The following is a 144,179-nucleotide window of genomic DNA, read 5'->3' on the forward strand; positions in this document are numbered from 1 at the left end:
TCCTGACGTGACAAGTTTAGAATCGTAGATTTGTATGCCTCGGGATACAAAACTACACTTCCTCATAAAAATGTGTATCCTGAGGCATACAAATCTACGATCTCCAAACTTATAACTTCAGGAGAGTCGATTGAGTGTGCCACGTGGGGTAGTCAAATTATCACGACTCGAAAAGAAAAAGGTAATTATTGATGTTAAAGTGTTAGAAAGGGTGTAAGTGTAACTGTGTAAGTCATATATACCAGGTCCCTCTTTCCTCATTGACTAAGTTTTGGATTGGGTTGGATTCGACGCAATCGGATCAAACCCATAATCAATCCAATGCTTATTGGATGAGGTTCAAGTCCTTATCTATTTGGAGCTTATCAAAGCTCGATTTTTGGATCTAAATCTAATCCAATAAAAAATGGATCATGTCTCAATCAGATTAAATGTAATTCAATAATATATTCCAACCTTGGAATTTGTGTTTCTTTATGAGTATTTCAAGAATCTATCGACTACCAAACCTCTGATTTCTCGACACTTCTAGAATCACCACCCATCAACTTTCGTTAAGAAGTTATTGGAGCCTGGAAATGTTAGAGTTGGAAGGAGTCACAGGGGTTTAGGTACCAAAATCAAACGCTTTCCCCATGAAGTCTACTCCGAGGAGGGGGACGAATTATCTAAAACGTTTGTATCTCTTGGGCACAAATCACCTATGTAAAGTCGATTGGGAAAAAATCCACTACCCGCCTAAAGAGCTTGTTATATGGGATTAGTGCGTCAACAATGACAAAAAGTCTGACCATCATGATCAGCAACCCCTCCTTGATGACAAACAACTTCCACAAGCTTTCAAATTAGTAAGTAGTATCACTAAAATCTTTGAATCCCTCTATTTCTTCTTTTTCTCTCTTTGGTCAAGATTCCATATCACCATATCTCCTTGTTCTTGTGATTCTGATTCTAAACAAGGAGGAGGAGGAGGAGGAAACAAGGAAATTGTTAAAAATGTTACTTCTTTTGAAAAGAAAAAATTCCTTTACAGAGACATTTATTATAAGTCTGTCTCCTCTCTTTCCTCCACCACCACCTCACTCACCCCTATCCTACATTTTGCTCATTTTACTACTACAAGTAAAGGAATGTTTTTTTTTGGAGATCAACGGTGGGAATCATTTCCCTAACAATCTTGATCGTGTTCTCTATCACACACAATTTGTCTCTCTGCATAATAATAAATTTATTAAATCATTAAATGAATTTGGTGATGCATTTGAAAGTGTGGAAGAGTGTTGGATATAAAGATGCCATGGAATGGAGCAATTTTTTTTCGTTTTCAAGGGGAATTATGTTCACGTCGTTACTGAACCTTTGGATCCCAAATCTTGTAAGATTGACCAACTTGATGGAGGTGACATATAATTACCCGCGTGACTTCCAGTCTCTAAAATAGATTCGTTTGGAGTATTGTCCAATGCTTGAGTGTGTTCTCGATCGATTTTCCAATATGAATATCAATTTTCTAGTATTAGAAACTTTGGAAATCAGATTTTGTGGTAGATTGGAGATTGTGTTTAATACACGATATGATGAAGGCCAATTGATTTTCTAGAGCTCTAAAACTCTATCAAAATTCCTTTTCTCTAGCCTCCCAACTCTCTTACAACTCTGTCCAAATTCCTTCTCTCAAGCCTCCCAACTCTTCCAAAACTCTTTCCATACAACATTTCCATATGCCAAACAAGTAGTTTTTAATTCCTAATTAGTTGATGGCTTGGGGTAGAGAGTAATCCCTCTTAGGAGGTAATCTCCCCCTATAATGCCATAATAAGTTCCTCGTGAGTATTTAATTTCCAAAATCTTGCCATTTCAATTCCATGTATTTTTACAAGCTTTCATTTATGTTGGTTAATTTAGTTTTCTTTTATTTCCATGGTTGAGGAGAAAGAGAGTAAGTCCTAAGCCCATATTTGATATATCCAGAATGCGAGTTCAAAGCCCCATACGTGGGTGGGTATTAAGCGAGTGTAAACTCGCGATTTAACACTCTAAAAGGCCTCTTTGAAGAGGCCCAACTAATAGGTAGCTACTCCCCAAAAGGGGTTGGGGGGAAACGTCTTTATTCTTAGTAGCTTTAGTAGAGTAGCTAGAGTGAGAAGCGTGCCTCAACATGAGGTAATCTTCCCTTTAATAAGCCATGTAATAAGTTTTATTGGAACCTCTCATACATACACTATGTGCACACACATCACATTTTCCTATTCTAAAAGGGCTCAGAGTTAAAGATGAAAATCTACCTAGATCTACACTTAACTCTCTAAGCTATCAAAATAGTCCCATGGGGACATCTCATGCATGAAGGTTTAATTCCAACATAGGTTGTGTCCAACTCATGGGCATAACCTAAGGACTAAACCAATAAATAAAGACTCCTAAGGGAGCATATGAGTGGAAAAAGAACTTTGGGATAAAAATTGGTGAAATCCATGTGGATCCCTACCAAATTCCCAAGCTTACAAAAAATCCAGCAAGTATACACTATGGTGTATAGCTTTGCTCATTGTCTCTTTTGGTCTATTTTGCAAATAAAAAATAAATAAAAAAAATCAAAGAAGAGTTTTAAAACTTCATTTAATGGTCATTTTGGTAACCATCAATGGATAAGAGGGACAAGGTGTCTAATACCTTCTTTGTCCCTCAACTGAACCTACTTACTTAGTTATCTAGGTAGACTTTTACCTTACCATTGAAAGTGAGTCACTACAAGCCTAGGAGTACTTTGAAAATCCATTTTTTAACAGTGTCTATTCAAGCTCAAGCTCTTTGAATGGTGACAACTCCAAACCCCAAGTAGATGAGCTCAAATCTCCCCAAAGGTTTCGAAGCTCACGTATCTACAAATGACTTTGAAACTTCTATTTAGGAGCTTACGCTAAACAGTCTAAGCTTACTATTTTTTGGGTGCAAATTATGACTCAACTTTTAGGGTATCTTCTTTGAGGATTTCATATTTAGATGGAACACAATGTGTGATTGCTAGCTTTTTCTGTATTTTGTTGGTCTTTGATTGGTCATCTCAACTGCCTTTTCTATTGTTTCTCTCTTTGCATCAATAAATTTATTATAAAAATAAGGGCATTCGTGTCTTTTAATTGTTTGACAAATTTATTTAAGAAATATAGAAGGGAGTGAGATAATATTCTTCCATTCCCTACTTCTCTCAATTTCTCTCCTTTCTCTAGCACTAATTCTTTTTCTTTCATACCCTAAGACATAAAATCATATGTTGCTTATGATATCAAAGCCAAGGCTTTGTTGAGAGCATGATCTTAGTATGTTGCTTTTAGATAGTGGCACCACCACCGTTATTGGATCCTCTTTCTCTTCTTTTTCATTCACCAATATTTTACCATTTTCAATAAAAACATTTCTTGGGAGAGATCAACAAAAAAAATTCATTTTAGCTGCACAATCCTATATTGTATTCTCTTGGGAGAGATCACAATGAACCTTTTTTTTTCCAGTTAACTAGATCGCAATGATGAACTTAAACTAGGTGACCATTGGCTCCAATCACTACGTCATAATGCGCGAAAAACGACTGTCCAAGAGAGTCGTTTTTTATATAATAAAAAAAAAACGATTGCCCCTACAGTCGCAAAAAGAGTCGTTTTAAAAGGAGTGATTTTTTAAAAACGACTGTCCAAGACAGTCGGAAAAAATGACAGTGAAATAAGGATATAGCGACGGTCGATGATCGTCGCTATAGGGTATTTTAAAAAAAAAAAAATTATTTTACACCTGCCCCCCTTCACATGTTGCTAAATATTGGAGATACCCCTATGTTTTGACATTGATGACCTAGACCCCAACTAACAATATGAAAAGACCCAAATGCCCCTCATCTTCAACTTTCATAAATGTAACTAAAAATCAATAATGATTTCCACTCCTGTTTCAAATCAACACCCACGTTCAATTGAAACTAAAAATCACAAAGAATAATTCTGAAATAAACAGATATACAATCCATTAGAGGTAATCTTTTTTACTTCAACAGTTTCGCTTGTCAAGAAAACATGAAACCCCATCAAGCACTTGGACACAGATAAAACAGAAATCATAAAGAAAAAGAAAAAAAAAACTCAAAATTCCCTTCTTCTTTTTTTATATGTAGAAACAACTCAAAATTGGGATAAAAAGGTCGATGGTGAAAGAATTTGAACCTAATCCCAAGTAAGATCTCGAAGTGGTCAGTATAAAACTTTTAAACAAATAATAAAGATAAAAAATAATCTAATAACAAAAAATTTAAATTACCTGCAAGGAGTGTCGGATTCATGACGATATAATTTTTTTTGATAAGAGGTTAAAGATGATATAATAACAAAGAGGAATAATTAAAAGAACTACAATATGTTACCAATAGAAATCAATGAACAATCTAATGCTTATAACGCAAAACATATCCAAATATACATAACCTTCAGTTGTGTTTCGTGATGTCTCATGCAGTAACGCAAGTGATGTTGATAATGAGGAGTGAAGAGTGGAAAGAGAGCAATTCTCTTGAACGTTTGACATGAGCCCTTATAGATCTATCGTCGTACAATGCTGCCATAAATGCATCTTTATTATAGCCACAAATTATAAAGGTGATAAAACTACTACTAAAAAATTAAAATAAGCATTCACATACACGGAACCATCTCCAAGGAACAACCACCAGTAGTGATATCTGCAACCTCAGAAAGTTCATTGATAGATCCCCTCCAAATAATTGCCCTCCAAACAATCAACCTTCAGGTTTCCCATTGATAGAAACGAATGTCATGAAAACTTCTGTAGGATGCAAGAGAGTGAACATTGGGTGCACTCGTAAGCAAACCAACCTTCAAGGCAGCCATTAACAGAAAGTGTTAATAGACGAAGAAGAATAACAAACTATTCAGCAAACAAGAAGATTATATGATCAGATCTGCTAAAACAAAGCCATGTGCATCATTTTGGCAAGAACAGTTCAATAAATATTTGCCTTAAATAAGAGTGTTTCTATTGGACTACAAAGGATATTCATAAGAAATAATTCAGGAAATTAATGATCTGAAATGCATCCATATCAAGTCAATAAAAATGAATAAGTACTCCACTGAAGACAAAAAAATCGGTTATGCATGAATAATGGGAACCGATGCAGTTATCATTGTAGCAAGTCAATAAAAATGAATATCAGGAAATGATTCTGAGTAGGCGAAACATTTTAATCAGTAAAGCTAAGAACAAAATCATTCTATGTAACAAGAACATAGACACGGAGTAAGCTTATGAGATTATTAATCATATCAAACAGCATGTGGAAGTGAAAACAAATGCATACTAGTTCATCAGAGGTAGACAGAAAACCATGTATTTAAAAATGGCTACACCAATTGCTAAGTAAACAATCATGGTATGATATGAACTTCAATCAAGATGGATTTAATTTTAAGAAAATGGGGTACAAACTGATAAATACGACACCCATACCTTCCGGCCAGAAAATCTTTCCTTCAATTCTTTAATGTGGTATTGAACTTTTTGAAGTTCAAGTGCTCGAATGAACCGATCAGAATCTATACCAATGGGAAACTGGAGTACCCAACCCAAAGAGAACCAAAAAGAAACATAAAGTAAGCATCATGTGGAAGTTGTCTAAACGTTCATATCAAAGTTCCCGAAAAATGTTTGATCGTTCATACACTAACAAATTAATTCATAAATACAGATTAAGAAATAGTTTACAGGAAAATAGACTTGAATCAATAATTGAAATGATCAGATTAACTAATAATTATACCGCAGCCACCCTAGTAAGCTTTCCTTGATCCTCTACACCTTCAGGTGTGCCCTGAAGGCCAAGAATACGAGTGCAAGCGCTCACAAAATGCCTTGCATAATCATATGTGTGGAAACTGAAAAAAAGAACGAAGTAATCAAAATCAGTGAGGATTCACAAGTCACAAGGTTAATGCAAGAAAGTTCTAGTCTATGAAACAAAATGAAATAAGAACAACGCAGCACATTAAACTTAATGCCCTAAATGACTGCTTTTAGTAATTAAGACATCTCAAAGAGAATTTAAAAAAGCATTACAAATGATTGCATATCTGGGAAAAAGTCCTAGTGACCTCCAACATAAAAGGTACATATGGATCATACAATGGAATAGTTTGTACTTTGGACCACCCCAAGGCCCTATTATCATTCTCCACATCATCATACAAGGCATATTTTCCTTGATTGTGTCGCATACCACTACAGTAGCCCATGTCACAAAGGTACACCTACGTGCCAAGTAGTTAGTCCAGACTTCCTTTACACTTCCTACTACTTTGAGGTAACCCAGACTCTCTGTATTAAAGTCATTTGCCTTGAAATGTATCCATCTTGATTAATACAACATGTCCCACCTAGGTGATTGCTAACCATTCGTCATTGTTCTAGTGATCAACCTATATTTAGAACTTATTTTTCTTTTAATTTGAGTATGGAAGGCAGTGAGTCAAGTTTCTGGTTAAGGGCTAGGATTGCTATGACATTTTACACTAGAGACCATACGTCGGAAAGGGAGGGGAGGGCCATGTGGTACAGACTAAGCCCATTGTCGACACATTCAGTCCCTTCAAAGTCAAAGAGTACAATTCTAGTGGTATTGGCCATGTCAATCAATGTGAGTTAATGCATGTATGATTCAAAAATTGTATTGTGAGAGGAATCATGCCTTACCCAACTAAATCAGCTGCAAGTACAGATCTCAGTAAATCTGATTGAGATGGTGTCCTATGTATTTCGGAAGAAGGAAAAGGGGTGTGGAGAAACCAACCAACTTTCATTTTACTGTTGTACTCCTTTAGGCATTTCGGAAGAAACATAAGATGGTAATCATGGCACCAAACAACATCCCCCTCTTCATAATTCTGATTTACCACATCAGCAAACATTTGGTTTGCTTTCTTATAAGCATCAAACTGCGATTGGAAACTACGGGTGGTTGCAAGACGATCTTCTTGTGGAAGCTCAAGGTAATGGAAAAGAGGCCACGAGATGTTGTTACAGTAGCCATTATAATATTGATGTACTATCTCTTCATCAAGGAAAACCGGAATGCATCTCTGCAGTGAACGAAACAAATTTCAACAGGCAATTCAAGAGGTGAGTAAGTTAATGACTATATTCTTCATGAAAGAAATTCAAAAGTCAGTCATCTCCCATGCAGGTGACATAATCTTAAGAACAAACAGAATCCAAAAGACCATTTTCAGACAATGTAAACCTTTTCAGCTAGGGCTGTTGTAAGTGTCCTCTACCCAATCTCATCTGGTACATTTACTCCAGCCCTACAAATGAGTGGGATTGATAATCAACATTTTAGATCAAGGGCTGATTTTAAATGCAACTAACCGTATGTCCCTATTCAAAGGAACATGCCATTGCAGGAGGGTATTGGAATAGAATGCATTAGAATTAAATGTATTGTGATACACCAAATCATCTTCTTTGAAGTTTAGGATAGAATAGATTAGCTTTCCTTGTACTAGAGTTCGTTTTCATAAAAAGAATAAACCCTATTACTTTTCATTGCGATTCACATCAGCCTCCTAACATGCTACTTATTTTGGATCAATCATGGAGTTCCGTTTAATAATACATTTTTTTATTCAAGTCATCCATTTCTACACAACTTTTTTTCCTAATCCCACTCACTGGGAGGGTAGCACAGTAATACATCAATTACCGATTCAGAAAATAGGCATTTTCTTTTTGTGGGAAGCTGGGATTGAAATATAATCATGGTTGCCTCTGGCGAATGGAATTGCCAAATGTTTGACCTAAGGTTTTTAAAGGGAGTGTTTATTAGTTGTAGTGTTGTATGGTGCATTAGACTCACAAAAATTGGTGTCTGAAATAGACACAATTTTGGCAGTGAAAGGTGTACTAGCTAGAAGAAAGAAAAAATTGGAAGAATAACAAAACAAAATCAGAGAAGTCTGGAAGAAAACACCGAGTAAGTGGGGATGTTCGCTTGGATAGCAAATGCATGTTCTCCATCTAAGTGAATGCCCATTCGCTATGTGCACTCATAGCGAATGGTAGAGGCATTTTTCAGTTTTTTTCATTGGTCCTTTTTTGGTAAATTCATTTACAATTGTAACCAACACCCCTATGAGTATATAAATAAGGGTTTTGTAGATAATTTTTTTTTTTTTTGGGGGGGGGGGGGGGGGGGGGGGGGGGGCGGGGTTTGTCCTGGAAATCAAGGTGGAAACTCTATCAAAATTGTGACTCATCTTTCTCTATTATTGGAATTTCTGGATTTCTAGCTCTAATTGGTTAAGAATTTTATTTTATTTCTGGTATATCATTTATTTCTGTAAATTACTGGATCTAAAGCCATTGGAATTAAATTAAATAGCTTTTTCTTGATGTTTTGCACAATGAGATCAAAGCCACTTCCTTATTTGTGAGGATGGATCTTGAATCCACTATCCTTGTAATGGGAACAAGGGGTGTAAACTCTGGCCAAATATTCCGTCTTTATCTCTTAAATTGGTAGCCTTGAGATGTCCCTAAAGCAAGCAAGTAATACCCCAAAGTTGGAGCATTTCCCCAACTAGAAAAAGAAGCAAGAAATCTTGATTTGGTGACCATGAAGGGAGAACAATAAGATGATTACGCTTATCCCCTAAACCTTGTACATTAGCATGTTTGTTTTTATTCTCTTCTTGGATTCCACAATCTTCGTTTCTTTTCTTATTTATTTTTTTTGCCTCTCCTACTAACGAAAGGGGTTTGTTTTTCCTTATATATATGTATTTATCTTTTTTTCTTGACAAGTATTTGTATGTATTTATCTTCTTGTGTGACTGCACATGTAGGTGACTGCATGACTTTTTGTGTGCATGGTTGTATTGACCACATCATCGATGTGGAACCTTCTTTGCTGGTTGTGTTAATGCCCATTGAAATTTCCAGGCATGAAAATATTCTTTGAGGTCGTGGGTTTTCAAGTCCGGTTTACCCACCCAGAAGAAAAAAAAAATCAGGGGTGATCTTAAATTGTAAAAAATTAATATAAGCTTGCAATGAAGCCATCTTTTGTTTAGAATCTTATCAGAGAATTTTGCCTTAAAATTGTTCCTTTTTTACATTGCTAGGTTAAGAGGAGGAAGTGATACTTTAAGGACCATGCGACGTAGGAACATATAGAAGTAGGGAATGTGAAGCCATTTTTCTGTTAACCGTATAAATATTTGTATCATATTCAGACAATTCCTATGCAAATATTCTGCAATTTTTTGGATCTTCATTTTTTTTTTTTTTTTGTCAATCTTTTCTGACGATGAAAAGTTATCATGGAATTTAGGCTTTTTTGGGGTAGCTTTACTTGCAAATAGAATTGCTTCAAGAAAACGTAGAAGCATTCTAATGCCTCATCGCCTCTATGATTGATGAATTTAAAGGGTTTATTCTGATTTATAAGTGTCTAATTTCTTTTTTGAGTCAATTGTAGTTCCTTACTTTCTCTTTAAGAAAAGTAGAAGGTGGAATGTGCAAACACACATGTATCATAAGGGGTTTATTTGTAATTTAAAATATTAATTAATGGGTTTTTGTCTTTTTGAATATTACATAATAAATAGGATAATTTTGTAATTTTGAAAATGAACCAACATAATGGCCGTGGCCTGTGGGAATGCAATTTTCTTGTTTTTATTTTTATTTTTACTAAATTGAATTTGATTTTATATTAAGTTAAAATGTAAAAGCGGAGGCATTTGTGAGATCCAAAATTTGGTGTCGAGCCACTTCTACTCTATCTTCTCTTATTATAAATAGGATAGATAAAAATTAATTTCCCTTCCTCCTAAATCTTAATGTGAGGTTGGTGTTATGAGATACGAATTATTTTTTTTTTTTCCATCAATGGTAGTTTTGCTAAGTGAAACCCTTTCCTTACAAAGTAAGATTTTGAGCCTTACTAAGGGTATGTTTGGTAACACTTCTGAAGTCTGAAGTCTGAAGTCTGAAATCTGAAGTCTGAAGTCTGAAATCTGAAATCTGGTATCTTGTTTTGGAAAAGTTGTTTATTTATAATTTATAAGAGCTTCTGGTTACAAACAGAATTTTAAAACATAATGATCATTTTGACAATATTACCCTTCTGTAATTATAATAAATTGTTAACCAAAAAACATGCATAATGATGGTAATTTTCAAATTGAATTCTCATTCAAAATACAAAAACAAATAATTTATATATAAAATAATATAATTTTTTTTTCCAATTTTCTGTTTTTCGTCTCTCTCATTTATATTATTCTCTCTCTCTCTCTCTCTCCAATTTATCAAAACGAAGAAAATACAATAACCAAGTAAAACACAATAACCAATTAAACAAATCATACACTCTAAAGAGTCCATCCAATGACCAAGGAAACAACTCATACACCCTAAAGAGTCCACCTAAGGACTAAGGAAACAACTCATACACCTAACAAAACCTATCCATCTCTCTTTCTTTCTCTCTCTCTCTCTATTCGTCTAATGACCCAACTTTATGCAAGAAGAAAAACAAAAAAGATAGAAGGAAAGATAAAGAGAAGATGGAGAGAGAAATAAGGAAAGACGTTGAAAATGGTTCAATTTCTCCATAATGGGTTCGGTTGGTTATTTGAGATTTTAGGATTTTTGTTGAAGTTTTAATTTTTTATTTGGTTGTTTGTTAAAGTTTTGATTTTGGATTTTTGTTGAAGTTTTGATTTTTGATTTGGTTGTTTGTTGAAGTTTTGATTTTGAGATTTTCTCAATATGAGATTCACATGCTATTAATCGATCAAGGAATAACAATAGAGTAGTAGATGCACAAACCTTTGTAGATCTTGAAAGCCGAGTTGGACATGAAGGAGATGTAGAAAAGAAAGGAGAGGTAAGGGTTTAAAGATTTTTACAAAAGAGGGATAAGTGATGGAAATAATTTTTTTGATGAGGGTATTTTAGGTATAAAATATTTTTTCAGATTTCAGAACTTTGTCCAGCAACTTTTTATGGCTGATTTTTTTCGACTGAAAATGTCTTCTTGTTCTTAAATCTGAAAATAAACAAACAAGATTAAGACATCTGAAGTCTGAATTTTAATGGTGGACCACCTCCATTCAGACTTCAGAAGTGTTACCAAACACACACTAAGTTTCGTTATGCTCAAACGGATTATTACATAAAAAATCCAGCCCTCTAAGTTTCATCGAGAAACTCGGATAAAAAAATAAAATTCAAAAACAATTTCTTTCGAACTAGATCTACATAACTCCCAAACTTAAAAATGAAATTCAACTCGAAAAAAAATAACTTCTTATTTTTTGTTTCAAAATTCATAGAATTTCGTCCTCTACAACCCTGGAGCATCAATAAGAGTGAACCTTAATAACTTAGTAAGGCAAAGGGGACTCTTTTCTAACTTTAATATGAAAAAGAAACACAACCTGCATTCCAATGAGAGTAATAAAATCTGTATCTTTATACTCTTAGTGTGCTGGGATTTGGTTTGAAACTAGAGCTACTTTAATATAATATATGGAGTGTACTCTTGTCTCGTTGTTTTTCATAAAAAGTAGAACATAACTCCCATTCTACTTTCTCACAAATTATTATCTTCCTGTAGCTGTAGAACACATTACAAAGAGAGAGAAACATGAGATGGAGAATGAACTTTTTTTGTTGTTTTGATCTCAACCATCCATTTTTTATTTTAAGTTTTATACAACACCATTGGATCCATGGTTTTTAAACTCATCCGAGACCGAGACATATCGCCCGAGTTAACTCGGTATCAGAGCTGAACGAGACCAACTCACAAAGTCATTTTTTTTATCGAGTTTTACGTCTCACGTACAATTTTTTGAGTTATGTCATGAAACGTCTCAAACATATCGGAAAACTCGTTCGAGACGACTCAGTATCAGAGCTAAACGAGACGAGACGTGATACCGAGTTTAAAAACCATGATTGGATCTTGTAAAATGGATGACATCCAAGGGTTGTAAAAAATGTTGTAACAAATAGCAAAGAGAGAAAATTAAAGAGTTGCAAATAAAATAGCAAAATTTAGTCTTACCCCCCTATAAAATTGGAGAAATTAGGGATACCTCTTGCAAAATGCAAGATGAGGTCTGCCCCCTTTACTTCTGTTGATTTGGTCAAATAGTTAACAAAAGATGGTTCTCAGTTAACTGAGACTGACAAATGACTCAAATACCTTTAGGTACATGCTATTACCACACTACCCTCGATTCAATGATGTTTTAAGTGAAAGAATTAAAAAAAAATTTAAACATTTTAAAGATGAGTGCCTAAGTTGTGTATGAAGAAAACCCTAGATTCATCTCTAATGGTTGTAAATGTTTAAATCCATATCGATGGATTACATTCACTTGGATTATATGTATATATATATATATATATATATATGGGAAATGTTCAGCACCAAACATTTTGGCAAAACATTTTTCAAAACATGGGTTAGAAGTTTTGGAATGGGCTGATTTTTGGTGAGGATGATCTCTACGGTGAGGAGATCATCATCACCAAAAATCAGCCCAGTCCAAAACTTCTTACCCCATCAAAAATGGTTTACAAAAAATGGACTATCCACGATTTTTCAACTTGTACACATGGGGCTAGAAGTTTTGGAATGGACTGATTTTTGGTGATGATGATCTCCTCACTGTAGAGATCATCCTCACCAAAAATCAACCCATTCCAAAACTTCTAACCCATGTAAGATAAAAATGGTTGGCTAAATGTTGGCCAAAATGTTTGGTGCTGTATATATATATATATATACATATTTCCCAAACATCGGTCTCTATTATTTTCCAAAAAAATATTACATTGCTAAAAGACGCATAATAAATAAATAAAAAATAAAAGGTATACCTAGATGAGCGCAACGATTTGTTCCCTCAGAGCTAGGGGAGAGACTCTTCGTATGACATTCCTTACTTTGTTTCCGTCACTAGATCTGCTTCTGATCTCTAAGTTGAGATATCTAGATCTGAATATTTTTTATATTTTTTAAAGGGTTTCTAGATGTTTTTGAAAGGTTTCTAGGTATTTTTTAAGTAAAAATTGAGGTTTGGATGATAGGTAGGGATTAGGGCTTCAAAATTAGGATTTGAAAAAATCTGGAGAGACTTTTTTGTCTACTTTTTCTAGGATTTTTTTTACCCACGAAATTAGGTTGTGGATACTCCTATTTATAGATTTTTTTTTTGAAGAGTTGGTATTTAATTAGGTTTCTTTTAGATAAGGTAAATTAGGGTTTTGACTTAAGTCTTATTTGATTGACTAGGTTTCTTTAGATTAGGATTTTAATTCTTAATGAAAGAATATATTTTTGATTTTTAGAGAATCCCCCTTAATTATATTTTAATTCTTTAGGCCCCCAGATGGAGGGGTCTTTTAATAAATATTAGGGGGCTCCACTTAAATAAGTAGGCAACCATCAACAATTTTGCCTGACAGCTTGATTGATTGGTTTAAAAAAATTTAATTTTAATTAAGATTTCAATTTACATTAATTAGTGTTTTAATTATTAATTTCAGAATTTTAAATTGTTAAAATTAAAAAATTACCGTTTTGCCCCCGAAGAGGATTTTTGCGTTGAAAAGTCATTTTTCGATGTTTTAAAATATTTTGGAATCAATTTTTCATAAGAAATTCAATGAGAGTATTAGTTTATGTCATTTATGGATTTTTGATGTGAAATGATCGTTGAACCTATGAAGGGCATTTTCGTAATTTTGTGAAAATTGGTATAATGATTTATTTGATTTTTCTTTGTTGTTTTATATGTTTGAAATGGTTTTCCTACGCGTACTGTGGGCTCTAAGGATGTTTTGATATTATGGGTATTTTAATAATTTGGATCATTTTTCAGTGATTTTTATCGTAAAGCTTCTTTTTGTTTGAAAAAATGATGATTTATATGTTTTTGGGGCACATTTTCCTAGTGTAGCGTGATTTCTAAAGTGTTGTTTGATTGAAATACCTCATCTGAATTTCTGAAACATATCTTATAGCAGACAAAAAACATTGTAATATTCATCCATCATTGGGAACTGTCGCAATCGGGTTGACGAGTTGATTAATCAGGCGAGTGCGAAAATGGGGTGTCTATACTCTCTCCGCTCTCCATCTCCATCTTGTATCTACTCCTTTCACTTTTTTTTTTCTTTTGGTTTTGAATGTTTAAATCCCTTAAAATGTAAGTCTTTATGGTCTAGTCATCAAGGGATCTCTTTCTTAATAAGGTGATCCCCATGATGTAGGCCTGAAATAAAATTCCTCAAAGATTGAGGATACAAGTTTTATTTTCATAAATTTTCTCTTTTAGATTTTTTCAAAAAAATGAAAAATGACCAATGTATAGGTTACCACGTAAGGTGGAGGAAATAGAGTGCCTAACACTTTCCCTATTTCTTAAAATGGAATCTCTTACCTAAATATTAGGTATATTAGTACTTTATCCATACGAGAATTACTACAACAAAATCAATTTTTCTAAAACTTTCTTTCGAGTGCCCATTTACACTCTATTCTAAAAAAATGACAACGACTCCAAATCCAAGTAGAGATTGAGTTTTTAACAAAAAAAATCCATGTCTACAAATAGGATGGGAATTCATTGAAAGTTGAATGGATAGGAAAGGCTAAAAGTGGGATTTAATAAAGTGAATGGTATTTTTAGAGAGCTCCTTTAAAAATTTGAAATCTTTCAAATATGGAGGGAACTGTGTTTTTGGAAGTATTCCTTCAAATAAACAGTTCAGTTGGAGCACATTTTGAGCTCCATCTGCATATTTGAAGATAAAGCTCAGATATGCAATCTGATTGAAGATGCTCTAACTAGGTATTCCTTTAAACAATGGACTAGGCTTGTATCTGGGCTTTGCCTAATCCATAAACCATGGTCTTGCCCAGTCCATGCCCTTTTAAGGCTTCTAAGAAATTTTTGGAGATCTTTTGATAGAATATAAAATACGATTCTCCTCTAATCATAGACTTCAATTTCTCTGTCTTCAATGTGTTCTCTCTCCCGATTATGAATCTTAGTGTGAGTTACAATCCACAATATTTTGAGAATGATTTACAAAGTGATACCCTATGTTTTATGTGCTATAGACATTGTAAGAGGTGGATAAGGTCTTCTAGACTAACAGTCTTTAGTATATGCATGAGGGGTTAATCCAAGATTCCTCAACATAGCTGCGGAAAAAATCCCCCTTTCTCCTTCAGTATTTATAAATTATAACCCTTTGTTTAAAATCAATAAAATTTCAGAATACATTCAATTTTGGTTAAAATTCTAGTTCGAGTGCACTTTTCATTTTTATTTTGAGAACATGCATAGCAAGATTGCTAATATTAATTCAAAAAGTGACAATCTCATTGATTTATAAAAGTAACAGTCTCGCTAAAAAGCATGTTTTGAGAATTGAAATGAACGATGTACTAAATTGGGAATTTTCCCATATTCAAGACACGAAATGATAATTTACCCATTAAAATCCCCCTCTTTCTATGCTCAATGCAACTTCCCTACAATTTCGTCGACCTTTGGCACTTGTTGGCAATGCTTGCATGTAATCGTTGTTTGGCCAAGGTCCCCCTTAGGTTGACACGCATGCATTGCATTGAATGGACCTCCAACAAAACACATCTCCACTTCATTAAATTATAACATGAAATTTTGTTACGCAATTACCTTTTTGTAATTATATTGATAGTGCTTGACGTCGTTTGTATTAACAACCAATATTAGATGTGTGTCCTTCATTCACTGGCACATTGTTTGCATATGATTCGAATCGTCACACCAACTGGTGACCGACCATCCTATCAGCAAGGTGGACCATTGGATCACTCAAAATCATCCACGTGCCGATTGTTGAATTTATCTTTTTACCTAATTTTCAACCATAAACCATTAATGTTCTCAAAGCCAAATGGATTATAACTACAAGAAATCAGGGAATTAGTAGGAGTGCACATGGTTCGGATTGGTTCAGATTTTGGCAAAATTGGAACCGATCCAGACATGATCGGTTATACAAATTTGGAACCGATCCAATCCAATAACCCTATAGAACCGAATCAATCCAATCCAATCTTGGTTCGGATCTGTTCTCGGTTCTTATACGACATCGACGGCAAGATTTTCACACAGAGAGAGAAATTTTTATTCTAAAATTGCAGTATGAACCGAGCGAAACTCTTCGTTTTCGAGACGAACTAGAACGACGACGTCGGCGGCAAGGTTTTCACAGAAAAAGAGTTACATCTTTGTTTTCCGATGAGGTGGCGAGGGAGATGAACGAGATCGAGAACAACGGCAGCTGGGTTTTCATTTTTAGACTCTAACTAGAAGAAGAAGAGAGATAAAGAAAATGAATTTTTTTTATAAATAATTTTAAAGATATATATATATATATATATACGTAAGTGGTTCGGATTTCAGATTGGTTCGGTTCTGTTATATCCTTAATCCGGAATCGAACCAAATCAACTGGATTTTTTTTTTCAATCCGTACCCGAGTGTGTTCAATCCGAACCAATCCAATCCAAAAGCTTCGGATTGGTTCGGTTCTTGAATTTATCCAATTCAGTGTGCACTCTTAGGAATTAGGACCCAAATTATAAAACGGATTTTATCTGTTTCTAATTAAGGAACGAACCACACTCTCTGCCCCTCTCTCTCTATCTCTTTCTGTCAGGCGCCACCATGGTTTTTAAACTCGGTATTTGGTCTTGTTTCGTTCACCTCCGATACCGAGTTGACTCGGATGATATGTCTCGTCTCATCGAGTCGTCTCGTTCAACATTGAAATAATGGTTTTTAACCATTTAAAAAATCTGAAAAATTCAGGAAAAATTCAGAATTGATTCCTATTAAAAAATGAATCCCTAAAAAAATATAAAATTAAAATATGGGAAAAAATAACTTATCTTCTTATTAACACACCCATAGTTATCCCTTATCAAGTTTTGAATGTTAAATTTGAAAAATGCTTCATCTTTTCCTATGTTGTGTTTGCATTGTTTTTGGAGTCGTCCTAGAGTGACCTCAAGATTGGATCTCATATTACAAATCTTGACATGAAAGTGGATAGGAGCCATAGATGCTTTTTATTTTTTATTTTTATATCTATGACACTTTTATTACTAGATGTGTTAATGTGAGGTCCAAGCTTGAGGTCACTTTAGCATTATTATTGTTTTTAAAATCAGAAAAAGGGTGGTCCAATTGGATTCTCCTACCGGATTTCAATAAAACTGATCCACAATCCACATCGATTATTGGATTAGGATATGATTTACCCATAAACCAATCCAATATGATTTTTGGTTCAGATTTCTTATTGAATCGGAAGTCATTCCGCTAAGATTGTCAATGGATCGGATCAAACCCAACCCATCAAGGGCAAAAGGATTAAGGATACTGATCCTTTAGATATTTATCCAAAAATAGATTTGATCCAAAACCGAACCAATTATAATTTTCCATCCGTATCCATTTGCATCTAAATATAAACTTTACATTTAATAGTTTTGAAAATCTAAATTCAGTTAACTCGGTTAATTCGGACGAGATTTTAAAAATCTCATCCGAGTCAACTCGTTTGTCTCGTGAGTTGATGAAAAAACTGTAATGTCTCGGATATCTCGTTCGTCTCGGACGAGTTTTGCGAAAATATCGTCCGAGACGACTCGCATAACTCACGATACGCGATCATCTCATGACTCATTATGAGTTGGTCTCGTTAGGCTGCGATACCGAGTTAATTCGGGCGATACGTCTCGGTCTCGGACGAGTTTAAAAACCATCTCGCGACCTCTCGATCTCTGAGTCTCTCCCTCAATCTCACTTCAACGTTAAAAGCCATTTTAATAGAAGAACATCGAAAGAGAAATAGTTCTGATTTTGCCATCTTCGATCGTCACATTCGGGCTCTCATTTTCTAACATGAACGAAGAAGATGGCTGAAGCGTAAGAGCTCGAGCAGTCTCCCTTCTTCATATTCCATCTTCGATTTTGGGTTCTCATTCTAACAGGAACGAAAACCATGGATGAACCATAAGAGCCTGAACAGTTTCCCTTCTTCATCTTCCATCCTCGATCGTCACATTCGGGCTCTCATTTTTACAGGAACGAAAAAAGGAAGAACCATAAGAGCTCGAGTAGGTTTGATCTTCCATCTTCACCTTCCATCTTCACATTCCATCTTTGATCTTCACACAACCCTAACTCGATCTTCTCGATTTCTTTCTTCACAAAATCCTAAATCTAATTTCGGATTTGTCTCTCAAATCCTAAATCGATCTTCACGAAACCCTAAATCTCATTTCGGATCTGTCTCTCAAACACAAAATCGATCTTGTCGATTTCTCTGTTTTCATCGAGAGTTCAATTTCAACATTGAAATTTAAAAGAAGACTTCAAGATTTGATCCTCAAACAAAAGACATCAGACATCATGGATTTAAAGCTCGGTCAGGTTTGATTTTGATAAAGTTCTGTGGATTGTGCTTTCTATTTATTTCTATGAACTTTAGTGTTATTTTAGGAATTCTTCTCTATGAAGAAGCTTCATTCCACCTCTTTCCAGATCGGAACATAATTAAACTTGTTTATTTCCTTCTTAATTTCACCCAAAATTATTGATTTCTAGTAACTCCAGGAATGAACATACTTAAACTTGTTTGAATTTTTAATGATTTTCTTTTCTTTTAGACCTATTTTTTCTCTTGTAGTTTGAATTTAAGTAGGATTTTGTTATTTGTTTTGTTGCAGTTTTATTGATTCTAGCATTCGTTTTCAAGAAGAAAATAATGAAACTTCATTTTTTGCAAAACTTAGATAATCATTAGGGTGGTACAAAACTTTGCTTAGATTGGCTCTGGTATATACGATCATAAGGTTTCTGTAATCCATAAATGAGGGTACAAGACAATGAAAGTCTAACCCGAAGGAAGAGGAGAACTATACAATCAAATATGAAGGTAGAAGAGACTGCACAACTGTGTTGTTATTTTCTGATTTTATTATGTATGTTTGCTATTTAACTCATATGAGGTCTCCAAGCACATTTAAATTTTTTTCCCTTGTAAACTTGGGTTGTTTGAAGATTTCAATTCTGAATAGATTTATTAGTATGGGTATAATACTGATTTTAGTTCATATTTCCCTGTCTTAGCAACATATCATATTAACTTTGATCATGTAATAATCATACATAGTATAGTTTTCAAGCTTAATCTATAGAGGTCTCTCTACCCCTTCTTCCTTTTTAGTTAAATATACCCATGCGATGAGTCTTATGGTAAGTACATTGCAATCATATTTTTTCAGCGATTTGGAAGTGGCTCAATGCCAACCACTTCATTGGAGTGGCATTACTTTGAGGAGAATGGAATGCATTTAGGATTTGTTACAGTTTTACAAAGAAACAAGAAATGGGATGCTAGGGCCAGATTACTCTACAAAATTTTCTACATGGCTCCCCTTTGGAAATCTCTCTCCACGCTTGGTTTACGAGGAGGTATAGAGAAATTGCTTTCATACTTACATATAACTTAGTTGTGTTTCGTAGTGAGAGATAATTGTAATCCTGGCAAAAGCTTTCATTTAATTTGTTTAGGTAAAGAGATATGAGAAGGAGAGGCAAGCAAATGATTCTACATATTGGTATTTGTTTTACTATCTCCATGCTTTTTTTTTTTTCAACTCTCTTGGTATGAATATATTGTTCTTTGTAGTTGAGTTAAAATTGTCTATTTTTCTTTTTTGGATGATTCACTTGTTCTTTTTGTAATGGTTTCAAGGTGTTGTTTGAATTGATATGGAGGGACTATTTCAAGTTTCTATCAATTAAATATGGAAATTCTATCTTCCATATAGGTAACAAACAGATACCAAGTTTCTTACTTCTCATTGATTAATCATTAAAAATTAATATATAGTTTTAGAAAGAGTTTAGTAGGTTGAACATCTCATTAAAGTTACTATTCACTGATTAAGATAGCAAATAACAGAACATGTCTCGAGAATGTCTTTTATTGATCATACTGGTTTTTCGTACTTTCTGTTATTGAGATCGAAATTACATTGTTTTATGTTTAATTTTAAATGCAATTTTCATTTTTTTTTCTTTCCATTATGATGAAACATTTTTTAGGTGGCCCAAGAAAAGTGGAGTCTAATTGGAGCCAAGATCATTGCAGATTCAATTTAAATGCAAAAATTGATCATCTTTGAAAAACAAAAAATCAGATTAGATTTAAACAGGAAAAAACAAGTTTATCATCTTGAAAAAATTTCAGATTAGCAGTAGTCCTAGTCTTACTGTCGTGCGAGTAGCTTTTAAGAGTTTTCACTCTTTTCTTTAATTTGGTAGGCCTAGCCTAGCATAAGTAGTTTGTGAGTTAGTGGGTTTTTTCAAACTGGTGTCAATGAACACCAACTTTAATACTTACCAATTAAGTTTGCAGATTTTTCTTGCTTTACGTTGGTTTTAAGTAATTAATGATCATACATTGTTATAGATATATAAATATGATGCTTATTTCCCTCATCTAGCTATATCTGCAAATTTCAGACAATATTACCCATATCCTTTCGTCTCTATTCATTAAACCCTTCCATCTATAGATATTCCTTTGCTCTGTACTTATATTTTTTATTCTAACATTTGTTTATGGTTTGATGCCCTGTTAGTACGTCTTGTAAATTCAATCATTGACTTCCTCACATATAGATGTATCATACGCACATGCATCAAGGAGACTAGTTTATGAAGCATTTAAGTTTCAAGTAACTTTTAGGTGGGAAGATTGAGGGTGACCTATCAATTGCCATGCTCTTGTTCTAGTTGAAGTAACTGCTCATATTCAAGAATAGATCCCTTGATATAAGTTATTTTCATATATCGTAGTGTTAGTTCATGAGGCTAGAGAGAGAGTCAATTAAAAATTAGAATCTAGAGAGCTATTTTAGACTACAAGGGATTTAGATTTTAGAATAAATAGGATCATGAATAGATACATGGAGATTGAGGGGGATGTGGCCCATAACTGAGAGTTGTTTAAAGTGGATGTGCTTCCGTAGTGCTATGTGACCTATTCATCCCAATCAATTAAAAAGTAAGTTTTATAAGATGGTAGGAAGTCCGATTATGCTCTATGGGGCTGAATGTTGAGAAATTAAAAAGCATGTTCATATAGTCAGGATAGGAGATATGAGAAGGCTAAGATGGAGGAGCAAAAAAGATGAAAAAAGAATATTTAAAAAGAATGCTTTTATTAACGTGTAGGAATGATCTCAATAGGTGATAAATTTAAAAAGAATAATTAGGCACTTTGCAAATTATAATTTATACTTGTAAAAAAAAAGTGTTGGAATAATCTCAGTATGTGATAAACTAAGACAAAGTCAATTGAAATGTTTAGGTTATGTGAAAAGATGATCAATATAACAGCCCCAGTTGGAAGGAACATGCAAGTTGGACATCCTAAAAGAGAGAGAAGGGGACCAAAATGAATATGGATTGAGGTGGTGAGAGAAAATATGAATGCACTTGATTAACATAAGACATAGCTTGAGACAAAATCCAAGGGGGAACAAGATTCGTTCAATTCCAAATGTTTGAGAGGGTCTGATGGTGACGAGTGAAAATTGTTGGGTTTGGTTATAACCTCTCTCTTACTGTTTGTGCTTCTTCTCTGGCTTTTGTGCTATCAAACGATAATACTCTTCTATATGCTTCAGGGATCTCTCTTTCAATGCTCTAACGGGTGGTCTTCCTAAGAGCCTCAACTCCCTTACAAGTGTGACCAGAGCACGGGCAACACCTGCCAGTTGATGAGCCTCAGTTCTATATATATATATATATATATATATATATATATATATATATATATATATATATATATATATATATATATATATTTTTTTTTTTTTTTTTTTTTTTGGGGGGGGGGGGTATCATTTAGTAAAACCCCTAGTAATTGGAGATATTTACCCCAACTAGCTTAATTGGTAAAGTCTTTGGTGAAATTTCCTCAATTGATGATTACAGAATCCAATTGATTAAATTAATTTGTAAAATTAATATAATCTAACATATAGAAATGACACATAAATAAATGAGAGATTCATGCAACTATGACACACCATATTTTTACGTGGAAAATCCGTTCCTAAAAAAAAAAATCACAGGACCTCGAGTTCACCCGGAACGATCTACTATAAAATTATGAATTTGCAAAAGTTACTCGCACAAGACAACTGACAAACTTGAATCCACGATCTACCAAATTTTACTTCACTCAACATATTCTTTGTAGAAATCCACGATTCGATTCCATGAACCACTCATATAGCTTTGATCTCTAAAACAATCTAAAACCACGAACCACACACTAGATTCCATGAGCTAAACAAAAACTAAATTTGAGTTTGATTGTAGTCGAAATTTCTCAAACACACATACTCATCAATAGACAATTGAAGAACATGTATGAGAAAATTCTTCAATTTTTAAGAATATTCAAAGTGAAATCTTTTTCCTCTCTATTTCCTAAGAAAATCTATTATGACAACCTAGAACGAAATCCTTTTATGGAGGAAAGCATAGAATTTTACATGAGTTTACAAAAGTTACTTTCGCACAAGACGACTGACAAATTCGAATCCACGATCTACCAAACCTCTTACTTCACTCAACATGCCTATTGTAGAACTTCACGATCCGATTCCATTGAATCGCTCATATAGCTTTGATCTTGATTTCTAACACAATCAGAAACCACAAACTACATGCTCAATTCCACGAGCTAAACATAGATTTAATTTGATTTTGGTTGTAGTCGAAATTTCTCAAACTCTCATCAATAAACACTTGAATAGTAGGTTGGAGAAAATTCTTCAATTTCTTAAAGTACTCAAAGTGAGATCTTTTTCCCACTAGGTCATATTGCGTTTTTTGCGATTCCAAAATTGCGCTAAAAACAATTGCTAAAGGCTGTCGTTAATTGCGACAGTTTTTAATAGTTGTTTCTTCTGACATACAAAGTATTAGTTATATCAACGACACTATATCAAATCTCTCTCTCTAGCACAGCTCGATCTGGATCTCACTCTCTCGCACTCATCTTTGTCTCTCTCTCTCTCTCTCTCTCTCTCTCTCTCTCTTTCTCAAATCTCTCGATCACACAAGCTCGATCTAGATCTCTGCCTCTTGCTCTCTCGCACAGCTCAATCTAGATCTTTGTCTCTCGCACAACTCGATCTGGATCTCTATCTCTTGCCCTCTCGCATAACTCGATCTAGATCTTTGTCTCTCTCTCTCTCTCTCAAATTCTCTCGATCACACTCAATCTCTTTGTCTTTGTATCTGTCACTCGCACGCACTCTCTCTCCACAACATCCAAGATCTAGGGTTTTCCTCAAAGATCACCACTCTAGGTACATTTCTCCTCAAAGATCTGCTAGAGTTTTATACATTTTTTCTGCCTGCCACTTAGTTTTTCTTTGAAATTCCTCTTTATAATCATAATTTTTTCCTTTCTGTAATTTTTTTTGTCTGCGGAAAATGTTGTTTTCTCAAATCTGATAGATCTAGCTCTAGTAGTTATGATCTGATAGACCAGGTCTCACTATCTAGTTTCCGTCGACGGCAAAAATTTGTGCATAGTAGCTTTCCATTTTTTTTACTCTAATTTATTGGTATTAATTTGGCAAAGAAGAAAACATCCCTTGTTAATAGATGCCTTCTTGTTGCTTTACTTCAATTGGATTGATGTTAGTTTATGCAGTGGTTCAATGTTGGAATCATGGAAGTTGAAATGGGCCATATAGATGAAGCTAGATGCATCTATAAGAGATGTTACAATAAAAGACTCATTAGAACTAGTTCAGAGGTACGTTTCTGATTCTTCTCAAAGAATTGGGACTTTCTGTACTGCTTTCCTCATTTTGGTGCTGGTAGTTCTGTACTGTCTTTATGATTTATGAGGTGATGTATGCATCAAGTTTGATTTAGATATGTTTTGTTGAAATTATTATTATTATTATTATTTTCATTATTAAAATTATTTTGTGGCCCTTTCACATATACAAATACAAATTTTATATAAATACTGGATTGTAATATGTTCAAAACATTAAGGGTAAAAGTTGAAAATCATGCTTGTGGTTTGTCATTGGTTACCAACATCAAATATGATGGGTTGGTGAACATCCTATCAAAATTTAAGTGGTATTCATCTAATACTAGAATTCTACGATGCGTAGAAAATCTAATATCCTCTTTTATAAATAGGTGGTCGTCCCCCCCTCTCTACACAGATTAGACTATTATTGAGATAGAGGTTCCCATCACCAAAGGTATAGGCAGAGTTCGGGTAGCACGCCTATTCTTCGCATATCAAGATCATAGTGTTTTTCGCGGATTATTAGAAAAGCGAATCCAGATATTTTAATATTTATTGCCTTTCGATTCGATTATTTGTTTTGTTCAAGATCAAATCCTAGATCCATGAATATTGTTTGTAGAATTTTTTTTCCAACAATTTTAACTTCTTTCAACGTATGCAATCCGATTACATGTGGGAGTATTTATTAAACTATGACAATTGACAAACCAGATTTTTATTTTTTGAGTTCTATTGTACCTATAAAGGAAAAATGTCAAGGATGAGCTCCTGTGTTATGCTATGCAACTTTAATCTATATGGAAAAATGAGATGCACCTTTTTCCCATGCATCTATCAATGATGACAATGCCTATGAAGTACCATTTCAAAAATACGCTGCTTTATAACCCTTTATTTTGTTGTTATACGATATCTATATCATTTAAACATGCTTTAAGAAAAAAATTGTTTGTGACGAAGGTTGATAATATGTAGAAGCACCAATTGATGGTATTGTGTTTATGTTTGGAGCATGGATATATATCCCCTGATATTCAAGTTTTTTGGGTTTTATGTAAAGTAAGCTTCATAACAGTAGTTAGTACGATGATCTATGAAAAAAGTGAAAAAAAATAAGAAATGATGATATGATGAAATTAGTCATCGTTGTCAAATTCTTATTCAAATTATCTGGGCACATTTGAATAAGACATGTTCCTGCATTCGATTCCATCTAATGTTATGTTTTCTGCTAATTCAAGTCTTATCTACTTTGACTACAATCCACATCTTTCTTGGTTGTACTCACTCTTTAGAACCTTGAATGTACATGTTCCTTCCCACTGATGCTATGCTATCATCAGTCCGTGCACATGACCAAAACTTCGGTTATGACTTAATGGGGCTAACCGCATTTTCACTGTTGCATTCATTTCGACTGTTTCTGTCATCAGTCCTTGCACATGACCAAATAATTGTGAGCCAACGGGATTTAGCTGAAGGTGAAATGGTTACGGGAAGTGGATTATAGAATTTTTTTTTTTAATATCTGAATCTCTTGACCTCTGCATGAACTTATTTTTATTTTTTTTACACTATGAATTCAAGTATTTAAGCTTGGATCTGATAAAAGAGTTTGTGGATCATATCGCCATGTTCATTGAAGGGAATGATGCGGCAGATAGGCTTGATCAGGTAGGTGATGAGACTTAAGAAAACTGTAATCACTTTGGCTCAAAATCTTTTTGATTTATCACATCATCTAACTATTCTTAACAAGTGCTTGTCGTTCCAATTTTGTTGATTTAAGAATATTGGCTAATGACCCATGCAATTTTTCTTGCAGGTTACTGAAATTTATATCCCAACTTTGTTACCCATCACTTTGATGTAATCTAGGATGTAGCATGCCTTTCAGATTATTCTCTTTCAATTTGGATTGTGAGATGATGCATCTGTTTTTCAGGATGACACTCCATCTAGCTAATAATCTACTAATTGAGTATTGTCACTCTTTCATCTGCCAGACCTAATGATCTACTAGTAAGGCTGCAGAAGCCTTGAAGAAACGTCAAAATGCATGCGAGGTACATTTTGTTGTCAATTTTTTATTCTTAGTCGGGTATTTTCTTATGTTCAACTTGTCACCATTGAAACAATCTATTGTTGCAGCTGTGAAACAACATTGCTGTCATTGTGACATTGATAAAGCTGAACTTGAATGGAAGCAAGGAATTTGATCTTAATATATTTGCTGCAGGTTGTCGGAGTGCACCATGTGGTACTGCTTCCATTTATTAAAGAAGTAGCTTAGATAGCATAGATACTCTGAGCAATGTGACAATGTGCAATCTGCTCATCCTACACATTATTCTGAACGAATTGCTTACTCAAGAAAATTTTTATATCATGGCTCTTCTCTTCTTATATATATATATATATATGTTTTCATGTTTTCTTTGCTAATCTCATGTACAAGTCGAAATTTCTTAACATCATCACCTTCTTCTATAGGTGATAAGCAAGGAGATTAAGGGCTACTTTGAGGCATTTGCTTTCTCTTGGAGGATCCTATTTGGAAGATGGCTGATCTAGTGACAAATCACCAGTGGCAGTCTGCAATAAAATTGAAATCAGTTATAAGACCTTATACTATTATAATCTTGCAAAGCCATCTCAAAGGTCTGTTTTTTAAACATGTTGAAGTAGAGCTAAAGTAGAGCCCATCATATTTAAGGGTTGAATCATGTTGCTGACTCATAGACATTAAGTGTTGTTTTGGAAGTGTCACTTGCAAAAAAATATGGGTAGATCATATTTTGGATGATGTTTGAGCTTGTTTCTTGTTACCAATTGAGCTTTATATATATATTTTTCCTCACTGATGTATGTTGCCCATGTCTCTGATTACTGATTTGTCAATTGGTTGGTTGGTTAGCTATTCAGTTGGTATCATGCATTGTGATTGGACAGTTTCTATACTTTATGATTGCAACCAGATGGGGCTAACATTCTTCAAACTTCATAGAAGTCTTGTTTGATTACTAGGAATAGAAAAACAATACTATGATTCCCACTCAAACATGTACCACTAAGAGAAAAAAATTTGATTTTGATCTGGAGTGTTGTATATTTTGTATAGAAGTATCTAGGATGGACTGTTGGAAATGTAGAGTTCACATTACAGGAAAATTGAAGCATCCTGTTTTGTTTGTTTCGATTGATAGAGGTGTTGGTAATGGCTTTTGAGTTTGGTTCTGTTTTGGCCAAATTGGGGATGGTTTCGACCTCAAAATACAGTGATGTGGTTTCACTCAACCTGTTTATGGCACTTCTTTGTACTTGCATCGTGATCGGGCATGTACTAGAGGAGAATCGATGGATGAATGAGTCCATTACTGGCGAATGGAACACTTCTTGTGTATGTTTCTTCTTTTCCTTGTACTTTTGTGTTTTGTGCTCTCAATTTGATAATTTTAAATCTTTTTTTTACAAACAGTGGTGACCAAGCAATCGCAGTCATATATTTCAAAGTTGGATATACCCCAAATGATTATTTATCTGAATTAGTAGGCCGTTCTTCTTTTCTATTATTCTCTGTTGATATATTTATCCCAATAAGATAATTCTTATTTATCAAGTAAGAATGGAGTGCAAGGCTACTAATGGAGCAATCCTCAGCTATCAAGTACCCATCTATTTCCTATCATTTGGTAGGAACCAAGAAGATTCAACAAGATCTGGTTAAGCCAAATGTTCTTGAAAGCTAGCACATTCACCTTTTGTAATAGGTCAGCTTTTCCAGCCCTCATGTTTTTTAAAATCATTTGTGAATCTTTTAATACGAGTGGTGTATTTGGCTTATAGTCCTACCAATTAAGTCCCTTGAATGTAAAAGAACTTAAAAGAAACTATAACTATTTTTGGTCACAAATATTTGTACATTAAAATTCAGCCAAATCTAGTTGTATAATCAACCATCAAAACCACATCTAGTTTTTAATAAACAAATAAGTTGCTATAATGGCAAAAGGTAGGGAGTGAAGAACTTGCTGCTTATATCCTCATGCAAAGGATTTTTCCTAATGCTTCTCCCGCATTTTTGGTCCGAGACGGAATTTGTCATGAAGACCATGCTATATCAGAACTTGTCATCTAGAATTTGACAGTAGATGTATTGTTGAATGATTAATTGAAGCATGATAACACGTCTGGGTCTCTATTTTAGTTAAAGTATTAGAACATTGATCAATATTATTGATGTGTCATGACTATTTTTAAACATGATATCAGCATATGTGGCACAAATGCTGGGGATTAGGATCAGAGTATTGAACCTATCAGTTATGTTGCATTTCATTGGATGGTTAAAAAAAAAGTAGCTCACTAATTGATGCGTCCAACATTTTCATGTGCATCTCACATTGCATTCTTGTGTTTGTAGACAATCAATCATTCTTGTATGTAGTGTCCTAGCTAAATTTTTTCACCTATTTGAAAATTCTCGGAGCAGAGTGAATTAAATAAGGTGGATAAATTTGGGAATAAATTTAATCGACGAGGAAAAGTAGAGTTGGGTTCAGAGATATTCTTTAGACATTTGATCAATAGTATTGATTTTTCTTCATTGAAGTTGGGTAAGTGATCCAAAGACTTAAAGTTCTCATTCCAAGAAAAAGTCAATGGTTAAAGGAATGTAAGGCATAGCTCATTGCATAGTGTGCTCATACCTTGCCATGTGTTTTTTCTTCCTCTTCCTCTGCATTTTTTTTCCCAAATTTCTGACGATACAGGCTGCATTATTTTAAGTTTTGATTAGAATTTATTTCTTACAAAGAATTTCTCATTGATCATCTTTTGAACCATTCCCTTTTAATATTGGTTTTCCAATTTATAGGAACAAAGATAAGGTTATCATCATTTTAAGTGCTTGCTGGTATAATTGCAGGGTCTTTCTCGGCTGCCCAAGTCGGTATTGCATCTTGTGTGGATTTCTATTCCAGTATTGAGATGACACAAACTCATTTGACATTAGAACAATCCATTATTTTATTTTCTTTACCAGATGCAGTCGTCTCTCCTTCTAACTTTGGTTGAAAATGGAATTTGCAGACTTTGGCGATAAAAAAAAAAAGCAAGCAAGTGTGTCAATGGGTTAGAGATGTGGAAAATGAGATTTTCTTGTTGGGATGCAGCCCCTTTTCATGGTTAAATTTTCATCAATATTTATGTACACATGATGTATGCTAATTTTGTGTTTTTCTATCAATTGTAGGTTGTAAAACACCTGACAGATCATGTTATAATCTTTTACCATTTTTTTATTTGGTACTTTCTTGGAATTTATGGATTATATTTAGGAGAATTTCTCATCTGGCAATTCTTCATTGACAATGAAAACTGTCTGAATCAAGTAACAACTGTTTGATGTTGGTTTGCAATTAAAACCAGGGTCGTAAAGTGATTTCACAGAGGAATACATGATCAAGTGTGAGGCTTAAACGCAAGGACCAGCCTACTTTTTTATTATAAATCCAGAATAATAATTTTTTTTTATAGTATAAAATCCAGAAAAAACGACAGCCATAAACAGTCGTATTTTGGAACTAAGTCAATTTTAATGACTGTTAACAACAGTCGTTGTTGCTGACTGCTCATGACAGTCATTTATTAAAGACGACTCTGTTAAAACGACTGTTGCTGTGACGTTTTCAGCAGTCGTTTTTTTTACATAGTGATTTTTCTGATAGTAGATATTAACAAGTGCTTCTCACGTGCAATCTGTCAGCATTGAGTACGTAATCATAATCGTATAAATAAATCACACATTTCATCCCAATTAATTATGAGCATTTCATCAGGTACTATAGGATCTGGAGTTTTAATATGAAACCAATCATATAGTCAAAACTTACAATAAAAACTGACCACCTTACAATATCTCATATCTCATTTGATCATCTCATGATCATATCCACCTAGTTACCCATCATGTAAAGTAAGTTAAAATGTGTTATTGGACCAAGAAGTGATGAATAGCTTTAGAATTTATCGTTAAAAAAAAAAATTTGTTTTATTACTAGAGTTTGAAGTGCACTTGGGATTTTTTTTCCCTTAATTTGACTATAAGACACTTAAAGATAATTATTTTCAAAGCAATAACATCCTTACATTATTCAAAAGAAATTACGGAATAGAGATATAAAAATTACAAATACAAGCAAAGCATAAATTATAAGTTCTCTAGAATTCTACCCAAATTATTTATCCGCTACTAAAATAGAGTACAAACTTTGTCCTTCACATCCTCGATAACTCGAAAATAAGTGACTCTCCAAGTCTTCTTGTATATCAAAACACCAAACACACCCCAAAAGCCCACCATGACTCCTAATGCCATACTTAAATAAAAGCTTTCCATTTCAATCCCAAGGTCATCTTTACCTTCTTGTACACCATCATCATCATTAGAATCTTGAGGTGCTTCACCTCGTTTGTAGTACTCCGTGAGTGGAGGTCCATAAAGTCCTTGGTTCCCGTCATAGCTGGCCTTACTGAAGCTTTGAAGCTGAGTGCTCGTAGGAATTTTTCCTGATAAGTTGTTGTATGACAAATTCAAGTGCTCCAAAAAATGCAAACTGGCCATGCTTTGTGGAATGACTCCTGACAGTTTGTTTACTGAGAAATCAAGGGATTCCAGTGAATCCATGATGCCTATTTTCTCAGGGATTTTCCCTATAAGACAATTCTCAAACAAGTTCAAAGATATCAACCCCAACAAATTTGTTAGCTCTTCAGGAATCTCTCCAGACAAACTATTATTTGAAAGGTCCATGCTTGTTACAAGTCTAAGAGTGTTGCTATATTCAAGCAACATTCCTTTCATCATCAACGATGCTTTCTCAACATGTGATCTGGAGACAATAAATGGCCTACTTGAGTTTTGCTTGGTGGCCATAGCACTTAGATTGTTGAAACATCGAGGAATGGTTCCCGATAGATTGTTATGTGCAAGGTCCAATATTTGAAGATAAATGAGATAACAGAGTTCTAAAGGAATACCACCACTGAACTTATTTGAACGAAGGCTTAATACCAAAAGATTTGGTAAGCTTTTCCCCATCCATCTTGGTATGACTCCAGAGAATCCATTTTTGTTGAGGTCAATAATCAGCAAATCTGTACAATTTTTTAAGTAAAAAGGCAGTTCTCCAGAGAGATTATTGTTGCTCAGGTGCAATGAATAGAGTTGAAGTAGAGAGCCCATGGAGCTTGGAACATTTCCTCTTAAATTGTTGGTCCCCAAATTTATGTATGACAGATATGGCCAATACATCCAACAATCGGGAATGTCTCCCGATAGATGATTTTCCGAGAGATCAAGAAGTGTCAACTGATTGCTGTTGTTCCTTGAATTGCATAGTAAATCAAAAATAGGTCCGGAAAGTGAATTGTTAGAAAGATCCAATTCACTTATGTTTGGAGAGAGTCGAGGTAGTGGACCCTCAAAGGAGTTGGATTGCAAGTAGACAACAGAATCAAACTTCAAAAACTTCGGCAATTCCCCCTTGATGTGGTTATGGGAGAGATTTAGATAGGAAAATTGGGAAGACAAATTCCAAAACCATGTGGGAATGATATCTGAAATTCCCGAGCTAGATAAATCTAGTTCATAAAGATCCTTTTGTGTACGAAGCCATGCTGGAAATTGGTGGGTTGCTAATTTGACAGATCCCAAATGTAGAGAGTTGAGTTGAAAAGGAGGAATCCAATCGGAGCTCACATTTAAAACCAATGAGGTTGAATCCATATCTAGAAATCCTAATCTAGTGAGATTAGAAAAGTGAATTTCAGACACAACACCTTCAAATGAATTTCTAGAGAGACTCAAAGAAATTAATTTTGAAAGACATCCAATACTCTCCGGAATAGGACCAGAAAATGAATTATTACTAAGATCTAAAAACTCCAAATTAGTTGGTAAAAATCTGGATAACTTACCATTTAATTTGTTTCCTCCCAAACTTAATGTCCGCAAATTGCAAAGATGTTCGATGGTTCTTGGTATCTCGCCTTCAAAGTTACAAGAATCTAGGTAGAGTTCTTTTATTGAGGTGAGGTTACCTATAGCATCCGAGATTGTACCTTTAAGATCATTGTAGCTAAGATCGAGGAATACAAGACTGTTAAAGTTATACAACCAATTAGGTATATCCGTGGACTTAAAATTGTTATCAGAAAGGCTAAGAGATTTAATGTTGGTCAAGTTTTGAAGTGCCTCAGGTAATGGACCCAGAAACCCATTGAGGCCAATATGGAGAGATGTAAGACCACTGAGACTAAATAACCAATTTGGTATTGAAGGACCCAAATTGTTTTCCGAAAGATCAAGGACAGCAAGAGAAGTAAAATTCACATATGGAAGAGAAGGAAAGTCATTGATGAGAAAACAGAATCTAAGGTGTAACTCTGATAAAGAAGGGAGCATATTAATTACCTGCAGCCAATGATCAGATGCCTTGATGAGGTTTACATAACTCATATCGAGGTATCGCAGAGAAGAAAGATGAGAAAGCCATTCAAGATCCTCAGCAACTAATCCAAAATTATATCCCAAATCAAGGTAACGCAAACTTGATAGATTTCCAAGTTGATGGGGAACTGTGCCACCAAAACCGGTGTGAGAGAGGTTTAGATATATCAGATTCTGGATCGATCCGAGGAAAGATGGAATGGGAATTCCTTCAAAATGATTGAAGCTCAAGTCCAAGTAATTCAGATGTTTCAACTCCAAAAGAGAAGGACTTAGCTCACCACCCAGCCATGATAGGAACGGCAAGTCGTAACTCGTGATGTGTAGGCCAAGAACATGATGGGTGGTGTTGTGACAACGTACACCTTTCCATGTTTTACAACAATCTTGAGAAGAAGACCAAGAGGAGAGCAGATTTGAAGGATCTTTGAGAGATTGTTTGAAGGTGAGCAGAGCTTGTCTCTCTGTTTGTATGCAAAGCACATCTGAATATGAATATGAAGATGAATTTGAAGAGAAAGTGAAATTGATGGTGTTGGCAATGGAGAGAAGCCCAAGCAGAAGAACAACAAGCAGTATGGATTTCTCCATCATCAATTGAATAACTATTACTATTACTATTACTATTAGAGAGAGAGATGAGAATGTCAATACATAGGCCAAGTATTTATATACATTTGAGGCGGTTCAACCATTAATTATACTTATGAGAACCGACGGTTCTTAGAATGAACCGGACTGAAAAATATTAAAACTCCTCCGGTTGGATCGTCAGTCTGGTGCGCTTTGGTTTTTAAAACACGGGTTTCGTATACGTCTTTTTTTGGATGCTTGATGATCATAGTTTTTTGAAATATGTATATTATAAGTTTAATTTTATTAATATTTTAATCTACGGTATATCTTATTTTCCTGTATAAAAATATTTTAAATTTAGATTAATTCTTATATGTATTTTATTTATGCATAGCTTATAATTTTTTTACATTATCTTTTTTTTACATATAGCTTGCTTGTATACTTGAATTACATATAAGGAAACCAACTAAAACTTGAATTAGTAAACTAAGAAACGAATTCTCTCTTCCTTGCCCTATGAACTGAGATCTTTCTAGATTGGCGATTATTGTATATACCTTTGTGGTATCTCACGAAGACCTATCTCACTACGTGAAAATTGGAAAATTCGACAGAAAAAATTGATGGGCCAAAACCCATGAATTTTGACGGTCTAAGACTGTTGAAATTCTTGATGTTCCCCGATTTGACGGCTTAAAACTGTAAAATTTCTCCCATCCTTCATTAATTTGATAGTTTCGGCTCGTCGAAAATAAAAATTTGACAATGAAAAATTCAACCTCTTGGTCCGTCGAATTTTATGAAATTTGATAGCCCAAAGTTGATGAATTTTATGAAATTTTTGGGTTTTTTTCACATTGTGTCTATCTATTTAAATTATCACAATTCGGAAGCAAATTATCAGAAGAAGGAAAATGTGGGTTGTGATTCTCCATCAACATGACCATTGAGATATTAGGGATTTCTGAGAAAAATGTATGCTTCAAAAATAGTATATTAATCCCTAGAAGATTGAAATATATCCCTAACTAGGAAACATGGGTTTTTCCTCAAATCTGAATAGTTATGATAAGAAAGAGCCTCAACCATGGATTGTGGCCACAAAAGTCCTCAGAATCTTTCTAGTTTTTCATATTGACTCCTATATTTTTAATCTTTTATCATTATCATGAGTTCAATAGATTTAAACGTAACCATTACGTGTTGAAGCCGGTAACCTTTATAGAATGGTACCCCCTTTTCTTCCATAAGTCTGGGACCCATCAACAATTTGATAATTAAAGCTGATGTAACGCATTTGAGGTCCATCATTTGAAGGAACAGTTGGGGTAATCCAAATTCCAAAACAATATCGTAAGGTTCAATTTTAGATTTCTCGATTTTAGGGGTATTCAAGTAAATTCTCAAGAGTTTTCATGGTAGATATATGATAACTCCAATTTAACGATATTTGACAGCAAAATAAATACAACAAAGCGGGAAAAATGATTTTCCATGTATATGATATTTGTCTCTTGCCCCCCACCCCCCGGGGCTCCAAAAAAAAAAAAATTTTGATTTGTCACACAACACCAAATAAATTTGGATCTCATAAAGATTAAAACTAAAGTGACCTTAAAGATTGACCTCATTTTGCACTTTGCTTATGTGGAGGTGTGTATGTATTGTAGGCGCTTTCCACTAATATCTCAATGAAAAGTATCTATGGTTTGAAACATCTCCACATCATCAAAGTGTGTAATGAGGTCAATCTTTGAGGTCACTTCAGCATAACTGTCCCATAAATCCATCATTTTTATCTTTAAACTTGATATAGGGAAGGTCATTTGGTAAAAACCAGTAAAATTATAATCACCAACCCTATAATCATGGTTTTTAGTTTGCAAAACTAGAAAATATCCTTTCTTTTATTTTATAATTTTTAAAAATCCTTTAATCATGATTTTAAATTACAAATATACCCTTTGGATAAATGTACGTTTTCTCATATTATCTTCAAAATTATTATTTTTAAATAAAAGAATAAACACTTTCCTCACTAACTTAGTAAGATTTCAAATGTTACTAAAGGTCATTGAGCTCAAATGGATTACCAAATTGGCAATCCAACACCATAGCCCTCGTGATTCCATGTAAAAATTCATATATGAAAGAGGAATTCACAATTTTTTATTTTATTTTGGACTTAATCAAAGGTTTTGAAAATTGACGGCTTTTAAAATTTAACGATGAAAAATAACCTTTGAATTTTTTTTTTATTCTTTAAAATTTCTATATATATATATATATATGAGTCAGGTTTGGCAACCAACGTTAAGGAGCCAACATGGAGCCAACACGTTTGTCCTATGTAGCTTAAAAGTTTCGGATTAAACTAATTTTTGGTGAGGATGATCTCTATGGTGAGGAGATCATCCTCATCAAAACTCAGCCGAATTTGAAACTTCTAAGTCCATCAAAAGTAAGTTTAAAATTGTGAATTATCCATTTTTTACCAAAAATTTGTAAACCACTTCTAATGGATTTAGAAATTTCAGATTCGTCTGATTTTTGGTGAGGATGATCTCCTCACCATAGAGATCATCCTCACTATAATAAAATAAAATAAAAATAATTGAATCTGAAACTTTTAAGCCACATAGGACAAATGTGTAGCTCCCTAACGTTGGTTGCCAAACGCCTCACTATATATATAAATAATGGTACTTCAAAATATGGGTTAAAAGTTTTGGATTGAGCTGATTTTTTTGTGAGCATGGTCTCTATGATAAGAAGATCATCCTCACAAAATATTAGTTCAATCTAAAATTTATAAGTCCATCAAAAGCGGTTTTAAAATTATTGATAAAAAATCGACGGTCTACATTCTACATCACTTTTGATGGGGGTTAGATGTTTAAGATTGGACTGATTTTTTTTTTTTTTTTAGGATGATCTTCTCATCATAGAGATCATCCTCACAAAAAATCAGCTCAATCTAAAATTTCTAACCCATATTTTGAAATTTTGTTATTATTACATTGTTTTTACATATGTCCCTTGATCCGTTCTATATATATATATATATATATATATGGGAAATGTTCAGCACCCTAAGTTTTACCACACACTTTAACAAACGTTTTTTGTCCTACATGGGTTAGAAGTTTTGGAATGAGCTGATTTTTGGTGAGGATGATCTCTATGATTAGAAGATCATCCTCCCCAAAAATCAGCCCATTCCGAAATGTTTAACCCCATGTTTACACGTTGAAAAATCGTGGACCGTCCATTTTTTGTAAATCAATTTTGATGGGGTTAGAAGTTTTGGAATGAGCTGATTTTTGGTGAGGATGATCTCCTCACCATAGAGATCATCCTCACCAAAAATCAGCTCATTCCGAAACTTCTAACCCATGTAAGACAAAACGCGTTTGTTAAAGTGTGTGGTAAAACTAAGGGTGCTGAACGGGACCCTATATATATATATATATATTTTTTTAAAGGTAAGTTCATATAACTTTGTAGAAAAATTCTCAAAAATATGAGTCTTTCTAATTTTTCACATTGACTTCTAACTTTTTCTTCTCCTATTACTAATATGAATTCAATTGATTTAACATAATCATCGCATGTTGAAGAAGATAGTAGCCATATTATTTATACCCTTTTTTTTCCATTTGGAGGAACGACTAGAGTAATCTTAGGGGTGAGAACAAAATTCCATCTTTTTCTCTACATGATGTGTATATTTTGGTAAGCAAGTTGCAAGTCTTTTTGGTCTTTTTGTCGTATCTATCTTCCTTTTTTTTTCATTTTTCTATTTCGTAGTCATCACGACTTGCATGTTGAAGATGGTAACCTAGGTGGAAATTGTACCCATTTTTTTTCCATACAATATGGACCCATCATTTGAAGTAACAGTTGGGAGTGATTGTTTTTTCTCACAAACAAACTCTGTTTTGACATGTGGCACATATGACACAAGCAATAATAAAAGAAATTTTCTCTCTTGCCCATAGTTAAAAATCGAAATTTCCTAATAATATCATCTTGTTACATTCAAAAATATGATCTACTACAAAAGTGTTGTGGATTATGAAATTCAAAGAATTTTAAAACAAAAAAAAATATTAAATAATTAAAAAAGTTATTTTTTACCATTATATTTTAATTTTAAATTTGAGTGCTAGGTAGCCGTCAATTTTCAACACCATTGATCAAACTCGAAAAAATTTGTTTTTTTTTTTTTTACCATGAAACCTATAAGGTTGTGGTGTTTGATTGCCAATATGATAATCCATGTGAATCCCACAATACATTTTAAGATTTGAAATCTAAAAATAAAGATTTCTAGACAATGGACGTGTAGGCAAGAGAGAGAAATCTCCTTCTTATTACTTATGTTATCAACGCCACATGTCAAAATAGTGATGGCCTGTAAGCAAATTTGCTCACAATGCTATGAGCTAATAATCACTACTGAGGTAATTCAAAATCCAAACTCTAGGGTCGAAATACTAATAAAAGACTAAAGCCCTCTTTGAAATACTGTAAAACTAAAACCCTCTTCGTAGGGTTTAAAACGGGTCGGATACGGTCCCAACATGAGTATGTCCATTTCCATATCCGAATTTTTTTAAACCCCTTCAAAGTTGAACTTGGGAGTTTTTGTGTTTTTTTTTTTAAATAAGAAAGAAAATTAACTAAAAACTAGGAATAAGATCTCTTAGATTTTTTCTTTTTATTTATTATTAAACCCCTTAGGAAATGGGATTTAAGAGTTTTTTTTTTTAATAATTTAAAATACTAATTAAAAAGTAGAGATAATATCCCAAGATCTCTTAGAACCCACAAATTTGTTTGTTTTCCCCCCAAAAAAAAAAATCATACTCTTTTATCTTTATCTTTCATTTGTGACCTCTTCCACATTAAAATTAAAATTAAATAATAATAATAATTATTCAAATCCACCTAATATCAGTACGGATTTCTATGAATCGATTCCAATTCTATACTTAACGTACTTAAAAGTTAGAACTATAAGTATCATATTTCGATTCTAATTTTAAAATAAGTAGACTTAAAAACGGAACTGCCAAGATAATTACTTTGATTAGAATTTTACAAAACATTAGGTCATAATAATTTTTTATTGGAATCTCTTGCTTATGAAAATTTAAATATAAAAGCTTAATTAATAATTTTGCATCTCAAAAAATAAGAAGTAAAAAAAAAAAATTTAATAGATAATTATTATTATTATTTATATAAATATATTACATATTATAATATAAAAAAAATCCTTGTTTTAAGATTTCGCCTTAGGCCTCAACTTGTATTGATACAGCCCTTGCCTTTGGCCATTTTAAAAAGGGAAAATTACGTAACAGTCTTTGGTGCTAACTTTTCTTTCAATTTAGTCCTTGACTGAAGCACTCTTTGAAAAGTGGAAAATAGAAACTAGAAAGCACGTTAGATTTGGCCATCAAACAAACCATCTCAATTGATTTTCCGTTAGTTCATCAAACAATTTGAGTTATTCCTACATTTTTACAATTCAACCGATGCATCTTCCTGTAAGTCAGTCTACTTATCTTAAAAGATATAACTCAACATGAACTCTTCTATCCTTTTTTAATTTGGTAAAGTAAATGTATTGATGATCAGTTTATTAGAGCATTGAAAACATCAAACATAAATTTAACACAGAAAGAACCTGATTTAGGTTTTTCCAGAATATGCTACATGAATACATGGAAATGTAAAAGAGAAAACTAAGAGAGAACCCATCTCATATTCTTGGAGTACAAGGGGAAGGAAGGATAGGGCCATGGTGTTGTCGGGGTTCAGGGTGAAGTATAGCCATCATCCTAGTAAACCATCGATGGCAGCAGTCGTGCTCAGTTTTTGCCATCAGTCACAAAGCCAATGAATCCACTTAATTCAAAATTCCCTTTGAACGGTAAACAGAGCACAATAGGAACAGTGGACTCACCAAGACCGATTTTATTCATCCAAAGGCTTGCGCTTTAAGCAACTCTGAGTTGGAGGATGAGATGCACATCCCTCTTGAAGATTGACCTCAGCTCTTCATTCGCTTCCACTCCTATTCTCCTGTGGTTACCACAAGAAATATACCCTTTGTGAGCATGAATGATTGATTTTTATAGGTGTAAGCATGAAATCCTAGATCAAATTACGAAAGGCAATATATATAAAAATAAAAGGAAGAACACAAAACATAACAAGATTTAACATGGTTCACGAATGCCAACGTCAGCTGATGAGATGAGAGCAACTCTCTCCCACTCTACCTCTCAGACCTCCAAACCTTGAAACCCTAGTTTCCCCAGCTTGATTTTACTCTCCAGTAACACTAAAACGAGTACCATACATGTACAAATAAGCCCTGAAACCGGTTTGCAGTGCAGACGCATATTATAGATCACTAGGAATCTGACCACAACTCATACTAAGAATGAAACCAAAGCACTTTATTGTTAAACAAATGTGGGATTTTCATTTTTATGATAATGAATCGATAAAAGAGTCATCTTAAAAATCAATGAAGTACTTTGGATGGTATTAAGCAGTAGCCACAAGAAGACAATATTGAAAACATGATGGTAAGCTATGTTACCCTATTTTAGAGCCATTCTGCCCCACAAGAATTTTGCGCTGGCTTTGTTTATGAGTGATAAAATGTTGCTTGATCCTGAGAGACCCATCTCTTAATTCTTTCCAATCAATTAAGGATGGTCCAAAGTGTAAGGAATTTCCTGAAACAGGGAACAATGATGATAAATTTGGCAAAGAGAAGAAGACACATTTACAATCTAAAGATAGAAAAATAAAACACCAGACCTGATGAACATGGTGTAACATCTTTTCTCGGACAACTTCCAACGATATGCTTTTCATAATATCTTCATTCATAACTGTAGGATCCTCATCCCAGGGTCTCTTAACTGCCTAAGGGTGAATAAACATTGAAGTGCGAGAGTAAGTTGTATTATATGGACAGCAAAGACCATCATCATCATCATCTACACCTTATGCCAACTAATGACGTCAACAATATTAATCTTATTTCGCCATTTAACTCTTATCATAAATCATATCTTCAGTCAAGGCATGTTCATATCTTTTCTTACTACCCCTACTAAGACCTAGACAACAAAGGTGATGGAGAAAAAGATATAGAAAGTCATTTTAATAGGCAATCTTAAAATCTTTCTAAGCAGTTGAAAGTCTAGAAAACATACATATCCACAAATGATTGCAAATATTTCCATTTGGAAAAAGCTGGAATGACACAAAAGGAAACTCAAGGATGACACAAATGATGTGGTGGCGCGCACATAACCGTAGATGCTTTTTACTTGTATCTCGTGGAAACGCATCTACTGTAATGTGCACGACACCATGTCATTGTGTCACCCGTGTCTCCCTTTGTGTCACCCCAGCACAACTCTTTCCATTTATATAGGGGAGATGGAAAGGAAATATTACCTGATTATTTTTCATTTCCACAAAATTTTGGAGTTCAAAATATCAACTAGTAATTATGAATGGTGCCTAAAAATTAATAAATTAGTACTCAATTGAAGACATTATGAAGAAACTATATCAAAAATTAGTTATTGCATTCCAATTTAATTGTGTAAAATTATAATAAAAAAATATTATTTTGATCAAAATAAAATTTTTGAACTTATACAGAATAAGAGGCGGGTCAGAGGGATCTATGTAAGCATGGTTCAAAGTTTCTTTCTGTTTCAGTGGAACATTCCAATTTGTTGACATTTCAGAATGAAACATTGTGACATTTCTGAATGTTTCGCAAAGCATATCCATTTGCAAAAATCAAAAATAAATAAATAAAAGAAATTGTTTGCTAATATTTAAACAAATTTGTGGCTTCAAAGACTCGTTTTGAGGTTCCTAAGTTTGTTTCAATACATTTTGATGCATTTCTACTGCAATCTGAGGTCAAAGAATGTGATTTGCAATTCTAACTTATATTTAAACACTAAAAAATAGTTATCTATATTTACCTATGACTAAAAACTCAAGTTAATGATTTAAAGTGAATGTTTCAGAACATTCGAAATGGTTTCAGTACCATTTCAATTTTTGAAAAATACGTGATTTAAACCTTGGTTACAAGTACCTATGACCTCCAGTGGTCTTAAGACAAATGCTTTCACTGTTACATACTTTTGAACATGTAACAAAAAAATTAGAAGTACTTTTTTAATCTAATCAAGGTTTTGAATTTCAGTTTTGATATTTACATGAAAATGAGAATAATAATGTCGCATTAATTATATACACTTAAATGAACAAACTAATAAGTTCTACTACACTCATACATTATTTTATTTAACTAATTAGAACATGGATAATTGTATGTACATGCTTAATGAACGTATCAATATGCTTAGAATGCATAAAAATAAGATGACATATAGATACCTAATTAATGATAATATATTTTTCCACCAATGAAGGAGTGTTATAGTAATTTACAAGTCCTTGCAATAAGCAATTTTAGGTTTACAATATTTTTATAAGTTCTCTTAATATTTGAAATATTTTGAACAAATTAGTGTTTATCGAGATATCTCCAAAAAAATCATGCACTTTTATATATGATGATTATTTCAGTCAAAATTTACCATTCAACGAAATACTTAGAAAATGAATCGTGATTTCCATTGAAATATGAACAAAAGAAATTGTCGATTAAATTACGTGTCGAGCCTTATGGAAATGGAAATATTTTAGTATATTTCATGGAACCATGTGAAATCTAATTCTATGACTCTAAAACTTCTTTTGATCCCCAAAGTTCAATATACGTGTTCAAAGTACATTATTCCACAAGAACGCTTTCCAACTAAAATAGCTATCAACTTCTAGCACCCCCACCCCCCATCACCCCGAATACCCCCGCCACTACCCCTATCCCTACCCCCAAGAATGGTTTCCCCAGAACACATCTCAACATGCTTGTCTTTCATCGGAACAAGTGCATCTGTGCAATTTGGATGATGAGACCAGAGCCAACTTCTTCCCAAGCATGGAGCCAACTGGCAAGATTCGCACTTTCTCTATAAGCACAATCCAGAAGAAAAATGGAACTAAGGATTGTCTGTTATTGGGTTAAGAATAAACAAATCTACCAGAGAATGATATCTATCTCCTGAAGGCAAAAATAAGATGGAAGATGGAAATTTTCCACCTTCCAAAAACCAAACTGATGTCATTAATCAGATTAATAACAAAAAATAGACAAATATATTAAACCAAAACTCTATTGCCCATGGGTAATGAATGTAGTGCTAAGATTAAAAGATGGTTACAGACCTGCTCCATCAAATATTGAGAAAGATCTTTCACTCCTGAACCTTTGAGACCCGATATCATAAAATATCTACAAAATATGAAGAAGGGATCAAAAACTAACACATATAGAAGATAACTGGCTAATTATCCAAAGGAAAATAAATAAATAAAGAATTTGACCTTTCATATCCAGGAAGATCTCCAAATTCGTTGGCAACCTTCAACAAGTCTTTCTTCTCTTCAACTAGATCAACCTTATTCATGCACAACACCCTCTTTTGTTTTGGGTGTTCTTGTACTCCCAAATTTTTAATCAATTGTATCACCCTTTTGTCTGGCCTACATAAATGTAAGAAGAATTGGTCAAGAGATCCTTGATATAAATAATACTATTGCAAACAAAAGATATGAAAACAAATGGGTACCCCATTGACTCAAATGACATGAATGCATGCGTCAGTTTGCAGCTAAAGTCAGAGAGTTGAAAAGTGCAATTAAAGCTCTAACAAACAGCGAAGATATATTTAGAGAGACTATATTGCCACACCAACTTTTGCTAATGCCACCCCAAGACGTGTACTAATTCTTTGGTGATTTAACTATGAATTGGGGTGGCGTTAGCAAAAGTTGGTGAGGCAATAGAATCTCTCAATTTAAGCACATGAACAGGTGATATGATAGGAATCTCTGTATATCAAACCTAAGCTACCATGCAACATGGAAAGTTATCAATGGACGCAAAATATTTTATATATATAAAATATATAACAAAGATCAGTTGTCATCAAGAATTCTGAAATATTTGGAAAGTGGCCCAAAAAAGAATCAGAAGCTTTGAAATAACTTAATGACTCAGCTGCAAAACCGTGGAGGAAATGTGTTTAAAAATAAAAATAAAAAGCATAATAAACAAGCAAATAAACAGTCGTCCAGAAAATGGAAAGGTTCAATAGAATAATCTCTTACCTGGTAAGATGCCGATTGACATCAAAAATAACTATAAGCACATCGTATAGATCGACTGAGCTCCAAGCGCTTTCCACTCGAACCCTCACATCAGTTTTGCAAGGGTATCCACTACTCTTTAACATGAGTCCTGGGGTGTCAAAGAAACACTGTGCAAGTAATCAGTTCAATGTGCTGAAGGAAACACTGAAGTCGCAAGCACAAAACACCGAAGATGGTTTACTCCTAACTCACACCAGTAGTAATATGGATAGGAAACGTAACAGAATAATATTGTAAAAAGGATGTTTATTATGTAATAAACTAGGAAAATGTACTTTTCCCTTTTTGTTATGTAATAATTTCAGCAAAAAAATTGAGGAAAACATTAATAGGAAAAACAAAGCAATAATGGAGCCTCCATAAAAACATAAACAAAAGCATGCTAGCCCCTTCTCACAAATGCCCAATGTATATGCCGTGAATGTGCTTCAACATGGATATGGTACATTTTCAGTTATCTTGCAAGAAAACCAAAATAATGAGGATAACATAGCCTCATAAGGGTACAAATAAGGCTGAGAGAAAGGGTTAAGTTGAGTTTTGAGAAGATGTGTGATGTAAGGATAAAAATTATGTGGACTGCTTTTTGTAGGTTGCTTCCTTTAAAAGTGGTAGAAGCTAGTGGGAGGTCTAGTTGCAAAGGAAGACTTAAAGCACTTTTTAAATAAGTATGAATTTATAAATTTAATGACCAAAAAAGTGTACAAAGAGGCCAAGAAAGTTGAGGGGACTTACTGTGGATCAACAAAGAAAATAGAATACAATTGTACTACCCATTTACAATGATATCCCAACTAAAAACAAAATCCTCAAAAAAGAAACCCTTGCAATCCATAGAAAACTAAGACCATTGACATAATATAAGTTTAACATCAATAATGATGTCATGAAGCTCTTCAACTCGTTTCCTTCCAAAGACCCAAAGAATTGCAATGGGAAATAATCGCCAAACCAACCGCCCTCTGGGAGAAGCAGTACCAAGCATACCAAATACTAAAGAGATTTAAAACCAACTTTTGCGAAGTCCATATATACTAGAGAGAAAGAATAAAGGCATGTAATTCTTTAGCAAGATCACAAAGAAGCAGAAGTTTGTTATTAGGTTATCTGTTAACCTTTGCATATGGAGCAAAAAAATCTACAATGATTCTCTTTTAATTGATCAAGTAGTTGACTGTCAAAATAATCTGACAAAGCATTTAGGCAAGGAGGGAAACTTTCAAAAAGATCTTGGAATCCCAAACAAAAGTAGCTATGAATTTGAATCTTGGAAACGAATCCAACTGGGGTAAATTGTGAACAATTGGAGCTTCCTCAGGTACTTGCTCCATCACATGGGTTTTAGGGACAGATGGATCCTTTGAGTGATGTTGTGTGTTTCCTCGATCTTTTTCGATTTTGGTGAATGGTACGTCTGAAGGTTTCTTTAGGAGCTTGAGAGGTCTTAGGCGAGGGGACCCTCTTTCGCCTTTCTTGTTTTTAGTTGTAGCATATACTTTAGGTAGAATGCTAGGTAAGGTAGGTGAGAATGGTGATCTTGTTAGTTTTTCTTCGAGGCAAGGCGGGCCAGTGATTTCTCATCTACAATTTGCATATGATATTTTGGTGTTTGTGGATGTGTCTAAGAAGCAGATTGATTTTCTAAGGGGTTTGTTGTGTTGTTTTAAAGCAACTTCAGGTTTGGGTGTAAATTTTTGCAAGAGTAAGGTATTTGAGGTTGGACAAGTTCCGAGTGGCCATTTTTTGGTGGCTTGTTTGGGCTGTCAAATGGGAGTGTTTACAACAACTTACTGGGGTTTACCTTTGGGAGCGGCTTACAAAAGTAAAGCACTGTGGGATCCGATGGTGGAAAAGTTAGTAGAAGGTTGAGGTTTTGGCAAGCAAGGTATTTGTTGAAAGGGGGGAAGTTGACACTCATCAAGAATATATTGGCAAGTATACCGATCTATTTCCTTTCACTCTTCACCATGCCCCGGAATGTGGAAGAAAGGTTGGAAAAGTTATTTCATGATTTTTTGTGGCATGACAAGTTTGACAAAAGGAAGTACCACTTGGTGAGTTGGAAAAAAGTTTGTAAGCCTAAGGCAAGGGGGACTTGGAATTAGGAGACTCGGGGTAATGAATCAAACTTTGCTTGAGAAAGTGGTTGTGGAGATTTGGCGTGAAAGTCAATAGTTTGTGGAGGAAGGAGGTTGAAGCAAAGTTTGGGGCGAAGCCGTTCAGTTGGGATAGTAAAGGAACACAACTATCCTTTGGTTGATTCTTAAGGTTCTTCCGGAGTTTTGCCGGAGGATTAGATTCGTGGTAGGTTCGGGGGAAAAAGTATGGTTTTGAGAAGATATTTGGAGTGAGGAGACTTCACTCAACTTGGGATTTCCAAAAATCTAGTAAAGGTACACAATTATCCTTTGGTTGTGAGGTCTAGAAAGGAATTCTTAAGATTCTTCCGGAGTTTTGCCAGAGAATTAGATTCGTGATAGGTTCAAAGGAAAGAGTACGGTTTTGGAAAAATATTTGGAGTGGGGATACTTCATTCAACTTGAAATTTCCACAGTTAGTATTTCTTTCCACAAAGAGAGGATTATCAATGCACTATTTTCTTACCTAAGCTAAGGGAAGTGGAGGTTGAGATCTTGGCTTTAGAAGGAATCTAAATGATTGGGAGATGGAAGGGGTGTATGCACTACTTCAGTGTCTAGAATGTGTGACATTATCATTGAGATGGGTGATACTCGTTGTTGGAGGGGTAGTCCTTCAAGGTTACTCTCAGTTAGCTCTTTTTATGAGTCGATGATGATTACAGTCTCTAATTTCCTATCAAAGGAAGTGTGGGGTAAGAATGTACCTTCAAAGATATCCTTTTTCATTTGGCGTCCGGTGCAGAGGAAGACTTTGACTATGGATCAGTTGATGTTAAGAGGTGTTCGAGGGCCTAATGTTTGCTTACTTTGCTTAGGATTCGAGAAGGCCATTGATCATCTTCTTCTCCATTGTACTTTCTCAAGACAAGTTTGGAGTTTCTTTCTTAACAGGTTTGGTATAGAAGGGTGTCCCCTGCCTCTGTTAATGCCTTGTTGGCAAGAGTGGGGTGGTTCTTTTAGTGATGCTAAAAGAGTGTTGTGGAGGCTTACCCTGTTTGGGTTATTTGGAAGGAACGTGATAACAAGCATTTTGAAGGGAAAGAATTGGCGGCTTCAGAGGTGTCCTTTTTAGTGCTTTCGTGTCTCTTTTTATGGTCCGAAGTTCTCTTTGAGTTCAGTAGTGTGTTTTTTTATTCTTTTGTGGCTAGATGGGATTGGGTTTGTAGTATTTCATGTTAGTAGTTCTCGCTTTTTATGATCGTTGTCGTTGTACTTTTAGTTGGTGTTCTCAACCACTTATTCGATAAATTTCGTTATCCATAAAAATAAAAATTAAAAAAATTGTGAACAAAACATCTCAATTCCATAGCCAAACCCACCTAGCAAGCTCCAAAGGAAAGACATAATTTAACATATTAGCAGCAAAGCCAATTGCCTAATGATTCATTTTCTTTTATGGCTGCTCGAAAGTGGGACGACATAAGATCCTTTCCTAATTGCATCATTCTATCAAGTTCAACAGTTTTGACTTTATAGTACTTTTGGAATAGAAGGTTGATGCTTCATGGTTCATTCAAAAGTAGTATTCTTCTAATGATGACATCAAATAATAATATTCACACTCTAGGTCAATTATTACAATATGGTTTGTATTAGGAGACCTACAGATTTCTTCTTTTATTCCTAAGTGAGAAGACAATAAAAGAAGAAATCTGTATATAGTGATGCATGCATCGATTTTCAGTATCCAGAATACATGGCTACATGCAATCCATGTACATGGCCATCATCACCAGCCAAGATAATATAAAATATGCAACAATTTGGTTTCTGAAATTCCTTGACCATGACATTTAAAGCGATAGAGGAATCAAGAAAATGAACTTACTATGTGAGTATTTCTCTTGATCATTACACCTAAGACTTCATGGGTTGTCATATTTGTCTTCCGTGAAACAGCAGCAACTTTGGTTCCCACCTATTTCACAAATGCAGTAGATGCTTATAATAGATACAACTAAATGACCAGCATATCAAGCATGATAATATTAGTATTTATAATAACACATTTTCCTTCTAACAAAGGACAATTTCCCAGATATGTAAATGCAAGATAGCTCATTAGAGATAATCTGATAACATAATTATCTTTTTGAAATCATATGAACACATTCAGATAGGTTCTATAAGACAAACTACCACTTTAGGTGTTAGTGAATGCTATTGTCATAACAATGTCTTGGTAAACTATATGGATGCCAATTCATCTTTCAAAAAGAATATTAACATGGATCAGATTAACTCTTCTCCTTCACAGCATAAAATTATCAAGGAAAAAAAAACACAAATGAAAACCAATTTATTCGTTCAAGGGGGAAACGGAACAAAGGTCTTCATCTTGATTGACTTAAACTCAGCCACAAGAAAAAAGAGAACGGAATACATTTCTTTCTCTTAGTAATTTTCCTGCAGAGTGACTTCTTGACATCTCCCTTATCCTGTCCTACAAACGACAGTCTACTTCTCTACTACTTCAACCCCTTTCCTTGTGTGGAGAAGGATGAATCAATTAGCAAGTAGTGGTCAAGGAGGGCCTGAATCCAGTGCTCAACTGATTGATAGATTGCAATGTACCTTTGAGATCGGGGTTCAAGTCCAACGCACCCACCAAAAGAGTAGTGACCATTGGCAACTTAACGAGGGTTCCCATTATCAGGAAAAATAAGAAAGAGAGAAAAAAAAAGGGAGGACAAGTAATAATAGAGAACAAAAAAAAGTAACTATGTGACTCACCTCCTCGTGGAATTTGGAACAAGAGAACCATCAGAAACTTTTTAGACTACCCAAGAACTTCTAGTTCATAGTTTTTACTTTCGTATTCTTTATGAAACAAGCAAAGGTATAAAATCTACACTTATCAAAACAAAAATATGATAATAATAATAATAATAATAATAATAAATGAATAAAAAAATAAAATAAAATATTTTCATGGTATGTTGGTCCAAAAAGTGCCATCGTAAATCTGTGGGAATGTCCTTTATCTTATAGATAAAGCAATTTTAGTAAGAAGAGAAATAAAGGAGGACGAGAAGACCAGCCTACAAGAGAAACAAAGGCTATAAAAACACGGGGCGGGCCTTTCTTTCCATGCTAGAATGAAAATTCATTAAATCGCCTAATTCCTTATATCCCAAGTCTTGGATAATAAATATTTTCGTTTGTCCCATGCCTTCAGCTCCCACATAAAAGTAACACTTCATGCAAATGAGTAAGTACCCAAAAAAGCACAGAGAGAGTAGAAGAACACCCTTTACGCAAAGTAGTAAATGAAACATATAATAATTTTTGGGAGGAATCATGGTCACAAACTTTGTGGTCGATTAAGGTAGCACCAACAAAGCAAGTGGTTTCCAAATTAATAGTGTTTGGGATACTATGACATATCTAATGGAATTTGAAGAAAGAAATTTACTAAGATTCTTACCTCTGGAAAATCATGGAGAAAATCAATAAGACCCACTGACCCACATTCATACCTCTATGACACATCTAATGGAATTTGAAGAAAGAAATTTACTAGGATTCTTACCTCTGGAAAATCATGGAGAAAATCAATAAGTGTGTTTGGGTTTTCAAAAGAAAGCATTTGAACCCAAAGCATGTATCAGTAGACAATAGTGATTGTTCAGGTGTGCTTTGGTTTTCAATAAAAATAACTTGTGGATCTCAAGCATGCATCAATATGGCAATGATCTTGGACAAGCATGACAGGCATTCAACTCCAGAAATCTGATTCCCTAATAATAAAAAATCTCATAAATGTGCTCTTAGTAGGGAAGATCTATGATTGGGTGACTAAAGTTATTGCTCAAGGTGCAAGTAACAAACAAGAGCAACAAGCTGGTTTCAATTTTATCATTCGTAATGATTGAAATGCACCTAATTGTAGAGCTGGAAGAATCTATTGCCATTAGTCGAGGACACAAAACAGTAAAATAACTAGGTCGTACACTATTGATTGTTGAAGGGGAACAATGAGTTTCTGGACTTTCTCAAAAAGGAGATGATACATGATCGACAAGAAACTTAAATCTCGTATTAAAGAAAATACAGTTTTGTTACACTCCTTGAAAACTATAAAAGAGATTATAGTCCAAAATATTGTAATCAGACAGTTCATGTTTTGGTTCAATGGGAGTTCCTTCATATCAGTAATGGGGAATCGTCAGTACCCTTTTTCCTCCTGCAGAACTACCTATTTATGCTTCTCCGTGTTTTATGCTTATCCAAATATATATATATATATATATGGGTGACGTTCCTACGACCCCCATTACGACCTCCATCGCGACCCCCGATGTCAGCCGTTCGATTCGCACGGCATCTACGGTCCAGATCAATCGTTCGATTGTAAATTAACGAAAATTCGTTATTTACAAACGCCTCCTCGTAAACAAAAACAAAAAACAGCGCTCATCTCTTCCAAACTCTCTTCCTCTTCGTCTTCTTCCAAAAAGAACAGATTTGAGATCGATCTTCGTCTTCTTCTTCACTCTCTTCCTCTTCGACAGATCTGAGATCTCCATCTTCGTCTTCTTCTTCACTCTTTTCCTCTTCGACAGATCGAGATCGATCTTCGTCTTCTTCTTCTTCTTCGTAAAAAAAGAACCCAAATCTGAGTTCTTCTTCTTCCTTCTCGTTTCTCTGCGTTCGAAGCCCTCGTTTGCTTCTCTCTGTGTTCGAAGCCCTCGTCTTCTTCCGCGTTCGAAGACACATAGACTTCTCTTCGTCTTCTTCGTCTTCCACAGACTTCTCTTCGTCTTCTTCCTCTTCGACAACGACGACAAGACGAAACCCTCTTTCGTCTTCTTCCTTCATCTTCTTCTTCTGCCCTCTGCGTTCGGACGACACACAGACACACGTCTTCCTCTTCGACAAACTTCGATCTTCATCTTCACTCTCTTCTCTCTCAAAGGTAAGAAATCAGAAACCCTTAATTACTTTTTTTTTTAATTTTTTTATATTTTAAATTTCATGTTTTGCTGAGTTTTGTGTATGTTTAACTGAAAATTTTACAATCCGTATGTGTTTAATTCGAAATGAGTTCGAATGGCAATTCCTATGTGTTTTTTTAATTTTTTTTGCCTAAAAACCAATTCAACTATACCAATGGTTTATGTCCTTGTAATTTAGGATGATCAAAAACTAGTTGTTTATGAGATAAAACACAATCAATGAGATCACCATCAAGACTCTGTAACAAACAAACAATAAAAACCCAACAAATTAGACTGATCGGTTGTAAAGCTTGCAATAGAGATGCAGAGATTAAGATGTGAATTAAGACTTTGGGCAAGTCGAATTCGTTCCACAGGGACAATGAAGATTCAAAGATTCATTCGATTAGAAACCAAAACAAAGCTTTGAAACAGATTGATTTAAAAACAAAACTGATTTGTTGCACAAATAAGATGGAAATAAACTTGCAATTCTATTTAAAACAGAAACTAGAGGTTGAAGATAAAAGGAAGGGAGATTAGAGAAATCAAATCAGCTTTTGCAAACTATCCATAATGTAGATCAATTCTAAGAATAACTCAATCCATGTAGCAAGTCATTGCTCATGGATCGGAAGGTGGAGCGGTTTAATTATTAAAGGTAACCAAGAGACATTCATGAAAATTCAGATTTAATTGAGATTGCCTAGCTTATATTCAGATTCTTCACAAAGCATAGTCGTTCTTGAGCTTATCTAAGTAATGGCTATCAAAGTTTGAATCAAAAATATAAGTAGATCATCTAATCAAAGTAGAATTTCTAGAATAGTAAACATGTAAGCAAAATAAGGAATTAAAACTACATTAGAGGGATAAACTTGCTTCGGCATCATTGATCTCTCTAAAGAGGATCTAGCCGATCATCGCAAGGATCATATTGCAACAATACTAAAAAGCAAAGAGAAGATGGGAGAAGAAGATGAAGATGCAACTTGATTCCTTCTTGAATGGATCTCTCAAAAGAGTTACAATAGAGCCAATGGCTTACTCTTGATGTTCTCACTACACTCAAGATCTCACCAAAAGGAAAAATTACAGAAAATTAAAAGAGAAGAAATCAAAAATTGGAGAAGAAGAGAGCAAGGAGAGGGACCCAAGAGGGGACCCCTTCTTTGAAATCAACCCTCAAATTTATAATGTTCTTATTCGGGTAATCGGGGTGATTTAGCGGACAATTCGATTCAAATGACCCAATCAGTTACAACCACCGAAGCTTCTAGAAGCTTCTGTAAAAATATCGAGGATAAATTCCTCGAAATGACCGCGGCGCGGTCATGCCTAGCCGCGGCGCGGTGACGTGGCGCCCAAATCGATCGAGATTTTTCTAGAAACTTCCTTTCGACCCGCATATTGTAACCGTAATTGTTTCGCGATTTGATAACTTCCACGTGCGCTTTATTTATCTACAATTAACAATAAAATCTCATTAGCTCTATTAATTTGGATAAATAATTTAATTTTATAATTATTTAAAGGAATTAGCATTTATAATGTGATAGAATCCGAGAAATTACGGTCCCAAAGTCAAGTTATTGGGACCTTATCATAGACCAAAAAACAGAACTAAAGTTCGAATTTTTACAGCAACAAGTAACAGAGAGAGAGAGAGAAAATTGCCTGAATTGTCTTCATAGATGTTGTAGGAATGATTGGGGAGATGTTTAAGGAATTGTAGTCTGTTGTTGTTTGTTCTGGTAAACCCCTTTTTTATTTGGTTTGGTTTGATTTGGGCTTTGTGTTCACTCACCCTTTTTTCCAAGTATACCTCAATTCATATCCTTCATCATCAGGGAGCTTGAAATACCACCCATAATTTGGGATAGACCAATTACAATGTCTACTGCATTTTTTTTGTGGTCCTTTTTTTCTTCATAGATGTTGTAGGAATTATTGGGGAGATGTTTAAGGAATTGTAGTGTGTTGTTGTTTGTTCTAGCAGAACTGTTTCATGTGTTTGTGTACATTGGTGTTGTCTTCTTCTGTGATCAAGAGAACATCATATATTCCTAGTTTTTGTCCAATTATTTGAATATTTCTCTAACCAAATCCACTCAAAAGAAATAACTATTAAGAGAAAATTCAATTGTATCTCTCACCATCTTCACAGCTTTAAACTCAATTGTATTTACGCGGGCACACGAGAGATACAATTGGAGGTGGAGGTGGAGGTGGGGTACCAATTCTTCATCTTCATGGTTGGATGATTGGATTCTTCTCCATCTCCATCCATCTGTCTTGCTTTCCTCCTCAGCTTCTTTCATTTTTCTTGTTTGTGTTGTTGTACTTGTCGTTGTCGTTTAAATTGAGTAACTTAAAGAAGATATCGTTTAAACTAGAAATGATAAACAAAATTTAGGGTTAGTGTAAGTAAATGCATGTTTAAGCTTTGTCCATCCACAAGAATTTTTATTTCTGATTTAGTACATTTATTCTCCTTGGACAATTCTTAAATTGCAGGGACGGGAGCTAAAGCAAACAAAAAGCAATCTCAGGTATTATCTTTTGAATTTGTATTATATTGACTTTTATGAGTTATTACAGTTCTGGTGGTTGTCTTTCTTTTTCTACTAGAAATCTGATTTTCCAACAAAATTGGAAGTTGGTAGATGCTTAGCAAAGCTCTTTTCAAGGTTCTAATGTTTAGTGTCAAAACAACATATGAAGTATGGTTGGCTGAGATGAATTAGGATTAGTTGCATCACTACAAAGAGTAAAATAAATGATAGATATTTGTTATTAAAGTATGAAGTTTGGTTCTAGGATTTTATATTTGGTCTTATGGGAACTCTTGGGATCTCTAGGATTAGCACACTGCATGAGGGCTTTTTTAGGATTTCCCTCTAAGAAATTCCAGCTTCGACGGTGATTGGAGTTTTTTATCCTTCGTCAGTTTCATACTTTCGTAATTACGAAAGCATTGGTTTATGAAAACCAATTATATTAAATCTACAATGGGTTCTAAAACCACCCCATTATATCCCAAGTATCAGGGTTGGCTGCACAAAATTCCACTTTTGCTATCGCAATCTATCTACACACACATTTCCCATCAAAATGTTTCTTCAAATATTTCTATCGCAACAATTTATATCTTCTTTGGTACATTTATATTTTTTGGGTGGCTATACCCTTGCTTTAGTAGTTGTAATATTTTTTGGGTGGCTATACCCTTGCTTCAGTAGTTGAAAATTTTTCATTAATTTTCTTATGAGATCCCAAATTATGGTTAAATGAATCACATTCCTTCATTCCATTATATAGTTGTGTGTTATGTTATTTATTTATCAAATAATAATAATAAGGAAAGTATAAGAAAGCATTTGTAAAATATGTGAAGTTTTATTATTCAAAGCTTATTTCAAAGGTGTGTAGCGAATGGAATTTTGGCATCTAGAATATATGCAGCTAATCATCATTCTTTCAATTGCAATTGTGCCTGTTATTTAAAATCTATGTTGGTCTTTATTTTTTTTCTTCAGGGAGGGCTTTGGGACGTGGTCGAGGCCATGGACGTGGACGTGGACGTGGGCGTGGCCAAGGACGCTAGGTGTTGCCTTCTTACCAATTTTTGCAGCATCTGCTTATGTACAAATAACTTGCATGCATGGGGAGAAATTTAGTGGAGATGTTTGTTTGAAGCTTAAGAACAACAAAATTTCTACTTACCTTTTTTATTATATTGCTAGGATGTCCTAATGTTACTTAAGCCTTTGTTATTTGAGTATGTCAAACATAAATGTTATCTTTGAGCACATTGATTTATTAAATCATGTGGAGATGAATGGAATGAGATCTATAAACATTCAACTTGTTTCAGCAGGTTAATCAAGTTTTATCATTATCAACAAGAGGCACTTGTTGCAAAATTTTCATATGGCACTAGTGTGTTAAAATATAAGTCTTGCATTATATACTAATTAATGCCTTGTACATTACAAAAGGATGAAAATGCAAAATATGTGCCTTTTCAACATTTAAGAATGTCTTTGATGGCTTATAGCAAGGGGGGAGATGAGGGAAATTAGAGGATTCTTCTCGGCAGTAAATTGAAGAGTTGCCATGCCCATGCTACTCTCAATCAAACAATATTTGTCCAATTTTCTTGTGGCCCACCACAAACAACCTATGGAAAGCAATATTGCTGTTGGTAGAATATATTTTCTCACTCTTCATGAGTGAACGGATCCCAACCCAAAACTAAAAGCACACACCAATTCAAAATTTCCAAAAATTACCCAACATTAAAAAAAAATAATAATAAGTAATTACCCTGTGATGCGTTGTTAGTTACAAAGACCCAAGAAATAACAAATAATCGAATCAAGCAAGAGATTGAGAAGTTCCAACTTGTTCCCAATTCAGCAGTTCTGTATTGAACTCTATAAAAGTATTTCCATTAATCAAAATCTTACAAATTATTAAATATCCAACTGGTAAAAAGGCCTAATGTAGCTGTAATTGGCTTCGACAAAACTACAACATCAAATGAACCAAGTAACAATAGATTACGGGTTTCCTTTTCATCTCTTTAAATACTTGCCCATCAGCAGCACCGCCTTGTCAAAAAATCATAGAGGCTTTCCATGTTCATAAATGCCTAATGAGAGAAGTGTTGATATTCCCAGTGTGACCTGCAATAATGATAAAATTAAGGAAACAGTTACTAAGTAATTACTTAAAAAACGTATTGGCACTAGGAAAGACACATTTTAAATACACGTGAACACAAAACAACCTGAAGACCAGCCATGCCCATGGTGCTCCCAATTAAAGATTTCACTGCAGGATGTATGTCCATGTTTCTTGTCGCCCACCACAAACCACAGATTGAAAGCAATGTGGTGGTTGCTAGAATACGATGATCGAGCTGTAAAACAATCAAAAAATGAATATAATTTAATTACTACTGAAATAATAATACTCTTTAAAGAACTTCTGGGTAAGAAAGGCCTTATTAGCCATTTCTCATTTTAAGCTAGTGCACATAGTTTACTGAATTGGAAGCAAATCAGTTGGTTCGACACATTGCAAAACAACTTTGAGGTTGTGGGTTCAAGTCCAGCTTACCCATAACAATAAAAATAAAGAACTAGACGAAGTTCTATGTAATTAAAAGAAATTAACTAACAAGATTATGTGAATCATAGAACTCAATAATTATCAATTTTGAAATGTGATTCATTCTAAATTGAAAAAAAAATAATAACTAAGAAAATATTGGAAGTTCAATTATGAGAGTTGTAGAAACTTTGAAGGCTAACCTCATTAAGAACGTGGCCCACAGATGGGCATGCTTCAATGGAAGATCTGTCTTTGCTGTCATGACCAATTCCAAGTGCCCTTGCAGCAACTTCTTTAGCAACTTTAACATCATTGCCCAATTCAATAAAGTCAATGCCTGTGGCTTTTTTAACAAGATTATGCATGGTTTCCCTCCTCCAAGGCCGTTCTAGGCTTATGTTCATTCCCTGCAGATTAAATCAATCTCCATCAGCTTTAATAGCTGATGAGCATATATTTTTGAAACATATCAAAACAATCCAAACGATAACTAAGACAACTTAAAATTTTAAGTGGTTCTAAAAACTTAATTAAATTACAACATAGATGGTTAAACATTATTCAAAGTTTAACAGCATAAGATTATTACCATGGAAATCAGTAAACTAGACAATCTAAGATAGTCCCCAAATCGACCAACAATTCAAAAAACTTGGGCTGATTTTAGCCGTTAGAAGTACTAAACGGTTAGGGTTTGTTTTCGGAGGAAGTTCACTTGGTGTGAGAGTTTAGGGATAAATTCTATGGGCTTCCAATGAGGAATAAGGTTGAACTTATTGGTGGGACATCAGGCTAGACTAAATTAGACAAAATAGAGAAGAACTAGAAGAATAAGATAGGACCATAAGAATGAGCTTTTACAACACTAAATAAATCTGCTCAAGGAGCCAGTGAACAGGAATAATCTTCTTCAGGTGAAATAGTCACAACTTCCCACCCTAATATCGTCTATGCTGGAATCACCACATCAGAATAGAGGAACCAAGCACACCTCAAAACACTCTAACAAGCAATTATAGGATCATATATACTAATTAGGGATTACTGAAAATTAGATGCAATGAGTTTATCACCACATGTTTTATTTAATACTACTGCATTAATTTCCACAATGTCATTTTATATTTATTAATTATTTTATAGATAAAAATAAAGAGGTATTTTGGGGAATTTCACTCCCAAAAGAATGAAATATGTCAATACATTCATGGAAATATGTCAAGACTTAATAGCATGATTACTGCTACAAAGTATGAACTTAGGTAAAAAAAAACAAAGATTCATGCAGGCCAGCAAAAATTTTCAATCATTTAGTTTCATCTAACTTCTCGTGCACACCATTGCATTTTGCCAATACTTATCTTTGTTACCTTCTCTTCTAGTGACTTTAGCACTAATGATGGAGTAGAACACAAATGCAGCCAAATGCAATAGAGACAACAAAGGAACCAGTTGGGTAGAACACAAATCAAACCTGTAGTCAGGTCGAAAATCATGGCCCCACTTAGAGACACAATGGACATCATCAATGGCAAATAATGCAATCCCACGATTTTTCGCGAGCCTCTGAAGTGGTTCTATGAGTCTGGAAAAGAGAGAATATAGTTTACTTCAAAAGACTTGCTTAAAGGACACATTTTTCAGATTCAAAATACTAACTTATAGGATAAAATCACTTCTACCTCGGCAAACATAAATCACCCCATACATGCCATTCAATGCTCTCAGTTCCACGCTACTGTCAGTTTGTCCGGATCCAAGGAAGCACGCCGATACCCCATGTTTTGCGAGCTTTTAGCATTGATCATGCATCAAGCTTATTAAGGGGGAAATCACAACTACAACCTTTCCAGTCAATAATGCAAGAATTTGAAAACAAAGTGATTTTCCTGCAAAAATACCACTTTACCGGCTCAATTACAACCACCCAATTCACTTAATTAAAATAAAAATATAAAAAATCCATACCCGATCCTGTTGCAGCAAGAATAAGACAATCTTGGTTAGCCAACTAAGCCTCCAAAGCTTCCTTTTGGAAACTCTTCAAGGATGAAAATCCAAAATGCTTGTGTACAAGATTAGTAATTTTTGGTTCCCAATCTAATCCTATTTCTTGCACTGGTGTGCTATAAACCAGCGGTATGGATGGCTCCATTGCAGGGCCCAGCTTACAATTTGTAAAAAGAGATGCTTTTTGCTCTTTCACATGGCTAGACACAGTCTCCAAACCAGAAATCGAACCACCAATGGCTTTGTTGTTGGGGAAATCATATAAATGACGATTTAAATCTTGAAATTCTGTTTAAAAAAATTAATTCGAAATTGACTTCTACAACAAAATAAATCACAAGAATTGCAAAGTTTATGTTTTGATTGCAATTTCTATACCGAATATTGATTGAGTGAAGACTTTCTAATTAGAAAATCATTATTCATTAAATATATTTAAACCAGTTTAAAAGATCTGACTCATCGAGTTAATATGAGTGTCATGGGGAAAGGTACTCTTAGAGTACGAGACATATTTTATTAGTCCAAAAAACATGGTTTGAATATTTGGTTGAGCTATATATATAATTCAGGCATGCAAGTAGATTACAAGTACAACTACAATGCTTAAATTTATAAGATATAAGAAAAGAAAATACATACAATCTTATCAATAATCCAATTTCATAATTAAAAAAATAAATATATAATTTATCATTAACAAATTTAATGACAGTGGTGTCATTTTCACAACACAAAAACTCCAAGTTGAAAACATAAAGAGCTTTTACGAAATAAATCGAAGATGGCAGGAGGATGTAGAGACGAGATATGTAAAAACTCAAATCGACTTTGAATTCAGCTCATAAGTGACTCCAGCCCAAAATCAATGGAAGTCAGCTGGATTAAAAACTCCAAGATTGAGTAAGTATATTTAAAATATTCATAAATTTAATCATTTTTATTTGAATCTTCAAATTTATCTCGCAAGTTGTTGACCAGATTCAATGGACATTTGCATCGATTCAGTTCAAAGTTTGATGTTGGGAATGATCTTTTAGATCAAAAGACACAAATGTGCAGTTACAATCCTCAAAGTAAAGAAGATTTCCTGAAAGGTAATGTAGAACAGAGACTGGAAGTCAACAATTAAAAGATACGAAGAAGCATCTGAGTGAACATAGATTCCTTTTTTTAGCCTCAACAAAGGCTGAGCCGATGATCTAAAAGAGATTTCTTTGTAATGGTTACTCTAAGCATGCAAAGTCTAAAAGTAGTCAAGAAGGTATTAGTTTATGCCAATCTTGATTTGCTTTCAAAACAAAATTTGTCGATGATTTTTCATAATTGATACATAAAAAAAAAAACAAATGAAATAAAAATATGAAAAAAAAAAAAATTTAAGGGTTTACCTTAGGGTTTCTGTTGGAGAGAGAGAGGGAGAGGGAGAGAGATGAGGACGAAGCCGAGTTGGGTTTCTTTGAGGAGGTTCTATCTTCGTTTCCAGCAGAGGGAGGGATGACGAGTTGGGTTTCTGTCGAGCTGGGGTTCGGCCGAGCTCTTCGTTTCTTCGCAACGACTTAGAGAGAGAGAGAGATGAGGAAGACGGTGATGTGAGTTTGAAGAGGAAGAAGAAGAACTCAGATTTGGGTTCTTTTTTTACGAAGAAGAGGAAGAAGAAGACGAAGATCGATCTCGATCTGTCGAAGAGGAAGAGAGTGAAGAAGAAGACGAAGATGGAGATCTCAGATCTGTCGAAGAGGAAGAGAGTGAAGAAGAAGACGAAGATCGATCTCAGATCTGTTCTTTTTGGAAGAAGACGAAGAGGAAGAGAGTTTGGAAGAGATGAGAGCTGTTTTTTGTTTTTGTTTACGGGGAGGCGTTTGTAAATAACGAATTTTCGTTAATTTACAACCGAACGGTTGATCTGGACCGTAGATGCCGTGCGAATCGAACGACTGACATCGGGGGTCGCGATGGAGGTCGTAATGGGGGTCGTAGGAACGTCACCCTATATATATATATATATATATATATATATTGAATTGCATTACACAATAGTAAATGTAAATAAGTCAATCCCCAATTAGACTGTATAAAGAGGCACAATGGCCAATCCCCTCGTTGGCCACCACAGGGATTTACCCCCCGCTTACTTGGTATGTGTGGTTTGTGGGGTATTGCATGTGCCCGGGGGATTTGGGAGAGATATGGCGCTTTAAGAGGCCATTTGCCTCACCCTTGCAAGTCAGGCCTACAGGTCTGGAATCTATATATATATATATATAGGGTAGCGTTATTTGGCCAACAGTTTGGCAAACACATTTTTCAAAACATGGGTTAGAGGTCTTGGAATGGGCTGATTTTTGGTGAGGATGATCTCTACGGTGAGGAGATCATCATCACCAAAAATCAGCCCATTCCAAAACTTCTAACCCCATCAAAAATGGTTTACAAAAAAAGGACGGTTCATGATTTTTCAACTTGTAAACTGGGGCTAGAAGTTTTGGAATGAGCTGATTTTTGGTGAGGATGATCTCCTCACCGAAGAGATCATCCTCACCAAAAATCAGCCCATTCCAAGACCTCTAACCCATGTTTTGAAAAAGTGTTTGCCAAAATGTTGGCTAAATAACGGGACCCACATATATATATATATATATATGGGTCAGGTTTAAACGACAACCATTTCAACACACATATAGACAACGTGTTTTGTCTTATATGGGCAAAAATGTTTGGAATGGGCTGATTTTTTGTGAGGATGATCTCTATGGTGAGGAGATCATCCTTGCCAAAAATCAGCTCATTATGAAATTTCTAGACCGTCCAATTTTTATTGAAAAATTATAGACCGTCCAATTTTTGTAAATCAATTTTGATGGGGTTACAAGTTTTGGAATGTGATGATTTTTTGCCAGGATGATCCCCTCATCACAGAGATCATCCTCACAAAAATCAGCCCATTCCAAACATTTTTGCCCATATAAGACAAACACGTTGTCTATATGTGTGTCGCAATGTGTGTCGCAGGAACCCGACCCTATATATATATATAGGGTGGCATTCTTTTGACAAAATCCTAAACATTCTAGACAAAGCATTTTGTGTTATATGAGCTAAAAATTTCAGAATGGGCTGATTTTTTGTGAGGATGATCTCTATGGTGAGAAAATCATCCTCACCAAAAATCAGCCAATTCTGAAATTTCTAACCCTAGTTTATAAGATGAAGAATCGTGAAGTTGGTCAAACCGTGAAGTTGGTCAAACCGTGAAGTTGGTCAAAGCAGATTTTCCACCATTGGGAGCTCCAATAATTCCAACTGACAATTACTTCTGGTCTTCCTCCTTCATAACCATATCCTCTTCTTCGACCTCATCAGGCCTCTGTAAGGCTGCTTGAAGTAGAGCTTTCGCAAGAAATGTCGCTCGCAGTCTCTCTTCTTCTTCTTCTTCTTATTGGGTAATTCGAGAAATTGACTTCTGGCTATTGTTTCCAAAGACTATCCGATCAGCTTTGGCTCGATAAGCCTTGTTCCATGTGGGTTTCTGTTGAGATTTGGTAGCAGAGTCAGAATCAATGGTAAGTAAAGTATAATGGCTGCTATCAAAGACAGGTGTGTCTTCGTCTTCAATGGGGTTGTTGGGATTGTCTTCTTGAGGTTGGGCTGCGTAGAATCGACAGTGAGAGGTGAACTTGAGATGGGTTTTGTGGGTTGTTGAAGAGAGAGATTTGAGGCCTCTCAGAGCTCTCAAAGCTCTTAATGCTTTCATCTCAGGTTGTTGAAGTTCTTTTCAATTTGAGATTTCTGCATCAAAACATACAGAGAGAGAGAGAGATGGGATTTTCTGGGGTTTGGAAAGAAAATTGTAGAGAAGAAGAGGGGAACATAGAGATGAATCTGCTCTGTTTTGGTGATGGGATGTGTTTGTCATTTTGATATTTTGAACCTCTCGGGGTTTCAAGGGTTTTAGCTATGGATCATGGAAATTCGGATCGGATTCTTTTTTATGGGTTGGATTTAAACCGACCCTAACCAACTTTAAAGCTTATCACCCAAGGCCAAAAGCCCAAAACTAAAAAACCAATACATTAACCTCGAGAATTCGAGAGCACTCTTCAATTGATTTTAGAACTTCTATTGGCACGCCAAATGTTTACGTAGAGCATGACAATTTAATGACTTATCCCTCTCCCATGGTCTCTCTAGGAAGGGCTGCAACCCAAGCGGGTTGGATGGCTTCGAGGGTAAGCCGAGGTTCAACTCAAGTGACAGAACCCTCAACCCTAACTCAACTCAGTCTGAGCTTGAACTTCTAAACTTAGGTTGAGTTCAGGTTAAATTGAATTAGGTAGTTTTGGATAAGATTGGATTGGTTGGATTTGTTGAACAGGCTAATTTTATTTTATATATTTATTTTATAAAAAAAATTTATACATTAAACAAGAAATATAATTAAAAATAAAATGTATAATTTATATAAAAATATTATCATATAGTCTCGAATTTGAGTTGAGTTAAGTTGCCTGCAGCTCAACCAAAATAAAGGTTGAGTTGCGTTATTTTAACCCAAATTCAATGATATGTTAGTCTTTTTACTCAATAAATATATTTATTATGTCATTAATAAATACATTTATTAGATTGGTATTAATTGTTAAAGCATTTACAAATATATATATATATATATATGAGTCCTGTTCAGCACCCAACATTTTGGCCAACCATTTTTATCCTGCATGGGTTAGAAGTTTTGGAATGGGCTAATTTTTGGTAAGGATGATCTCTATGGTGAGGAGATCATCCTCACCAAAAATCAGCCAATTCCAAAACTTCTAGTCCCATGTTTATAAATTGAAAAATCGTGGACCGTCCATTTTTTGTAAACCATTTTTGATGGGGTTAGAAGTTTTGGAATGGGCTGATTTTTTGTGATGATGATCTCCTCACCGTAGAGATCATCGTCACCAAAAATCAACCTATTCCAAAACTTTTAACCCATGTAGGACAAAATGGGTTGGCCAAAATGTTTGGTGCCGAACATTTCTATATATATAATTCAAAATACTTAAATGCTCATAATATTTATTATGTAAACAAACATTTATTGTATAAAAGATCAATACACCATTGTTTTTTTACTAAATGACAAAATGAATAGACGTATTATGGAAAAAAAAAGTGTTGGATTGTCTAATCTTATTACTAAAAAGTCAATATGAACAATTAAAACCTAACCAAATTTTAAGGGTGTGGTGCATAGTATATTTTCACAAATAAATTGTCCAAGGTTTATTATTGCTTTTATTTTAATTTGAGAAAATTACTTAAAGGACCCTCGTAGAGGGATTTCTTTCTAAATAGTCCCTAAGTTTTCGATGATAGCTTCGTATGACATTTAGAAAACTTTTCTTTTTCTAAATGGTCCCTCATTATTGGCAAATTCACTTTTTTTATTTATTTATTTATTGTCAAGTTCACCACTTTTTAATTATTGTCGAACTTGAAGCTTTTTATTTACTGTTGAGTTTGCAATTTTTACTATTGAGTTCACCACTTTTATTTACTATCGAACTCTACACTTTTTATTTATTGTCGAATTCACACTTTTTACTGTGGAACTCACCATTATTTACTGTCTAGTTCACTCCTTTTATTTACTGTCAAGTTCACCATTTTTAAAATAAAAAGTGGTGAACTCATCATTGGTAAAACCCACCCATTTGCAATTTTCGAGTTTTTTCAACTAAAATACATGGAAAGATTAACTAAAAATTTGAGATAACGATTTCTCTAGATGATTCAATCCAAAAGAGCCATTCTTGATCGGGTTTTATCCAAAAATTAAGAAAAAAATGAGGGAAAAAAAATGCTACTTTTTTACATATATCTTCATAACGTTTGAAAAAAACCCTTGAAAATAGTTTTTCTTTACTTCTTAAATCATTTTTGATGGAATGGAATCTCCAAAACTCCAATGGGATATTAAAAATACAATTTTTTAGATGAAAACAATGAGTTCAAACGGTTAGAGCATTCAAGCATGAGACTATTTAGAAAGAAGTCCCTCCATGAGGATCCCCTTAACTAATTTTTCCTTCTAAAATAAGTGGTCCTTTTGTACATGTAAACCCGCAGCCTTGTAAAATGCATTAATAACTAAAACAAACATGGTTTCAAAACACAGTTTGACATCTTGTCCATGGAGGAGACCGAGTTGTCTCAAGTGAGTCAACTTGTCTTGGATGATATAGTCCATTAAACTCATTTATATTGATTGATTTACACATATTTAATAATAAAAATTGTATTAAAATAAGATAGGTTAAGAAATGTTTAGTAATAAAATCATGTTTTATTTATATAAAAAGTATTTAAAATCTAATAAAGTTGAATTATTTTAATCAAAATTTATAAAATCCTAGTTGATTCAATCGAGATTTTCAAAATATCATTCGAGACATCTTGTTTATCTCGTGAGATGATGTGAACTAGTTGATTCAATTGAGATTTGCAAAATATCGTTCGAAACATCTTGTTTATCTCGTGAGATGATGTGAATGTCAAGACACTGTATATATTTGTATCATTGCAGAATGTGGGAGTCTTCTTTATTTTAGAGTCATCCCTGCATGATCTCCTTGGTCGTTTGGATTTTTTTCGTCGAATAAAAAATAATTTTTAAAATATTTATGATCTATATAGAATGTGGTTTTATGATTGGGTAATTGTAAAAGCACCCCACCAATTAATAAGGGCAACCCACATTATAGTCCAATTATTTTATCTTATTTGAGTTAAAAATTTTAAAATGAGCCGACTTTTGATAAGGATAATCTCTATGATGAGGATATCATTCTCACAAAAAATCAGCCCATTTCGAAATTTCTAACTCCATCAAAATAAGTTCAAGAATTGTAAATCGTCCATTATTTTTTTTGTAAATCAGTATTGATGGGGTTAAAAGTTTCGAAATAGGCTAATTTTTAGTGAGGATGATCTCCTCATTATAGAGATCATCATCACAAAAAATCAACTCCTTCATAAACTTTTAACCCACATAAGACGGGAAAAAAGGTACTATAATGTGGGTTGCCCTTATTAATTTCGGGGGTGCTTATATAATTATCCTTTATGATTGGACCCAGTAATTCCACTTTACATACTTATTTAATATAAATTTATATTTTAAAAATTATTTAAAACTTGACGGGTTGACTCATTCACGATATCCTGCCGACACAAGTTCGAATAAAGGTAACGAGATGAGTAAAGGTGCCTTATCAGTCAACTTGATTTGACTGATTCAATCCAACGTAACCCAAGTTAAGTCTTTGCATGGGTTCTTTGTGGTTCATGTTGGGTTGGATTTGACCTTATGGTGGTTTTAAAGAAAATATTTAATTTAAGAAATTGTTTTTTATAAAAAAAAACATCTTGAAAATTAAAAAAATAAATTATATATATATATATATATATACTTTTTTTTTTTTTTGTAAGAGTTACCCAAAAGAATATTTTCTTGATAAAAGGAAAATTTTATTTTCTTATCGAAAATATTTACTTTAAATGTTTAATAGAGTCGTGTTGGATTGATGTCAAGATTGTATTTCATATCGCACATCTTGACGTGAAAGTATATATTAATCATAAATACTTTTCATTAAGATTAATGTATAGAAATCATAAATGTTTTTCACTCGAATTTTAATGAAAAATATCTATGATTTTTATACACTTTCATTTCAGGATGTATGATGTGAGGTACGATCTTGAGGTCAGTTCAGTATAATTCTATCTAATGATATATTAATAAATTGTAATTTTTGTGAAAAAAAAAAAAAATTCATCAAAATTTTCATTTTAGGTCCCTAATGGATTAAATCAGACATAAAATCTGGTTAAAAAAATTCGAAGGTAGCTTCCTAGTTAGATCTGTAAATTATATTATATTATATTATAAAAATCCAAATCTTTGATCCTTACCCGGACTTAACGGATCAGGTTTTTGGATCTTTTGATCCAATTAATTGACATCCTTATTTGCATTACCAAGGTTGTCGCAATACAATGTGGCTCACATATCTAACATCATTCATGCAGTGGTTTAAATACATATGTCACGATGTATAAGATCGAAACTCAAACGTTGCCGTACAGCCCGTTACCTTTGTGTTAATTAATATAATTTAAGTTCAGGTGAGTGGATCAGTAATCACGATTAGTTTAATCTAAAGCAATCAAATAGTTGACTAAAATTTTGACCTAATTAATTTAAGCATTTTTTGACGACAAGTTCAAATCACCCAATTAACTCTCAATTTGATTAGAATGTAAACCAGAATTTTAAATAGAAACCCGTACTAGTATTAGTATGATACTACCGGTACTATTCTATATTCTCTTTCTAGAGAGAGAGGAGGGAAAGAAAAGAGAGATTCATCTGGTTGAGAGAGAGAGAGAGAGAGAGACAGAGAGGAGAAAATGGAGGAGGAGAAGCTCTGTAATAATAATAATAATTTAAATTGTTCTAATGGATCGTCGGACCAACCGATTCGTGTATACGCGGATGGAATCTACGATCTCTTCCACTTCGGTCACGCTCGCTCCCTCGAGCAAGCCAAGAAACTGTAATTCTTTCATTCCCAATTCAAAAAATCTTTTTTTTTTTTTTTTCATTTTGGGTTTATTTTGGTTTTTTTGATTCGTTTTGAGTATTTGGTTTCGATGATGGATCATTAAAAACATGTTTTTTTTTTTTTTTTTTTTTGGGGTGGGTGGGGGGATCGTGATCTCTCTGTTTTTAAAAGGGATTACTTTGAATTTTGTGAGTGTGATTATCTGTGTGATCTGTATCTCTGTAATTTGTTTTTTTTTTTTAATATTATTTTTGAGAGAGATGTGTTCCTGAAGCATATATTTGATAATTTAACAAATATATGTCATTTTATGTCTTTTTTGGTGGGTTTTGTTTGTAGGAGAGACATTTTTCTTATTCATTTTTTATTTGGTTTAGTGGGTATTATGCAGTAGCAGTATGGGTTTCATTAATATCTGTAAAATTAATTATTTTTAAAAATTTTATTCTTAATTTTCAAAATCAAATTCAGGTTTGATTTATCTGTTCTTTAAAGGGATTTCTTTTATTTGTGTAAGTGTGATTGTCTGGTGTGAATTTCGTCTCTGTAATTTTATTATTATTATTTTTTTATGAGTATAAACTTATTGAAATCAGAAAAGGTTTACAAGGTGGTCGACATGACCAACCAAAAGAAAGCATCCCAACGAAAAACAAAGTCCTCGAAGAAGACTTTATGGAATATAAGTTATTTGTCTCTTTTTTGGTGGCTTGTGTTTGTAGGAGACATTTCTCTTATTCTTTTTTGATTGATTTAGTGGGTTTTACGTAGTATGGCTTTCACTAACTTCCGTCAATTTGATTATTATTGTTTTTAATTTTAATCTCAATTTTCAAAATCACATACAGGTTTCCAAACACTTATTTACTTGTTGGATGTTGCAATGATGAAATCACTCACAAGTTTAAAGGGAAAACTGTCATGACGGAGGCCGAACGCTATGAATCTCTTCGCCATTGCAGGTAAGGGGTTGTGAATGGTTTGCTACACCTCTTATTTATAATAAAAAACTAATTCCAAATTGGTTTCATTTGGGAAAATTCTATTAGTCAAGGTATTAAATTTTGATTTCTATGTCTACTTTAGTCATCTTGGAAATGGAAATATTTCATGAAATTATATTTGTTAATGTGGAAATCAATACAATTTCAAGGAAACGATGGAAATGTTGAGGAAGTTTCATTGAAATCTAGGAAATGATAAAACAGACATGAAAACACATGCATAAGTCATTGAATTTTAATAAACAACCACATGAATTGTAGAAATGAAGATCAATAGTGTTTTGCTACATGTCGGCATAGATATCTAAGAGTCCGATACTTAAAACAATGTTCTTCATGGAAATGAAAATAAGAATGTCGCATTAACTAAAAATATTTCAATATGTAAACCACTTTCTTAAAATGAACAACCAATTATGTATTATATTCTCTCGTTAATCCAATATATAAAATAAAAATGCATTCACATTATCATACATATGTTTTTATCTTTTAAATATGTTATTGATATATTTTACTAATTAGGATATAGATATATGTGGATATTTTTATGATTATTTCGATTGAAATTAACTGTTCACTAAAATGTTTTGCGAAACTGTTGGTTAAATTTTGTGTTGGACCTTGTGGAGATGTTGAATTTTAAGTTTGACTTCTATTACTTATTGTTAATTTGAGAATTCCATTTGATAGAGAAAGTTATTCCAGTTTTGTAGTTCTTTTTCTGTTCTTTAGGAAACCTTAGCACCATGACAGCGTTTAACATGGTTTTGCCCTTCTATTAATAAACAATGCAGGTGGGTCGATGAAGTAATTCCAGATGCTCCTTGGGTCATCACGCAAGAGTTCATTGACAAGCATGAGATAGATTATGTGGCCCACGATTCTCTTCCGTAAGGTTAATCAGCCCAAATAAACACCTTTATATTTGGAAGTATGCTGGATGTAAATGTTTTTGAAACTCATAATGTTGGAATTATTCTCTAGGGTCCTCTCTTTTTATTCACTCGAGAGTTAATTTAATAGGAGAGTTTCTTTTGTTAGTTTCAAGATGTATATACTTGGAGAAACTTCTTTTCATTTATTTTGAACTAGTGGGTGGAATGTCTGTTTGTACATTCTTTACGAAAGCTAGTATTCCTATAAAGGTATTATTGTCTTTATAATTAATTTAAGGGAGAAATTACTAAAACAGTGTTAGTTTTGTTGTTTATTACCAAAAACATGATAATTTTTTTAAAAATTACAAAAAGAGATTTAAAACCCTGGACTCTCCAACATTTTCTAAAATCGCTGGGCTGTCCAATGTTTTAACTTATCTTTTTTTTTCCAATCCTCACGTTTTAACTTTAGTAAGCCTAGTCTTACTAACCTAGTAAGATTTTAACTCTTAGTAAGAGCTGTTGAGCTCAAATGGATTTCCAAATTGGCAATCCAACACCATAGTCCTCTAGATTCATGTAAAAACTCAGATCCAAAAAAAAAAATTCAAAAAGAATTTTTTTTTGGGGCTTGATCCAAGGCTTTGAAAATGGACGGCTATTGAACTCCCACCAAACACCCCAATTTAAAATTAAAATCTAACGGTGAAAAATAATCTTTAATTTTTTTTTAAGTTCATGGAATTTTGTACTCTACGTGCCTGCGGCATTGGATAATGTTTTTGTATGCCATGAGACCACATGGCCCTTAGTAAGATTCTATGTTAGTAAGACTAGACTTTCTCAAATAAAAACATGAGTTTCTAAAAAACTAGAGAAATTAAAACGTTGGACAGTCCAACGATTTTAGAAACGTTGGACAGTCCAACAATTTTAGAAATGTTGGACAGACTAGCGTTTTAGATCTCTTTCAGCAATCTTTAAAAATTATCACGTTTTTTATAATAAACAACAAAATTAATGTTGTTTTAGTAATTTTCCCTAATTTAAAAGGTTGTTTTAGAAATTTCATATGCATATTCTAGTATTATAAAATGTGTCATTTGATGTAATGCAAGGTATTTATGTAATGTGAAAAATTAATTAATGTGGATTTGGCATCAACTATACTGACCATTTCTGCATTATAATACTAAAATTTTAATATAATGTGGGAGCATTTTTGGAATTTAAAATTTTGGTGTAAAATATATTCTACTCTTCATTCTCTCTTTATAATGGTAAAGATATCTATATTTTATTTCAACATCTTTAGTTCCTTTATTCTTAACCATAGAAATTTTACAGCTATGCCGATGCAAGCGGTGCTGGAAAAGATGTTTATGAATTTGTAAGTTCAAGGGACCTGCTTGGCTACACCTTTTTTTTTTTTTTTTTTTTGCTATTGTTCCTTCCTTTCTCTTTTTCCCCTACTAATTTTTTTAATATATATGTGAATCTCTTAATACAGATAAAATCAATTGGAAAATTTAAGGAAACAAGACGGACTGATGGGATCTCCACTTCAGATGTCATAATGAGGATGCTTAAAGATTATAACCAGTATGTGATGCGTAACTTGGATCGTGGATATACACGAAAGGATCTTGGTGTTAGTTATGTGAAGGCATGTACTTTCTCTACATGGGCCTAAAGTATTCCTTTCAAATAAGATATGCAGAATTCTTAGAGTGACTTGTTTCTTCCCAACTATTTGATTTGGTTGTGGAAACTGATGTTTTTGTCATCTGTATTTTTATTATAGGAAAAGCGGTTGAGAGTGAACATGGGGTTAAAGAAGTTGCGTGATAAAGCAAAGGAACAACAAGAAAAAGTTGGGGAAAAGGTATCTATATCTGTCCATGCTAAAATAATGATATCATAATGGGTCTTTTAAAACATGAAACAAGGCCTATCTTACATTTATAGCAGGGACAAGGAGTAATTTTATGATCTTTTTAAAAATAATATTTTTCATAAGTAATTCCTTTTTTCTACTGTCATTTCGAGAACTGAGAGAAGGGATAGTAACACTTACATGTCTTAGAATTAATATCCTTATGACTATTGTTGTTTTCTTGAACATTCTCTCCCATTTATGAAAGAAGGTACAACCTAATAAGGAGTTAGTGAAGTTGTTTATGCCAATCATTTTAGATAAATCAAAAGCCTCATCAATTGTATGTCTTCTTGAGGCTTCTAAATGTCTTTCCAAGTTTAGGAAGGCTTATGTTAGGATGATGGAGGTAGTACTTGATTTCAATGCAATCCAATTGAGACAATCTTCCCAAATGGTAATTGTGTTTATTTACACTTACGTAAGATTGTCAATGTGCATGGGTTGTTATTTAGGGATTGTAGAGGATAAAAGATGAAATGCATCTAGATCCTATACGTGTCCACATCCCGTTGAAGAGTAGAACATAATAGAAAGGAATCGGTTCCAAGTAGATGGTACCCAAACAAGGTCGACAACCCAGTCTTGCTTAGCTGCAGGATAGGGTAAAGATAAACGTCTGCTCTGACAACATAGTAGGGCAAAATTGGTAGGCATGCGCAGATCTCAGCCTATCCTTTGATTTTCTGATTTGAAGGATAAATCCCAAGAATCTTAGAGTAGCTAACGAGATTAGACGTGTTCCTTCTAATTCGGTTCAGTTTCCTTTTGGATAAGGATTTCCCATGATCAGCTCCCATGATTGTAGGAATCAAGGAGGGAATTCCTAATATGGGGGGATTGCTAGAAACCCTATAAGAAGGAGAGAGACCGAAGGAAAAGGAATCTTTTCCTGCTGGTGAACTGGAGAACCTACTTTTCTTTTCTTTGATCTAATTTGGGCGTCAAAGGACCATCAAATGACGGGAAGAGCAATGAGCATTCAACGGAGTTGCAAAACAGAGTTGATAGAGGTAAATACAAAACCACATCTACATCTTTGACGCCATCCGTGGGAAAACAAGAAAACAAGATAATGATTGATTTCGAGAAGAACAATGGTGAGAACTACACGTTCTGGTGAAACCAATCAACTCTTACCTCCACCTGCAGTTCCTTCCACCGAAACATTGTTGATAGCTTAGATCAACGAGATGAAAAAGTGGTAGGAAGATATGCAGCAGACGATGGATGTTCTGGACAACGAGAATCAGACTCTGAATTAGCATTTGCATGCACAATAAAAGGAGAAACAAGATTTACCTCAACATTAGGCAAGGGTAAGGGAGAGTTACTGGGCTGGTTCGATTGAGAAGGAGATCGGGGAGAAAGAACTGATCCAGCAACCTACTAATCTGTATCAAGTTGATTAACCTTCTCAATAAGGAGTAGGGGAGGAGCTCTGCCAGGGACGGTGAATTGTTTCTCCTAGGGTTGAGTGATGACCAGAGGAAAATGTGAATATACATCTACTCCCTTCATCTCCTCGTCCTCAATCCCAAAGCTCTTTTTAGCGTCATCAAATCCCACATTGTAAGATCTGCGAGAGGCATCATTCTTGATTTTGATATGTTCCTCTTTTAGCTTGTCAAGGAGCCTTTTGGTCTCCGTGTAACCTTTGGCAGCTTTCTCATCCCTTGCCTCCTTGGTTGCCTTCTCCACCTTAGAGTTGAATCGAGCAGAGATGACAATTCAACCTGCTCAGCCACAGCTTTGCGGACTCACTCTTCAAGCTCGGCCTGAAGGGCAGTGAGTGTTGCATCCTTCTCTTGGAGAAAAGTCTTCAATCCTGCAACTTTAGCATCCATCCTTTGGATGGAGTCCTCTAACTCCTTAGAAGGGTCAATTTGCTTTCCCTCCAAGGCATGATGCTTGGTCTCCAAGTCTTCATGTTGCTTGTGGGAATGTTCCAATTCGCTCTGAAGTGCCTCAACCTTTTCCTCAACTACTCGGGCAGAAGAGAGAAGCGTTTCCAGCTTAAGGATAACTTCCATACCCTTTATTTGGGCTTGTCAAGAGAAGAGCAGAGAACAGGAAAAAGGTTAACGAAAAATAAGAATATAGAAAAATAACAGGGGAAACATAGATTACCTGGTAAAGCCTTGGTAAAACTGGCCCATGACCAGCTTAGCACCTCTTCTGTCAATCGAACCCTCGACCTCCTCCATGTCTTTGAGGAGCAGGACATGGTTGTGGAGAGACACTATGACCTATGGGTCCCCAAGGGTTCTGTGGTCATTGGAGACCAGACCTCCCCTGAGATCAAAGGTGGGAACAAAAGCCCCTTCTTTAGTGTCACGCTCCAGCCGGTCTCCCCGACCAAGCTAGCGGAGGGTAAGATCATCTAGGGGAGTCCTGAAGTAATTTGGCTTCATAGCCTAGTCCTTATCCTACTCGGAGGGTTGAGTAGGTTCGTCCTTTAGCTTGAGCCTCATCTTTTGCTAGGGAGGATCAACAGAGGTGCCAACTTCATCAGCAGCCCTCTCCTGGGCTTGCCCTCATTAAGGTCCCTGGGCCTGCTCTCCTCTAGATTCCTCTACAGGAACTTGGTCGACAGGGGCGTGAGCGTGTATCTTCCTCTTCTACCTTGGAACCCTTGGTGGGCATGTTTGTGGTGGGGGAGTAAAGACTAGGACTTCAAGGGAGACGGCAAATTCGGTTAGGTCAATGTTCATGGTGTTTGGGAGGGTAAGGTATGCAAGTCGAGTGGATGAAAGAGAAAGGTATTTAGGAGAATGAGAACGACCCATAGAGCCTTGGTCGAGAGGGGGGTTGGAGGTTTCAACAACCTGCTCGGTAAGTTCAACAGGTTGGGAATGGTAGGAGGTTTCTGCAACCTGCTTAGCTAGAAGAGCCTGTTGAGAGTGGTTGGAAGTTTCAGCAACATGTTCGGAAGGATGAGCAGGTTGGGGTTGTTTGAAAAGAAGGGTTGGGGGTGTAGGTAGAGCAGGTTCAGCAACACCAGGTTGAGTTGTGTCCATCCTCTTCTCTTTGCTCGTCTCTTCGTCTCTCTGCTCTTTTCTTGCCTCAGCAGTAGAGAGAGCAGAAGATTCTGAGAAAGAAAAGTAGCATACATCAGATACTGGCAGAAGAATACTTAGATAAAAAAACAACATAATATAAATTAGAGACTTAAAGTTACCTTAGAAAGTTTAGGAACTCTGAATCCCTAACGGGGGACATTGGGGCCTTATTACCACTCCCCGGATATAATAAGGGGGTCTTTGTGCAAGCCCTTATCAAAGTTGGGGAGGTCACACACCAAGGCTTGTCCAACCACTTTGGAGGACATAGAGTAATGCTTTGGACGGTAGGAGTTGACTTTTAATTTCTAACGAGAGATGAAATTGCAGGGAGTCACCCTCATTTCCTCCACCTTCTCGATTAATCAGTAAAAAAATTCGATTATCTGGCTTAGTGCCCCATTGATTTTGCTAAGAACCTCCCTAAGAAAGGGACAAATTGGGAAACGCAGACCAGCTTGGATTTGGCCTGAATAAACCATAATATCCCCCTGGCGATGTTCGTCAGGGTCATTGCAGACCCTAATAGACACAAATTAGGGGATTAAGCGGTTTTTGCAGAGCTTAGCAATATTAATGGTCATTTGGGATAAATTAAGAAGGCTTGAGAGGAAGGTTGCCTCAGGAAGGAGGGAAGTGATTCAAGGCTTGACAAACTCAGAAAATTCAAAGGCAAGGAAGAAGACGATGGAAGGATTTGAAAATTCTTCAAAGTCCCCTATTTATAGTCCAAGGAAGATAGAGAAAACATACACTCCTTGGCAGGCATCTGAAAATCCAACCGTTGTAACTCTTGGCTAGAATTTAATGAAGCTCTTAGTGGGACATGTGTAACGTTGTGATTCAAGTCGTCCCATCTCAACCGCCCAAAATTTGAAACGATAGCTTATTAATGAGAATGGATATAAAGTAACGGATGCTATGATTAGAGCTAAAGATCTGCGTGCAAATAAATAGCACCTGTTCGAAAGTGAGAACATTTCTCGAGATGACGTCTGGACGTAGTGTCTTCTCGAGAGGGGTAATTGTAGAGGATACAAGTTGTAATGCATCTAGACCCTACACGTGTTCACATCCTGTAGAAGGATAGAACATAATAAAAAGGCATCTACTCTGAGAAGGTGATACCCAGATGAGGTCGGTAGCCCAGTCGTGCTCAACTGCAAGACAGGGTAAAGATAAATGTTTGCTTTAACAACAGAACATGGCAAAATTGGTAGGCATGCGTAGATCTCGGCCTATCCTTTGACTTCCTAATTTGAAGGATAAATCCAAAATATCTAGGAGTAGCCAATGAGATTAGACATGTTCCTTCTAATTCGGTTTAGTTTCCTTTTGGATAGAGGATTTCCCATGATTGTAGGGATCAAGGAGGGAATTTCTATTCTAGGGGGACCAAATGAAAAAGGGATCTTTCCTATAAGTAGAGAGACCAAATGAAAAAGGGATCTTTCCTTGCAGGCGAATTGGAGAACCTATTTTTCTTTTCTTCTGACCTAACTTGGGCATCGGAGGATTCTTGGCAGGTAACACACCGGTGCCACCAGACAACAGGAGGAGCAGGGAGCATTCAACGGAGTTGCAAAGCAGAGTTGATAGAGGTTAACACAGATCCACCTCTACAGGGATAAAGACTTTTAATTAGTTGGGGAATCAAGATAACTAGTGCATCCCTAATTGTTGTAGTACATTTGCTTTGATACCAAAATTCATATAGGTTTGAAGTAGGTTTCAATCTATTGTTCAGGAATTTTGTAATGGATTTGAACAAGGTTGAAGGTGCTGGATTTTTGGGTTATATGGGCAGTTAATCATAAAATAGATGTGGGGTTTTAGGTGAGTTATTAAGTTAGGCCGAAATAGGTTTACAACATATTTGAAATCAGGGCACAAAGTAGCTGTTGACTAGTTTAAAATAGGCTGGAGGTCTGACTTTAGGGTAGAAAACAACGTATGATGATTTAGGCTGAAAAAGGTTTACAACATATTTGAAATTAGGGCACAAAGTAGCTGTTGACTACTTTAAAAATAGGCTGGAGGTCTGACTTTAGGGTAGAAAACAACGTATGACAATCCATAGACTTGATGATTTGGTATCTGAACTGAGTTGCACACCTTAGGAAATAAAATAAATGGAGCCACACCAAGATTTATGTCCCAGGTGACTAGAGTAACACCAGGTGATTGAAGGAATTACAACTTGCTTCAATTCTTATTCTATTCAACTATGTAAAATATAGTTTATGCCCATCTCTTACGACAAGGGCTTAATTTTAGGGGAACATTGCTGATCAAGCTTAATGGTCCTGTTGTGAATTTGGATATACCTGTTCAATGCAACTAAGAAGAAAATAAAGAACAAACTAAAGAACACAAAGACTTACGTGGTTCGGCAATGACACCGGCGTCCACAGGTAGATCCAATCTTCTTTACTAAGAAATCAAAGGAGAACGATATAAGAAAAATACCCAGGTTTTAATCCCAAACCCATGCCCTTAAAACCTTGTACACCCCTCTCCCTTTCTCTCTTAAAACCTAGAAGAAGAAAACTCTAATCCTTATAAAACAATGGCCCATAACATTATATTTATAGGATTCCAACAAAAGGAACCTTACCCAACCATTGAATTAAAACCTAATCCAACGACTAAGATAAAAAGACACATAAATCTAACAGGTCATTTATCACTAATGTTAGCGACTTAATTGAGATAGTTGGTAGCACTTAGGGTGTGTGACTTGTCACCAAAATTGATAAAAGTTATTATTGATTTGGTTGAGTTTAAAAGAAATTTATTATTACTTGGGCAATCAGGCTTGTATCAATAACTCAACCCTTGATATCATACTGGTACTCCTTAAATGGAGTTGACTTGACATACCTCATAGGTCGATTATTATTTCTGTCACTGTTATTTATTTTTTTGTTAAAAGGTGATCAGCATCATCTATGCCTTCTTGAGTATTGAGGTTGGCTACATGAACCATATTTTTCCATTCAATGAACCATATTTTTAGTACATCCTTCATATTCTTCTTATTACCTCCAACAACATCGTCTCTAAATTTTCTCTCACCTTTGACTGGTGCTAAAGTGCTTCCCACTGGTACCGCTATTGGTCTCTGTTTAGATTGGGCTTTATTGGGGTCATCAAGAAGGTCGTGCACATAGTGATGTTGGATTCACAGTCATGGCTTCATCTATCACCTCAAATATTTGGATTAGTCAATGATAATTTTGTTGAGCTTGTCTATATTGATAGATCAGCAAAATCATTGGCTAATTTGAGATTGGAGAGGATTAGGGTGAAGTATGGCCCTCGTGAAATTTTGGGAATGAGTCTTGAGTGCACAATAGAAGATGGACTTGAAGAATGGGAGGTGGAAGACATGTTGCATCAAACCTGCACGTGTTAGTTTTCAAGTAAAGTTGCCAGGTGTCACATGTTGGGCAAGCCATAGACTCATAGAATGGTAGGTGGAAGAGGAGTTGCGTTGAACCTACACAATTTAGTTTTCAAATTAAGTAGCCAGGTGACAAGTGTTAGGCTGGATTTTACAAGGAGTTGAAAGGAGTCATTTTAGTGCTCCCAGTCCTGTAGTACACCGGTATGGCACACATAACTAAACATTTCAGCTTTATTACTTGGAATTAGCTTATTCATAACAAAAGGAGACCATATGTTGGCTTCTGGATCAGGTATGTGAGGTTATCTTGGTGCCAAGATTTATGTTGAAAGTTTCAATAGGAAGAAGTGATTCAATGCTGCAAGGTTCTTACTTATATATATATATATATATATATATATATATATATATATATATATATATATATTTGGGGGGGGGGGGGGGGGAATTGGTGCAACCATGTGTCAGAATTAGCAAGTGAATTCTTTCAAGGACGAATTCAGATTTGTGAAAGTTGGCTTCTTTGGAGACCAAATTCTTGCCATTTTTTGAGATGCATGTTATCTCACACCATGGGACCGCCTCATCTTACCCTTTGGCTGATCCCCTCATAGGGGAATATGATGAAAAGGACTTGCTCAGTTAAATAGGTGAGGAGAAATATCAAATGGGCTGATGTTGGGGAACTGGATGGAGGTGCCACAGCCCCTAATGCCAATAGAGGGCTCTGGGGTAAGGTGAAGGACTAAATAAGATGTATAACCCCATAGATTATTGTTAACGAAGTTCACAATTCATAATAGTTCTGGAGTAATAGCAAGAGGGAGGACAATGAATAAGTTAATTGGGAGTTGGAATGGGCCCTTGAAAAATGTAAACCATTGGTTGCTTCCTTGGGATGCCTAGTCGGGATAGGAGGCCCAAGTCTGGACAAAGATCTAATGGGGAAACATTGAGTTGGCTCTTGACAGAATTGAATGGAGGGATACAACCCCATTCCAGAAGTTAATGGCAATCATCTTAAACATAAACCAAGGAGTTCCAAAGAAGTTTACGTCTTAATTTGTAGTGTTATTAGTTGGGCTCCAAGAAGAAAAACTTGTTGAGATTACTTGTTAGAGAAGTTCCTTATTTGGCTCCAACTTTAAAACAATCTCTCTCCCCTGCCCCCACCCCTTAATTGTCCCAGCTAAAGATGTGCTTTAGTAGGCATGGGTATCACATGGAGATGCCAGGGTAACTTTTGTTTTGTTCATTTTTTATCCTTCCTCCCTCGTCCCCCTTATTTGTTTCTTCACTTCTTTCAATTAAGTGTTTATGATGCTTGGTCAGAGAGGGTGTGTTTTATTAATTTCAGTTAATCTCGTTGTATCTGTTTTGCTTGGTCAGACCTCTTGCCCGACCTTGTTTCTTTTAATAAAATCTTTTGCTTATCAAAAAAAAAAAAAGCAACCCTATTTAAGGTCATGCACAGAGATGAGGTTTTAGTTATGATTGATGGCCAGGGGATACCTTAAACAACTATGGGTGGCTAACATGGAGATATGCCATGGGAATGTTATATGATTGGAACATCCTAATCAAACTAAATAGAATATTTTGTAAGACATCAACAATACTGGGTACAAATGTCGGATTCTGACACTCCATGGACTCTTGTATGACACTTATGAATTCTTTTATTTTTAGTTATTGCAAGATATTGATTATCATTTCTAATGGACTGAGTTCATGCTTGAAGGTTAACGATATATATCAAACTACTTTAATCTATAATAAAAAAAACTATTTTAAATGTAATGTCAAGCCCAAATATCATATTTTTTAAGCCAGAAGACATGGCTTTAGACATAATTGAATGGAGGAACAAGACTCGTTCAGTCAAGGCTTTGATGATAATGATGTTGCCAAACTCAAAGAGAGACGAAATTGTTTCTGAGGTTATTTCAAATCTGAAATGTGTAAAGAATTGTGCAGGAAAGAATTTGTTCTGGATGGAGCCGAATGGCAAAACAGGATTCATGTAACCGTGTCAAATAGTTTGGGATAATGCCCTGTTGATACTAATTATGAGATCACATTATTCACCACCACGTTCTCCTTTTCATTTAATAGGCAAGCTGGACTGGAACCCCTAACCCCAAAGTTGCTTTGCAATTTATCAACCAAGATAGGAGTCCAAGCCCAGTGCCATCACCGCCTCCATATCCCCTCGAGTGCATCTGTTGTTTGGCCACAAATATGAGTCTCGGTTCTCTTCTTTCTTAATGGTATCGTTCATTGAAGAGGTCACCCGTGAGTAGGTGTGCTTTGTTAACAATATCATCTTTAGAACGTCAGATGTGTTAATAATCGACCCAAGGCACCACTGCCACCACCCAATAGAAGACCGCTAGTCATTTCTTCCTTTTCCCTGATTGATAACCAATTGAGCATTTTGACAAATGTGTTTCTTGGCCCCAACATTGCAGATTCAAACTGTCGCAAAAACTGCTGGTATGCATCGTAATGAATGGGTAGAGAACGCAGATCGATGGGTTGCTGGTTTTCTTGGGATGTTTGAGGAAGGTTGTCATAAAATGGTGAGTTTCTTATTTATAGATATCCAGTTTATTAGGAATTCCATCCCTCTTTTATCTACTAAATACTACACTTTGGGTTTTTCAGGGAACAGCAATCAGGGACCGAATTCAAGAGCGGCTGAAGGGGCAGCAGTCACTCGAACCTGGATATCTTTTGGAGAGCGGTGATGAAGATGATGAAGAATACTACGACGATGATGACTTTGAAGAATACTATGAGGACGAAGAAGAGTTAGAAGAATAGGTGAGCCTTTACAAAAATAGGAAAAAAATGCATTCTGTATGTTGTGATTTTATATACCATGGCTTTTCCATAGCAGTAATGTGGTAGTCACTGTGAAGTTGTGTTCTTGGAACTTGATCTTTTGATGGTAATTTTAGTAATGGAGTTGCCTAAATCAGACTGAAGTTGAAACTTTTGCATTTATGTATTTTTAATTAATTTGCTTTGATTGGGCAAAAGGATTCTCAGATTGGAATTTTGAAACACAGGTGTGTTCATGGACAAGCAAAATTTCATGCACCCTCTTGACTAATTCAGTTTGAAAAACAAATTATTTCTATTTTAAAACTAATTGGTTTTGTAACGAAAACTGTTTTACTAGATTCCACTATGTACATGCATGGTTTAGTCTGAATGTATCGGTCGATTGAGGGTGGGCCATGTCTTCAAGATGGTTACATCCAATCTTTAAAATTGAGGAGTTCAGTGATCAACTGTCCATTTCAAACGCTTGATTAGAGTTAGAAATAGAGGGGTTTTTTTTTTTTTTAATCTGATCTAAACCATGAATCGTAAGAGGATTGTGTTGTTATTTTTCTTCAATGTGATTTTTTATGGACTGTAGAACAAGAGCTACAGATAATTACAGGGGAAACTCGTTACAGAGGATTCGCTCCCACAATGGGATGTGAGAGTGATAAAAATCATGTAACATGAACTGTACATGTGGAAGCCTAATATTGGCATCCGAATCAAATTGTAGTAACAAAAGTCCGAACCAACACAATCACTCTAGAGATTTACAAAATCAAAGAAATCAATGCTTAATCTAAGAAATCAATGCTTCATCAGTGATTTCAACACCAAATTACAATGAATACCTGGTCATGAAACCAAAGACGAACGGATCTTAATCAGAATCAGGCTTGAACGTGATTAGTAACAAGGTGAGGCCATTTGTACCCACCATTTGTATTCACTGCATCCCACTTAAAGCAGATAGTGGGGTGGGATGCATAGAGGTACGTGGGTGCATTGAGCATTAACGATGGGTGCAGATAGACTGGTCCTTGCTAACCTACTCCTGAAAATTGTCCATCCCTAGTCCAACGACACACATTCTCGAGAGGATGATTTTTTTTCCATGATCGAAGTGGCTGAAGTTGAGATGTCTTGCATGCAGTGCAGATTTCGACAAGGATGTGATGTGACATGACAAACCGAGGTAATGGTTCACCAACCCTTTGGTTTGATAATTGGGGTTTTTAGTGATTTGAACTCTTAACTTATGGAATTCATACCTCTTCTCTTTGAAATTGGGAGTTTACCTTTAAAAGTTGTCGCATGGTCAAAAAGTATATTTTCATGTTCAAAATGCCCTTTACTCAAATCTGACGTTAAATTTGCCATCGTTGTCCTTTGTAAGTGTAATTATTACACTTTTCATAATGTAATATATTTCTCTCATCTCTTCGCCACTTTCGCTGAAGCTTTCATTGGAATAGCTGAAAAAGAAAATTTCATACGGAAAAAATGTTTTAAAAAAAGATTGAAAAAATAAATACGAAAAAAAACGAAGATGAAATTAAAAAATGGGAAAACGCCTTTATAACAAAGCGTATTACCTGTGTATCATAACGTAATTTATTTATAACGCTATACATTATCGAATGATATCAGACTTTATAAAGATGTCATGTGTATATAGTCATAGCATGCTAAGTCACCACACATTTTTTTAAATGTGAAATAATTTCCTTTATAAATGTAATTAGTACACATTTTCATAATATAATATATTTTTCTCACCTCATTGTCATTTTCGCCAAAATTTTCATCGGAATAATTGAATAAGATGATTTCAGACGGAAATTAAAAACATAGATATGAAAAAGAAGAAGATTTCAAACGAAGAAAATGTAGTTGAAAACTGGGAAAGCGCCTTTATAACGAAGTGCATTATATTTGTATTGTAACGTAATTTATTTGTAACGCAACACATTATCTAATGATATCAAACTTTATACAGGTGTCATGTGTATATCGTCATATCATGCTGATTCGTCACACATCATTTCAGATGTGAAATAGTTTCCTTTACAAGTGTAATTATCACAGTTTTTCATAATACAATATATTTTTCTCACGTCACCATCATTTTCGTTGAAGCTTTTATGGAATAGTTGAAGAATATTTTAAATGGAGATGAAGTTTCAGAAGTTTTCAAATGGAAAAGAACATGTAATTGAACAATGAGAAAGCATCTTTGTAGCGAAGTATATTACCTTTGTACCGTAGTGTAATTTATTTGTTACACAGTGTATTATCTAATGATACCAGACTTTATAAAGACATCATGTGTATATCATCGTGCCATGTTGAGACGTCATGTGTATTGTAACATAATTTACTTTTTTTATACATTTTTTACTATGAGAAAGATGAGATCAATGGATGTAAAATATAGAGGTTGGAGTTAATACTAAAAGCTTCGTTACGTAAAAATGGAGCTTCGTTGTTGTTAATTGTGTAAAAAAGAGGGACGACAAATATGCCAATAGTTTAAAGGTGTAAAAATGAAGGAAAGAGCAAAATATCTACAATCAAATTTTCATGGAGAATGAAGATGCGTGTAAAAATGACAAAGCTTCAATAGGAAGTTTTGGGTAAAATTGTACGTACTATTTGCTACGTACTAAATTTCAAGTCTAGGTAATAATTCTCAAGACAAATTTGAAAGGTTGAGGGATATTTCGATCTTCTGATAAGGTGTACGGGTAAATTCTCAATTTAGAATAATTGAGGCCTGAACTCCTAATTTGTGAAAGTTGGGAGGCCCGAGTTACTAAAAACCCCTTGATAGTTTACATAAGGACACATGCAACCTCACGTTTGATATGACTTTGTTTAATTACTCTCACTTGCCACACTTCATTTTACCTTGGTTGCGTTTATGGGGCCCACGAAATGTAAGGGCACTCACGTTATTTATTTATTTTTTTTAAATCAATTTTTTTAATTAGTTGCTCTCATATCAAAGCACCCCAACTCTTTTCTCCTCTCCTCATCCCTTTCTTCTCCAAAGATCAAACTAGGTGGTGGAGTTTTTCTCTAATGACCAAACATCGACAATCAACATCCGTAAATGGGAGTGAAAGGATTTTTGGAAAATGGAAGAAGGAGGAGGATGAGGAGTAAGAGGGAAAGGGAAAAAAAGAAAGACAGAAGGGGGGAGGAGGAAAGGCGGCAATGGTGATAGCTGGAGAAGAAGAAGAGAGAGAGAGTGGGGGGCAAAGGGTGGAGGGGTGATGGTGATGGTGATGGTGGTGGTTGAAGAAAAAGAAGAAGAAGAAGAAAGAGAAAGGGGGTAGAGGGGGAGCGAAAATGGCGGTGGCTTGAGATAGGTGTGGCAATGGATCAAGTCATGTCATGTTGAGGTAAGAGTATTCTAAAAATTCACCAAACCCAAATCTGGCCGCACTTCATAATCGTGTCAAAAACTTAAACGCAAACATGACGCATTTATTAAATAGGTAATCTTACCCGACCCATGTAACCTGTTCAGTAAAATTATAGTCTTAAGTGGAAAAAATAAATTCCATTTCCACCATTAAAAATAAAATATCATTAATAGATATTACATCACATAATCATAATCAATATCTACCAACATAAATTAAATATCATGAAAAAATAAATTAAATATTTTTCAAAAAAATTAATTTAAAGTTCTTAGAATTTTATTCTCTACATCCATGTGGCATTGAACCATGTTTTTGGATGGCACAAGATAATGTAGTTAGGGGTGGCGTTGGGTCGGGTCGTGTCGTGTCGTGTCATGTTCGTGTTGTGTTGAGGTAATGGTATTATGAAAATTTACCAAACTAAAACTCAAACTCAAACCCAACCCGTTTAATAATGTCAAAAACTTAAACCCATACCCAGCCCATTTATAAATAGGCATACCTGACCTAACCCATATATAACCTATTTAATAAAATTTTAATTTTTATTAAAAAAATAAATTCTATTTTTACCACCAAAAATAAAATATCATTACTAAAAATAAAGTCACAATCGTAAACTAAGTTCAACGGTGAAAAATAATTTTCTTTTGAATTTGTTTTCCAAAGTTAATAGAATTTTGTCCTTTACAACCATGTGGCATCTCATCATGTTTTTAGTTGCCATAAGGTGATGCGGTCAGAAAACTTTCTTTACTAACTTAGTAAGGAAAGTGTTTTTTATTATTATTTGCGAAGCAAAGTGTATTTTATTATCACATAACACATACTACCCTTAGTAAGATCATAAATCTTACTAAGGGTTGTTCAGCCTACATGGATCACCGTATTAGTAATCAAACACTACATGCCTCTAGATTTCAATGAAAAAATAGATTATATAAATATAAATATAAATAAATAAATAAGTTAATAAGGAAAGTAATTTTTATTTCCAAACTCAAAATTTAACCATTAATTATTTAAAAAATATATTAAAATACCCTCTATATTTTATAGAATTTTAAAAAATATTTTATGAAAATTTTTAGGAAATTCTAGTAAAAGAATGGGTAATTTAAAAAATTCTAAAATAAGTCACGTTAACCATAGAATAACTAAATGTGTCAAAACTGGTTAAGCGGGTCAATGCCCCTAACCCAGACCCAACCTATTAAATAATCATGTTAAACGGATTGACATTATTATGACCCAAATCCAATTAGGCTTGACCCAAACCCATTATTTCGTGTCATTTTCGAGTCATGTTAAGATTGTCACCCCTAAATGCAATCATGAAACTTTCCTCATTAACTTAGTAAGGAAAGTGTCTTTCTTTCCCAAACTAAAAGCTTAACCCTTAATTATTTATAAAATATCTTAAAACATCTTTATTTTATAAAAAAAATAGTATTATAAAAACGTTGACGCAATTCTAATAAAAAATTTGGTAATTTTAAAATCATTTAAATAATTATTGATATTTGAAATACCTCTTATGTTTTATGATGTAAAATGATATGTTAATGACACAATAACTAAACATTTCAGAATGGGTTAAGTGGGTTAATGTCCCTAACCTAGATGACCGATTTAATAATTGTGTTAGACGGGTAAATACTATTATGAACCATCTAAGACTCACTTTATAAAACTTTGGCCTAAGATATATTGAAATATTATAAACCCACTAATTTCATGTCATTTTTTAGTCATGTTTGCAAGTCATGTTAAGATTGCCACCCAGAGAAAGAGAAAAAGAAGAAGTTGAAGATGAATAAGGGCTTCCTTACATGGATGTAGTGCCAAAATCTAGGATTGAAATTATTGGGGAGGCTTTGGAAAAATGGGCACCCTTAGCAATTTGTCTAGTGTCTGTAACACTCACATTTTTTCTTGAGACATTGATGGTAAGAGCCTTGTTTTTGAAAATATGTATCGAATAGTCCCCTTGTAAAGAATATGAACCATCTAAGACTCACTTTATAAAACTTTGGCCTAAGATATATTGAAGCAAATTTTAATAAAATACCAAAACTACCCTTTCAACCACTTATTTAAATATTTATAACTATTTTAAAATATTTTAGGGTATAAAATTCAGAACTTACATTGGTCAATCTATACACCAAAAATCAATTGGTGAAGATCATGATCTTCCTTGATCGTCCCCATCTAAAATTAATATAATTTTATTTATTTTAAAATATTCATAAATATTTTATTTAAAAAATGTTAAAAAATTATTTTTAATGATTCATAAAATTAGTATAATTTTATTTGACTCAGGGGTCTTGAGTTGATTGAACAAAAATTGGAGTGTTAAAACTATACTTTAAATATTTAAAACTATTTCTATCTATTTTAGTACCTAAAATTCAAACCTGACATTGGTCTATCTACACACCAAAAATCAATTGATCATGATCATCCCTATCATCATCTCCAGAAGGGTTTAAGATGATTAATTTTGGAAAGAAAAAACAATGGCTCTAAATCTCGTATGATATTGAAATCACTCACCCAAGTCATCTCGATATCGTTCAACAACAACATGGATGTATAGGGTGTCTCAAAACAATCACATTATCTCATGAGAAAAATGAGATGTCTCAGACGATATTTGATAACCTCAGCCAAGTCAATCAAGATTTTGTAAATTTTAATTAAAATAATTAATTTTTTTTAGAATTTAAATACTTATTACGTAAATAAAATATACTTTTATGACTAAACATATTCTAATCTACTTTATTTTATTAAAAAAATATAATTATTTTAATATGTAACTCAATCATTTTAAACTGAGTTAAATGATTTGTCTTGGACGAACCAACTCGGTCTTCAGTGGACGAGACGTCAAACCGAGTTTTGAAACCATCCTAGTTACAATTAGGGCCAATGGGGATTGTTAATACAAAAGTAAGACGAGGTCATTTTAGTAATAGGGCAAGATATCCCCAGTATGCATGCGACGCACGAATAACGGGAATGTAAAAGCTTTTAAATTTCAAAACACTATTAATCAAATTTGCCGTTATTTAATTTCCCCTGAAAACCTAAATCTACTAATCTAGGGAGGTATATAAAATATTGATAAAATATGAGTGGGCATTTCTAAATCACCCAAAATTTTCTTACTTTTCTCCAGAATCTTTCATTCGACCGTTAAGATTTGGGAGCTTTCCTACTTCTATAATATCTCGTTCCCTCTCAAAGTCAAATCAGAAACATTCGAAGAACAAAAAACCAGAGAGAGAGAGAGAGAGAGAGAAAGAGATAGAGATGTTGAAGCGTGAAGAACAGAAATCGTGGAAGAGAGGGAAGATTCTAGGTCGAGGAAGCTTCGGTACAGTCTATTTGGCCACAACCCATCATCCCAATCTCCCATCTCTAATGGCTGTGAAATCTGGAGAGTGCTGTTTTTCACTCTCCCTTGCTAAGGAGAAACGAATTCTTTTTCAACTTAAAGCTTCCCCATACATCATTCGATGTTATGGAGACGATTTCACCCACGAAAATGGTTACCCATTCTACAATTTGTTCTTGGAGTATGCTTCGGGAGGTTCCTTAGCCGATCGAATTGAGAAATCCAATGGTTCGAAAGGATTACCCGAATCATTAGTCAGGTTCTACACCCATTCCATTCTTCAAGGGCTTAAGACAATTCATCAACATGGGTATGCGCATTGTGATATTAAACCTGAGAATATCTTAATTGTGTCGTCTTCTTCCAATTCTAGAAACCCAAAGATCGAAAGTGTGAAAATCGCTGATTTTGGGCTTGCAAAGAGGATTGGAGAACTGAATAACACAGAGAGGCATCGATTGAGAGGTACCCCTTTGTATATGGCTCCAGAATCGGTTACCCATAATGAATATGAGCCTCATTGTGATGTTTGGGCACTTGGGTGTGTTGTAGTAGAGATGCTTACTGGAGAAACAGCTTGGAATTGTTCCCCGGGTACAGATTTATCGACTTTGTTGTCTCGAATTGGTTTCAGTAGTGAATTGCCTTGTATGCCCGAAGGGTTATCGAAAGAAGGAAGGGATTTCTTGAACAAGTGTTTTGTAAGGGATACGTCTCTTCGATGGACACCTAACATGCTCTTGCAACATCCTTTTGTCGCCATTGGTGACGGCATAACAACAGGACTTGTTCTGTCTCCAACGACCTTCTCACGTGATTTGCCACAATTTCAATCATCGGTTCCTACTTGCCTTGCTTTTAAGAAGAGGGGGAGGATCAATAATGAGGTTGAGGAGATGAAGACACGGCTAAATATCAGTGATAAGAGAAGCATTACTGCGGCAGCGAAACAATTTAGTGGTTCCATTCATTTAGGTGGAAAGAGGAGAAGAATAATGGGTAATGAGGTTCAGGATGTGAAGAAGAGGTCTAGTGTCGGCAGCACGAGTACTACTGCTAACGTAGTTCACGGTTTTTTACAGTACCTGTGTAGAAAGAGATTTGCAGCAGCAAAGCAGTCAATCGATGCTGTTCAGGAGGTTGAGGATGTTATAGAGGTGCCTTCTGTCAGTACAAGTACCATGAATGATGATGATGAACCACACAGTGTACAGCAATATAGGTTTCGCTCAGTCGACACCATCCAATTTTGAATTCTAATGTGTAAATCAGTTTTTATACAAACGGCGGGTGTTTTTATGTTTTGTTTACTTCAAGATTCCGGCATTCTTTAATCCGTTTACTGTAAATACTTATCACATGTCTATAAATACAGAGAACTCTTTTTTTGTGAAATCTGTCTTGATTCAGATTTGTTTATTACTTATGTCTTTGGACCTTTTGATCGCTTATGTTTTTTTTTCTTTCTTTTAATGGATTTATGATCTTAAGCATCTGATATATTCTATAAGTTGGAAGCTTCGGAAAGAAGACTGAATGAATCAAGGAACTCTTTGGTTTGGTTAATGAATAAAGATGAAAACACCACAGGAAGTCTTTTTGTTTCAGTCTTTTTTTTTTTCGGTTTTATTTTAGATTAGCTTGGTTTGTGTTTGGGTTTTATGTGGTTAATTAATTTCTGTTCTAAGTGGGGAAATACAATTTGATCGTATTAGCTTCGTGGCAGTGTAGGAGTAGCCTCATTAGGAGACAAATTAAGGGAAAGTCATTCGAGATGGTTTGATAATGTCCAATGAAGACCAAATAAATGAACACTTTTTTTTTTCAAATTTGGGTGGTCTGAGGTCTGCAATATCTGTTTCCTAGAAATATTCGATGTCCAAGACTTGAAACCCATCGACCTTACGCTGTTTCTTACTCTAGTGGAATGGCATTCTAACTAGTTCTTCTTTGACACTTTTTTGTCTCAAAATAAAGAAATTATGAATCCCTTGCCCACTCTTGTTGGGGTTTCTTATCCAAGAGATCTTCTTTGATGTGTGCACTTGGCATCGAATGCTTTCTCTTATGAAGTTTGCAAACAATCTATGAAATTCTAGACTTGCTTTTAAGATCTATGCATTCATTAGCACTAAAACCCAATATAAGATTTGGTATTTCTTATGAAGTCCCCTTTGTTCAAATGAGATGATACAGCAAGAGAGGTCTTTTCGAATTCTACAAACCAAAGTCTTTAGCAATTTAAGTTGGATTTTTTTTCTCAACTAACTACCATCATTTCTTCATCATCAAAGCTTTATTAAATGGTTTTGTGTCAATTGAATGAATCCTGTTCCTCCATTGTCTAAAGCCATGTCTTTTGTTATTCAGATGTGTTCACATCCGCTCTCATTACCTCAATCAACATCCTCTTTTTTATATAATACAATATTATTTGACCAGTTGAACAAGTTCACTTTAATCAAGCATACAAATTGATTTTGAATTATGAGAATTTCCTATTCTTTTTAATCTTTTTTCTTCTTGGCAAAGATAATATGGTTAGCTTGTAGACTTATTGAACACTTCCACTGGAGTTAAGAACAACAAATTGATTTTGAGTAGTTAGAAATTAGAAGAAACATTAGTTTTATGGTTATGATTTTTAGTTTTGAAAATTTTCTTCCTCATCTTTTCCAAAATCTTAGAAGCGATGATATAACATTTGATGAACCATTGAACGCACATTAGTTTTATGAGTTTTTGCTGTTCAGATATGTATTAATAGGCATTTTGTATCAATGCTCATACTAAAGCTTTTATAGGCCTTCTTCACTTTGTTAATTCTATTCTAAGACTCATAATTGAGCTTCATGGATCATAATTATCAGTTTTTCTAGTTCATTACCTTTCCAAAAAAGGTTTTAAAAAAACTTTATAGATTTTTGGTAAAGCAATCTTTTATTTAATAACGCAGGTATCCCATTTACCTTTTGGGATGAGACTAGTCCCTACGGTTGTACGCCCTAACCCCACGGAAGTTTCCCAACGTGCAACAGTGGCAGTCAAAAGGCCACCACTCAGGTTCGAAGACATGACCAAAGCAATCATTTATTAATTGGGCCATTTTCCTTTGGTTACTTTTATCTCACTATTTTCATTAAAGGGGTGAAAGTGATGCAAGTTCATATGTTTTAAGAAAAAAAACGAGGAAAAAAAAGAGTATAGTTTTGGTTGGCCAAATTATAATTCTATAATTACTTTGGCTTGTTGGTTTTTGTTGTATTGTCAGTTTAGCAACGATACTAATCTTCATACTATGTAGACACAACTGTTAGAAAAGTTTGAAATTCAAAAATTCCTTCAATCTTCATACTATGCTGCTTAAATGGAGAGGGGTTGGGAGAAGTGAACTGGGTATCCATACTCCATTGCAGAGATCTTGAAATAATATTGTTTCTGCACAGAGTTCTATACATTTTTCAAGTGAAGTGTTCACTTTATATGTGAAATGAAGCTGAGAGATGACATCCCTCTTAATTATCATACATTCGAGTAATAGTAAGTAAAGTTGTTTGTATTTGGTTTCTATAAATGTTCTTCCTTAGTTGTTTCACATCAATCTTCTAGACACCAGTTTGGACTATCTGTCTGAACTGTAATGTAATCTCCGGCATCAAATGAAAGAAAACAGTTGTTTGGTTTTTATGGTTTTTTCTTGTTGATCCTGGGATTTCGTAATGTATTAAAAATGACTGCCCATCATCTAGAAAAATGTTTTTTCCACTACTCTTATCTGTTATTCCTCCTTGTGCCATCATGAAAGAAAATTTCCTGGATTTTTCATTTAGAAGTCACAATGTAGTAGTAAGTGATCGTTTGATCCTAACCCAAGGGGTTGGCCTAGTGGCAAGCCGAGCCTTGATAAGCTCCTCAGGAAGGGTAGTGTTTGAAACCCCATGAATCTATGAATTTCTTGGGGCCATCTGCCAGGGTCCAGTTGCCCCTCAACTAAACCAGTTGCACGTAGGACTTTCTGAGGGGGCAGTGCATGTGACTGGGATTAATCTCATGTGAAGCGTGGGGATACCCACGATAAGCAAAAAAAAAGAGTGATGTTTGATCTTCTACAGAGTGGTTGTTCAGCTAATCACCATTATTTTGGATCATAGTAATCTTTTTCCAATGAAAATGTCTGTTCACTCCTAGTGATCGTTGTACCATTTGAATTTATTTTGGGAAACTCCAACTACTGATGTAAAATTCCAATTTTGTGTGGAATGATGCATTGTCTATTATCTTCAGCTCTATTTTGAACAATATATGATAAGACTGATACACTTTAGAGTGGAACTTCGCCACTTTTGCTAATGCATTCCACTTCTAAATAGTACAGTCGAGGATGATTTGTTACCATTATGACTTTTTAATAGCTTGGAGATGATTATCAGTTTCCAATCTTCATGTATGACCACATTCATGGTCTAGGAACCTTAGTACTGCCAAAGCTTATTTCATTTTTACTCCAAGTTCCATAATTTCAATCCATAAAGAGTTCAATATGCTCATCCTGTTTTTTATGAGTTGCACTTGTGGTGATGACAGAAAATCCTGCTTTGCGATGCTTGTTTTACGACTACTTTTGTGATGACATTCCGCTTTTTACCATCTTTTTTCTTGTAAGAATATTATGTAGTAAGTTGTTTATCATGACATGAAGAGTTAGCTAGGCCACCCAAAATCACCATAATATCGGTCCTTATAAGCAAAAAACCTCCAATGGCTTGTAGTAATTTGGGTACCAATATACCATAATTGGTCATATCTAACATTGTTTTTTGGGGTCAGAACATTGCATTAAAGGTTTTTTTTTTTTTTTTTTGAGAGGGACATTGATAGACGCATTTTGAGTCAAAACTTTCAATGATTCAAATTCTTCCTCAATCATATATGTGGATAGCGTGGGTGATATTCTGTTTTGTATAAATGAACCAAATCCAATTAGAGAAAAAAAAAATTGTTGTTGGCTAGATGAAGATGGGGTGGCTATTGTCCAGCATGCTTGGATTTACTCAGACCATCTCACTATTTCTTGGATCTCTGCATTCCAAGTATGCTCTATTGTAAATCTGAGGAACTGTGACTCTTCATTGGAGGTCATTCCATGCAGGTGTTGCCCATAGCATTATATCATCATATTATGGAAAGTTTCATGTCCATACATCCACTATTGTGATTCTCAAACAAAAAAACAAAAAACAAAAAAAACAACAACAACAAGAAGGAAGAGTGAATGAGAATCTGAAGTGAAGTGAGTAGCCTGTGATCCAAAATATATGGTGTGAATTGAGAACAAATCCTGAACTTGCTCTAGGATAGTTTTTTTTAATATATATTATCTTGAAGTTCAGATAGCTGGAAACAGAAAACTTCCTTGTTGTTTGCTTCCTCCGATGAATTAATACTTGAGAACATATAAAGTTGTAGTCCAATGGTGTCTAATCAGTAGGAGTAGCAAAGCTCGTAGTGGAAACCTCAGGAATTATAGGGCAGTATTGAACATCTCACCAAGTAAAGATTGAGTTTCCTAAAAGGAAGAACACTTTATGCAGACATTGAAAGCAAATTATGTCTTCATCTTGTTAGAGAAAATGAATTTTTGGTGCAAAATCATAAAAGCCAATAAATAAATTTAAAAATAAAAAATAAAAAATAAATAAAAAAGATGATGTCAATCATGATAATGACGACGATTGTGACAATGATGATCATCATACTATATGTGGATAAAATGCTAGAAACCGGAATCTTTGCCAAACAACTTTTATTCCCCAAATAATAAATAAGGAAATCATAATGGTGATTCATGGATCTGCAATTAACTCTTACTGTCAACTTTGAAGTTTAACTTCATAGATTCAGAAGTCCAGGTCTAGAGTGTACTTCACTAGCCTCTCAGTTCTTTTATCAGTTAGGGAGTAGTATGCCAGTGTGTGTATCACAACCAGATCAACTTAAGGTCGGGTATTAGCAGCAGTACATCCAAGCCAGACTCAATAAATGGTTGAAACCCAAACCAGTGAATTGAGTCGGGTCTCACTGGGTTAAACGATCGGTAGGGAACAAAGAATCCATTCACCATTGTACCCGAATCCAATCCAATTAATTGGTCTAGAAAACCCCAAAATGAAACAACCCAATTTGGATATGATGGGTGATCAAAATACCCACTAACACCGCTAATTAGGTGTATGATACAATCATTCAATTGGGTTGGTTGGGATGGAAGATTAAAGAGGACCAATTGGTTAATGGAAAATAAATTATGATGTCGCCCACATATGGATGAATCATAGTAATGTCCAGCAGGAGGCTTATGAATTGCTTCAAATACTCCCAGATTGAGCTTGAGTGCATGAATTGCTGCACTCATTCTCAGCAAATACTCATACTTCTCCATGCCGAATTGTTGCTTCAAGTCCTGTAAATCTTTCCATGTCTGGTGGACACACACTTCAACCCAAGCACATCAGATTGTTCTACTTCAAGGGGGGACAGAGCTTTGTTTTTCTAATTTTAGTGCATAGGAGTGTACTGAAGTTTTTAACACTGAATAAGGGATAAACTAAGAATTTTGCAAGGTTTTCTCAACTGTGGAAGGCGAGGTAAAATGGGCCTACTTCTCGTGCCACCTCAATACCCCACAACTTTCCTAGAATTCCAAATACCCATTTTCTTCAAGCAAAATGTCAACAGCAACAATACATTAGAGCCCAATTTCTGGGACCATTTTTTTTTTACACAAGTCTTATGAGAGCGCTTGAATTTGAAATTAAGTGAATAGTAATAGTGACTGAATTACAAAAATATCACTTTTCCTTGGTATCCTAATTCCAAACTATAACAGAGAAGAGTAACCATCAACAACAATACGAGGGACTGCTTGAAGTATATTATACACACAAAATGACATAGGATCTTTCTTCGTGAATGTTTGATACCATGGATTTACCACCTCGTGAGCACTAGTGTTAGTGTGTGATTCAAATGAAGGACAAAATTTACAGTGAGACTGCAAGCTTGTTTAAAGCAAGTTAGATCAGTGAGGAAGCTGATTCATGGCTTTTATCTCTGCAACACAACTGAGTTCAGGTTGCAAGTATTTCTCATAACTAACTTTCAAAGGCCCGGTTTTGGCAGATTTCTGGTAGCTCAAGATCATATTTGCACATGCCCTGCATTTGAAACAACGATCAAATACATCTTAATGTAAATTAATTGCAATATCAACAACTACGTATGGAAATGAAGCTAAGTACAAGTATCAAGTATATGCCTGAGTTGAGATTCTTCATAGCATGTGTGTTTGCAAAGCAGTGGGGTCCAAGTTGGAGTCCTTTTCAGGGTACATCTCGCAACATAGATTGCTGATGCACATAGCAAGGACGGTTTGAACTTCAAAGCCTCGTATTCAACCAAGCACAACTCGATCAGGTAGAAAGACAGATGTTCAAGCTGGTAGAAAATCCCACAAAGAGAAGAAATAGTAAGATTGCTAGTGATTGGAAATCTTATTCATTTTGAAAGCATTACCACATATATACCTTTGTGTCAGATTGAGCAGCCTTGAGAAACCTTAGCATGAACACATATGGGGTTGGTGAGTTCAATCGGAACATCAACTTCTTAAGAATTAGCTTCTCCTGAAAAAGGTTGCCAGTTTATTTCATCATTAAGAAAAAAAAATGTTAATAAAACGGAAAATCTGAAGATGCAGACCATTGCAAGCATTTGATCTCTTGTATATGATGGGTCTGCCGCGATGCTAATTAAATCTTTGACCTGTAATAAATTGCAATCAAGAAAAAAATGAGCACATAACTTTAGCAAGATTATGTGTGATTAGATACTGGTTTATGTTTGAGGCGGGGATACCTTTGGGTGCCAAAAGTCCTCATATTTGGACGCCAACAAAAGTGCAGTAAGACCAACTAACTGAATTTCATTCTTTTTAATTGTGTTCATAGAAAGAAATCTGTCAAACAATGCAACCATGAGAAATAGAGTTTCTTGCATCAAGTCAAATTTGAAGTGAACCTGTAAACAAAATAAAAATTGATCAGTGTGGTTGCTAACAATTTGGAATAATATAATGATAAATATGCATCCAAAAGGTAGATACTGTACTTCAATTAACCAGTTGATCAGTATTCCTCGCATTTTAGGAGTTGTGTCTGTCTGAATCTCCATGTAGTTTGCTAAGGATGGATATTGTACCTGTTATAACAAGCTGCTTTAGCAAAAGCTTAACCACATCAAGTAAATAAAATAACAAGTAAAACAAAAAAAAATAGTGAACAAAACACAACATAATTGGGTTATAAGTTACAAAAACGAAACACAAAGTAGTCCTAATTATATCAACAACGAAAACATGAAATATAATATTTTATGATTTGTCTTGACGATTTTGGAAAGGCTACAAATCTTGGAACCAAATGCTTGAATGTTTCTTGTAACTTTTTTTCCATAAAGAGGTGTTTCCTTGTGCAAAACTGTCCCGGAAGAGAGTGAGGTGGCAAAGCACATTGATGAAGTCACTCCCACAGTCATAACTTTCTGCACATTTATCCGTCAAGGCCCATGAGTACTCACTTTGAATATCGATTCACAACTTCTATCCTTACAGAATTTTCAAGATTCCCTTATTCTTTAATCTGATTAAGCTTAGAGTTGGCTGATTTAGGTTAAGTGTGAACCCAAAGATCTAATAAAAATCTGATGTATGACAGCAGGGAACTTAAAAGATATGGAGACCACTATAGGTTTGAAATTTAGAGGCTAATGGTGCTGGATGTGGAGACCTGGTGATGGAGGAAACTGATTATAAAGCTTTTGGATTTTTGAATGTTTGAAGAATAAGACTGATTATGTAAATTGTTTCTTTTTTTGGATAGGTAAATGCAGCAAGACAAGTTCGTGAAACCACATCATTGAGGACAAGTCATTAAACCACTAATTTGAGAATCACTTCTTGAAATAGGGACATTAAGCCCCCGAAAAAAGGCAATGATTCAATTAAAAATATCTTCAACTTGTGAAATAGAGGAATACATGTATAGATAGCTGGAGAGCAGCCCCCATAGTTCTCATAACAGTACAAAATCTCAAGCATGGCATAAAAGAAAAACTCTACCATATGATCTAGAATCTTGAGTTTCTCAAACTTATAACGAATATTTTCCAAATTAAGTACTAAAATGCTAATAAGAAATTTCAAATAGACTCAATTAAGTAGCTTCAGTAGGCTCAAACTTTTGAAAATAAAACTCAAATAGTAAACGTAGAACTTGTTTGTACTTGGCTCCAGTACACTGTCATGAATTCATACCATCTCTGTAATTTGGCAATTAGTTCCTCAAATCATGTCAGAAATGTGTACTATTAGTCTCATAAAAAGCTAATCAAGTAAGCTTTCTTTTGGTACCAAAATTAAGGTTCTTTGGACTCTTTTTGCACAAAATATAACCTTTCATGACTACATTAATGGCAAGGATAGTAACGTAAATAATACCCTATTTTAGTATTGTAATATGTATGTATATGTAAGGACAGTTGAAGAATTATATAAAGTCAGTTTACATGACGCTCTATAAATAGTAGTTTTTTTCTTTTGGCTAGGCAAGCGAGATCAATGATAACTAGTAGGTGAAGGCAGGTTTTGAACCCAAGTGGTGGTATCAAAGTGCACAGACTTTAACCAACTTAGCAAGCTGCAACCTTCATAAATACTTGCTACCAATTGTACTTGGAATCAGTTTTTATTATTTAATAAATAATTTGCCTGTTGGCTGTTTATTCAATCGAAATTTTCTGAGTTGCTTGGATTAGCACCATAAAGCTGCTGTTAGGGTCTTCTTTCTAAGAAAACCTTAGCAGCACATCAAGTCAAACTCACAAATGGAAAAAAGCCTTCATGTTTACTACCGTAGATGCCACATGTAAGAAACCTTAAATGTAGAAACTCCTCTCCATTAAACAATTAGTGAAAATTTATATCCGTTATCAATTTATCATAATGCCTTCACCCAAATATTGGGAACATGAATCCAATAACGTCATTCAACTCTATCTTGAGACATTTCTTCGGTCAAGGCATGTGTCTTCCATGCCTCTCACTTTTTAAGAGCCTTCAACTTGCACCAAACAATTAATGAGTAGATTCATCTAAAGTTAATATCAATCAATTGGTTATAAGACATCCAATCAAGTCAATTCGGTGATAGTTGATATTTTTGGGTGCCCATTGGACAATAGAACTTCTCTGGCTCATTGGTCACATCTGCAGTTAGTAAGGAAGGAAGGTCATCCTTTGGGTTTACCAAAAGGAACTCCAGATTTTCCTATGTATGCCATGCAACTTATAGTGCAATATTCTTATATGTGATTGTTATTAATATTTGGCATTTAATGTTTCTTATTAAATATGAAATAATATGGACCAGGAATCCCTCTTGTGTCATTAACTAATACTACATCATTTGCAAATAACATACACCATGTTACGTGAACTTGAATATGAGCAATTGCTTCATCTATATAACTAGAGCAAACAAATACAGACTTAAAGGGTATAAACCAATTGTAACTGTAACCTCGTGTTCTTTCTCTCGTCCCAATTGTAACTGTAACCTCATGTTCTTTCTCTCGTTCCCCCATTCTAGTCACAGCCCTACATACATGCCCTTAATTATGTCAATATATCCATTTGGGACTTCCTTTCTTTCCCAATGTCCACCAAATTAGCCTTCTTGGTACTTTGTCGTATGATAAGTCGATAAAAAATCATGTGAAGGTTCTTCCTCTTTTCTCTATCTATTGTCCAAGTAGAAAGATTGCCTCAATGGTTGATCTAGCCAGCATAAAACCAAATTAGTTCTCGTATGTATTCATACTTACACTTACAAAAGAAAAAAAATTCCATCAAATCAGCTAAGTTAATACTATATGTAATGACTATTTTCAATATTGGACCTAGCATATTCATAAGCTTGTCATATATCCCTTCAACCATATTAATAAGAACGTAAAAACTAAGGTGGACGTCACTTGCTAAAAGAATTATGATAGATCAACGTTGTTGTTTGGGATTATGCTAGAAGGTACAACATTTCATACTAATCCTTTATCATATGGAAGCTAGAACCACTATATTCCCACGTCATAGCTTACACTAAGGAGGGCGTTTTTGGAATGCTTCATAAACCAATTTCTAAGAAGGATGCCATGTTTGGAAGATCATGTCTGTGATATAGAAATTTGGTAGTGCAATGAAACAATCGAATTGATTTACTAAGGAAACCAGACGAGTTTTGTTGTCAGTACATATTGAAATTTTGAATTTCAAGCAGATGGCATTTGCATTTGGTAAATGAGGTAGTATTAGATACACCAAACATTTATATATACAAACTGGGTGGCCTCTTGACTTACCTTGTTGCACGTCAGGAAACTTTTGTGGGGTCGAGGCGTGCAATAGTAGGGATTAGTCCATATCTAGTAAGAGATGCGAGATACCCTATGTTATCAAAATATATATATATAGGGTCGGGTTCCGTATACCCCTATTACGACTCACATTGCGACACACCGTTTTGTCTTATATGGGCAAAAATGTTTGGAATGGGCTGATTTTTTGTGAGGATGATCTCTATGGTGAGGAGATCATCCTTGCCAAAAATCAGCTCATTATGAAACTTCTTGCCCCATGCTTACAAGTTGAAAAATTTTAGACCGTCCAATTTTTGTAAATCAATTTTGATGGGGTTAGAAGTTTTGGAATGGGCTGATTTTTTGTCAAGATGATCCCCTCATCACAGAGATCATCCTTACAAAAAATCAGGCCATTCCTAACATTTTTGCCCATATAAGACAAACGGTGTGTCGCAATGTGAGTCGTAATAGGGGTCGTAATAACGCCATCCATATATATATATATATATATAGATATATAAATATTTATATAATAAAACACAATTGAGTTGGTACAATTGTGAGACACAAACCTTTGTGTGGGACCCACTTTATTGTTTTTTCTCTTTACCACCACTTTATTTTCACTCCTCTAACTTTATTATATTACCCTTTTTTTACCCTTTTTAACCTATTTTATTGTTTTTCATCTTTAGCCTCAAAATTCTTTAATAATAATACCCTTCCAACTTTGTTTTTTTTCACTGTTATGCCCTTAACCCTCCCATCAAGTTATAATTTTGTGGGACCCACTTTATTTCTTTTACACTTCACCCCCTATAGCTTTACTATATTTCCTCTTGTACCCCTATAACTTACTTTATTCTTTTTCATCTTTTACCCCTTTAACCTTAAAAATTTTCAACAATACCCCAGACCCAATTAGGCATGACCTTCCCACTAATTTCGTGTCGTTTTCGAGTCTTGTTCAAATTGACACCACCTACTCCAACTTTATTTTTTTCGCTTAACCCAAGAGAGGATGCCCGTGCTATAGGCACGGGTGAACTCTAGTATATATATACGAGGTCGGGTTCAACAGCCAAAGTTTTGTCTTATATGGGCTAAAAGTTTCAGAATGAGCTGGTTTTTTGTGAGGATGATCTCCTCACCATAGAGATCATCCTCACAAAAAGTCAGTCCATTCCGAAACTGTTAGCCATATAGGACAAAACACTTTTGCTAGGACTTTGGCAACCAAACGCAGTCCATATATATACAGACATGAAAAAGCATCTGTTCAAGCAAATAATCAATGTTCTAGTGCATAGATGAATAGATTAATTGATCAAAGATTCAACAAACTTATTTTCATGAAAATAATTGAAAGGAATTGGAGATAATGATTTCAGACATGAATTTCTAGAATGTAACATTACAGGAATAATAAAACTAATAGATGGCAATGGTATGGACATCACCTCCATAACCCAATAATATTGATAGATTTCATCAACATATTCAGCTACTTCAAGATGATTAAGATCATCATCAATGCTCGGTAGCTTTTCCTGCTTTATAACCTCACCACATTCCCTCAGTACCTACCAAAACAATGCCAATTGGGATAATAATGCATAAACAAAGAAGAAAAGGACAAACAAAACAAATGGCCATGTATGAAAGGTCCTCACCTCGGATTTTGCCATTAAAGAAGATGTAAAAGATCTCCGACGACTACTCTTGGTCCTTGAAATGACATCTGTTGTATTCTTACTTGAGCAGTTATTGCCATCAGATGAACATTCTTCCATACTAGATTCATGTGAAACCACAAACGCAACATTCTTGGGAATTGCATTTGTCAGCACTTCCGCCTTACTCTTGGATGAAGTTGCAGTAGCAGATGTTGACTTCTTTAAGCCTGATGCACGCTTGGATTTTGAACTCATTCGAGATGTAGAGACCATGAATGTACTACGAATTGGCTGGATCTCGAATGAAAAAGGTAGATTCAAAGTGTTAATTTGCAGGAAAATACTGCGTATCTATCCATATTTTAATTAGCAATTGTACATATGAAAAGATCACTAGTAATAAACAAGTTCAGAATTATTTTAGAACAAATATCAACTAATGAATTAGATTTAGACATGAACAAAGATAGTAAGATATAATAAAAGAGAAAAGAATTGGAAAACTTTATACTGTTTATTCCACTGGAAGCTAGTCATTCATCAAGGAGGTTCAACAACTTCGCATGAATTCCGACTTGCCAATTGAGAGGGGGGGAGGAGGGGAAAGCTTTGCATGCATGTCCAAGAACCTCCCTAAAAAGGTGATTAAGGATGACTGTAGTAATTTAATTAGTTGGGATCAGGGGAAAGTAGGTAGCTGGAAACTTATCCACATTATCAATTTATACATATTTTCTAGCCAAGCAAGATTAGTCGGTGAAGGCGGGTGTTTTGAACCCAGGTCATGGTATCTAGGGGTGGATTTACAATGGGGGGCACTTGTCCCCACAATAATTTTTGAAACTTCTTAGATTTATATGCTATAGAAACAGATTACAGCGGTGCAAAACAAAATATGCCGCTATTGCCGGCAAAAACAATTTAAAAATTTTTTAGTGCCTTAGTTTACCCCACTTAGACAAAATCCTGGCTCCGCCCCTGATGGTATGAACACTTGACTTTAACCAACTTAACAAGCTGGCACCTTCAAACTTATCAATATATGTACACACACACATCCATGAATCACGAATGTCTCCTCATGTGTACCGAGTCACGAACGATTTTGCGGGTAAAGAGATCATGTGTTGTAGTGTGAATTGACCACCATAATTCTTCTTTGTTTAATTGTTTTACATCTTTGAGGGATTTTTTTGGTTCTTCTTCTTGGAATCTCACTCTTATTTGATATAGATTTCCTTTTTATTGGTAAAAAATCAAGGGTATAATTAAATAAATTAACTATTCAACTACATTCTGGTTGTTCACTTGCTGGAATCAACATGGCACAACAGCCAAAACATTCCTACTTAAAATAAATTTTGCTCACTTTATGTGGTAATTGAACAACAAAGTTACTGCAATAAAATGTATTTGCATTCAGTTAAAAAGGAATTAAGCAGTATAGAATTTTGCGTACCCTGAGAGGTTTACTTGACAATGAACCTGCACCCACTATATTATGGCCCGCTGGAAACCTAGAAATGTACATGCAAAAAAGGCAACAATGAGTGTAAAATTAAAACACATGTAATAAATAACAAAAGGAAAATAATAAAATCCTACAACCATATAAATATCCATTGAAAATTAAAAAATAAATTTGAAGCAAGAGGCAATAAATCTTAGGAACAAATGGATTTTGAGTTGGTCCAACCAACAAGTGATAATGAGAAGCATACGCATATCACTGCAACAAAGTACTCTCACTTTTACCCTTCCTGCGTTCACACTTTAACAGTACCTTACTATTTGACTCTCATCACCTAGAACTACCTCTCAAAAACAAATGTAGTAAACGAAAGTAAGTAAACATATAAAAGCACTAAAATGTTCAGTATTCATTATCACTCACACTGACATGAAGCCCTCACTAGCTCGGTTCTTCCAAATATTGCTCCTAGCATTGCTTATATCAGGCCCCATTTTTCTTCCAACCTTAACTTTAACTGAATCCAACAGACTATTAAATCTCTTGGGTTACCTTTTTTCAACAAAAAAAAAAAAAGTAAATTTGCAAAAGAAATTTATTTTGTGTGCCTATGTAAATCTGTGACCCAAAAAAAAAAAAAGGGCTTCAACCTTAATATCCCCTGTTCTCCAGGACTTACTTGGGAAGCTGAAATAGAGAGAATGAGAATGAGAAAACAAAAAGGGCAAGAAACTTACCATTCTTCACAGTGTGGGGATCTCCAGCACCTTGGTTTTGAATTGTTCTCATTGTCCTCTAATTCACATCATCAAGATCAGTACTTAAGAGTCATAATCAAGGAAAAGAAAAAAAAAAATCAACAACAACAAAGAAATGACAAGAGAGGAAGATGTTAGTTATTATGCGTGTGACACACCTTTTTTTCTTTCTGATGCCTTATAAGAGGGTTTGTTTGAGAATAGTATAAAGAGAGGGGAAGAGAACAGGGAAAAAAAGTTAATTGTCTAAGGGTCACTGAAAGAAGCCAAACAGTTTTTCTTTTTCAATACTCCCGTAATACCAAGTTCTTTATCCTAAGCCTTCATTATCCAAGAAAACCATGTCGCTTATCCTCGCATCGATATTGGAAGATGTAACAGGTCACTGCCATTCAAATATCTGGGTACTACACCGAAATACTGCCCTCTGAAAATTATTGGGTGATCAAACTCAGATTTAACTTTGATAGGTCAACTCTACATACTTTATCCTCCATAGAAAAATTATTAATAACTCAACCTAGAAACTTAAACAAGAGAGTCCGAACTATATTTTTTTGGATAAATGGTTCTAAGGTTTCAGAAAAGTTCATTCAATGGACTGGAAGATGGCGCGAAAAATGTCCCTATAGGAATAGAAATCTATGAACCTTCACCTTTCCTCACTTTAAGTAATAGTGGTCAAGCTTCTGCCGCACTAATAACAAACAAGTCCAGCTTTCTAAGCCAAGGAGAGGATGGGATCCATCTAAACCAAACCATACAAAAGGATTAACAGATGCTACACTACAACAACAATAAAAATGAGAATTTAGGAAGAATAGTTTGTGGCGTCTATTTCAAAGGGCATCCACCTAAAACCTGATTTCACAATGATGTTGGATGAAGTCATCACTCATAATGTGAGTGTAAACAGGCTATCTTTCATGATATCTTGTCTTTGGATAATCTGGGTTTGTTGTTGTTTAGCACAATGTTAGAATAATCTTAAAACTCGAAAAGTGAAAAAATAAAAAAAAGAATGGTGCCATTTGATTAGAGCCAATTGACTCATTGCATGGTGAAAATAGTGTGGTATTGTTTAGCACGGTGTTAGAATAATCTGTTTAAAAATAATAAAAAAAAGTAGAAGAATGGTGACATTTGTTTTGAAACTTAAAACAGCCATTGCATGGTGACAGTAGCTTCCCCAAATGGAGGTTTCTTTTGCTTCCAACAATCCCTACTTAGTGTTACTATTAAGCAAAAAAGTCAACTCGATCTAACAAGATTGCTTGAGGGAAGCAAAATCTCTGGACAGAAAACAAATTGATTGGAGAGCATGTTGTGTTTTTCTAAACATCCATACTATATTCAGCTCAGAGCTGCAAACTTATCTCCTAGGAGACAATGAACTATGAATGTGCATCTCTTTTCACACTTATCTAGTGACAATGGAGATAAGTTGACCCTTGAGCTACATCAGCTAATTATTATTTCTTTAACATAAACCCAGGAGAACCTTTATCCCTTGGGATCGATTCCAGTGAACTATTTTTATTATTTAAGAAAAATAATGAAATTGTGCTCAAAGGAAAAGCACGTACACTACTTACAGAAACAAAGGGATCTAGGAATTCAATTTGTTTACCATGACAAGTTTTCCTGATGACGCACTCGGACCCGTGCAACGCTGACCCACTGAGACCCTAAAAACATATATAGAAAATTCAATAGCACACGTAAATCAAACATGTGCCATAAATAACAACAACAAAAAAAAGCAACTAAATCTGAAAGAGGACATGTGTCTACCTTGGTTTATTTAGATTATTCTCATTATGAATCTTGCTGCAAGAAAGACAAATTTTTCACAAATAAGAATTAATAAGAGAATGTCAAGCCTTGGAAAGTATAAGAAAACACAGTTCAAGCTATTTTCTTAATTTGAACTAGCACATGCATGCACTTGATTTCCGCAATTCTGTGTCTCATAACTTGTAGTCTCAAAACAGTGCCAACACCAATTAGTGGAAAAGGTGATCTTTTTATGGATGTCATTTTTAGGCTTATCTTGTTGTGCCTCATCTAGAATCGTTCATGATTAATAGGTATTAAACCTTACATTCAGACCACCTTGACAAGTTTTGCAAAATCACAAAACCCTTGTAATATAGCACTTTTCCTACTCCTATCATTCCTGCATAGCGACAATCGAATAATATGAGCCCATAAACTATTAAAAACTTTAATTATGTCAAGGGGCTGCCACAGATCCAAGAAGCATGATATTTGAAATAATTTAGATAAAAAAAAATCCAAGGGGGACCAGGAATGAAATAATGGGGTTAGCTTTGCTATTGCAATGATTACTAGGTTGGGTACTCTTTCTAAACATTTACTAATATTCTCTATATTTTACTAGTTAAAGTTCTGTAGTGCATGGTCAATTTATGGGAAAAAATGTTATAATGGACCTAAATAACAGGAAATATGATCTTTAGCCCATTATAATGCATAAAATGTGACCGGGCAGACATGACAGAAGATCACTATTAGTGGTTTAAAATCTTGAGACAAACAAATTCATTAAATTAGTCATTCCAAATGACATAATATTCATTATCACTCACATTGGTTTCGATCCTTCACTTATTCGATTCCTTGCCAAGTTGCTCCTTGCATTGCTTATGTCAGCCAACATTTTCCGTCCAACTTTTATTTGGACTAATTAAAAGGAAGGGGAAAACAGAACTGTGAACAATGATTCTCAAAACCCATAAATTTTGACACAAATTAGTCTGCAACACATTGCATCTCACCAGAATTAGCATGTTTGCTCTTGCCCTTATCTGAATTTTTGACACACCCCTATAAAATAAAATAATATTAAAAATTAGATAATTCTAAGCTCATAAGAAAAACCAACATTCTCTAAAATCACTTATAACCTAACCTTTACACCACTCGAATCCATCTGATTAGTTCCAATTTTAACCGGTAATGACTTCCTTCAAAAGGATAAAATATAAATAATAATCAGCAAAACACATATAAGAAAACATGATTTCCGTTGCAAATTCTGAAAAATCGCCCATACCTCATCGGCATTGGTGGCTTTGTAGCAGTTTTACTGAGAATAATATTAAAAAAACAAACAAACAAACAAAATTAAAGTTAAACTTCAAACCCCAGAGGAAAAAAAAAAAAAAAGAACAAGAAAAAGAAATTGATGAATTATGATTACATTCCATCGAAAACAACAGATTCACAGATACGAGCTTTATTTATGTCAAGGGGTTGTATTTGATAGCTTGTAAGCCACAATTTTAAATAGCATTTGAATTCCAGCACCATTATAGATCCAAGAAACAGGATGTTTAAAATAATTTAAAAAATTTATCCAAGAGAGGCACAAGAATTAGAATAATGAAATAATGGGGTTACCTTTGCCATTGCAATGATTACTAGATTGGGTACTCTTTCTAAACACTTACTAATATTCTCTATATTTGACTAGTTAAAGTTTTGTGCTGCATAGTCAATTTATGAGAGAGGGGGAGGGGGGGTAATGTTATAATGGACCTAAATAACAAGAAATATGATCTGCCCGTTATAATGCATAAAATGTGACAGAACAGACATGACATACTATCACTATTAGTGGTTTAAAATCTTGAGACAAACAAATTCATCAGTCCAAATGACATAATATTCATAATCACTCACACTGGTTTTGATACATAGCTCATTCGATTCCTAGGAAAGTTGCTTCTTGCATTGCTTATATCAGCGAACACTTTCCGCCCAACCTTTATTTTGGCTAATTAAAAGGAAGAGTAAAATAGATGTGTGAACAATGATTTTCAAAACCCATATATTTTAGCACAAATTAGTCTGCAACACATTGTGTCTCACCAGAACTATCATGTTTGCTCTTGCCCTTATCGGAATTTTCGACACACTCCTATAAAAAAAAAATATTAAAAATTAGATAATTCTAAGCTTGTTAGAAAAACCAACATTCTCTAAAATCACTTATAACTTAACCTTTACACCGCTTGAATTCATCTGATTAATTCCAATTTTAATCAACGATGACTTCCTTCAACATGAGAAAATATAAATAATAATCAGCAAAATAAAAATATAAAGAAAACATGATTTCCATTGAAAATTCTTAAAAATCACCCGTACCTCGTCAGCACTGGTGGCTTTGTAGTAGTTTTACTGGGAAAATTAAAAAAATTAAATTAAATTAAACTAAACCTTGAAACCCCCAAGCGAAAAATAAAGAACAAGAACAAGAAAAAGAAATTGATGAATTATAATTACATTCCACCAAAAACAACAGATTCTCGGACAAGAGCTTTAATTCAAATATTTAAATAATATTTGAATTATAATTACATTCCATCAAAAACAACAGATTCACGGACAAGAGCTTTAATTCAAATATTTAAATAATATTTGAATTTTAAAACAGCCATAAATCCCAGAAACAGGATATTTGAAATAATTTAAAAAAAATATATCCAAGAGAGGCTGAAGAATTATAATAATGAAATAATGGGGTTACCTTTGCCATTGCAACAATTATTAGGTTGAGTACCTCTTTCTAAACATTTACTAATATTCTCTATATTTTTTAAACTACTGTACTGCATAGTCAATTTATGGAGAAAAAAAATGTTATAAATTAATGGACCTAAATAACAGGAAACATGATCTCTAGCCCATTATAATACATAAAATGTGACCGAACAGACATGACAGAAGATCATTATAGTGGCTTGCAATCTTGAGATAAACAAATATGTTAAATTCATCATTCCGGATGACAGAATATTCATTTTCACTCACACTGATTTCCGTCCTTCGCTCACTTGATTCTTCGGCAAATTGCTTCTTGAATTGCTTATATCAGCCAACACTTTCCGCCCAACCTTTATTTTGGCTAATTAAAAGGAAGAATAAAATAGAACTGTGAACAATGATTCTCAAAACCCATATATTTTGGCACAAATTAGTCTGCAACACATTGTTTCTCACCGGAACTATTATGTTTACTCTTGCCCTTATCTGAATTTTCAACCCACCTCTATAAAGAAAATATTTTTAAAAATTAGACAATTCTAAGCTTGTAAGAGAAACCAACATTCTCTAAAATCACTTATGAGTTGACCTTTATGCCGCTGGAATCCATCTGATTAATTCCAATTTTAACCGGCAACGATTTCCTTCAACCCAACAAAAATATATATATATAATCAGGAAAATGTAAAGATAACATGATTTCCTTTGTAAATTCTGGGAAAAGAAAAAAATTCGCCCATACCTCATCAGCATCGGTGGCTTTGTAACAGTTTTACTGGAAAAACAAAAACAAAAACAATTTAGAAGAAAAAAAAAATAAACCTAAAACTTCAAACTCAAAAAAAAAAAAAAAAAAAAATTGATGAATTCTACTTACATTCCATCGAAAACAACAGATTCATGGCCACGAACTTTAATCTTCTCATCTTCATATACCTTAAAGTCTCTGATACCAACTGTTTCATTCCGATAAACATAAATTAGATTAAATCAAAAGAATATTGAAAAATGGAACCAAATTAAGAAATGAAAACTACAACAACAAAAAAAAAGAATGAAAAAACCAACCGTTCTTGGGAACACGACCTACAACTTGAAGTTGATTTGCATTTGATTTGCCCTAATTTAGAAATAAGAGAAGAAAAAAAAGTTTCAGAAAATGATCAGAATATCAAAGAATTTAAACAAAAAAATTAGGGTTTTGCTTGTACCTTGAAACACACCATCGTTTTCTGATTATTATTTTTTTCGCTCTGAAGGTTTGTTGTCCGAGTCCGACAGAAATTATTCGTTAGTTTTTCAAATGAAAGAGACCGCCTTTTAGTGTAATTTGAAATGTGGAGTAATTTACATAAATCTCCCTGTCTAATTCAAGATTGATGACAGAGCCCCACTAGTTTGCTACATGGTGTACTAATTTATTTTTCTTGGTCTTTGTTTAAAACTAGTGTGTAGAGCTGACAATGATCCGAAAGATACCTGATGTCCGAACCGGACCATTTCGATCCGATCTGAAAAAATATGAAAAATCAGATTTTCATATTGAATTCTTAGATCCGAAAAAATCTGATCCGAACATATTTTAATAATTTTTTTTATTATTCTTAATTTCATATAGATAAAACACTTTAGTATTTTTTATTTTCCTCTATATTTGAAGTAGGAAAGTAGAATTTTTTTTAATTTTATATTTTTTAAATTTTTTAACATTGATAATTTGAAAATAAAGTATGTGTTCGGATTGAACCCGATCGATTTCAAATTAATGATCAAATGAAACGGATCGGATTCAGTTCTCACATATTCATTAATCCGTTCGGATCGAATCGGAGTGGCATTGATTCGATAACGAACCAATCCATTGCCAGTCCTACTAGTATGTGGTGCTAGGGATGTCAATGGATCGGGTCCAGATCGAATTGGTGTTGATTTGGCATTGGTCCAATACGTATCAAGTCGGATTTTATCAAAACTCAATTTTAAGATCCAAATTTGATCCATTGAAAATTGAGTCAAGCCAAACCCAATTTTATATACAAAGTCTAAATACACTTCCTACATCTCAACAAAAATATAATCTAATTTGTATACTTTGTAACGTATTATCGGATCAGAACATGTTTGATCCAGATCTGATCCAATAAGATATCAGATTGAAACCTATTGGATCAAATCCGATATGAACATCTTTATCATAATATATCTGCTTGTCACTTTGGGTAGTTAGCAATAATTTTTTCGTAGATTTTCGAAAATCTGTTTCACCTAGCTTGACAAGGAAATTTGGAGTCATGGGTACAGTGAATATCGTTTATCCTAGACCCCAAAGCTATCAAAACGGATCCAATTTCAAGTATTATTTGATCCATTGACAGCCTTATGTGGTGCCACTTATTAAAAAAAATGTGTATTTTTTTTTATGTACAATTATAATTAATTGAAGAGATTATTTTAGAAATTTTGAATAAATAATATAGTTGTGAGTGCCAAGTCCATTACAGTTATCTATCAAATAATTTTTTTAGTTTTCTCGAAAATCATAATCTTTTGGGATTCCCTATCCTCTAATTTGAGTGGCAAATTTATACAATATTTACTTATGGAGGAAATTTTTTGTCTAGATAATAGTTATTCTAATAAAATATTTTATTTTTACAGCAAATAATTTTTATGAAGACAACCATTTTTCCCATCTTGGCATGAAACTATACATCTATGAACCCTACCCCTCAAGAAAATGATTTTATCACGAAGATTGAAAAAAATCCTAATGTTATTCACCAAAATCACTCTCATCCCTAAAATTAAAAACCAATAATTTTTAAACATGTTTTATGTGCAACCAAATATCGAGAAACATTTTTCTCAAAAACTCCACTTTATCACTCAGAACCATTTTCCTGTAAAAAATTTCTTAAGAATGCATTTTTTCTTTGCAACCATATGCACCATAGATTATTCTAAACATCATGCACAATACCCTTTAAAGAGATAATATAAAATTCATTATTCATTCCGAATGCATTGAACTTAGCATATCGAGTAACTAAAACCAATCACTAGTGCGCTACCTAAAATGCAAAATGGATTTAAATAATTAAATAGAATAGTTATATGTGTCAAAATTATATTTCAATTTTTTTAATCCCATAAAAAAATGAAATCTAGCCTAATCTCTCCCTCCCTCCCTAGTATATATATACTTTGATCCAACGCTTGTAATAGTTTGTATAGATGTTGGTCTAAGATTTTGTCTGTCGATCCCTTCCTTGTATATATATATATATATATATATATGGGTAAGGATCCGTAGACACATAAAATTACTCATAAAGTTACAACGTGTTTTGTCTTATATGGGCAAAAAGGTTCGGAATGGACTGATTTTTTGTGAGGATGATCTCTATGGTGAGGGGATCATCCTTGCAAAAAATCAGCCTATTCCAAAACTTCTAACCCCATCAAAAGTGGTTTACAAAAAATGGATGGTCCAAAATTCAACTTGTAAACATGGGGCTAGAAGTTTTAGAATAGGCTGATTTTGGCAAGAGTGATCTCCTCACCATAGAGATCATTCTTACAAAAAATCAGTCCATTCCGAACATTTTTGCCCATGTAAGACAAAACACGTTGTAGCTTTATGTGTATACGGATCCTGATCCATATATATATATACATAAATGTTATTAAATGATTACCAAAATATCTTCATTTAAATGCATTAAAAGACAAAATTAATAAATCTCTTTCAATAATATTTTAGTAAAATAAAAGTTGTGGAGAATGTTAGAGACCCCATGAGGTATTGGACTTAATATGAACTAGTGGGAGACATAGGCATTTGCCGTGAATTATAAAATCAGTATTTATGTAAAATTTGAATGGTCCCATTAGCCTTACTAGATTAGTAAGGAATTCACCTCACGAAGGGTCCTTGGGCTCACCTCTTAGTGTCCAAAAACATGATCCGATGCTTCAAGATTGTAGAGGATGAGATTCAATGAATTTTGAAGTTAAAAAAAAAAAAATTATTTTACACCGTTGAATTTCATTTTTAAGTTTGTGAGTTATGTGGAAGTTTAGTAGTCGTCTACTTTCAAAACTTTGGATCTAGTTTAAAAGATTTTTTATTTTTTATTTTTTGTGATCTGAATTTTTCGATGAAACTTAGAGGGCTGTGTTGTTGGATTTCTGACATGTTAATCCGTTTGAGCAAAACAACCCTTAGTAAGGGTCAAAATCTTATAATGTTAGTAGGGAAAGGGTTTCACATTTTGAATTATGTTTGATGTGTTATAAAGTACTTTTATAATATAAAAATATATATAATTATCTATGGATTTACCTCAACAATACTTGCCTCTCTCTCATTATAATATTACATATATTTAACCTTTTAAATTTTAAATTATTTTTTTTATAAGTATTTAAAATTTAAATAGTTATTTTCTAAATAACACATAAAAGTGACTAACTTTTCAACATTTCCAATTTTCCCATCATCTCGATAAGTCGATCTTTTCCTAATTTATATGCCAACTATCTTGGAAATTTCGTTGAGTCAAGTTTCTTAGACTTCAAGGTGACTTACCAAGTTTAAAATTGTAGTTATTAATATGTTATAAGCTTCGCGATCATACTTATGAAATGTAGTTGAAACACCATTTGTGTGTTCTCGGGATTGATCAATTAAAACTTATAAAATGACACAATTGACCTAACACTAGGACGTCCTATATGCATAACCAAGTATATTGAATATGATATGAATAACAAATAAATTTTGGATTGTAGGTCAATGAAACCATACCTAAGAGATGTCATCACATGTAAGACGTAATTGGGTGTTTTGTTGATGCTTTGGAAGAAGATTTTAGATTTGGTACATCTAACTAGGGCTGTCAATGGATATCCAAAATTCAAATTCGAATCCAAAAAATTAGATATTATCCGAAATTTTTGAATATTGAATTTGGAAACCTAACTCACCATCTTGTTCACAGAACTCTACTCTCTACAACCATTTCCTTGAGAAAAAACCCTCAATTCCATCTCTAACACTGAGATTTAGAAGGTTCAGTTGAGCAACACCAAATTGAACACTCCATCTCTCACCCATCTTCGACAAAGATGATGATTTCAGATTTTTGGAAAAGAAAATGAAAATAAAATCCATTCTATACATAGGTTCAGCACACCATTAATGGCAGTTCAGATCTGATTTCACAATAAACCCCATCAATTACAATAATCATCTTTAATTTAGTTGCAAACTAGTTCAAAAATTTTACAAGAGCGGGAAAGGAAAGCAAATCATATAAAGTAGATCACAAAATTCCATATATATCTTCTATCAAATACAACTTTCAAATAGACTTGTAAGAAAACTTTCATCCCTTCCATTGGCATGATTACAGTAAAACATATGGCAACAGTTGCTGCTGCAGTTTATGCTCCTTACTCATGGAAAAAGTTGTTGCTCTCTGTGTGGGTTAGATCTCGAAGTCGAGAGACCCGAATCTGTTTTGAGTTAAAGCTCGAACTCTCATCTCGTTAGATCACACACACACACACCCACACACATGTCGTGTGGGTTACATCTTGAAACCGAGATATCCGAATCTGTTTAGAGTTGGATCTCGAAGCCTCATCTCGTTAGATCGCAGACAAACGACAGAGAGAGAGAAGGTGGCTTAGGGCCTGATTGATTCAGCTGTCAGCTTTTGCTGTCAGAATCTGCTATCAGAATCTGCTGCTAGAATCTGCTGTCAGAATCTGAAACACTGAAAAGCTTGCTTGATAGAGCTTTTTAAAAGTGCTGTGCTGTCAGAATCTGTTGTCAGAATCTGGAAATTACTGCTTGATACAGCTTCAAGAATTTGCTGTATTAGGGTAAAATGACCAAAATACCCTTAAGGTTGATAATGCACCCAGAATACATTAAAAATTACCAGAATACTCCTATAATTATATAATTACACTAAATATATATAAATATAATAAAATTATATAAAAATTAAAATAATAATTATTTTAATTTTAAAATGTCTATAAAAATTATAAAAAAATTTATAATTCAATAGAAATTTCGGCAGCATCTCCTCTTAAAAATGGACATATGAAATTTTCCTGACAAACAAAATACCTGCATAGTACGCAATCCAAAATTCATATTGTACATAAGCACTTACGAGTACCAAAAACCAATCAATTGACACATGTTAGGAGACAATGAATTACCTTTCAACCCCCCTTGAATAGAACCCACGGTTAGATATCAAACTAATTTCACAAAGACTCTAATAATTACAACTAAGAGAGTTTTGGTTATTTAATATAAAAAAATCCTAAAGGAATTACTTTAAAAAAGAAAGTAATTTAGACAAACATACACCTCTTCTTTTAAGTGAATATTTGAGATGCACCCTTGATTTTCAAATACCTTTAGATGTCTTTAACAAGGCCACTATTTTTATATCTGAATCTATAATCAAGTCAAATTAATAAAAATATCTATCCTAAAAAGTAAATTTCACTAAGGTATGAAACATAGTAGCCCGTGAGGTTCGGCTATAAATTCTTTAAATTCAACATAGGGCATATAAATTGAATTCACCTTTACTATCCCCAAGAATTGCACTTATCACACGTTTCACCCCCAAAAAAAGATACAAAACTACAACATGTAAATCATCGTCCTCTATACAATAGTTGTCATACTTACTTTCCCTATAAGACAACATTATCAGCTCCAATATTTTAGCGGAACAAATATAAATGAAAGTCTTATAAAAAAAATTTCTTATACGCATCAAAAGAAAAATATAATAAAAGTTCATAGTTTCATAGTTCTCATTCCTAGCATGCTGTACAAGGTAACACCATAAGTAAATTAAATGAGAAGATAGAACCATCCCGCATAATGGCCAACTACAAAAAATAATACATGCATTATTTCTTTAGATATTTGAGGAGCATTTTCTTTGGGGCATCAAAAAAGATTTTTTTATCCATTATAAAATCCTAAAAAATATATGAATCTATTTATCTCTTGAAATTGAGGGGACTAAAACCTGATAATATATGAGTCTATTGTTCATTTGGGATTTCGGATCTTGGTGAGTTGAGTTGGAGATCGATAACTCCCCTTATAAATTTGATTATCGAATACCCAATAACATTATATTCAATTTATAACAAATATATATATATAAATTATTGAATATCTGAAAACATTCGAGACAATTTATTTAAAAAAAAATTATAATCTATAACTCCCTTATCTTTCGAATCGATTTATAACAAGAACAGAACCAGAAGAGATGATAATTCATCGATTCGAGAACCAAAAAAAGTGAAAGATATTAAATAAATACAGATGGAGAATAAAACTGAAACAAAATCGTCTCACTGGGGAGTTGCACTGATTCATAAATAAGAATTTGCGAAGTACAAAAAAAATAAAAATAAAAATAAAAATAAAACCCAAATTCAGTGTTAGAATAACAGAGCGTTAGATCATCGAACAAAAATTCTATTTTGTGCTAGGGTTTAACAAGAATAGAACCAGACGAGACGATAATCCATGGATTCAAGAAAAACAAAAAAGCGAAATAAATTAAACAAACCGAGACGGAAACTGAAACAAAATCGTCTCACCAGGCACGAGATTCAGGACCGTAATTTTGCGGAAGAGAATTCCAGAAGTTCGAGTGACCCATCTTCGCAGAAGAAAAAATCCCAATTTCGAATATCTATTATAGAAGCGCAATTGAAACGAAGAAATCTATTGGCACCATGAATCAGTCGACTGGTCGTTGTCTTCAATGAGATCAGTCGGCTGTAGAAATCGAAGGGTGGAATGATTGAGAAGCACCCATACCAAATCGAGGGTTTCTACGGCACAGAGAGAGAGAGAGAGAAAGAGAGGGAGAGACTTTAGGAGAAGACGACGACGTCGGTGTCCGAGGGTTCGGTCGAGAACGATGTTGCTGTGTGAGAGTTCTGTCTAAGAAGAGGGTTCTGTCAAAGAAGAGACGAAGAGAAATGAGTTAAAAAAAACGGAGGGCAATATCGTCTTTTCACATGAGACATTTTTCGGTAATTCGCGTCTCCCGCAAACGCAAATTGAAGAAGCTCTGAAAACCCGCTTTTCACATTTGCGTTTATAAACGCAATTTGGTAACGCAAACTCGGAAACGCACAACGCAAATAATTGTGGTCCGTTTGATTCAGCTTCAAAACGCCGCGTTTTGACGCAAACGCCGGAAAAATTGCGTTTTGAAGCGCAATCAATCGCCCCCTTAGCTACTGATGGATTGACTGCACACGAGTGTTTTGTTCGGCTGAATCTCGCCGTTGTTGTCGCAATGGTTGGAAACGTCGGTTAGTGTAGAGCATGGTTTTAAAACTCGTTTTTGCGTTGCATCTCGACCAGGCCCGATACCGAGTCATCTTGGATGAGTTTTCCGATATGTTTGAGACATCTCATTCAAAAAATCAAAAAATTGAACGTGAGGTATTACATCTTTGTCAAAAAAAGTGACTTGTGAGTAGGTCTCGTTCAGCTCTGATACCGAGTTAACTCAGGCAATACGTCTTGGTCTCGAACGAGTTTTAAAACCAAGGTATAGAGTGGAGACTAAACAATGGAGAGGGAGAGGAGGGAAAGGGACTGCATTATTTCAAAACTCGTCCGAGACTGAGAAGTATTGTCCGAGTCGTCTCAATATCACGCATGAACAAGATTTAATACCTCACATTAATTTTTGAAATTTTTGGATGAGACATTTCAAACGCATCGAAAAACTCGTCCGTGACGACTCTGAATCAAGCTTGGATGAGACGAGATGCAAAACTGAGTTTTAAAACCACGAAAGGGAGAGGGTTAGGGTTTGGGTTTAAGTTTACAAAAGAGAAATAAAAGGAGGAGAGAAATCTGAATTTTGTATTGGGTTAGTGGGATATCAGGGAGGTATTTGGATTCTCAAATCAGTCCTCTCTCTTGAAGGGACCTTGGACATTGCCCTCTCTAGTGGGAGTTTTGTTTGGGTCTTCATGGTAACTTCATTGAGATAATCATGTACTTAAACAACCTTCTCATGTATTACCTTCCCAATTTCTATACTGTTCTAACTCTTCCTTTTAATCCATTGTATTATGTTCACAGTAAAATGTTTTCCCAATTTCTAAGCAAGCTCACCAAAGTCTCTCATATCCAGCCAAATTAACCAAAATATTCCTCCATAGTAACAATAATGATGTCAACTAATTTATGGATCAAGTCGAAAATCTTTATTTGGTAAAGTTTCAATCCATGGACCACAATAATTGTCAAAAACAACCAAAACTTCATTAGAAACCCAACAGGGCAGCAACATAACGATTGAAGTTGTACTGGAAAATATTTAGAAACTAGTAAGTTTTTTTTTATAAATATAAACTTTATAAATGAGGAAAACGAGGAGAGAAGGCTGAGATAGCCCCCAACCAACGATATAAGAAAAAGCAACATGAATGGAAATAAAGAAGGGAAAAAAACACATCCGGTCGAATGCTACGGACCACAAATGTTTTCCCAATTAAATACAAAATCTTTAAAACACACTCCCTCAAAATCCCTATTCATCTTTGACCAATGGTTATTTATTTATTTTTAATACAGGGTGAAGGCTAGGATTTTTTTTAAATGCATCCTGATTGAAGATGAATGATAGTTGGATTTGGGGGAATATTTTTATTTTTATTGTTATGAATGGGTCTGAGAAAAATTGAGTTTCTTGGTACAAGATGAAGTTGAATGATTGCTGGATTTTGGGGAATAAATTGTTTTTGTTCTTGTTTTGTTTTTTATCTTTCAATTCGAATTATTCAATATTCGATAGGATAATCGGATTCGAATTCGAATTCGGATAGTAGAATTATTGTGATGGTCATGTACATAAGTGTGCGCATTGTGGAATTGTCAAGTCCACATGGGTGTAGTCATGCACTCTTTATACGTGTATATATAACTCGGGTCACGGGTGGCTCCATAGACCTACGACACATACATATGATCACTACAACTACCCAACGCATATGAGAATGTAGTGTCAACATGCTATGAAGGAAATTCCTGTCACATGCTTCCTTGCTTTTTATGTCACCATGTACAAGGGTAGTAATGGTGGGCATTTCTCCACTTTGGTTAATATGTAAGGCTATCATTCAATTAGATCCAAACCGATTTGTAGAGATTGGGGAGGGATAAAAATGTGAAACATGGTAGTTTTACATTTTGTTTAGTGGGGGCACTATTGACACCCACTTTACTGCATTTCACTCACCATTCTTATCGAATCTTGATTTCCTCCTCCTCTTCTTTCTTCTCTCTGATTTGTATCTCTCTTTCTCATTCTTCTTCTTCTTTGAACCTTCATAACTTTTAAGTAGGGTTTCAATTAGGATTTCATGGTACAAGAAGCAATAACCTTAGAACTTGCAAAATAGGTTAGCATTGATCATGGAAATTGCAATTCCTAATATAGTAGTTGTTAAAAATTCTCGATAGCAAAACAATAAAAATAAAAAAAGCTTTATTTCGTAAGTCAGTATTGAATTTGTCAATTGGTAAGTTCCTACCAAGTCCTTTTAGGTGGTTTCGATAAGATCCTATCGAGTTACAATGTAAATTTTCAGTAACTTCCGATCAAATGAAGAATTAATATTTTCTTTACGTGGGACAAGTAATTTCTTGATTTATTGGAAAAGGGGGTGACGAGCAAAAAAGTGGGTGTCAATAGTGCATCCCTTTCTAAAAACCATGACAAAATTTATTTTTAAGTTCAGAAATGTGAGAAAACTGTTGGAATTATTATTATTATCATTATTATTTTCATAATTAAAATTATTTTGTGGCCTTTTCACATATACAAATTTTATATAAATACTGGATTGTAATTTGTTCAAAACATTAAGGATAAAATTGGAAACCATGTTAGTGGTCTGGCATTGGTTACCAGCATCAAATATGATGGGTTAGTGAACATCCTATCAAAACTTAAGTGGTATTCACCTAATACTAGAATTCTACGATGGGTAGAAAATCTAGTATCCTCTATTATAAATAGGTGGCCGTCCCCCCCTCTCTACACACAGATCATTCTATTATTGAGATAGAGGTTCCCATCACCAAAAGTGTAGGCAGAGTTGGGGTAGTGCACCTGTTCTTTGCAGATCAAGATTAACATACTCTCCGTGGATAATCGGAAAAGCGAATCCAGGTATTTTACAATTATTGTTCGTTCGATTCGATTATTGTATTGTTTTGTTTAAGTTCAAATCCTAGATCCATGCTTATTATGTTCGTAGTTATTGCAAACAATTGGTATCAGAGCCCGTTTGGATTTGTTCTTGATCAAAACTGTTTGATTAAATCTGAGTTGATTAGATTCATATTTTGAAATAAATATTTATTTATTTAAAGTCGATTTATTTGATAATTAAATCTGCCATTATCTTTGTTAAAAGAAGATTAACGAAGGTAGAAACCTAAATCTCGTATTGCCAATCGAAAAGAACCAAGATTTATTTACTTTTGAAATAAATCGATTATTGATTAGAAATCGAACACTATTCAAACCGAAATCGAATCTATAAGATATAAAGATTGTAAAACTCTGAAATCTAGATCTGTTAAGATCGAATAAAAAAAATAAAAAAAAAATAAAAAAAAAAGGGTTTTTCGTTTTTTCAAATTTCAGTCGATCAGATCTAACGATCTGAGTTGCGGGTTTTCAATCGGACGCTACCGGACGGTTTCCGGTGGCTGTATGTGTCGTCAGACACCGTTGATCAGACTTGCCGGACGACGGATGGACGGCTGCGATCGAGTGGCGGCGCGGCTAGGGTTTAACAGAGTTCGGTCTTCTTGACGAAGAAGACGAACTGTTCTTCGTTTAGGGCTGGGCCGACTCAATTAAACTCTCGGTTGGGCTTTAAGTTTCGTTTTTGGGCCAGCCCGATATCGATTAGTTTACATAAGCCCGTTATTAGTATCTGTTTGGGCCAAGCCCATATTAATATTCGGTTGGGCTTATTTATTGTGATTGGGCTAAGCCCGTTTCACAGTATAATTTATGTTTTATTAAGTCTGTTGGGTTAAACCCGTTTCAGACTCGAACCGACTCACTTAACCGAACTGTTTGGGTCAACCTATGACCCGATCCGAGTCCAACCGGTCCAGCCGAACCGGTTCAGTTGGTTCAAACATGAACCAGACCATAGAAAACCGGGTTTTTCTTTTAAAACTTTGAAAAATCATAACTAAATCGTTTTAACTCCGATTTAGACAAAACAAAAGTCCATTTTGAATATTTTTTCGAGATCTATTCAATAAAAATGTTAAAACAATTCATTGACAGCAACCTATAACAGTAAAGTCCAGATTAAGTTGTACCCTTTTGGAGAATATATCTATAATTGCTTTCTTTTATATTGAATGATTTATTTTGTTATTTGAATGTACCCACATGCAAAACTAGAATAATTAGAAAGCAAATTTAGATATATTAGGGTATAGGTCTTGCCTATAGGGGTTTAGGAAGACATTTTGAGTGATAGTTCAAGGAACGTGATGGAAATAGGATAGTAGTCTGCCTAAAGGTGACCGTTCTATGGAAGTTACGGGTTCTTGAATTCTGAGACTTAGTATCTCATTAAGATCACTTTGTGGCACTCTTTTACATGAAATCACTAATTTCTGCCCAAAGGTGATTTAGGGATGTTTGTGTAGATTGAGTGAATAGAATAGTCACAAGTGTGAAGGGGAGAGAAGGATAACCCTCTTGCCTAAAGGTGTGGATAGTGTCTGGATTGAACTGGAACATGAGTGGCTAGGTCTATGTGCGAACTCCAACGCAATTTTAGGGAACATATAGCATATTAAGATCTTAGCCCAAAGGCGAGTCTTGATGATGCGACTTGTTTGTACCTGCAGAGTGGAAAGTTTTACCCTTAATAAAACACTCTGAAACGATTCAACCAAAACCCCTGGTACGAATTGAAAGAATTGAATCCCACAGTATATATTTATACATATATATTAATGTTTGACCATATTTTTTAATGCAGCTATGGATGGGTCATTGATTCAAAAGAGTCTAGCAGGGATTGAGCCTCTTAATGGCTCTAATTATTCATCCTGGAGGATGAATATTGATATTCTGTTGGGATGCATGGATTTTGATTTTGTTCTTTTTGAGGACATCCCACCAGCTCCACTTCCAGATTCTACGGAGTTGGTAAGAACCCATTTTGCTAAATGGGAAAAGGCTAATAGATTGTCCATGATGATCATTCGAGCATCTATTAGTGAGACTTTTCGAGGTGGTATTCAGACCACAGATACAGCTAAGGAACTGTTGCAGGTTATCAAGAAACAGTTTGTGGGAACAAAGAGATCAGTTTAGTATGAGTATTTGGGTCAGCTAATGAATCTGAAGTATGATGGTAATGGAAATGTGCGGGAACATATTCTAAAGATGTCAAAGCTTGTCATTGGTCTCCGTGAACAAGGGATTATTTTTGAAGATGATCTTTTGGTTCACATGGCAGTTTTATCTCTGCCTAAATCTTTTGATACTTTTAAGGTAAATTACAGTGCACAAGAAACTAAATGGGATTTGAATCAACTGATTTCACTTTGTGTTACTGAGGAAGCAAGATTGAGGGGATCGAGGGTTGAGTCAGCTCACTTGGCAGTTCATGCAAGTAGTAAGAAAAATTTCAAGTTTAAAGGTTTCAAGAAAGGCAGCAACAAGAATTTCAAGCAAGGAAAAGGGTTCAAGGGTTTCAAGAATCAGAAAACAATCAAGGAAAAGACAGAGGCTGGGAAAACAGATATTGAAGAATGCTGGTTCTGCAAGAAGAAGGGACACATGAAGAGAGATTGCTTTGCTTATAAGAACTGGTTGCAAAAGAATCTAGGAGGTACTAATTCAGTTTTAGTTTGCCATGAGTCTAATTTAGTTGATGTTCCTTCAAACTCATGGTGGATTGATTCAGGTGCATCTGTGCATATTTCTCATTCTCTACAGGGGTTCGTCAGCAGGAGAAACCCCAGACCAGAGGATAGACTTTTTCTTGGGAATGCAGAGGCATTACAAGTTGAGGCTGTTGGAGCTTATCGCCTCATTCTTGATACAGGATATTCTTTGATTTTAGAAGATACTTTCTATATCCCGTCTTTTAGACGGAACATTATTTCTATTTCTAGATTGGATATTTCTGGTTATGCTTTTACTTTTCGAGACAGTAGGATGCACATTCTTTACCATGATGACGTTGTTGGACATGGTTTTTTATTGGATGGTCTTTATCAGTTATTTTTGGATAGTTCGTTTGCTTCTTCTCTATTATGTTTATCTGTTGATTCACATGTTTCGGGGTCCAAGCGTCCTAGTTCATCAGAAAACTCTTCTATGTTATGGCATTTGAGACTAGGTCACATTTCTAAGAGAAGACTAGAATTCTTAGTTAAGGAAGGAATTCTAGGTCCTCTGGATTTCTCAGATTTTGATGTATGTGTGGATTGCATTAAGGGAAAGATGACAAAGCAACGAAAGCTTGAAGCTACTAGAGCTACTGATTTGTTGGGATTAGTTCATACAGATATTTGTGGTCCTTTTCCGATTCCTTCTCGAGGTGGTCAGCGTTTTTACATTACTTTTATTGATGATTATTCTAGATTTGCCTATCTGTATCTGATACACCATAAAGATGAGGCATTAGAAGTTTTCAAAACCTATCAAGCAGAAGTTGAGAAATAGTTGAATAAGAAGATCAAAGCTGTCAGATCTGATAGAGGTGGAGAGTATTATGGGAGAATGGATAATGATGGCGTAAATCATGGGAAGTTTGTGGAATATTTGAGGGAGCAAGGAATAGTTCCTCAATATACCACGCCTGGAACACCTGAGCAAAATGGGGTTGCTGAGAGAAGAAACCGGACTTATCAAGAAGCTGTTCGCAGTATGATGAGTCACTCAGACCTACCAGAAAACTTTTGGGGTGAAGCCTTGAAGACAGCAGTTTATATTCTCAATAGAGTTCCTTGCAAAGCAGCTCCAGAAACTCCTTTCAAGTTATGGACTGGCAGGAAACCAAGTCTTGGCCATCTTCATGTTTGGGGATGCCTTGCCGAGGCGAAGCTGTATAATCCAAATCAGAAAAAGCTTGATCCTCGAACGACAACTTGTCATTTTATTGGTTATCCTGAGAGGTCCAAGGGTTATAGGTTTTTCTGTCCGTCGAAACATATGGAGATTGTTGAAACCAATCGTGCTAGATTTCTTGAAGATGGTCAAAACAGTGGGAGTGAAAAGCGAAGGAAGATTATATTTGAAGAGAAACGTAGTGATCCACCAATATGTTTTATTCCGCAACCTTTACCTCATTTAGTGGCATCACCTATCCGTACAGTCGTTGTAGAAGATGCAGCAATCCAACCAGAACCCAATCATCAAGCAGTGGTTGTTCCAGTTCCACAACCAATCATTCCCATTAGGAGATCTACTCGAGAATGCAGACCCGCTATTACAGATGATTATGAGGTATACTTTCAGGAAGGAGATGCTATAAAAGGTGATGTAGATGATCCTTCAACATTCAAAGAAGCAATGGACTCAAATGAATCTCAATTCTGGCAGGAAGCAATGAAAGAAGAATTGAGATCTATGGAAAAGAATGAAGTATGGGAACTGACGATGCTTCCAGAAGATCGTAAGATAATAGAATGTAAATGGGTTTTCAAAACTAAAAGGGATTCAGAAGGTAAGGTAGAGAGGTTCAAAGCAAGACTTGTAGCAAAGGGTTTCAAACAAAAGCCAGGTATTGACTTCCGTGAAACTTATTCTCCAGTTTCTTCTAAAGATTCATTGAGGATCATCTTGGCGATAGTGGCACACTATGATTTACATTTACATCAGATGGATGTAAAAACTACTTTTCTGAATGGTGAACTGAATGAGGAGATTTACATGGCACAACCTGATGGTTTTAAAGTTGATAAAAGAGAACATCTTGTCTGCAAGCTTAAAAGATCAATTTATGGGTTGAAACAAGCATCAAGACAGTGGTACTTGAAATTTGATCAAGTGGTAACCGGATACGGATTTAAAGAAAATGTCGTCGACAAGTGCATATATCTCAAGATGAGTGGGAGTCGATTCATCATTCTTGTACTTTATGTTGATGATATATTGTTGGCAAGTAATGATGTTCATCTCTTGTGTGATACTAAATCTTTTCTGTCAAAAAGTTTTGATATGAAAGATATGGGAGATGCTCAATATGTTCTAGGGATTAAAATTCATAGAGATAGACAAGCTGGTTTTTTGGGTTTGTCACAGAAGGCATACATTGAAAAGGTGCTCAAAAGATTTGGTATGGATAAATGTGCTCCTGGTGAAGCTCCTGTGGTAAAAGGAGATGTATTCAGCCAAGATCAGTGTCCCAAGAACAAATTTGAGAAGATGGAAGTCGATGGATCAGAATATGCCTCAGCAGTCGGTAGTCTTATGTATGCAATGATTTGCATCCGACCCGATATCAGTTATATCGTTGGTATGCTTGGGAGATATCAACAGAACCCCGGTGTTACTCATTGGAGAGCAGTAAAGAAAGTACTTCGGTATTTGCAGAGAACAAAAGATTTTATGTTAGTATATAGAAGATCGAGTGAGCTTCAAGTTGTTGGTTATTCTGATGCAGATCATGCTGGATGTCGTGATAGCTTGAAGTCTACTTCAGGTTATATTTTCATGCTTGGGCATGGAGCTATCTCATGGAGAAGCTCAAAACAGACCATTCTGACAGATTCGACCATGTATTCAGAGTTTATTGGATGTTATGAAGCAACTCGTCAAGCAGTTTGGTTGAAGAATTTTATCGGTGAATTAAAGATTGTTGATTCCATTGATAGACCTATTATTATTTATTGTGACAACAAGGCTGCTACTGATTTTGCAAAGAATGAAAGAGTGACCAGAGGAAACAAGCACATTGAAATAAAATACCTTTTAGTATGTGAAAAGGTTCGTGAAGGATTGATCGAGATTACCAAGATAGATTCTGGTAATATGATAGCTGACCCTCTCACAAAAGGACTCCCGCCTAAGATTTTCAAGGAACATGTAACTCGTATGGGAGTTATCATGTCATTTATTCATGTTATTTAAGTGTTAAGTTTGTTTTATGCTTGTTTTGATTCATTTATACTCTTGATAGACTATTTATTGCTGCTTAAAGAAATTAATTATGACTAGTTATTGTTTATGTATTATTGTGTACACATGTTAAGTTGCCTGTGAGTAGATGTACTCGTAAAGTATTAAAGAAATGCTTGGACTAGACGTGACTTGGCATCACGTTGATGAAGTCTTCATTCTGGATAGAAAGGTGATGGAATATCACATAGCTGGTTGCTGGTAAGATATCAGAATGACATACGATGAGTATGAAGCTGGACACCTAGGGAATGTACATACAGACTACATTGAAGGTTGTACATTGCCCTAATACCACAAAGAAAGTTCACGTAAAGGTAAACTCCTGAATTTATTGATGGTACTAGTTTTGAGACCATGGAACTGTCTTAGGGCCGACATATGAGCACTTTGTTACATCCATGATCCATTATTAGTGGTATCTTTGAATGAAGGTGACAGTTAAAGATTATCTGAATTGTTTTGAACAATTGTTTTTCAAAAGAGTGCACTCGATTATTCAAAAGGTAACAATCCAGAGAGTCGTTTTAAACAAAAGGTATATGTGAAGGCCAAGTGGGAGATTGTTGGAATTATTATTATTATCATTATTATTTTCATAATTAAAATTATTTTGTGGCCTTTTCACATATACAAATTTTATATAAATACTGGATTGTAATTTGTTCAAAACATTAAGGATAAAATTGAAAACCATGTTAGTGGTCTGGCATTGGTTACCAGCATCAAATATGATGGGTTAGTGAACATCCTATCAAAACTTAAGTGGTATTCACCTAATACTAGAATTCTACGATGGGTAGAAAATCTAGTATCCTCTATTATAAATAGGTGGCCGTCCCCCCCTCTCTACACACAGATCATTCTATTATTGAGATAGAGGTTCCCATCACCAAAAGTGTAGGCAGAGTTGGGGTAGTGCACCTGTTCTTTGCAGATCAAGATTAACATACTCTCCGTGGATAATCGGAAAAGCGAATCCAGGTATTTTACAATTATTGTTCGTTCGATTCGATTATTGTATTGTTTTGTTTAAGTTCAAATCCTAGATCCATGCTTATTATGTTCGTAGTTATTGCAAACAAAAACTACTCAGACATAATTTGTGTTGTTCCGATTCGAATTGATCCAATCCAAAAACTCAATATAAATATTTAGAGTCAAGCTGGAGTGACATTGAAATTGACATTGTTTCATGCATTGGTGCGCACATAACCATATATATTTCTAACTCGTATCTCGATGAGGGCATCTATGGTTCTGTACACATATCCATGTCAGCAATGTTTGAAACGATGTCAATTTCAATATTACTTCAGCATTTTCCAAATATATATTATTTATATCTATATATTTTCAAATATATTATCGGATTGGGATATTGTTGGTCCAGAATTGATCTGGTAAGTTATAAAATCAAGTCGTTAATGGATGGGCTCCATATCAGAACCCAACTCCTTGATTTGGACCCTTATTTATCCGATAAGAATGGACCGGGTTTCGGATCTAATCCGATCCAAGCAATACATGGGTCTTTTGTTGTAGTTGATCTCTCTCTCTTCGGTCGATCAGGGAAGGGTTGGACCATCCAAACAAACCAAGTGGCTGTCGCTCACCATTACTGGTAAAACCTACGCTTCTCTTGATGCTCGATAACTCCTTGAATCTAGGGTTGCCAATCCAACTAGTCGTCCTACGTGTCCGAGTCCTATTGGTTTTGTTTTCTAGTACTGATGAAACGGGTTGCTGTTCACTCTGTGTGATTATTTGATAATTTTATTCTTGCACAATTTGTTTAATTTGCATAAATTTGAGGTTGGAATTGGATTTCAACTGTTTCTGTGAATTTTAATGAATTATGTGTTATAAGTAATTGCACACCACTTGTTTGATAAATTGCTTGCAAGAAATATGGCGTCTTAGAAAAAATAATAATTTACTGGTCTTACTTATTTTGTGTTAGTTTCTTTGATTGAAGCTTAATGCTATTTGTTTTTAAAAATCGTATAAATAAATAAAAAATCAAACTTCTGGGTTAGTTTTTCGAAAGGTAAAATTTTGCATGTTTGCCGTGTGAGGTATGGAGTCACTTCTTGGAGCTGTTTATGATTGTGATGTGTTTTCTTGAGTGGGTGAGGTCTCTGTTTGAGTCTTGGGTGTTTTTGGGCTCCTCATTCAGGTTAGTAAAAAAGGATGTTTTGGTCAATCATTCCCTTCGTGGCTTGTTGGGACATCTCGACAGAGAGGAATTGCAGGATATTTGGGGATAAGGAGCGCCCATTCTATCTATTATTGCTCTTTTGATTTATTGGTGTAAAGTGTTTAAAGAGTTCGTGGGGGGAGTTCTTTGAGGATTATCTAGGTAGATGGGAATTGGGATTGGATGTGTAAAATTAATCCAATGTGATGTGGGTGGTTGGTTTGGTCTCTCATTTTTGTATATTTGTTGGTCATCTTGACCACTTTTTTAATGAATTGCATTTGCCTACAAAAAAAAAAAAAAAACGCAATTGATTGAGGGGCCTCTAGTCTTACAATTTTTAGATGTAGGGGGGGATGATATGCTTATGTTGGAAGCTCAAAGGGGAAACCGTTGAGATGTTGAAAATCTGAGATTAAAACTTGACTTGGTTGGAATGTGAGTTAATTTGTGGGGCCAGCAAGATTATAACCAGGAACAGTGGAACAGGTTTGGTGGATGCCAACTCCTTTAAAGTACTTCTTCTTCAAAATTGGCTTAGGATGACTTGATTTGTGACTTGTGTCCTCCGAATAAGAAATGGGGTCGGGTTTGGGAAACAAATTTTGCATTATGCATGCCAAGTGGATGAGATGAAAACTCTACATAACTGTTGTTTCTTGGTGTTCTGCGTGCCGTTGAGACATGGAGGTGGTGGACCATCTCTTCCTCCAATGTTCTATAGCAAAGGAGGTATGGCTTTTGGCAGTCTACTCTTTGTTCATTTAAATTGCTCCTCATATGTACCAAACCAAGTCGTCAATAAAAAATAACTCTTATGGCTTATTTTTGGGAATTAAGTCGGATTGCAGCCAACTTTCAAACATGAGGTATGGGGTCGGTAGAAGTGAAATAAAGGGTGGCCAATTGTTTGCAACAATTGGTGATGATTCAACATTTGAAATCCGAGGCTTGCAATGAGGATAATGCTATGCTTTTCATCTCTAAATATTCTGATTATTTCAGGGAAGACTCCTCCAATAATTAAAGTTATATGGAAATGCCTGAGAGAAGAATGATTGAACTGAACACAGATGGAGCATGTTTGGAAATCCCTGGGAAGGGGGAGGAAGGTGGCATTTTACATGATACTACTAGAGTGCTGGACTTTTGATCCTATTATGGGGACTGAACTAATACAATTTGTAAATTTCGAGCAGTGTATAATGGAGTTAAATAAATCCCAAATTCTTGTACAATCACAATTGAGTAAGAATCCTTGTTTGTGGGGTGTGCCTTTAGAGGAAAATGGTGTCCTTGGAAGGTGGACTCATCGGGTAAGAAGTATTAAATGATGTTGTCTGGTTTTACTTGGGTGTTAATGCTTTGCTACAGGGAAGGAAACCAGATTGTTGACACCCTAGCTTCAAGCAACATTCAGTCAAAAAGTCATGCTACTTTTTTTTAATCTAATCTCATAACCAAAAATGTGTGTAGATGTTATATGGGAGATCTCATGGACCTTCCAAATCTTAAATTTTAATTTTTGTATGGTAAGGGCTATGCTTCTGTAATTATGTAACATTTACTGTCTTTCAAACAAATCCTTGCTTGCTTAGTGAAAAAAAAGAAGGCACTCAAATATTCCAATCTGTTCTATGGTTATCATTGACACATTACTTCTAAAAATTAGAAAAAGAATCATGGTATGATAATGATGATGATGTTGGTTGTAATGATCCGATTTTTTTAGTTTTAGAAAATTAGAGTTATATGTATTTAAATAAGTTATTAAAATAAATAAATAAATTACCCTAGACATTGAAGAACTTGAAAATGATTGATTTTGAGAAAAATTCAAAAGTTTTTTGTTAGAGGTTGATACAGGGCATTTGCATCATTTTTATTAGTGCATAAGAAAAGACCAAGATCAGGGGGGTTGTCATTAAATTCAAAGAAAATAAAAGGGGTATTTGAAAATTTCACCCAAATGTGAGGAGTTGGGTCAAAATTGCCCTAAAATGTTGAGAAAGGGCTAAAGGGGTTTAAACCCTTTCTTGTGTACAGAATCTAGGGAGATTGGTGATTCAGTATTGGAATTTATTAATTAAGGTAGGTATTAGTTTTCATTTTTAGGGTTATTGTTGGTTTTAGATGGAATAATATTATAACTTGTTTTTTGGTGATATTCATTGATGCTTAGATTATGAGTTGATGATTGATTTATGGTTTGGTGAATAGTTAGATGAACTGTATGTTAGGTGATGGAAGAATTGTCAAACCTAAGTAAATTATTATAAATGGTGCTTCAAGTGGTTGAAAAATTGTCAAACCCACTAAAATTTTGTATTGTATTTTGTTAAAGATCGGGTGTGATAAAAAGAAAAATTATTGACCAGTTAGATAAGAATTTAATTGTAAAATGCATGCAATTAGGTGAGTGTAATGAGTTTGTGTTGGTATTCTTTGTATTACAATAATGAGGTGATGTTGGGAATGTGATTGATTTCACATTACTGGTAGCAAGTGTTAATAACAATGTATTTGTTAAGTTGATGCTCACAAGTTATAGTGGTTAAGGTTTAGAGGGAGGTGAAATTATATTTTTGGTTACTTCAGTAAATTGTTAGTTTGTATGATTTCTTATGTAATGTTTTAACAAGGTACATCAAGAATTATTTGAGTGTAAGTTGAGATTTTAAGATTTTTGACAAGAACAACATTTAGGAAATGATCTAACAATAGATTAAACATTTTTTTAGCCAATTTTGACCGTGTAACATGTGACTGGATTGTTTTTATGATTTTACTTTAAAGTTAAGTAAGGTTGAAAGACCGGTGAGATAGAATACTTTGAGTTGAGAAAGGCATAGTGATGCCTTGACTGTAAGACCCCTAAGATGTATGATACCGAGTTCAAAGAAAGCTTACAGACTACCCTAGTAGCTGGTGCAAGTAGACAATCGGAATGTAGTGGGTTAAGATAGTCTGTAATGTCTGGTAAAAGTTGTAATTGGGATGAAGCCCTTGCATTAACCTAGTTTTGTTCTATGCGAAGAGTCTGGAGGGATCGTTGTACCTGGATCTATTTGTGACGACTATACTAATGATTGAGGCCTTTGAAAGACATGTTTCCGTTCAATATCGTATAACACTTTGGTATTCAGTGCTTCTTTAATGGAATAGTAGCTTGGATAGCTTTATTACATGGTCAACTAATTGTATAAGTGAAAATGAATATAAAGAGATTTTCAACGATCATGGATCATTGGTATATGGCCAAATTTTTAAGGTAGTCTCATGATTTCTTTACATGAAAATTTTCTTTTCAACGTTATTGAAATGGTTTACATAAATGTGATTTGAAGGTAATCAATATTTACATTATTGGTTTCATTGTTTATATTAAAAACTATATTCTTCGTAATTTTCTTGAAATTGTGTTTTTAGGTAACTAACGTAAGATTTCTACTTAAAACTCTATGTGTAAGTTAGATTTACTTGTTGGGCTTTCCCCAAAGCTCAACCTCCTCATATATTTCCTTCCAGAATAAGTTGAGTCCCGAAGACAAAATAGGCATTTGATTTTGGCAGCACATAAGCTCTTTGGTGTAAATCAATACATGTAAAGTTGTAGAGTTTTGTGCTTAGATGGTCAGTTTTGATCAAAGTCATATAAGTGGAACTAGGTGTAAATATAAATTTAATTACTTTGAAGTAGAATTTTTTTGTTGTGAGTATTGAAGAAATGAACGTAGGTGTTATTTACAAGAAAAATTAATTAATTACAAAAATACAAAGGAAACTTTGTTGAATTTTCTAAAAAATTAATATATCACTAAGGAGTTACAGAGATCATTCTTTGAGATCTGAAAATTTAAGAAAATCAAAATTCCAGATCTTGGGGTGTGATATTGCTGGTGACAATAATAATGATGATTATGGCGAACGGAAGGGGGGAGGGAGTTGAGAGGGAGAAAAGTGGAAAAGGGGGAAGGAAAAATGTTTGTATGGATGCACATTTTCAGTTTTTTATAGGTAAAGATTTGTATTGAAGGGAAGAGAAGCCTAAGATACAAATGAACCTAGGAGGTCGATGACACCTAGCCTAAACAAAAAAGACAAAAAATACATAATTTTAGTTTTTTAATGTGTAAAGAACATGTAACATTGATTTTACACGCTCAGTTGGGAAAACATTTAAACACATAGCTCTTTGGCACCTAGGCGTGCATGGGCATTTGCTTTTATAATAGCACTTACTTATGCTCATTTTACTTGCCTTGGCAAAGCTATACTACACTAATAAAGGGAAATTTTAGTAAAATAGTAGGGTCTTTGAAGGAAAAGAACATTCTTTGCAAGAGGTTATCATGTCCATTCTAGGTCTCTTATTATGTTGGAGTATGACTTTTAAAGAATTTAAAGGAATATTTGTTGAGGACCATCTATCAATTGGGATCTAATTTTTGATGCTTGAGTCAGTCACTTTTTGTTGTTTGTTACGTTTCTCTTCTTCTTCTTCTTCTTCTTCTTCTTTTCCTTGCAATTTCGGTGGTGGGCTGTTTTAGCCTCCTTCTTTTTCTTTTTCTCAATAAATTTTTTTTCCTCAGTTTCTTTTTTAGTAAAATAGAGAAATTTAGGGGGGAAAAATGGAAAAACATCGATTCATTTCATTTGGGAACAATGATATTTTCCTTAACGGATGAGGAGTGTGTCACGGGAAATATGTGCAAGATATTTTGGAATCCCCGCCCCAAAATCAGCCTTGATACGTAAGCCTCAAAAAACTTTTTAAACCATTGAAATGAAGGAAGATGATTCATGTTGCCTATTCCCAAAAGTTGGGATAAGTTAGTGATGAGGGTGATGGTTTCTTATCTAAAACATTAAAAAAAAATTTAATGAAGATCTAAAGTAAGTAGTTTACATTTTTTGCTGCTCATTATATTTCACTGTTTGATATAGTTAAGGGTCTAAGGAAAGCATATTTCACCACCAGGACTTGAGCCAGGTTGGTCAATGGGCCAGGTTGAGCTTTAGAGTTTTGAGTTGATTTGGCCTAGTGAGCATATAATTCAGATCATGTCTCAAGCCAAGGTATCGAGTTGATTGTGCTTCCATTATATTAGTTAACACTCCTTATTTGTTTCTTCAAAAAATTTGTTTCAATCTGGAAGTGTAGTCAAAATATAGTCCTTGCGGTTCTACATTGATAAACGTAACCCATCAAAATAAGAGAGACATTGATTCTTCTTTCTCCCTCTATTTGTCTTCAGTTGTGATTTTCATTCTTTTTTAGTGCATTTAAAGTATTGGTACCATAAAATTTCTGGTGTATTCCTGGCCTTACATTAAGTTTTCTTTGAACATTTGTATCAAGTAATGTGTTCTTGAAGTCCATCTTTGGTTGTTTTATATCTATTAATTGCAAAACGGTAATACTCTCTCTCTCTCTCTCTTAGTGGCTTGTAAACCTTTTCTTTTCTTTTTTGCAATGAGATGATGCACACATGTTTATCATTATGTCATCGCTGTTTTATTTAATAGCAGGGGGAGCAATGACAGGGGTATTAAGAAAGTTCTTTATTGCATCGATGTTTATGTGGATAGTGCCAATTTCAATTTTATATGGTTTTAACCATGATATATTTCCAGGTAAAATTTCTTCTGCAAACATGTTTTTTTCATCGTCATCAAACACATTTACTTGTGCGTTGTGCCCAGTTTTATATTAGAGGGTTGCTTGTCTTTCTCCTTAAATCTATTATTTAACTTTTTATTTTGTCTAAGCTAATTCAGTCTAAAAAGCATTAACAGATATTGCTAATTCAAACCATCTTTTTTCTGTTTTGTGGGCTATATGTCTAAGCTCAAGCTTTTAGAGAGTGCTAGGAGAAGATTCACGCTTATAAGTATAGCAATAGGTGTCGCTCGAGCTTTTGCCATCAAATGCTGTGTAGGGTGGTATGTCATGAATTGGTGTCTTGCTATATCCCATTCCCACAAGCCCTAAGAGTTCATATGGATAGTGAGAATTCAAATACCTATATGCTTGGATTCCTCAATATTGAATTAAGTTCTGAGTTCTAACTAAGAAATATGTTGTCTAAGGATTCCTACAACTTACTATTGGAAAATAATTTGTTTCTTGCATGGTGAAAATTTTAAGCATACCCAAAGACTTCTATTACCAACTGCACCACCTTTTGGTATTCTAATAATTTGGCTCTTTTGATTCTCTCCTTAGTGGTCAAGAAGTCAGCAAACAAAGCGATACCTCTATCAATCTGTCTAAAGGCCTAGTCTCCCAAACCCTTTTCAGTTCCATCGTCATTTTTTCTTTGATGGTTTTGAGTTTCCTAGGCATGCATTATCATTTCTTCCTTCAAAAGAAATGGATGCCTACCATTCCCCTACCACCTCCTTGAACTATGGGGTTTGAAGTCATATATTCTCAATTCTAAAAGGGTTTGGATGATGGTTCAAAGCACCATAATCTAAAATCAGCTCAGTATGATCCGAGGTGAGCCTTGGGGATGGTTATCTGAGAAACACGAAGACACTTCTTCTCCTATCTGCCTAATCATGAATTGTTTAGTTTCTTAAAGATAGGATTATCTTGTTGGCCATGGTGTACAAATTATTGCTAATCAAATCCTCAAAATATTCCAAAGGTTGCTAATCAAATCCTCAAAATATTTCATGCTCATTGTAAACCCTCCAAAGTAAGGTCCATCAGAAAGTGTCTATTAACTAACTACTCAAAATTCTTCATTATAATCCTAATTCCACTTTTTTTTTCCTCTCTTAGATGAGTTCATGACATAAAATTTCCGGCTATACACCAGGTGACTCCCAAAAACCAATGATCTCATTTAATTTCTCCTGGAATTGATCACTATTATAATTAGCTTTAGGTCCATATTCTAGATAAAATCCATGTAGTTTGCTCTCCCACACATGAAAATCGATTAGAGAAAGAGAAAGCCTCACTAACACTACTTCAACTTCAATCTCCTTTTTGTCCAAAGCCATAGTGATCCCACTAGAAGATCCATAAGCTGGAAGGTCAGTCCAACCTAAAATATTCGGAACCCTATTTTTCCATGGATGATGTTAGAAAATTTTGTTTATTGCAAAACCACCAAATTTACACCCCACCCCACTTCATAATAATATTTTTAATCACGTCTCCCTTTTAATAAGGATGCTCAGTGTTGGTCCTGTAAAATTGGAGCCTCTAGTACTTAAACTGGGTGAGTTCAGTAGTGAGATGAGTTCAAGATGCCCAAAAAATGGTTGAAGTTAGGTCAAGCAAGTCGGCGATCTCTACATTTGGCTAATATACCTCACCGCTACATAGAAGGGGGACTAATATGCCTTTATAACTTGAACCTATTTGTGTATGAATGAAATAGAAGGGACTAGTTAATAGAGCTCATGATAGATGAAAATCCTCTAATAATGAATGGAAAACCTTATTAGATAACGGTATGCATGCTAGGAAAGGGTTGACAATGAGAAGACCTTTCTTAGAGGAAGTGCTTTGGCGATGAATGATGTTTTTTGAAGAACTGATGGACAGAGCAGACTTATTGTTCACATGGTAAAGAACAATGCCATCTATATAATAAAACACTATTGTGGGTCCTACTCCAGCTACAATTATGTGTATAAGTGTCCCTTCTTGCTGTAGTGGAGTGTGGCCCGCACTATTCTACTCCACTTTATTGCCTTTTCTCTTCACTTCCTTCAACTTTATTGTCTTTCCTCTCCTCCTCCCTCCCTCCCTCCCTTTTTAAATAATATTCCTCCAATTTTACCATCTTTCCTCTTTTACCCCTTTTACCCCAAAGAGGATGTCCATACCCTTTTACCCCGTTCTTAATAATACCTCTCCAACTTCGTTATTTTTCCATTTTCACCCCCTTAACCCCAAAGAGGATGGCCGTGCTGAAGGCACAGGTGAACTCTAGTACAAGATAAGTCCTCTATAGAGGCACTATGAGAGGTGTTTCCTAAGCAATTCCTTGCAACACAGTTTGTTGGGGGTGCAAGATTCTGCTGATGCACATCGTGTGAGCAATATTTAAAATCTCACCTTGAGGCAATGTCTCGGTCAGAAAAAAAAAAAAACTCAGAAATGTCTTGATTGAGACTATCAAAATATTCAATGTTTTGGGGTCAGTGTTTCATTCATTTCCTCGGTGGAAAGCATAGCGTCTCGGGTGAAACATTCTGAAACGTTATGAAGCTTTAAACCATACATGCGAGCAATAATAAATGAGGACCAAGAGTCGAGATTGTGAGAGTTAGTTGTATCCCAAATATGATTTGCAATGAATCAATGAATTAGTGGGCCCAATGCACTGACATGTTCAAAGAGAACTATCATCATCATCATTAAGATTCCTATTAAGAGAGAAATTTTACACTGGCTGCAGAGTATGTTCATCTAGTGGTATGACGTAAAATTATATTCTTGTGTAACTTCTTTTTGGTAGTAACTTAATTCATAAACACTTAACATAGAGATAAGTACATCTAGTGGGTAAAATATATTAAAACCAAATGGGTATTATTTATTTAATACCATAAAAGAAAACAAAAAAAACTGTGATCTCCCTTGTGATTTGTGATGGACTTTCAATCTTCTTGATTTGACCACAATCTGAGTTCTACGAGCGCCAGGGGGTGTACCTATAAAAACACTCTTGACACCCAAGTCACTCAATATGTCATAAAAGAATTTTAAGTTGCCAAACTACTACCCATTTTTCTTTTTATAATTTTTAGGATCATAACTCCCTGATGGATAATCAGACATCACTCAACTCCGAAGATAGGGGAGCAATCACAGGCCACTCCCGGCGGTTACAAGAAAATACCACCAATGGTACAACAGTTAGAGAATATGGGAAATTGCAAGCACAATAGGAGGCTAACCTTAAGCGATTTGATCCTAAAAATTGTAAAATAGACAGAAGGTAAGAAAAAAGGGGGAGAACTCAAGAGTGTTTCTGCAGGTACACCCCTTGGCGCTTGGAGAACTCAGATTGAGTTGAAACCAAGAAGACTGAAGCTTGGAGGTGCCAACTTAGCCAAGTTGGTAAGGCGTGTGGAGTGTTGATCCCACGATCTAGGTTCAAAACCCATTGAACCCACTTTCATGCTGACCACTAACCCATTGCTTGCCTAGACAAAAAAAGGCAGAAGACTGAAGCTCCATCTCAAATCCCAAGGATGATTATGGATTTTTTTTTTCCTATACAAGTATACAACAACAATATAATGAAAGAGCTAAATTGAAGTTGTTTTATCAACGATGATTATCTTGTTTCTTTTTCTTTTGTAGATATGTGCACATTCTTTATATTGAAGATTTTTTTTTTCTGTAAACAAAAGTATTCGTAACTCAGTTTGTAAGATTTGTTTTATGTTTTGGTTCTGTTGGATAGTTGATTTAAGCGCTTCCCTTATTGGTAAGTGGGTAAGATATAACAAAAATAATAATTTCGCCAAGTATATTTTTTTCTTAACAGGTTCAACTCAGTTGTCTCCCTATTCACACACACTTCTAAGTGGATTCCTTGCTGTCATATCAGTTAATATGGTTATTGCATTCTATATCTGTATGGCGATGAAGGAGCCCTCTGATAGACATGAACCAGATCCTGCCTTTCTCGCTGAGGCCAAAGCCAGTGTTAGGCAATCTACACTAAGTGAGAATGAGAATGATGAATCTTCCGAAGCCCGTGACAAACAGGAGTAGGCGCTATTTTTTCCAAGTTTGTCAAACTAATTAGCCATTTAGGCTATTTCTCGGCTAATCAGGTAACTGTTGTAGGAATTGAGAATGTTGTTTTACCTGGTTTGTGTGGCTCACTCGGACATGGTCCACAATTTGGCACCTTTGTATTTTAAAGAAAAAGACCTTAATGCCAACTGCTTACTTTTCACTTCTACTTAAGAACTATATCCTTTGTTGAAGCACTTTGTTTTTTCATTTTCAGACTTGTAATTTTCTTTTATATAACATTCGAACTTGTATAGTATGGACCCGGCACTCAACCTACATGCATCTTTCTTCTGCCCTAACCTATATTTCCATTATAAATCTCATTTTTCTTCAATTTTATGTGTTAGAAAGTTTGCTTCGGTAGCAGTTTTTTGTGATGGTAATTTCACTTGCCTACGGGTTGGGTGTATCAGAGTACATGGTTGGTCTATTAATCTTGGCTTCCATTTGATGAGAGTACACAGCAATATCACTATCAGGTTCTTCACAATGCTAACTATGCAGCAGTAGTTAGAGCAATAGCTAGAGCCTTGGACTTGGAAAATTGTTGTGGAAATGCTTTTCCAATATGACTGGGAAACTTCAGAATTACTCTCTATGATTGCAGGGAAAACAATTGCTCAAGAGATTCATTTTCTCATGCTTATGGTCCTAAGAAAATGGATTTTCTTAGAAAATAGATTTTTATCATAATCTACATAAAATTTCTTTCAAATCATATTTGGTACAAAAGTATTGATTGAGAAAATAATTTCTTAAAAATCATTGAACTTAGATATGTGCAGTTTGTCCACTGATTTTCAAGAGATCAGCCCAGTGATGTGCATCCTATCTAATCTAAATAAGTCCAAATAAGTATAGGCTGCATATTTTCGTAGTACTCCACATTTAGTGTTTTTTTCAAGAAAGCTATTAACTGTTGAAATCGGAGTTTTAAAAAACCTTGTAGGAAATTTTTCTAAGTGACAGAAGGTCTTGCTATCCGGTTATAATTTTTCAATTAAACTAGTTGGAAACCTTTCTCTTACTTAGACCAAGGGGTGGCAAATGGGTCAGGTCGTGTTGAGGTAAAGGTATTATGAAAATTTATCAAACCCAACCCATTTATAAATGGATTTACCTGATCCTACCCATATATAATCTATTTAATAAAATTCTAATCTTTTATCACAATTTTTTTTTTTTTTCATTTTCACTACCAAAAATAAAATATCATTACTAAAACTAAAGTTGTACCACCATAAACTAAGTTCAAGGTGAAAAATAACTTTCTTTTGAATTATTTTGTCTTTTATAGCCATGTGGCATGAGATAATGTTTTTGGATACCATAAGCTGATGTGGTAAGAAAACTTTTCTTACTAACTTAGCAAGCAAAGTACTTTTCAAATTATTATTATTGTTGTTATTACTATTGACTACGCAAAGTGTATTTCATTATCACATGATACATAATAACCTTATTACTTGGTAAGATCTTAAATCTTATTGAGGGGTCATTTTGTCAATATTATGAATCAAACACTGCATACCTCTAGATTTTAATGAAAAAAAATGGAGTAAGAAAATATAAATAAATAACTTATTAAGAAAAATGTTTTTTCTTTCCTAGATCAAAGTTTTACCATTTATTAATTTAAAAATATCTTAAAACACTCTTTATATTTCATAGAATTTGATAAAAAAAAATGTGTTATAAAAAAGTTAAAGGAAATTCTAGAAAAAATGAGTAATTTTAAAAATTATTAAATAATTATTGATATATTTAAAATTACATGTTAATGACAAAATAACTAAACGGGTAGGTGGGTAGAAGCCCATAATTTAATATTGTGTTAGAACTTAAACGCGTTGACACTATAATGACCCAAACCCAATTAGGCTTCACCCAAACCTACTAACGTTGTGTTGTTTTCTAGTCATGTTCACGGGTCATGATGAGATTACCGACCCCCCCAACCTCCCTCACAAAAAAAAAAAAAAGTTTGGAAACCTAAGTGTGTTCGATTCATGAAAAATGGGTGGAAAATCCCATTTTTCATGTCTGGCTAGTTTTAACATGGAAAATGGATTTTCATCCTCAACCAAAAATCTAACGAAGCGTGGATTTCACTTTATCACTTTACACAAAAAAAAAAAAATGAAATTTACCACCAAATTCCACATCCAAAATCCTAATTTATTCTTCTTCTTCACCGCCTCCGTTGCAACTGTCATCATCATTGCCATTGTCAGTGACCCCGTCCTCCTCCTCCTCTCCTTCTTTCTCCTTTTTCCCCTCCTCTGGAATGGGCTGGTTTTTGGTGAGGATAATCTCTATTGTAAGAAGATCAGCCCATTCCGAAACTTCTAACCCCATCAAAAGTGGTTTGTGAGGTAATGGTAAAAATTGACGATTGACGATTGACGATCCACGATTCTTCAACTTATAAACTAGGGTTAGAAGTTTCAGAATTGGATGATTTTTGTGAGGATGATTTCCTCTCAATAGAGATCATCCTCATAAAAAATCAGATCATTCCGAAACTTTTAAGCGCATTTTATAAGTTTAAGAATTGTGGATCATCTATCTTTTTGTAAATCACTTTTTCTCTATAACCATGTGGCACCCGATAGTGTTTTTGGGTGCCACTTGGAGACATGGTCCATATAGATAGTGGTCCTTTGGACCATATAACCCCATCTCATATATATATATATATATATATATATGATCTCATTTAACATACACCATTAGGGAGAGAACACAAAGCCAACAAGTTTGTCCTCTATGGGTTAGAAGTTTCGGAATAAGCTGAATATATATTTTTTTTTCGCGAGGATGATCTCTATGGTGAGAAGATCGTACTCACAAAAAATCGACCCAATATGAAACTTTTAACCAAATCAAAAAGTGATTTACAAATTAATGGTAATAAATAAATAGTCCCCAATTCTAAACACTTTTGAGTGGGCTGATTTTTTGTGAGGATGATCTCCTCACCATAGAGATCATCCTCACAAAATATCAGTTGATTCCGAAACTTCTAAACCATATAGGACAAACTTGTTGGCTTTGTGTTCTCTCTCTAATGTTGTCTGCTAAATGAGACCATATACATATATATATATATATATATATATATATATATATATATATATATATCCATATAGGACCATCTATCTATATGGACCATGTCTCCAAGTAGCACCCAAAAACACCATCGGGTGCCATATGGTTATAGAGAACAAATTTCTATGAACTTTGAAAAAAACACTTAAAAAATTACTTCTTTTTCACTATGGAATCTTAATCTTAAATTTGGGTATTCAACAATCGTCCATTTTCAAAGTCTTAGATTTGACTATAAACAATGTGATTTTTTAAGAATTTTTTTCTTTAAAACTAATCTTAATCATTAATTGTAGGGGGTGAAGTGTCATTTGGACCAACATGGCAGACCATGTGGCCCAAACATGACGGTTCATGAAACCTTTCCCCTATATATATATATCCCTTTTTTCTTCCTCTTCTCTATCTAACTATTTTCTTGGTTTTTTTTCCCAAAGGTAATCAAACACATAAAAACTAATTTTCTACTTATCCATTTTTCCATGAGCTTCATTTTCCATAGAAAATGAAATCCATGCTTAAACACACCTTAATGTTGTGTTTGGATTGAGATACATGGAGAGAAAAGAAAATAAATGAGTTTCTCTCTATTTCTTTTGTTTGGATTGTTAAATATGGGGGAGAGATGAGAAAAGGAAAAAAAGGTGAGTTTTCTTAGTCTCCAAAAGTGGAGAGAAACCTTTTAAAAATATTTTATAATTCCAACTTTGCCCTAGATCTCTTTTAGACATTTTAGAATTCCAAAGCTCCCAATTTCTTTCCTGTCAATCTAAACATGGTGGAAAGAAACTCCATTTCTCTTAATCCAAACATAGTAGAAATAAAAATCTAAATGTTCTCATCAAATTAGGTAGAATTGTTCTAATTTTTCACCTTTGGATTATGGAACATTGATTAGATTGCAGATCCTTAAAATTAGAGCATGGTAATTATGCTTCTTTAAGACTCTTTCTAGAACTTTGCCTAAGGCCTATCCAATGAGATCATGGATCCTCTGAGTGAAGACACAAGTGAACTGTTCTAGCTCACTTGTAGGGCTACAACCTAGGTGGGTTGGAGGGTAAACCTAGGCTCAACCCAAGTAGTAGAACCCTTAACTCAAGCTCAACTCAACTCGACCATCAGGCCTAAGCTCATGTTAGTTCAACCCAAGCTTGATACTATAAAATCAACTTAGCTCAAGTTTAGATAATTTTGGGTGGTTTGGTCAAGTTGGGCAGGTTGGGCTTGCTGAATAACCATAATTTCTTATAAATTTAATATTAAAAAAAAAAAATAAGATAATACAAAATCAAAACAAAACTACTAATAAATAAAATCAAATACAACCTTTAAATCCATCATTGAGAGAATATTTAGACAAAGCATATTAAACCAAAATTCAAATTAATATTATCTAATTGTCCACAAGTCATAATAACAAGATGGAATAAAAAAATATATAATTAATATAAAAATATTTATATATGAGTATATGGCATAAGGTTTGGGTTGCTCGTACTCTCAACCCGAGCTTAACTCGAATTGAAATCGGGTTGAGACATTCGAACCAAGGCTCAACTCATTTTCTATATAACTCGACCCAGACTGACCAATTTGTCAGGTTGGGCCCGAGTTGAGTTCGGGCTTGCCTGCCCAAGTTGCAACCCTACTTACTTGTATCAAGTCCCCTGACTACAGATATGTGTATCCACCTTAAGCATTGACGTCATTACTATTAATTTTAGTTTTACTGAAGTATCATATTGTGATCTTGATAGCAAGCTAAATTTAGAGAATCCTTTGTTTAGAATTCATGGGATTGATAGGTGGCATAGCTGATGATTTTTAGTACGCATGTTTCTTGATCTTATTGTCATGTATTGTTCGTAACATCCAGAGCTCAAATGGAACAATCCTAAAAATCATGTTAAAATGATTATTATATTTTCATTCATAAATCAATATTTTTCTTGATTATTAAGAATTACCACTATAAGAGGTTAATGCATGTAGGTCTTGAGTTCGATACCAAGTGTGAGCATTAATTCCTCGGGGTTACCCGCGAGGACGCATTCACACTTACTCGGTGTGTATGAAGTGCAGGTGTTGAACGTGCCTGAGACTAGGCCTTGGACAAGACCATGGTCTATGGACCAGGCAAAGCCCAGATACGAATCTGATTCGCTGACTACAAGGATATCCGGTTATCAAAAACAAAAAACAAAAAAATAAAGAATTATCATTTGATCATAAGCTAATGTATCTCATGTTTAAAGACTATTATTTCTTCCATTTAGTTATAAGCGTTGGCGTCAATTCTAGTGACGCACTATGTTCCTAAGATATTTAATTAATTACTATAATGCCATTCCCTTTATTAAATAGAAAATCTCTTTGCATTGTCTTGTTACCATGAATGCTATATTTATCACTTGTATTTGAATGTGTATGACTTGGCAAATAAATGTGTTTTGCACGATTATTACATTCACTAGGTATTTTTTTCAATTATTTAAGTCACTGGACTATCTAACATTTTTCGGGATCATTGGATTGTTCAACATCCAACATTTTATTTATTTATTTTATAAATTTGATTATGAAAATGTCCAAATCTATGAATAAGGTTGGATTGTCCATCAAGTTGGGTTTCTATAAGGGCATTTTAGGTTTTGGTGATCTGATAGCGCGTGTTTTGCAATGGTCCTGATTCTTTAAGGATTTTGAATGAACCTTGGATATTGGTTCTTTGACTATTCGCATCCGACCATGTGTCCCTAGACACTCTCTCACAGTTGCTCATATCAACTAGTTTTTGAAGAAGTTTTTTCTCAAATGATGAGTGAGTAATATTCGATGTTGGACAAGTCAATGTAGGGATAATTCATATTATCAAGATTATGGTTTCAAATCTTGCTCAACATTGAGACGACTTGTCCAAGACATCTCGATATTGTTTAATAACTAGACGGATATACATTGCGTCAGACTTAGGCTTCACACTATTTCACAAGACAAACAAGATGACTACAATGATATTTTGAAAATATTGGATGAGTCAGTAAAATTCGATCAAATCAATTGAGATTTTACATATTTGATTGATTAAAATAATTATTTGTCATGATTTCAATATTTATTCTTTAAATAAAAATCTGTGACTAATGATTATTACTTTATAAAAAAAATTTATACTTATATATGTGTTATATATATTGTAATAAATAATTGTAAACTTTCATAATGAATTAATGATGTATAACGAGACGAGATGGCTCAAGATAACGCGGAGTCGTACATGAACGAGACGAGACGACGAACCGAGATTTGAAAACTGGTCTAGACTCTAGAGAGAGAGTGGCACGACTCTTCCGAGTCAACTCGATCTCCAACTAGTTTTAAAATTATTTATGTCCTAGAAATTCTAATCACTTTCTATGATCATCGGCTTCTTTGTTACACAGGTCGGAAAACGCAGACCATTTTTTCGTCTGGAAGAGAGAGAGAGAGAGAGAGTTTTCTTCACGTTTAAGAGCGAGAAAGAAAGACGTCTCTCTAAACCTAACCCTAACCCTAACTTTTAACTGCTATTGTTTTAGGAGAGGAAACCCTAATCTCTTCTCCTGCAAGATTGGAGGAGAAGAGGAAGTGAAACAAACCCTAACTCGTAGCAAAGATGGGGAAGAAGAAGAAGAGAGCTTCAAAGGTATGGTGTTATTATTGCGATCGAGAGTTCGATGACGAGAAGATATTGGTACAACACCAGAAGGCCAAGCACTTCAAATGCCATTTTTGCCATAAAAAGCTCTCCACAGCTGGAGGAATGGCCATACATGTTCTTCAGGTTCACAAGGAGACCGTCACCAAGTATGCCCCCATAATCCTTGAGAAAAACATATATTTTCGATTACCGTCTATTTATTCGTTTTTTTTTTTGTGTGTGACCTAATTGTAGTTTTTCTGCGGAATCATCTTGCCTTAGTTTGTGATTATTGATTGTGTTTTTGGGTTTGATCTGCAATAACATGTTACGTTGATCTGTTTTGTGTATTTGGTTAGATTTTGACATATTTTCATGAACTTTTTATTGTGTTTTTGAAGGAGGTTGGTTATAAGTCTTTTGAGTGTTGATATCATAACATGGATTCAAAACCTGCCTTCACCTACTAATTACTAACTACTAACCTGATTGCTTATCGTAAAAAAAAAAAAAAAAAAATCATTGAACATGGAGAACCACAAAAACAAATTAAACCTTGTTTCTTGTCTGCAAAAGATATTATTAAGATGTTTTTGGAGATCAATAAGCCTGTGAGTGTTAAATACACACATAGTTCAAAGTATCTCATTGTAATGTATCAGTCGCTATGTACCTATTTTTGAACATTCTGATGCGAAACATTCATAAAATTAAATGCTTTGGGATTTGTATTGGTATGGGTTGGATTGTTTTGATTGAAACAAAACAAAATCATAAAAAGGGAAAAGAAAATAATGGAATAATTATGCATTGATGAAATTTTTGCCAAAAAACAAAGATTGAAATGATATGAAAAATCTATGTAAAAAAGTAATGTGATCTCCACAAAATATTTTAATCGTTTGAATTTATGTTTTTCCCCAGTGAGTTATATTTTAAGGTGCTGTTCTTAACTGAAATCCAAAAGGAAAGAATCCATAATCTTCTGACATTATCAGATGATTATCCATTATGCTACGATTATTTGATAGCTTATTGAAAATTGAAACATTGACCATACTTTGTTGCAGTCTAACTTAATATATCATTAGTATGTTGATGTCTAATAGAGCGTATCAACGTGAAAAATGTGCTACACCTAAAATAAATAGATGTAAGAGTTATTTTATAATTATAACCTTAAAAATAATTTTTTAACATCATTTCATTAAAAGTTGATTTTTATGAATGTTTCGGAACTTCAGAATGTGTTATTTCGAGTTGGTGGATATTTCGATTTTTCCCTTGAATGAAACATTCCTCTAAAACAAAATTTTTAAACCTTTCATACACGACCATCTCCAAATTATTGGTGTCTAGGCTGAAGACGGTGAAGCTAAATTTTGGACCGAGTGTTACTAACGAGTGCATTGATTTAAGGTTTGGATTAGGAAGTATATGTATCATTTGCAAAGTTGACATTGAAAAAGCATGTATATGATCACGTTTATTGGGAATTCCCTGAATACATGTTGGGGTGAATAGGTTCAGGCCAAAAATGGATGTCATGTTTTATGAAATATATCATATCCATCCTTTTCAATTCTTGTAAAGGACACCCCGACTGATTTTTTTCATAAGTTGTAAGGGTTTGATACAAGGAGACATATTATCCGTTTATTATTTGTGTTGGTTGTAGAGACTTTAGGAAGACTCATATTGATTGGGACATCATATCTTGAAGAGTAGATTTTGTTTAGTTTTATGTTTTAGGACTTTTTGTTTTTTTGTTTTTAGGCTTATTTTCATGTTTTATTGGTACATTGTGATCGTATAATGTTTAGGGGGGGTTTCGTAAATGTAGTTTATCTTTTATTAAAGTTTATAAGGGTTGAAAATGTAAGATAGAAAGTTTGGTATTTTAGTTTGATTAAGATTCTTAGATTTATTTTCT

At 34.5% G+C, this 144,179-nt stretch overlaps 8 protein-coding genes and 2 pseudogenes across 68 annotated transcripts in view; 5 read left to right on the forward strand and 5 right to left on the reverse strand.

The window, feature by feature from the left end:
• Positions 1-5,365: 5,365 nt before the first annotated feature.
• LOC147410955 (alpha,alpha-trehalose-phosphate synthase [UDP-forming] 1-like) lies at positions 5,366-7,367 on the reverse strand. Its single transcript, XM_086448564.1, has 4 exons — positions 7,301-7,367; positions 6,754-7,139; positions 5,825-5,939; positions 5,366-5,616 (listed from the first exon to the last, which is right to left on the reverse strand). The coding sequence occupies exons 2-4, from the start codon at positions 6,966-6,968 to the stop codon at positions 5,473-5,475; spliced, it is 474 nt and encodes a 157-aa protein (XP_086304690.1). The 5' UTR covers positions 6,969-7,139; positions 7,301-7,367; the 3' UTR covers positions 5,366-5,472.
• A 10,561-nt stretch (positions 7,368-17,928) lies between these two features.
• LOC147410956 (uncharacterized) lies at positions 17,929-29,369 on the forward strand. Of its 50 annotated transcripts, XM_086442106.1 has the most exons (10): positions 17,929-18,581; positions 19,436-19,625; positions 19,725-19,771; positions 19,909-19,984; positions 23,899-24,003; positions 25,606-25,692; positions 25,844-25,887; positions 26,025-26,084; positions 26,170-26,278; positions 26,512-29,369. In XM_086442106.1, the coding sequence occupies exons 5-8, from the start codon at positions 23,917-23,919 to the stop codon at positions 26,059-26,061; spliced, it is 255 nt and encodes an 84-aa protein (XP_086298232.1). In that variant the 5' UTR covers positions 17,929-18,581; positions 19,436-19,625; positions 19,725-19,771; positions 19,909-19,984; positions 23,899-23,916; the 3' UTR covers positions 26,062-26,084; positions 26,170-26,278; positions 26,512-29,369. The 50 variants fall into 50 exon arrangements, 16 of the variants coding, with proteins under 16 accessions (XP_086298232.1, XP_086298238.1, XP_086298112.1 ...); XR_015178298.1 differs by having other exon boundaries at positions 23,899-26,084; positions 26,512-27,788; positions 28,946-28,999; positions 29,110-29,369; XR_015178312.1 differs by having other exon boundaries at positions 23,899-26,084; positions 26,512-26,679; positions 28,946-28,999; positions 29,110-29,369.
• Positions 29,370-30,271: 902 nt separating this feature from the next.
• On the reverse strand, positions 30,272-33,121 carry LOC147410957 (receptor-like protein EIX1). The gene has a single exon (XM_086429651.1). The coding sequence runs from the start codon at positions 33,119-33,121 to the stop codon at positions 30,272-30,274; it is 2,850 nt and encodes a 949-aa protein (XP_086285777.1).
• Positions 33,122-38,532: 5,411 nt separating this feature from the next.
• LOC147410958 (GTP-binding protein ERG-like) lies at positions 38,533-61,708 on the reverse strand (annotated as a pseudogene). The gene is made up of 8 exons (XR_015178340.1): positions 60,913-61,708; positions 47,420-47,509; positions 43,409-43,557; positions 42,623-42,781; positions 42,464-42,530; positions 39,956-40,063; positions 39,732-39,870; positions 38,533-39,205 (listed from the first exon to the last, which is right to left on the reverse strand). The product of XR_015178340.1 is annotated as a GTP-binding protein ERG-like (transcript).
• LOC147410959 (lysine--tRNA ligase, chloroplastic/mitochondrial-like) lies at positions 54,924-59,038 on the reverse strand. 3 transcript variants are annotated; one of them, XM_086442275.1, is made up of 5 exons: positions 57,621-57,950; positions 57,335-57,541; positions 55,853-56,059; positions 55,327-55,458; positions 54,924-55,222 (listed from the first exon to the last, which is right to left on the reverse strand). In XM_086442275.1, the coding sequence occupies exons 2-5, from the start codon at positions 57,344-57,346 to the stop codon at positions 55,160-55,162; spliced, it is 414 nt and encodes a 137-aa protein (XP_086298401.1). In that variant the 5' UTR covers positions 57,347-57,541; positions 57,621-57,950; the 3' UTR covers positions 54,924-55,159. The 3 variants fall into 3 exon arrangements, with proteins under 3 accessions (XP_086298401.1, XP_086298418.1, XP_086298410.1); XM_086442292.1 differs by adding an exon at positions 57,127-57,237 and having other exon boundaries at positions 57,335-57,950; XM_086442284.1 differs by having other exon boundaries at positions 57,335-59,038.
• A 4,369-nt stretch (positions 61,709-66,077) lies between the features above and the next one.
• Positions 66,078-79,555, forward strand: LOC147410960 (choline-phosphate cytidylyltransferase 2-like). The gene is made up of 8 exons (XM_086442262.1): positions 66,078-66,274; positions 67,132-67,245; positions 68,085-68,180; positions 69,516-69,558; positions 69,679-69,834; positions 69,973-70,053; positions 79,047-79,157; positions 79,243-79,555. The coding sequence occupies exons 1-8, from the start codon at positions 66,129-66,131 to the stop codon at positions 79,399-79,401; spliced, it is 906 nt and encodes a 301-aa protein (XP_086298388.1). The 5' UTR covers positions 66,078-66,128; the 3' UTR covers positions 79,402-79,555.
• A 6,518-nt stretch (positions 79,556-86,073) lies between these two features.
• Positions 86,074-87,606, forward strand: LOC147410961 (mitogen-activated protein kinase kinase kinase 20 pseudogene; annotated as a pseudogene).
• A 5,434-nt stretch (positions 87,607-93,040) lies between these two features.
• CYCB3;1 (cyclin b3;1) lies at positions 93,041-107,505 on the reverse strand. 2 transcript variants are annotated; one of them, XM_086442303.1, is made up of 28 exons: positions 107,417-107,505; positions 107,274-107,325; positions 107,083-107,161; positions 106,948-106,980; positions 106,795-106,849; positions 106,662-106,710; positions 106,473-106,566; positions 105,807-105,839; positions 105,660-105,714; positions 105,528-105,576; positions 105,339-105,432; positions 104,710-104,742; positions 104,566-104,620; positions 104,432-104,480; positions 104,243-104,336; positions 103,425-103,460; positions 103,261-103,318; positions 101,610-101,667; positions 101,296-101,389; positions 100,861-100,918; positions 99,399-99,692; positions 99,186-99,308; positions 94,420-94,509; positions 94,168-94,329; positions 94,012-94,074; positions 93,837-93,935; positions 93,569-93,747; positions 93,041-93,467 (listed from the first exon to the last, which is right to left on the reverse strand). In XM_086442303.1, the coding sequence occupies exons 1-28, from the start codon at positions 107,429-107,431 to the stop codon at positions 93,332-93,334; spliced, it is 2,289 nt and encodes a 762-aa protein (XP_086298429.1). In that variant the 5' UTR covers positions 107,432-107,505; the 3' UTR covers positions 93,041-93,331. The 2 variants fall into 2 exon arrangements, with proteins under 2 accessions (XP_086298429.1, XP_086298437.1); XM_086442311.1 differs by lacking the exons at positions 105,339-105,432; positions 105,528-105,576; positions 105,660-105,714; positions 105,807-105,839.
• A 17,436-nt stretch (positions 107,506-124,941) lies between these two features.
• On the forward strand, positions 124,942-135,752 carry LOC147410963 (uncharacterized). Of its 4 annotated transcripts, none has more exons than XM_086442341.1 (4): positions 125,038-125,096; positions 130,654-130,751; positions 131,202-131,309; positions 135,197-135,752. In XM_086442341.1, exons 3-4 carry the CDS (start codon positions 131,213-131,215, stop codon positions 135,424-135,426), a joined length of 327 nt encoding a protein of 108 aa, XP_086298467.1. In that variant the 5' UTR covers positions 125,038-125,096; positions 130,654-130,751; positions 131,202-131,212; the 3' UTR covers positions 135,427-135,752. The 4 variants fall into 4 exon arrangements, with proteins under 4 accessions (XP_086298449.1, XP_086298459.1, XP_086298467.1 ...); XM_086442349.1 differs by having other exon boundaries at positions 125,040-125,096; positions 131,205-131,309; XM_086442323.1 differs by lacking the exon at positions 130,654-130,751 and having other exon boundaries at positions 124,942-125,096.
• Positions 135,753-141,968: 6,216 nt separating this feature from the next.
• SUF4 (zinc finger (C2H2 type) family protein) overlaps positions 141,969-144,179 on the forward strand; it is a 14,750-nt gene continuing 12,539 nt past the window's right edge. For 4 of the 5 annotated variants that reach the window (XR_015178351.1, XR_015178349.1, XR_015178354.1 and 1 more), the window contains exon 1: positions 141,969-142,413. Coding sequence is in view for 2 of the 5 variants with exons in the window: in XM_086442357.1 (XP_086298483.1) it covers positions 142,223-142,413 (191 nt within the window). In the remaining 3 variants the exon portion in view is untranslated. The remainder of the gene's footprint in view (positions 142,414-144,179) is intronic. The other variant, XM_086442374.1, reaches the window with a different exon arrangement.

The sequence above is a fragment of the Akebia trifoliata genome, chromosome 1, assembly GCF_017979445.1.
Source record: "Akebia trifoliata isolate Shusen 1 chromosome 1, ASM1797944v1, whole genome shotgun sequence".
Taxonomy (NCBI): domain Eukaryota; kingdom Viridiplantae; phylum Streptophyta; class Magnoliopsida; order Ranunculales; family Lardizabalaceae; genus Akebia; species Akebia trifoliata.

Coding starts and splice junctions, on each gene's coding strand:
- LOC147410959 (XM_086442284.1), bottom strand. Junction 55,459..55,852: donor TGGGCCACGTTCTTAATGAG/GTTAGCCTTCAA, acceptor ATTGTTTTACAG/CTCGATCATCGTATTCTAGC. Junction 55,223..55,326: donor TGGGCATGGCTGGTCTTCAG/GTTGTTTTGTGT, acceptor TCATTATTGCAG/GTCACACTGGGAATATCAAC.
- LOC147410957 (XM_086429651.1), bottom strand. CDS start 33,121: ATGGAGAAATCCATACTGCTTGTTGTTCTTCTGCTTGGGCTTCTCTCC.
- LOC147410955 (XM_086448564.1), bottom strand. CDS start 6,968: ATGTTTGCTGATGTGGTAAATCAGAATTATGAAGAGGGGGATGTTGTT. Junction 5,940..6,753: donor CTTGCAGCTGATTTAGTTGG/GTAAGGCATGAT, acceptor TCTTTTTTTCAG/TTTCCACACATATGATTATG. Junction 5,617..5,824: donor AGCTTACTAGGGTGGCTGCG/GTATAATTATTA, acceptor TGGGTACTCCAG/TTTCCCATTGGTATAGATTC.
- LOC147410956 (XM_086441986.1), top strand. CDS start 19,545: ATGCTAGGGCCAGATTACTCTACAAAATTTTCTACATGGCTCCCCTTT. Junction 19,626..23,898: donor CACGCTTGGTTTACGAGGAG/GTATAGAGAAAT, acceptor TAGTTTATGCAG/TGGTTCAATGTTGGAATCAT. Junction 25,693..25,843: donor CGGCAGATAGGCTTGATCAG/GTAGGTGATGAG, acceptor TTTTTCTTGCAG/GTTACTGAAATTTATATCCC.
- LOC147410960 (XM_086442262.1), top strand. CDS start 66,129: ATGGAGGAGGAGAAGCTCTGTAATAATAATAATAATTTAAATTGTTCT. Junction 70,054..79,046: donor AAGAAAAAGTTGGGGAAAAG/GTATCTATATCT, acceptor CCAACATTGCAG/ATTCAAACTGTCGCAAAAAC. Junction 79,158..79,242: donor AGGAAGGTTGTCATAAAATG/GTGAGTTTCTTA, acceptor TGGGTTTTTCAG/GGAACAGCAATCAGGGACCG.
- LOC147410963 (XM_086442323.1), top strand. CDS start 131,213: ATGACAGGGGTATTAAGAAAGTTCTTTATTGCATCGATGTTTATGTGG. Junction 131,310..135,196: donor TAACCATGATATATTTCCAG/GTAAAATTTCTT, acceptor TTTTCTTAACAG/GTTCAACTCAGTTGTCTCCC.